The 143,879-nt window shown below is 39.3% G+C and overlaps 10 protein-coding genes and 2 pseudogenes across 13 annotated transcripts in view; 1 reads left to right on the top strand and 11 right to left on the bottom strand.

Annotated features, from left to right (window-relative positions):
* Nucleotides 1-21,438, bottom strand: part of LOC140535664 (adhesion G protein-coupled receptor L1-like) — a 70,924-nt gene extending 49,486 nt beyond the window's left edge. For both annotated transcript variants that reach the window (XM_072657087.1, XM_072657088.1), the window contains exons 1-2: nucleotides 21,232-21,438; nucleotides 1,884-2,032 (exon numbers count right to left, since the gene is read on the bottom strand). In XM_072657087.1, the coding sequence (XP_072513188.1) occupies nucleotides 1,884-1,953 (70 nt within the window). In that variant the 5' untranslated portion in view covers nucleotides 1,954-2,032; nucleotides 21,232-21,438. The remainder of the gene's footprint in view (nucleotides 1-1,883; nucleotides 2,033-21,231) is intronic.
* A 7,145-nt stretch (nucleotides 21,439-28,583) lies between these two features.
* On the bottom strand, nucleotides 28,584-43,107 carry LOC140535671 (NLR family CARD domain-containing protein 3-like). Of its 2 annotated transcripts, none has more exons than XM_072657101.1 (8): nucleotides 43,026-43,107; nucleotides 37,208-37,355; nucleotides 35,461-35,532; nucleotides 33,471-35,226; nucleotides 31,884-32,057; nucleotides 30,613-30,786; nucleotides 30,422-30,468; nucleotides 28,584-30,198 (listed from the first exon to the last, which is right to left on the bottom strand). In XM_072657101.1, exons 2-8 carry the CDS (start codon nucleotides 37,335-37,337, stop codon nucleotides 29,654-29,656), a joined length of 2,898 nt encoding a protein of 965 aa, XP_072513202.1. In that variant the 5' UTR covers nucleotides 37,338-37,355; nucleotides 43,026-43,107; the 3' UTR covers nucleotides 28,584-29,653. The 2 variants fall into 2 exon arrangements, with proteins under 2 accessions (XP_072513202.1, XP_072513203.1); XM_072657102.1 differs by lacking the exon at nucleotides 43,026-43,107 and adding an exon at nucleotides 40,961-42,192.
* A 1,858-nt stretch (nucleotides 43,108-44,965) lies between these two features.
* Nucleotides 44,966-57,731, bottom strand: LOC140535666 (NACHT, LRR and PYD domains-containing protein 12-like). Its single transcript, XM_072657093.1, has 10 exons — nucleotides 57,676-57,731; nucleotides 53,690-54,069; nucleotides 52,363-52,406; nucleotides 50,375-52,244; nucleotides 50,096-50,269; nucleotides 49,241-49,411; nucleotides 48,572-48,745; nucleotides 47,291-47,464; nucleotides 45,641-45,687; nucleotides 44,966-45,519 (listed from the first exon to the last, which is right to left on the bottom strand). The coding sequence occupies exons 2-10, from the start codon at nucleotides 54,058-54,060 to the stop codon at nucleotides 44,975-44,977; spliced, it is 3,570 nt and encodes a 1,189-aa protein (XP_072513194.1). The 5' UTR covers nucleotides 54,061-54,069; nucleotides 57,676-57,731; the 3' UTR covers nucleotides 44,966-44,974.
* Nucleotides 57,732-61,802: 4,071 nt separating this feature from the next.
* LOC140535593 (polymeric immunoglobulin receptor-like) lies at nucleotides 61,803-64,389 on the bottom strand. The gene is made up of 6 exons (XM_072656989.1): nucleotides 64,324-64,389; nucleotides 63,895-64,155; nucleotides 63,455-63,781; nucleotides 62,216-62,296; nucleotides 61,932-62,027; nucleotides 61,803-61,837 (listed from the first exon to the last, which is right to left on the bottom strand). The coding sequence occupies exons 1-6, from the start codon at nucleotides 64,361-64,363 to the stop codon at nucleotides 61,803-61,805; spliced, it is 840 nt and encodes a 279-aa protein (XP_072513090.1). The 5' UTR covers nucleotides 64,364-64,389.
* Nucleotides 64,390-72,324: 7,935 nt separating this feature from the next.
* On the bottom strand, nucleotides 72,325-77,861 carry LOC140535592 (polymeric immunoglobulin receptor-like). The gene is made up of 6 exons (XM_072656988.1): nucleotides 77,825-77,861; nucleotides 77,336-77,626; nucleotides 76,893-77,216; nucleotides 75,178-75,288; nucleotides 72,660-72,706; nucleotides 72,325-72,570 (listed from the first exon to the last, which is right to left on the bottom strand). The coding sequence occupies exons 1-6, from the start codon at nucleotides 77,859-77,861 to the stop codon at nucleotides 72,325-72,327; spliced, it is 1,056 nt and encodes a 351-aa protein (XP_072513089.1).
* Nucleotides 77,862-81,165: 3,304 nt separating this feature from the next.
* Nucleotides 81,166-82,482, bottom strand: LOC140535702 (uncharacterized). The gene is made up of 2 exons (XM_072657154.1): nucleotides 82,304-82,482; nucleotides 81,166-82,130 (listed from the first exon to the last, which is right to left on the bottom strand). Exons 1-2 carry the CDS (start codon nucleotides 82,318-82,320, stop codon nucleotides 81,425-81,427), a joined length of 723 nt encoding a protein of 240 aa, XP_072513255.1. The 5' UTR covers nucleotides 82,321-82,482; the 3' UTR covers nucleotides 81,166-81,424.
* A 4,776-nt stretch (nucleotides 82,483-87,258) lies between these two features.
* On the bottom strand, nucleotides 87,259-90,471 carry LOC140535591 (polymeric immunoglobulin receptor-like; annotated as a pseudogene).
* A 1,420-nt stretch (nucleotides 90,472-91,891) lies between these two features.
* LOC140535590 (polymeric immunoglobulin receptor-like) lies at nucleotides 91,892-100,783 on the bottom strand (annotated as a pseudogene).
* Nucleotides 100,784-103,201: 2,418 nt separating this feature from the next.
* Nucleotides 103,202-108,054, bottom strand: LOC140535707 (uncharacterized). The gene is made up of 7 exons (XM_072657159.1): nucleotides 108,021-108,054; nucleotides 106,637-106,675; nucleotides 106,388-106,473; nucleotides 105,926-106,246; nucleotides 105,285-105,407; nucleotides 104,788-104,828; nucleotides 103,202-104,540 (listed from the first exon to the last, which is right to left on the bottom strand). The coding sequence occupies exons 4-7, from the start codon at nucleotides 106,224-106,226 to the stop codon at nucleotides 104,343-104,345; spliced, it is 663 nt and encodes a 220-aa protein (XP_072513260.1). The 5' UTR covers nucleotides 106,227-106,246; nucleotides 106,388-106,473; nucleotides 106,637-106,675; nucleotides 108,021-108,054; the 3' UTR covers nucleotides 103,202-104,342.
* A 19-nt stretch (nucleotides 108,055-108,073) lies between these two features.
* LOC140535589 (uncharacterized) lies at nucleotides 108,074-112,327 on the bottom strand. Its single transcript, XM_072656987.1, has 9 exons — nucleotides 112,288-112,327; nucleotides 111,835-112,122; nucleotides 111,428-111,748; nucleotides 110,513-110,566; nucleotides 110,278-110,412; nucleotides 109,996-110,103; nucleotides 109,766-109,806; nucleotides 109,161-109,187; nucleotides 108,074-108,669 (listed from the first exon to the last, which is right to left on the bottom strand). Exons 1-9 carry the CDS (start codon nucleotides 112,325-112,327, stop codon nucleotides 108,619-108,621), a joined length of 1,065 nt encoding a protein of 354 aa, XP_072513088.1. The 3' UTR covers nucleotides 108,074-108,618.
* A 690-nt stretch (nucleotides 112,328-113,017) lies between these two features.
* On the bottom strand, nucleotides 113,018-118,677 carry LOC140535693 (polymeric immunoglobulin receptor-like). Of its 2 annotated transcripts, XM_072657136.1 has the most exons (7): nucleotides 118,510-118,677; nucleotides 118,038-118,340; nucleotides 117,627-117,950; nucleotides 115,866-115,925; nucleotides 115,583-115,693; nucleotides 114,411-114,451; nucleotides 113,018-113,830 (listed from the first exon to the last, which is right to left on the bottom strand). In XM_072657136.1, exons 1-7 carry the CDS (start codon nucleotides 118,547-118,549, stop codon nucleotides 113,657-113,659), a joined length of 1,053 nt encoding a protein of 350 aa, XP_072513237.1. In that variant the 5' UTR covers nucleotides 118,550-118,677; the 3' UTR covers nucleotides 113,018-113,656. The 2 variants fall into 2 exon arrangements, with proteins under 2 accessions (XP_072513237.1, XP_072513238.1); XM_072657137.1 differs by lacking the exon at nucleotides 118,038-118,340.
* A 6,286-nt stretch (nucleotides 118,678-124,963) lies between these two features.
* Nucleotides 124,964-138,603, top strand: LOC140535689 (basement membrane-specific heparan sulfate proteoglycan core protein-like). Its single transcript, XM_072657130.1, has 9 exons — nucleotides 124,964-125,033; nucleotides 128,964-129,110; nucleotides 131,184-131,318; nucleotides 132,740-132,918; nucleotides 133,054-133,249; nucleotides 134,600-134,710; nucleotides 134,906-134,974; nucleotides 136,368-136,634; nucleotides 138,234-138,603. The coding sequence occupies exons 1-9, from the start codon at nucleotides 124,985-124,987 to the stop codon at nucleotides 138,236-138,238; spliced, it is 1,158 nt and encodes a 385-aa protein (XP_072513231.1). The 5' UTR covers nucleotides 124,964-124,984; the 3' UTR covers nucleotides 138,239-138,603.
* The last annotated feature ends 5,276 nt before the right edge of the window (nucleotides 138,604-143,879 follow it).

The raw sequence follows: 143,879 nt of genomic DNA, 5'->3' as shown, positions 1-143,879 counted from the left end.
CTGTACCAACTCAGACCCACAGAGAGAGAAAAGCACAAAGCATCCCCTGGGCTAAGGTCCCCTCTTTGACAAAGGCCACAGAGATACACTGCAGGTGTGGACTGGCCCCCAGGCTATGATGAAGTAGAGCCTGACTGCTGAGGAACTGATGAGAACCAGGATTAGAACCGCTTATACTGTCATGATCCCAAATGTTCCCCTTAACATCAGCATAATGTAAGGGGTGGGTATGGGAGGCAGCAAGTGAACGGTCAGTGGTCAAGCATAGGAACCTAGGTCAAAACATCTCCAAAACATCAAGCAGGTCTTGTGGGATGTTCCCAGCAAGGGGGACCTACAAAGTATTGGGTTTTAATGTTATGGCTGATCATGTACATGGAAATATATAATTCTCAAATTGTTGAGTTTGGATGAAGCAATGGATTAACAGAATTTTATCAACCTTTATCAACACCTTAGCAACCATTTTTCATCACTATAGCAACAACTTAGCAATCATTTGGCAACACATTAGAAACCTATGCTACAGCAGCCACCTAGAAAGACTGCAGCAACCACCTCGGCATCATACACTTCAACCAATTTCAGATTCACCGAAGTACAAAAAAACGAAGAATTCCAGGACCAAAACTTCCCATAACTTGTTTCACAAGAATGTTTGGTCCACGCTAGCAGTTGAAAGACTAGTCCTGGTCCAGGCTAGCTAGTTAACATCATAAAGCATGTTCATGATACCACGGCCCAAACTGTGCATGGTCATTTGAATTACGGGCAGCGACTGGTCATGTAAAAATTATGCTACTGTAAAAGTTTGTGTTTTATATTATTGTACAAAATGATGAGATTAGCTTATTACAATATTTTCTAAGACCTTTAAGCAGGGATGAACCGATATTGAATATCTTGGGCCGATATGATAACTGATTATTCGCACATTCATTGTGGCTGATACCGATATTAAAAACCGATAACGTAACCTTTCTTAAATACTACAAAAAAAATAAATAAATTACTTTACATAGCAATTAACATCAGACCTTGCTCAAGCAGTCGAAGGAATCCCTGGTGGTTGTGATGGTTGGTGTGGCGCAACAGATAACACCACTACCTGCCACTGAGCTACCACACCATTTGGGAGACTGGGGTTCGATTCCCGGGCTGGGTGACTATGCTGCGCTACACCAATAAGAGTCCTTGGGCAAGACTCCTAACACTACACTGACCCTCCTCTGTAATACGAGAATCAGCTAAATGCCATAAATGTAAATGTAATGTAAATGGTCCTCGGAGAATAGTTAGTCTTCAAGAGCCATAAACTGCATGATTTTGTCTGTGATGGCTTTAGTTTTCAAACTTTTTAAGCAAATTTTCTGCCACTTTCAAATGCCTGTTTTATAGACACAACGGTTGCTGCTGCTGCTCCTGTTTACTTGCTAATGCTAGCTCCTTCATATTCTTTATATACATCAGTGGAATGAAGAATTCTCAAATGACTGATTAGATTAGATTAGAGGTATTGAAAGCCCTTGCTTCATTTCCCCCTCGCTGTACAGCAATGCTGTTGTGCAAAAGACAAGTTATCGGTTGCAATATCTGACAATAACTGAAATCTATATATTGGCAAATAATATATCGGCCGCAGATATACTGTGCATCACTACTTTTCATTTTCATTTTCCATGACTTTTCAGGTTTTCCAGGACCCGCATGAACCCTGCACCCAGCAATCCTAGTGTAACCACCTAGCTTGATTTACGCTTTAGCTTTCTAACCCACAGGTCATTCATTTAATGTCCAGTCTATAAATCAAACAGCCCTGATTGGTTATTAATGAATCCACTTTATAAACCCATCAGTTTTTCACTCAGTGCTGCAGTACCTACCTTGTTCAGAGGGGGCGATGTTGCTCAGCGAGGCAGCGCACACCCACAGCAACCATACTGACAGGGCCATGGTGACAGGTAAGTAAAGGGCAGGGCCAGGTGGAGTGGGCGGAGTCAGCCACTCAGATTCCCTCTCGGTTCAGGCGAAGCTGAAAGAGAAATACACCAGAGTGTAAGAGTGTGTGTGTGTGTGTAACGTGAGTGTGTGTCACTGTGTGTTTTCAGACGGATTGATGACCCAATTCTGTCTCCCGTCATTACTCTCAGAGACCCCCAGAAGCACACACACACACACACACACACTAACACACACTCTACATAAGGGTGAATCCAGTAGGAGAGCACCCTGACTCCAGGCCGAACCTGCTTCTATAATAATGCTAACTTCTGCTAGCGCCCTGGTGGTAATTTCAATAGTATGTTAGCACAAAGCTAACACTGATGCAAATAAGGCATTTCTAAGCTGTTCTAAATTCAACACACATGGTCTGTATCTAGAGCCTCCAACAACATTAGACTGACATTTAATCTACAAAACTAGTCCCACCTACTGGAAACGATTGGCTGACTGGCTGACCTATAGGGCCTATAGGTTCAGCTCCTGAAGGACTGACCAATGGGAGAACTTGCATGGTCTTATCTGCCCAGATACCACTGAATTTCAGGACCTTGCTGTGGACAACCCAACCCACTGCTGACACAGATGTGCAAATGCACACACAGCTTGTCTAGTCCCTGTAGAGAAGAAGTACTGCCAATAGAATAGGACTCTCTGGAGCAGATCAACATCATGACCCTTTTGGCTCCATGCTGCCTAATAATGCCAGGCGTGGGCTAGAGGGGTATAAAGCCCCCCAGTATTGAGGAGCTGTGGAGCAGTGGAAGAACTGTGTTCTCTGGAATGATGGTGGTGGAGCTCCATCCAGTACTTTTGGGATGATGAAGGTGGGGTGGTGATCATCCTTCCAACATCCTGACCTCACTAACATTCCAGCTGCTGAATGCAATCAAATCCTCACAGCAATGCTGAAGACTAAAATCTAGTAGAAAGTCTTGTTCTCTGGACAGTAGAGACAGTTACTCCAACAGAAGCAGGTTCAGCTCTTTAATAGTTTTAATTTCAGAAGAAACAGTGAATGAGCAGGTGTCCCAATACTTTTGTCCATATAAATATATATATAGAGAGAGTTATTCTCTTGTTGAGAGTCCAAAAGTTCGGCCCGTCAGCACCGTCACGCTATCATACTGGTGTTTATTTACATATATTAGCATATTGGCCACTGAGGTCGTGGGTCATGATCCAGGGCCCATATCAGGAGCTCCGGGACTGGATGAGCTGCGAATGCCGAGTTTTCCTAACATGGGTTTTTATGGTACAAAAAGTCTTCAGGATGAATCTGGAGAAAAATATCTGTCTGCTGAGAAAACTGGCGGGAGACGTTGCTATGGAAACAAAAGAAGATGACCAAAAGCCCACTGAAGGGGTACCTGTTCAACGATAATGAATGTCTACGTTATCGCTGACCCTGTGTTTGTGTTTGCACTGTTCCGCCTGCCGTTCTGACCACAGGGGCAGTGAAGGCGCCCATCCTGCTGAGGTCAGCGCATGGCAACAGTAGCTCTGAGATAACCAATCGGTGGGCGGGGCATGGATATGACAGGCCTTGCCTTCTCTCTGCATCCCACCATCCTCACGCTTTTACTCTCTCGCTCTCTCTCTCTCTCTCTGTGTGTGTGTGTGTCTCTCGCTCAGTTCTACTCATGGCAGGCATGCAGGGCTCGAGGCTTGGAATGCTGTGTGTATGTATGAGTATGTGTGTGTGTGTGTATGTGTGTGTGTGTGTGTGTGTGTGTGTGTGTGTGTGTATGTGTGTGTGTATGTGTGTGTGTGTGTGCATTGAAAAGTGGCTCCAGAAAAAAATGATTTATAAGCATCAGTACATACACACACACACACACACACACACACACACACACACACACACACATATCGATCCGCTGGTGCCCAGGCTCTCGATGCACAGTAACCATAGCAACCCTGCAAAGAGAGCTGCAGCAGCAGTGCATTCAAATGTCTCTCTCTTTCCTCTCTCTCTCTCTCACTCTCTCTCTCTCTCTCTCTCTCTCTCTCTCTCTCTCCTGTTTCTCATTTTCTACATATCTTTTAAATATTCAACCACCCACACACCCACCCACACACACACATATCCATCCACCCCCTCCCCCTCCCCCTCCACACACACACAGCAGTGAAATTCACACAGACTGCACTGTAAAAATATTCAGTTGTCCCGGGAGACAGGAGACCCACCCAGCCCCAGGTTTCCTCTCCCAGTAGAGCAGCAGCTAACAGGGCAGGACCTCTACTGCAGCCCCAGGCTTCAGCTCGGCCTACATCTTCTAAACAAGTCTAAAGAGCTTCTGTAAAACCCTCCACCCTTCCACCACTCTAATCCTCCACCCTTCCACCTCTCTGTCTCTTCATCCCTCCACCCTTCCATCATCCCACCCCTTCACCCCTCCATCACTCCACCCCTTCATCCCTCCACTCCTTCATCCCTCTACCCTTTCACCTCTCTGTCTCTTCATCCCTCCACCCTTCCATCATCCCACCCCTTTATCCCTCCATCACTCCACCCCTCCACCCTTCCACCACTCTAACCCTCCTCCCTTCCATTACTTTAACCCTCTACCCTTCCATCATCCCACCTCTTCATGCCTCCATTACTACACCTTTCTGTCACTCCACTTCTTCGTCCCCCATCCCTCCACCTCTGTCTCTTCATCCCTCCATCCCTCCACCTCTGTCTCTTCATCCCTCCATCCCTCCACCTCTCCATCTCTTCATCACTTCACCCCTTCATTCATCCATGTCCCTCTCCTTTTCAGTGTCCTTCTTTCTGTTCTGCCTCGGTATGAACTCTCTGCATCTGCTACCCCCTACATTTCAATCTCTCCTCCTTTTTCTGCCTGCCTCTCTGTCTGTCTGTCTGCCTGCCTCTCTGCCTGCCTGCCTCTGTGTCTGCCTGCCTCTCTGTCTGTCTATCTGCCTGCCTCTCTGTCTGTCTGCCTGCCTGCCTCTGTCTGCCTGCCTCTCTGTCTGTCTGTCTGCCTCTGTGTCTGTCTGTCTGCCTCTCTGTCTGTCTGCCTGCCTCTCTGTCTGTCTGTCTGCCTGCCTCTCTGTCTGTCTGTCTACCTGCCTCTCTGTCTGCCTCTGTGTCTGTCTGTCTGCCTCTGTGTCTGTCTGTCTGTCTCTGTGTCTGTCTGTCTGCCTCTCTGTCTGTCTGCCTCTGTGTCTGTCTGTCTGTCTCTGCGTCTGTCTGTCTGCCTCTCTGTCTGTCTGCCTGCCTCTCTGTCTGTCTGTCTGCCTCTGTGTCCGCCTCTGTGTCTGTCTGTCGGCCTCTGTGTCTGTCTGTCTGCCTGCCTGCCTCTGCGTCTGTCTGCCTGCCTCTCTGTCTGTCTGTCTGTCTGCCTCTCTGTCTGCCTCTGTGTCTGTCTGTCTGTCTCTGTGTCTGTCTGTCTGCCTCTCTGTCTGTCTGCCTGCCTCTCTGTCTGTCTGTCTGCCTCTGTGTCTGCCTGCCTGGATAAAGAGGCAGGTTTGTAATCAAATGATGGGGGTTGGTTGGTTGATATGGAAATTAGAAACAGGATTATGTCTGATGTTAAACTGAATACATAACCAACACACACACACACACACACACACACACACACACACACACACACACACACACACTTTATTCAAAACAATTCAACAGGTGCATGATTCTCCGTCTCCTCCTCTCCCTTATGACTCCCTCTCACTCTTTCCATTCTCTCTCTCCATCTTTCTACTCTCTGATTCACACACATACACACACACACACACGCACGCACACACACGCACACACACACACACACACACACGCACACACACACACACACACACACTTGAGGGTTCCCTTGTTCCCAAAGGTAAAGAGACACGCAAATAACACCTTCTACTTTAGAACATGCAAACACAAGAGACTACCACACCCTTACACACACACACACACACACAAACACACACACACTCACACAGTGTTGTGTCTATGCCAATAGAATCCAATATATATGGTAATAATATTAATATCCAGTATGAAGCTCTAATAATATTAATATCCAGTATGAAGCTCTAATAACATTAATATCCAGTATGAAGTTCTAATATCATTAATATCCAGTATGAAGTTCTAATAACATGAATATCCAGCATGAAGCTCTAATAACATTAATATCCAGTATGAAGCTCTAATAGCATTAATATCCAGTATGAAGTTCTAATATCATTAATATCCAGTATGAAGTTCTAATAACATGAATATCCAGCATGAAGCTCTAATATCATTAATATCCAGCATGAAGCTCTAATAACATTAATATCCAGTATGAAGTTCTAATATCATTAATATCCAGTATGAAGTTCTAATAACATGAATATCCAGCATGAAGCTCTAATATCATTAATATCCAGCATGAAGCTCTTATAACATTAATATCCAGCATGAAGTTCTAATAACATTAATATCCAGCATGACGCTCTAATAACATTAATATCCAGTATGAAGTTCTAATATCATTAATATCCAGTATGAAGTTCTAATAACATGAATATCCAGCATGAAGCTCTAATATCATTAATATCCAGCATGAAGCTCTAATATCATTAATATCCAGCATGAAGCTCTTATAACATTAATATCCAGCATGAAGTTCTAATAACATTAATATCCAGTATGAAGCTCTTATAACATTAATATCCAGCATGAAGCTCTAATAACATTAATATCCAGTATGAAGCTCTAATAACATTAATATCCAGTATGAAGTTCTAATAACGTTAATATCCAGTATGAAGCTCTAATAACATTAATATCCAGCATGAAGCTCTAATAACATTAATATCCAGTATGAAGCTCTTATAACATTAATATCCAGAATAAAGCTCTAATAACATTAATATCCAGTATGAAGTTCTAATAACATTAATATCCAGAATAAAGTTGTAATAGCATTAATATCCAGTATGAAGCTCTAATAACATTAATATCCAGTATGAAGTTCTAATAACATTAATATCCAGCATGAAGCTCTAATAACATTAATATCCAGAATAAAGCTCTAATAACATTAATATCCGGTATGAAGTTCTAATAACATTAATATCCAGTATGAAGTTCTAATAACATTAATATCCAGTATGAAGCTCTAATAACATTAATATCCGGTATGAAGTTCTAATAGCATTAATATCCAGCATGAAGCTCTAATAACATTAATATCTAGTATGAAGCTCTAATAACATTAATATCCAGTATGAAGCTCTAATAACATTAATATCCAGTATGAAGCTCTAATAACATTAATATCCAGAATAAAGCTCTAATAACATTAATATCCGGTATGAAGTTCTAATAACATTAATATCCAGTATGAAGTTCTAATAACATTAATATCCAGTATGAAGCTCTAATAACATTAATATCCGGTATGAAGTTCTAATAGCATTAATATCCAGCATGAAGCTCTAATAACATTAATATCTAGTATGAAGCTCTAATAACATTAATATCCAGTATGAAGCTCTAATAACATTAATATCCAGTATGAAGCTCTAATAACATTAATATCCAGAATAAAGCTCTAATAACATTAATATCCGGTATGAAGTTCTAATAACATTAATATCCAGTATGAAGTTCTAATAACATTAATATCCAGTATGAAGCTCTAATAACATTAATATCCGGTATGAAGTTCTAATAGCATTAATATCCAGCATGAAGCTCTAATAACATTAATATCCAGTATGAAGCTCTAATAACATTAATATTCAGTATGAAGTTCATTATTATTTATTAATGAATAAATCAATCAATGGCTGTTTTCAGATCCAGCTAACTCAACACAAATACACACCATGATTCGGCCTGAGGGTGCTTGTTTGGTTTGAGTCAGCACACAAACTCTAATAATAAGAGGTTGTTATGCTGGAGATACTTTTCACATACCTCATCTTGATCTTTTTAGCTATTCATTCAAAAAAGACATGGCTCTGTTAAATACAGTACCCCGGAGTTATTTATTGCATCTGTCTGTGTTTTTATTATGACTCATATGAATATCAGAGCCATTTCTGAACTCATTCATGCTGAAATCTAAGCAAGGAAGGCAGTGTCTGAAGGTACTGATCTAGGTCTACCGAAGATGTGAGGAAAACTCTTCAAAGAGTGTTCTCAAAACTGGGCTGCAGGAGCTGTTTGAATACATAGCAAGACTTACGGGATAAGGTCTGCAACCACTAGCCTTCCAGTAAGTAATCTTAAAGATTTTCCTGTACCAGCATACCTTAAATCGATCACCCTAACACTGGTAGCCAAGACACATCTGAAGCTGAATGACTAGTAGACTGGTGCACTTAATTCCTATCATTACAAAGTGCTTTGAGCAGTAAGACCCGTAACAAGTCCACTCTTCTGGCCATAATTGACCCTTTTCAGTTTGCCTGCTGCCCAAACAGATCGACAAAAAGACTACCTTCTCAACTCTCTATCTAGCTTTGACACACCTTGAGGAGAAAGGACACTCATCATATTTTTTAATGAATAAAAGACTCTGCAATGTTTCCAGCACATCCAGACGAATAAACCCCAGAAGATCAGATGTTCACCTCTCAGTCTAGCACCACGAACTCTGAAGACTCTCAAGGTAAGCTCTGGAAGCTCAGGACCAAAACTCTCATGGACCGACTCTACTCTCATGGAACTGATCAGGATGAATCGACTTACAGGGAAGACGTTGGACTGCTTGCTGCAATGTAAGCAATGACCTCTCTCTCTACATGCTGACAGACATGCCTTGCTGCAGGTTATATCAGCAAGCTGGCCATTAAGACAATTACCAGCTTAAAGTTCCTGGGCACTGATATCTTGGAGACCTTCACCTAGCCCACGAATCCTTCTCAAGTAGTGAAGATCAGACTCAAAAAAGCTAGGTCAGGCCTTCCCAACCTTCAAAGGTCCACTCAAGAAAGCCTCCTCACTAGTGGAATCTTGGTCCAGCAGCTCAGCTGCATTGTCTAAATTCAGCCATGTCTCTCCACTGTTGCGTTCTCTCTTCTAGCTGCCGCCCAAGTCACCAGACTCGAACCCCTGACTCTGGACCAGCCAGCCCCTCCATACTTGATGGTGATGGTCAAAACCCGATCTGCACCGAGAGCCTTTCCAGCTTCAAGTACGGCTCGGCTCGACCCGCCATCCTTTAAGATCCACGGAAGACGAGCGTCCAGACTTTTTTCTGTCCTGCACCGAAGTGGTGGAACGAACTTCCCCTGGGTGTCTGAACAGCAGAGTCCAACGCTCGCTGTCCTCAAACCCAGACTGAAGACCCTCCTCTTCTGAGAGGACTTGGACAAACAGTAGAGTGGGCTTATTGACTTGTGTTTAGTAGAGTCTAAACTTAGAGGATCTTTGAATTTTTGGTCTATTCAAACTAGCTGAGGTTTTTCTTGGGTAAATAGCAAATCACTTTTGTAAGTCGCTCTGGAGATCGCTCTCCCTATACATTACATCTTCTGCATCTTGTCTAAAACACCAGAGCCGACCACTGTGTGGATGAGAGGTCCTTCACTAAAAGATGTCTTCTGGACGTTCTGGACCTTACTTATAAGGGAATCATCTTCTTCTAGATGTAGTTAATCAGGTTCTCTGCCCTTCAAGTTGCCCTCGGTGCTAACGTTTATGGTCAAATACACTATATAGTCAAAAGTATTGGGACACCTGTTCATCCTGCTTTTGTTAGCGTAACTGTCTCTACTCGCCAGGGAAGAAGAAGTTCTACTGGATTCTAGAGGAGCATTGCTGTGATTGTTACTTTATTTAGGCAGAAGTAAATGATATCCTCAGTAGGTCATTCCACAATCATCTACAGCTCCATTTATATTTCTGGACACATCATTTAGATCAGATCCACGGAAGACGAGCGTCCAGACTTTTTTCTGTCCTGCACCGAAGTGGTGGAACGAACTTCCCCTGGGTGTCCGAACAGCAGAGTCCAACGCTCGCTGTCCTCAAACCCAGACTGAAGACCCTCCTCTTCTGAGAGTACTCAGGCGAAGAGAAGAGTACTATGGTCTCCATATTGACTTGAGTTTAGTATTGTCTAAGATTAGAGGAGCTTTGAATTTTTAGTCTATTCAAACTAGCTGAGGTTATTCTTGGGTAAATAGCAAAGCACTTTTGTAAGTCACTCTGGATAAGAGCGTCTGCTAAATGCCATAAATGTAAATGTAATGTAATGTAAATTGTCTCAGGCTGCAAAGCCATGCAGAAGGCGGTGAAATCAGCATAGTGCTTTATTAAGTTACGAGTGCCATCAGGAACAAAATGGTACTGGAACATCCTGTCCAGACCCAGCCACCTAAAGAACAGTGTCTAGCCCCAAAGCCTCCCTATTGCTTGTTTTACTTTGCAACCCAATTGCGAAGTCTGCGGTCTGTTGCTAGGCTCAACCGTTCTGCTTCTGGAAATTCAGATGCACTGGATCAGACTGAGACATCCCGATTGTTTCAACTTTTTTCAGTCTAAACAACAATCTGGCAAGACTTTACAAAAGTACAAACAGAAGGGTTGGGAATGAATACGCAAAAGTGTAGTCTGGTGATTAGACATCCTGCAATGCTGAATGCTGATAAGCCAGAGAGGGGTCGCTCCACAGCGCCGTTTGAAAATGAAAGACAACCCTGCAGTAGATATTACCAAAGCAAAAACCAATTTGCAATGCCTGACTTGTCCTCATTACCAAACATGTCAGCCTAGCTATGGAGAAACAGGCCTAATGAGCTGCCAATCCACTGAGTTTCTTGAAAAACAAGAAAATTACCCAATAACATGAGATAGACTGCAAACAAACATCCACTGAGTTTCACAACACTTTGCAAGGAAATACAAATTTGAATGTTTTTTATCTAAGTTTGTTAATGAGGTGCGGTTAGATAGGCACCAGTCTACCACATTTAAAAAGTATAAACACAACAAAAAATTAATGGAATACCGTTATATAACAGTAATATATCATTCAAAAATAAGCAAAACTCGAAGTTTAGGTAAAGGACAAATATCCTAGTGTCTACTATTGCTGTTACTATTTGCTGGTTTCAACTTTTGAAAGTGTAATATAAAAAACAACTGAATTTCCCTCTCTTATAAAAAAGAAACACATTTAAAATCAATATTAGTAAAAAAAAATAAATATAGCATATAGCAGTTTAGCTCTGTCCATTCCCATGAGCGTTTCAGCATGGAGTGCCTATTAAATCAAGCAAATTACAAGGTTGCCAATCAGCACAGAGCTAATTTACATAGGATATATTAGTCTCAAATGTGCAGTTACAAAAACAGCCACTTCTAAGTCATAAGAAAGATTGAAACCTGGTTATTTAGAGATGAATTATGGCTGGAATTGGCATAGAAAACTATGAAACACATAGGATACGGGCCCTTAAAAGAACTGTTGAGGTTTTAAAACTGCAGTGAGCAAGAACACAAACACATGCAAATAAATAAAGCAATAAACAAATAGAGCTAGAGCTTCCAGGCTGCTTGTTCAGGTGTGGTGACCCATGGGCCACAAAAATAACCAAACCACTAAATCAAACCCAGAGGTTTAGCAATAGGGGGTCCACTCTGATCCTGGAGATCGACCTTCCAGCAGACTTTAGTTCCAACTCTAATGGATCCCATTTGATAGTCTGCTTACTGCAATCAGAAGGCCTCGATCAGCTGAATGAGATGTTTTAAATGTCCAATATCGGGTAGGTCCCCCTTGTGCTGCCAAAACAGCTCTCAAGACCTCTGAGGATGCCCTGTGGTATCTGGAACACCAGGACTAGCATTAGCAGCAGATAAGGTCCTGTAAGCACCTTTAGGTCCTGTAAGCTGGGAGATGAGTTGGGACCTCTAAAAGCATCTACAAGCCATGGGTGCCAAAAACCCTGTCACTGGTTCACCGGTTGACCTTCCTTGGGGCACTTTTGGAAGGTACAGGAAGATCCCACAAGACCTGCCTGATGTTTTGGAGATGTTCTGACCCAGACGTCTATCATTTATCATTTACGGGATTTACCCAAGAAAAACTGAAAATTCAAAGATCCTCTAATCTTAGACTCTACTAAACACAAGTCAGTAAGAAGACCACTCTGCTATTCGCCCAAATACTCTCAGAAGAGGAAGGTCTTCAGTCTGGGTTTGAGGACAGCGAGTGTTGGGCTCTGCTGTTCGGACACCCAGGGGAAGTTCGTTCCACCACTTCGGTGCAGGACAGTAAAAAGTCTGGACGCTCGTCTTCCGTGGATCTTAAAGGATGGCAGGTCGAGCCGAGCCGTACTTGAAGCTGGAAGGGCTCTTGGTGCAGATCGGCTTTTGACTGACCGTCGTCATCAAGTACAGAGGGACTGACTGGTCCAGTCTTGGCTTTGTAGGCCAGAGTCAGGGTCTAAATCTGATGACCTGGGCAGCAGCTACAGGAAGCCAGTGAAGAGAGAACACAGCAGAGGAGGAGCTGAACATGACTGAACTTAGAGATGTAGAAGATGACCCGACCCGTGCCGCTGTGTTCTGGATGAGTTGCAGGGGCCTGATGGTGCGCAGAGGGAGACCAGCCAGAAGAGAGCTGCAGTGGTCAAGTCTTGAAGTGACGAGAGACTGAACGAGTACCTGGACGACTCTCTAGAGAGGAAGGAACATCTAGGACCTCTAGAACATCACAGTTTGGTTCTTGTCAAAGTGTCTCAGATTCTTACAGTTGCCTATTTTCCCTGCTTCAACACCTTCATCACCTTCACTGGCCTCAAACATTCATCCCTGCTTTCTTGGAGTTGTACTGGCCCTCATGCAGGCCAGCTGCCAGGTCCACTTTACTGGGAATTCCACTCTGGCTGGTGTTCATACCGAACCCCTTCCTTCCTTAAAGTGCATGTACGAGAGGGGCTTTAGATCTGAGCTGGAGGTGAAACCTCCAGGGCTGTTGACCACTGCAGGGGGGTAATTTCCAAAATCCTTATTCGCTCACACACATTCACACAAACACAGATAGTCAGAGTGTGTGTGTGTGTGTGTGTGTGTGTGGGCATGGGTACGGGAGTAATTGCTATGATTAAACCCCCTGTTGAGTTCACTCCTCTCTTTCCGATTCACGCTCTGTGATACAGACACAAACAAACACACCACAGTCATCAGCGCTGCACACACACACACACACACACACACACACACACACACACATACACACACAAAAGATAAGCTTTGGCCGCTTTCGGTTTTTAATAAAACATAAAAAGCACCAAAAAGATCAGATATCATTTTTGATGCTGGGCTGAAGATTTGATTTTTTTAAATGTTCTAAAAGGTTCTCCAGAGCTCTAATTCTGTTCTCAGATAAGTGAAAGTTCTCCAGTAGAACTGTTTTAACAGTTCAGTAAATGGAAGTGAAAAATCTTGACACTCAAACACATCCAGCAGAACCATAACAGAGTTGGAAAATGGCCCAATTCCAAAACCCCACACTCTTGACTCGTTATATTTACACCCCCCAGAATTTACATTCATTTACATTCACATTCATGACATTTAGCTGACGCTCTTATCCAGAGCGACGTACAAGGTTAGTCGTATTACAGAGGAGGGCCAATGTAGTGTTAGGAGTCTGGTCCAAGGACTCTTATTGGTGTAGTGCTGCAGAGTTACCCAGACCGGGAATCAAACCCCAGTCTCCCACAAGGTGTGGTAGCTTAGTGGCAGGTAGTGGTGTTATCTGGTGCGCCACACCACCAATTTACATAAACCCCGCCCACTAGTTAAAGCTCTAGTCAAACAGCGGCGACTTCAGGAGAAAATGTCCAGTGTTGTTGACACTAGAGAGCGGCTCATCACCTCCAGACTCTCTGCTAGTTATGGGAATATGGGTTGTTATGGAAACCAGGCCTTGTGACCACAACTTGCCAGGGTCTGCAGAAGGGACTTGCACTAGGCTACTTCTGAACCAACCCTAGCTTTTTCCAACCAGGGCTGATTCTGGGCTCGTTTGGGGCAGGGGCTCATTATCGCTGGTTTGCTTTCACACAGAAGAATTTCGTTCGAACCGTGGATCGATTGTGCAACTTCAAACATCACTTTTCTGAAGATTTTTCTGAGGTTCATTGATTTTCCTCATTTTCCTTTCAGACACTTTCTGGAGTGATGGCATTTCACCGTGCAGGAACTCCTGCGAAGAAGGAGCCGTTCACACAGGAGAAGGTTTTTGCCTTGCAGGTGATAAGTCGAAGCAGTCACGTGACATAAATTAACCAATCACACAACTTCACATGTGGGCCAGGTAATGAAGACCTTCCACAAGTGCAGCAGACCAAACCAGAGTCCGCTTAAAGGAAACCCAAGACCACTGATTTCTGGAGGACCTGAGGTCGGTTCTCTGGACCACTCCCAGGCTCCATCCATGGGTAAACCAACCAATCAGAGCTTATTGAGAGCCCACCACTAAAGGAGTGTTCAGTGTGTTTCATTCAGAGGTAAAATAACAGGGTGGTAAATAGGCTTGTTAAACCACATCTAAGCCTTTTCCACCCCAGCCAAGGTACCATACTGAATATTTATACATATTTATATGTATATATTATATATATATATACATCAAACAACACCTTAAATATTCTATACATGCATTCTACAGCACCTTCATAAACTCTTCACGACCCTGTATGTTGCTTGACACCCAGCATAGTCAAGCAGGTCAGGCTGAAACACCAGTTAATCCATCAAACTCCATGAAACCATAAAAATATATGCTATACTGGTCTTTTAAACCAGCCCAGACCATCTAAAACATCTGCTACCAGTACAGGATAGAAGTCTTTTCAGCAGGGATTTCACGGTAGGTCTTAAACTTACGCATTCTACTAAAACATTGACATTGAAATCTACACTTACTGTTAAATACAGTACATCCATCTTCACCACTTTACTGTGTACTATAAAACCCTATGTATTTCTGTTTATATGCCAGCTTCCGTGTGCTGGTTCCCAGTAGACCAGCTTCCAGTATTAACAGAGCCGTAAAACCCTGACAAAACATGTCCTAAGCAGGTTATAGAGGATGTTTTCCCCAGGATGTCCAGCATTTCAACCACATTGACCATCAAGTACGAGCTAAGACCACCAGAAACATCTAAATCCAGCTAAAGATGGTTTTGGCTGGGATTCTTCAGCAACCTTTTGACTGTAGGTCCTAAACATAGGCATTTCACTGTAACAGTGATATTAAACTATATGACAACCATTAAATATTGTGGTACTGAATCTTTGCCAGCTCTATGTATTTCTGTTTATATGCCAGCTAGCTTCTCTGTGATCGTTTCTCAGTGTAGCAGCTCTCTCCACTAAGCAACACAGCAATATAGGACAGTAAAGGGCAGCACATGCTCCCTCAGGGCCAAACAAAACTAGGCCTGCATGATATGGACAAAATACCATATTGTGAACATTCGAGCCATTCTCTGATGTTTGTTCCAGTCTCCGTTCTGGAGACTGTGTTTGATTACTGCAGCTCCAAACTGCTCAATCTTAGTGAAATAGTGGTGGATTCTTACTGATGTATATATCTTTATAGTCTAAAGGCTATAAATAACCCCCCCCCCCTTTTGTCTTTTCTAAGTGGAACAGTCCACTTGCACTGTTATACTATTGCATCATTTAATTAAACCTGCAAGATGGACGGGCTGTGGAGCAACATCTCCCTCAGAACAGAAACAGAGGGGAAGTGTTTGTAAATATTCTGAATCCGTAACTAAACCCAATGGCCTGAGCCACATAACACATCCAAAAGAATCTGGACATCTGCTCTTCCAGTGTTCTTTCTATGAATCCATGGTAATAATAATCAAGGACAACCTATACTCTTCTGGCAAGGTTTTGCTAGATGTTGGAGCACTGTTTTGAGTAGGGCTTGATTGCATTCAGCCCCGCGAGAGCATCACTGGAGTCAGGTACTGATGCTGGATGATTGGTTTGGACAACCCAAAGGTATTGGATGAAGCTTCATCACTCCAGAGACCTGGATAGCCCAATGCTGGTAGGCTCTGTTTATTCAAGTGAGATCTTCATGAGCTCTTCATTAAAACCCCTACAGTATGGTAGACATCCAGCTTGGTTAGACTGTACATAACCATGAAAGCCTACCCTGTACTGGTCCCAACCAGGCTAGTTATGGAAACTATGAAACTATGGGAACATGTCCTATACTGGTCTTCACTGACTGAATGGCCAGCATTACAACCAGTTTAGACCATCTACCAATATATATTGCTGGTAGCGACACCTGCTACCTGCAAAATACTGTCACTCTAGGTTTAAATAAAGGTTAATTTGATTGCATTCAGTCACTAGAGCATCGGTAAGGTCAGGTACTGATAGATGTTGGACGGTAAGTTCTACCGTTTCCCTGCTGTGGGCCTTTATACCCTCAGCATTGGGCACAGTGACCTTATGGTGCAGTTCTATTGGTCAGGGCTTTTCTACGGAGATTAAACAAGCTGGGTTCTCACTGCCGCATTAGGTGACTTGCATAAACCTTATCTAACATATTAAACGAGCCTGATTTTTAAATTTTGTGAGCGTATAAATGCCATCACACATCAAAACAACAACAGGAGCTCTTCAGAGACACCCAAGGGCAGTCAGGATCCTCACAGCACTCAATAAAACATTCAGAGATTTCTTAAAGGGCTCATTTGCATATTGGAGCCCCCTGGGATATCAGGACGGCAAAGACCAAATACCGCTACGACATGTTAACAAGCGATTTATTGAGCAGTTCTGTGTTAAGCTTATACTTCTAGTCTTCTCAGAACCACGAGAACATTGTTTCCTCTTCATTTGTCTTCTAAGTTTACGAATGAAAACCTATCATCTGTCCAACTTTTCAGACTGTGCCTTTAGCACCAATGTTTCCACGTAGAACCAAAAGGACTGGTTCTTTGACTTGACTTGAATTATTTCGAATTCTCAGAACCCAGAACCCCCAAAAACTGCCGGAACCCAATCCTGCATATTTTGAGTAAAAACCACGGTACTCAGTATGGGAGAGTATTTGGATAGCAGTTTTTAAACATTCTATGCTATTGGTGCATTTTCTCGACAGGACAAAATATTGCGATAAATACATAAATATGAATATATAAATAAATAAATAATTAATACATATACATTCTAATTAAATAAATAATAAATACATAACACTCTAACAGTAGAATTCTCAGAACCCAATTCGAATGAAATAGACTGAGACTGTTTATGTTACTTCATCTTTAAGACTGGTTTATGTAAATGAGCTTGGTTTTGATTGGCTGCCCTACATTGTGCCTCATTCAAAAAGCAGTCAGAGCTGAAATACTCCATACAGAGTGAGTGTCAGAGTGAGTGTGTGTAGGCAGTATTAGTGGTATGTACTGTGTGTAAATTTGTGGATATTTGTGATGTCACAATGAAAATCAATCAATTTAAACTGTTTTTTTTTTTAGCTTAGTCTTTTTTCATTATATAATATTATATAATATATAAAAAATAATATAAAGACATAGTGTTTACAAACTATATCAAACTATATTTGAAAATTCCAATTTCAGTGATATGGGTCCTTTAAAGAATTATCTAAATGGCTAAAATGTAGAGCTGGGCGATATGGAAAAATTAGCTATTACGATATTTAAAGACATTTTGTACGATATACGATATTTATCGCAATCTTTTGTCATGTCCAGAAAATGCACCAATAGCGTAGAATGTTTAAAAACTGCTATCCAAATACTCTCCTATACTGAGTACTGTGATTTTTACTCAAAATATGCTTCACTCCATTAAATCAAATAAGACTGATACACTCTCTGTAATGAAACGTACAGATAATCACAATAAACTCATAAAAGCATACCATGTACCATGATAACAAAATGTATCACGATACGATAAAATATTGCCATATTGCCCAGCTCTACTAAATGGTTCTTTACAGTTCCAAAAACGGTTCTTTTCATGTGCTAGTTTCCTAATGCCATATATGCTACAAAAAAATTATGATAAGCTTTGATTTTGTTCTCTAATTAATTCTTCTGCTTCCTCTTATGTTCAACATGTATGATCCCCATTATGGAGAACCTGTTCTCTCAGTTCCTTAAAGAGTCGATATCAGAAAAATATCAGAATAATTTATTTCCCCAATTATCTGAATCAAGAGTCTGCTGTAGCATCCTTAAACCACTCCCCCAGTCCATACCGCCCATTTTTAAAAACGCAGATATGCAAAATCATCTTTTCACACATTTACATTTACATTTACTTATCTCCACCCATACAGCCTACAACCGTTTAGCTCTGCCTTTTCAGACTGACGTTATAAGTTAAAAGAATGAAATATGAAAATATTAATAAAATCAGCTTTCAGTGTTTTTTTATGAAGCACAAAACAGAACAGCCAATCAGACCAGAGCTTATTTACATATCTCAAATATGTACGTCTCGAGAGCCTGGTCACATGAACAGCCTGTTTACTTCTAACGGACAAAAGGGGGGAAAAAAGGGTGGTTCAGAACCTCTACAGCAGCAACTGTGAAGCTCAGACCGATGAGGGTGGGTCATAGTAAAGTCACCAAGCCCAACCATCTGACCTTAGCGCTGGTTGCTCACGCTCGTGGCATTACACTCTAACAGTTGTTTCATTCTAACAAAATGATCAAATCTGCCCAATGTTGTTTAGTTTACTCCAGTCTTGGATAAACTGAGGCATTATTAATATTATGACATGCTGGATCTTTAACTTCTGGTGAAATCCGATGGAATCTGATGGTACTGTCCGATATCATGCAGCCCTAGAAGTTACAGACCCTCCATGTAGAACTGTTGGACTACTCTAAACACCAGCAGTGGTGAAGCTTTAACCCAGCCTCTCTCATCTCATGTTCCCCAGCTTCAGAACCGCTGATGCTAGGACAAAGCAAACTCACCGAACCCACCATCCGACCTTCATTAAAGGAGCTCCCTCAGGGAACGTGTCCAGAGCTCTGGCCGCTCACGCTCAGGCTATCACACTCTAACGAGCTCTCGGCAGCAGGACCTGACCGACTGGGCTGCATCGTGCAGCAAAAAGCTCCACCAGCACTGTGCCCACGCCTACATCCAACCTGACAGACTGAGAGTCAGCGATCAGCCACGATCCACCGCGGCAGCGGCGGGGAAAGCGTGAGGGCGAAGACGCTGATAGGACCGGTCGGACTGTCTGAGCGGAGCTGAGGGGAACGGGGCTCGTCGTAGTTCATCCATCCAGAAGATCAGAGAGTTAATTATCTGCTCATCTGTAACGATTCCTCCTCTCGTTCTCCCTGCTTTCTCTTCCTCGCCCTCCCTCACTCCCTCACTCTCGGTCAACCACACACACACACACATACACTCGCAAATGCACTTCAGTGCTGTGATCTCACTCCTTCCTACTACAACCACTGAGAGAGAGAGAGAGAGAGAGAGCGAGAGAGAGAGAGAGTGAGAGTGAGGGAGAGAGAGAGAGAGAGAGGGAGAGAGAGAGAGAGAGAGAGAGAGAGAGAGAGAGAGAGAGAGAGAGGGCGCCCATTTATAAAACACTCACGCTCTACAGGATTCAGTGCAGGCCTGAGGCTCGATTTCCAATACCAAACACAATTCCCTGTGTGTGCGTATATACATATATATATATACATGTAACATATATATATATATATATATATATATATATATATATATATATATAGTGTGTGTGTGAGTGTGTGTGTGTGTGTGTATATGTACATACGCTTATATTATTTCCATATTTACATACATATGTTTCAACACAGTATATAGTATTACATATATATATATATATATATATATATATATATATATATATATATATAAAACATTATATGTCCAAATATTTGTGGCCACCCCTTCTAACAAATGCCTAGTCCCTGTAGAGAAGAAGAAGTACTGCCAATACAATAGGACTCTCTGGAGCAGATCAACATCATGAACCTATCAGCACCATGCTGCCTAATAATGCCAGGCGTGGGCTAGAGGGGTGGTATAAAGCCCCCCAGCACTGAGGAGCTGTGGAGCAGTGGGAGAAGAGCTATGTTCTCTGGAATGATGGTGGTGGAGCTCCATCCAGTACTTTCAGGATACTGAGTTGGGGATGATGAGGTGGGGTGGTGATCATCATCATCATCCAACATCCTGACCTTTCTAACTTTAGCTCTCGTCACTGAATGCAATCAAATCCTCACAGCTATGCTAGTAGAAAGTCTTTTTTAATACCCTTGATTTCAAAGAAAATTATGAACGAGCAGGTGTCCCAATACTTTTGTCAATATAGTGTATCATTCAGAAGACTAGAGCCAGACAGAGAAGCATTTAAGCATCAAAATGATTGCGGTTCTAGATAAACATGTAAAACAGTTCTATATATCGTATTGAAATGGGTTCTCCAAGAGTTCTAATAAAATCATTTACTGCTGGAAAATGGGTTCTTCGAGGGATCACGTGGGAAAGTACGCTTGGGATGGTTCCTTCTTAATATACAAGGAAATGTCTTGTAGATGTTCTCCATTCGGAACATTCAAAGGGGTTCCACTGTTGTTAGAAATCAAAGAACCCCTTTTCCACTATTATCTAGAACTCTCGTTTTGCTTTAACGTACAGAAGTGATTCTGTGATTCTTTGACTCGTCTGGGTTCTGTACAGAACCTTTACTGAGGAACCCTTGAAGAACCCCTCATATAGACAGACAGACAGATAAGCAGACAGACAGACAGACAGACAGACAGACAGACAGATAAGCAGACAGACAGACAGACAGACAGACAGATAGATAAGCAGACAGACAGACAGACAGACAGACAGACAGATAGATAAGCAGACAGACAGACAGATAGATAAGCAGACAGACAGACAGACAGACAGATAAGCAGACAGACAGACAGATAAGCAGGCAGACAGACAGACAGATAAGCAGACAGACAGACAGATAGATAAGCAGACAGACAGACAGATAAGCAGACAGACAGACAGACAGATAAGCAGACAGACAGATAGACAGACAGATAAGCAGACAGACAGACAGACAGACAGATAAGCAGACAGACAGATAAGCAGACAGACAGATAGACAGACAGATAAGCAGACAGACAGACAGACAGACAGACAGATAAGCAGACAGACAGACAGACAGACAGACCCATTCATATCCAACCTTAATCCACATTAGTGTGTTTTACCTTCTCGTGCTCCTGTATCCTCCCTTCTGGGGCTTCAGTGCCTGTCGTCCATCCTTCCTCTCCTCCTCCTCCTCTTCCTCTCCTCCTCCTCCTCTTCCTCTCCTCCTCCTCCTCTTCCTCTCCTCTCTCCTCTTCTGTTAGTCTCGCCGATGCGTAACAGATTAATTTTTAATAAGCTGCCATCTTCCAGGCAGGAACACACCAAACCAGACCCCAACCAGCCCCGACCCCACCTACACCACTCTGCACCCCCCACCCCCTTCCTCAGCACCACCCTCCCTCCGATCACGGGCAGCGCGGCGTCTCCATCTCCTGCCAGCCGTTCACCTTATCGATCAGTTTGATCAGAGGCTTCCGATCACTTCAATCACGCGCTGGTCGTGTCTCGGAACGGCAGCTGATAATACAGCACTGATTATTATACTAATACTAACAATATTAATGATAATCACATTTCCTTTGATCCGGGCTCGCGCAGGCTTGGAGAAGGGGGAAATCTTGACGTTATTTATATATTTATTTATTTATTTATTTATTTTATTGTTATTTATTTATTTCTTGCACCGCGTCCTTCTGTCCGTGGGGTCAGTGTTGGATTACAAAAAAAATAATAATAATAATAAAAACGACTAATAAACAGTACTGTAAAACGCCAAAGACGGTTATTATTAGCTATTATTATTATTGTTAATAAGGGCTGTGTAGGGGTTATAATGTAGACGCCACGCCACGACAACACCCTGGGAAAAAAAACGGGCCTGCATACAATGGGGAAGGTATAATAATAACAATAATTATTATCATAGAATAAATGATATTAATGCATTACACAGCCTGTATGGTGTGGATGGATATCTGATAATTGACTGTAGTCTAAAAAGAACAGCGTTAATGGCTCAGGTTAATACAGAAATGCTCTATTATACACTATTCCCCATTTAATATTCATAAAAGCTCACATATAGGCTTAGTGCAGCTCAAGATTCCCAAGATTTCCACCTCTCAGAAAGCTCCAAGCCCATCGTGCGTCCTATAATAATAATAATAATAATACTAATAATACTGCTAATAATAATAATGCCTAGAATTGGTATTCCCACGCACGGAGCGCCCAGTCAGTCCCAGTCAGCCTTAACCAGATCGATCTGCAGGTTTTCAGGGTAAAATCTCCATCCCCGGATCAAACCGAGCTCCCCTCACCGTCCAAACGCAAGAAGAGGCTCCAGGTTTTAATAAAACTGCGAGGAAAAAGAAAAACATCAGAAAAACATCAGAAACATCAGATTAGTCCGTGAGGAAGGACGCCTCCCTCAATTCCATCATTGCTGGCGCTGCCGAGGCGTTGGTGTTTCCTAACCCACCCGTTTTGCGGCATTCCCCGCCCTCCGCTGCCCTGATTGGTTAGCAAATGTCCCGCCCCCCGCGCTCCAAACCCATCCCGCAATACGGTTGGCCGACGTGGCCCCGCCCCCTGCGCGGTGATTGACTCAAACGGGAGCGACAAACGTCGTTCTGGGTTTTTTTCCACACCCCATTTCGTCCCGTTGCCACGCCTCTGCTCAATCTGAAGCGCGGCGATTGGCTCCGCGCTCGCTCTGGCTCGCTAGGATTGGCCAGCAGCCAGCGCGCGTGAGGCAGTTCTGCGGACCAACGGCTCTGGCTGATTTGAATTTTCAACGGCTTTCTGAGGGGAGCTCGGTGTACGTTAGCCGTTTTGCTAGCTATCTAAATAAGCACGGAATAGCTTTAATTCCAGCCTTTAAAGTTAAAATATGATATTTTACAGCATATTTTAGACCGATATGTGATGTTAGCACTAAGCGGTTTATTCCGGCTGGTCTGGTGCTGGTTTAACTGGTCAGCCAGTTGGTCAGCCAGCCTGGTTTAACTGGTCAACTACTCAAACATGGTCATACATGGTCATTCAAAACAACGCTGGTTTGGAGCTTGGATTACTGGTTGACCAGTATACCAGCGTCCAAAACTCAGCATAAACTGGTTTTGTTGGAGATCTCCCAGCAACAAATATTTCTGTTGAACAGAAACACTAAATAAAGATAATTTTGGCTTCTATTGTTAAAATATCTGATATTAGACCAATATTTTAGACCAATGCTGATAGAGAGTGTGTTTTTATTTCGATTTCATTCACATTATACATAAATTAAACTATAAAAACTGCTGAATTAGCTTTCAGGAAATACAAACTGGTCTAAACTGGTTTATGCTGGTCTGGCGCTGGTTTAGCTGGTCAGCCAGCATGGTCATAGCAGTATGGTTGACCACCATGCCAGCTGGTTTGCAGACCAGAAAAAGCGTCCAAAACTGGTTTTGTTGAAGATCTCCCAGCAACAAATATTAAACTTAATAAAGATAATTTAGGCCTCTATAGTTAAAATCTCTGATATTAGACCACATTTTAGACCAATGCTAATAGAGAGACTATTTAGATTTCATTCACATTATACACAAATTAAACTATAAAACTTCTGAATTAGCTTTCAGGAAATACAAACTGGTCTAAACTGGTCTAAACTATGCTGGTCTGGTGCTGGTTTAGCTGGTCAGCCAGCATGGTCATACTGGTTGACTAGCACACCAACATTCAAAACACATCATTTGCTGGTTTGGAGCTTGGATTACTGGTTGACCACCATGCCAGCTGGTTTACAGACTAGAAAAACAGCTTCCACTGCTGGTTGACCAGAATTGGTTTTGTTGGAGATCTCCCAACCAGCAAAAAAAAGTTTTTAACCGAAACACCAACCAAAAGATACTTTTGGCCTCTATTGTTAAAATCTCTGATATTTAGACCAATATTTTAGACCAATGCTGATAGACAGTGTGTTTTTATGTAGGTTTCATTCACATTATACATAAATCAAACTATAAAAACTGCTGAATTAGCTTTCAGGAAATACAAACTGGTCTAAACTGGTTTAATCTGGTCTGGTGCTGGTTTAGGGGGTCAACCAGCATGGTCATACTGGTTGACAAGCACACCAATGTTCCAAACATGTCATTCGCTGGTTTGGAGCTCGGATTGCTTGAATGCTGGTTGTGTTGGAGATCAGCAAAACATCTTCCATTGCTGGTTGACCACCATGTTTTTATTTGAGTTTGATGGTTTTGCTGGTCTACAAGCATAAACAGCCTGACCTAGTTAGACAACCAGCATGACCAACAAACACCAAGCTGGTTGACCAGCATGACTAGCACCAACGTTCAAATGTCATTCACTGGTTTGGAGCTTAGATTACTAGCTTCCAATATACGGCGGTGTGTTGTAGATCAACGAAACATCTCCCATTGCTGGTTGACCAGCTAAGCTTCTGCCCAGTATTTTGTTTTTTGAGTTTGTTGGTTTTGCTGGTCTAAATGACATGCAACAACATACCCTTTGCTGGTTAAGAGCTGGTTAACCAGCTAGTTTACTAGTATAGGGTCTGTTTTCAACTGGATGAGCAGTTTTTCAGTGCTGGTTTGGTCATCAATCAGAGAAGTCAGAGAAGCCTACCAACTTCAAAGCACAACAGATGCTGGTTAGTAGATTCAGCTCCCATTGCTTTAAACCCCACCCACCAGCGCTGGAACTGGCTAGTAGCCTTTACCCAGTGTGAGTATGAACTTTTAGGAAACAGTATTTCTGGGAGTGATAGACCATGCTTCCAACATTTACCCTTCAGCTGTTGTTGCTCTGGGTGGCTCTGGAGGACAAAAGCAAATTCCATCGTTAAATATCATTTGCATGGGCTGTGTTCCTATTACAGTACATCTCCATACCCGATTGCCTTTCTCTCTATGGAAATCTGTGCTACTAAGTGGCGCCTGCCTGCTGAGTGGAGCATTTTGCATGTAGAAAAAACATTTACATTAGCTGGTCACTGTAAGAGCAGCACATGACCTTAACCCTAACCCAAAAAACACAAAAATACATAATTCTGTGATGGATGATCAGTGTATTGTTCTAATGCACAGTTTGTTTTGCATTAGAATTAGAATAAACACAAAGCAGTGGTGGGTAGATAAATACAGTGTATCTGTATCTTTATCCAGAGCAGGCATTTTATACAAAGAACATTGGTTATACACAAAATCTTTCCTAAACAACAAAATTATGAAAAATCTAAATATAAACATGAGAATTTTTAAAAATGCAATTCTCCAAAAAATCTTAAAAAGTTTTCAGATGCTCTTTTAAGAAACGTTTTTCTAATTTAGGCTCTTATTTAGGTTGTTTTCATATTTCTTCTTTATACAAATATACTTTATTTCACAGCTTATTATAAATAATGTGAAATATTCCAATATTTAGTGAAACCTATGTGTTGGAGAGCAACAAGGTCGAAAAATAGAATCAAACTTAGTAAACAAGAGCTAGTGAATTTCCCTCATGTAGACACTGGCAACAATCTCAGCGTTTAATCCTGTTAAATTTAACTATTTAAACTGATCATTTTAGAGGCACCTACACTCCAGGACAAGTGTGAGGCCATTGTGAGGTTAAGAAAGTATTTGAGAATATATTTTTTGGAGAATTCCAATAGCTCTTAGAATCTTTCTTAAACGACAAGGATAAGGATAAAGGTAAAGGTGCACGTATTTGTCACTGTACACTGTACAGCGAAATGTGTCCTCCGCATTTAACCCATCTGGTAGTGAACACACACTCACACACACACACGTGTTAGGGGCAGTGAGTACACACACACACACCCAGAGCGGTGGGCAGCCAACTCCAGCGTCCGGGGAGCAGAGAGGGTAAAGGGCCTTGCTCAAGGGCCCAACAGTGGCAGCTTGCCGAGCCCGGGAATCGAACCCACAACCCTGTTATCGATATCCCGGTGCTCTAACCGCTGAGCCCCCACTGCCCCACGTTAAATAAACAATAAGAAAATTCTGAAGAAGATTTTTGAAGAATATCAATTCATCTTTTGTTTTTTCTTAAGCATAATGTCAAGAAAAAAGAAGAACTTTTGCTTTTGTAAATCCAGCCCCAGGTTCATAATATCAAAAACATATTGCTGCTGTCCAGGGAAAACCATGTATCTCCACTTTTGTCCCTTTTTAGTTTTCTCCATGGTTTAAACCCTGTAGCTTCTTCTGTACATTGTGTAAATCATTCTGGATGAATGGACCAATAGAAATGCTCTAAATTACTTTTTCCACTTAAACCATTCAGAGTTGGGACCATTTTTGGAGATACGTGTTTTTCACTGAAAACCTCTTCTCAGCAAGAAGTAGAAAGAGCTAGGGAACCAATGGTGCATAAACCACACAAATCCTGCACTTAACTGAATAACTGCAAATCCACAATACACAGAAATGCTGTAATTGGCATTATGCTGATAAGTTTATGCATCTGCCCCAGAGAGTCCTATTCTATTTGCAGTACTTCTTCTCTACAGGGACTAGATAAGCTGTGTGTGTGCATTTGCACATCTGTGTCAGCAATGGGTGCAACTTAAAGTAGCAGAATGCCTTCATTACAAGGACTGTCCACAAACATTTGTACTCATAGATTATGCAACACTTTCCAGATCTGGACTCTGGACTCTGGACTTCAGAATGGTTCAGTGTTTTCTTCTCATCCAAAGATCAGGATCTTTTTTTTTTCAGGTTCTCCTGCTTGAAGAACCAAGTGACCTGTGACTGAAATACAGTTTTCTGATGCTGTGCCATTCTCTTCAGCTCTAAAACACCTTCATGGTCTTCAGATTTCATTGAGCCTTGTACAGATTCAAGACATTCAGCTCCAGAGGCAGCAAAGCAACCCCAGAACATCAATGAGCCACCTCCAATTGTCAGGGTGGAGATGGTGTTGTTTACTCTGAAACCTTTGCTTTTGTCCTTTTGAACACCCAGCTGGTGAGATTGACCAAAAAGCTGTAATTTAGTTTACTGTGGCTTCTCAACACACATCCCAGTGGGCTATTTTTGCGTTTCTGTCTTAGAACTGAAGCCATTTTAGGTCTTCCACCATGAAGCCCACAAACGGTTGCACCTTGATCACGAAGGTCAGTTTGGACCTGTCCTAAAGTTGTTGGTTCTTTCTCCACCATTCATACAGTCCTTTTCTTCTCAGTTTTGTTTGGGGTAATTTTCCTTTTGTGGCAAAGTCTCGGGATGTTGCCAACAGTCTAATAGTACCTAAATCATTGGCAGTGGTTACAGGAACATCTAGCTCATTGGGGATGCTCTTGAAACCTTGGCGTTGATCAAGTCTGACAATGTCCTTCCCTTCTTGATTTCAAAAGAAACAATGAATGAGCAGGTGTCCCAATACTTTTGTCCATGCACGTATTTTTGCTGAGAGCTGCCATCAGGACTGATTTGTCTTAGTGTAGAAGCATTCATTATGTGACTCATCGATTAAGTACCTGTTTCACCTCACAAGTGATTCACATCTTGGGAAACCAAATTCAGCAAGAGAATGACTCACGACATCTGTTCAGCCCGAGGCCTTTTTTCTAAGGCATCAAAATAAATCCAAATGATTGGAGAACCCAAAAGGAGAACCTGTAACTAAAAAAATCAAGTTTTATAAATGAAGGTGCTACCACTTATTTAGAGAGTTAGGGAAATTTAACTCCCCCTACAGGTGGGGAGTGTAATTTTTTTCTCAGCTGCCACAAATACAAATCGAACTTTGGACAGCTTTAATGGACAGACTGAGCTGTACACGTGCATTTCTGGACAGTGTGAGAGCTGCAGAAGCTTGATCTGAAGGTGGAGCAGCATGTGGACTGAGGCGGTAGAGTAATACTACAGGATTTTACACTAATATGACTCAATGGGTTCTGCAGCGTTACACAGCAGTTCTGGAGAGAGGTTCTCCTCCTGCAGCTCCACCACCAAAGCTCCATAGTGCAGTAGCAGCAGTGCTCCGGCCCGGAGTGGGAATGACGGAGACGCCCTTCTCCCCCTGTTCCAGTCAGTGGAGCTTCAGCATGATCCTGAAGCTGATAGTTTAAGGTTACTTAACCCCACCTAGATGCTACAAACCTAAATATTTATTCTAATTTATAATTTGAATTCAGTAAATAAACGTATAATAAACAGGATGCGACGTATTCACACTTACAGCACCGACTACACATGTCAGCGGCCACACTTTTTACATATCACTGTAGTCTGCAGCTCGGACTGAGTCCAACAGAGGGCGCCATCTTTTCTGATTCCTGTGGTTCACCAAGGTGCTTTTAGACTGTAGTGATTCCAATACAGCAATCAATACAGAAGCACTGGATCACCTCTCAGCTCTCATTCACTGTATTTCATGGAAACCACCATGCCAATTTACCTGAGACTTTTTTAAGACACCTACAATATAAATTAAAAGTCATACTGAAGCCAGAGGTACATGTATTTTTAATGCCACCAGTTAGAAACAATGTTCATACATATTCAACAATGAGAGACCCCATTAAAAAAAAATCTTTCATGGGTAGCTGAGTTTATTCAATTTTAGAGAGGTCATCACCTCCTTAATCCACTGTACAACTGAACAGGGCCTTTAGTTGTTTAATCTTTAGTATTAAGGATGCACCAATACCACTTTTCTTTCTGATCGCAATACCAGATTGAGTACCATTACAGATACCAACTCTGACTTAAATACTGGCTCTAAATCCTAATATTTATACTGTTCCACTTTTAAAAAGTTTAACTTATTTGATCTGATCCAAAATAAAATCGAATAAGCTTGATAGAACAGAATTTATTGGTTGAGGAACGGCACATTATAAAAGTTTCATAGCTGAAAAAATAAAAACTGACACAATGCAGAAATACATAGGGAAGCATAATTAGGCTTAGCTTCACCAAACAGCTTGGTGTTTAACTGGTGTTTACATTCACATTTCAGAGCAGTAAAGTGCAGAAATTTCACAGTCAGGTACTAAATGTCAATGTATTTCCTTTAATCAAGCTGCTAAAACTCAAATTCAGAACCAAAGAAACAGCACATGGAAACAAAAAGTGCTTAAAGTTCATTTAAATTATTTATTCCAGCGTCGACCAGAGGAGCATCGGCTGCCCTTTTCAGTCTTGGTTCCTCACAATGTTTCTTTCTTTCGATCTGAAGGAGTTTTTCCTTGCTACTGTTGCTGAACCCTAGCTTGCTCAAAAGGAACTCGGACCTGGAGCTCTGTTAAGCTGCTTTGTGACAGCATTCGTTGTGAAAAGCGCTAAAAGATTTAATCTGAATTTGAATTCAAGTCAGATATTAAGCGACCTGTGTTGTCCAGAACGTTACACTTCAGACTGGCCCTTTAACTAAGATTATAGCGCAACATTTACTGTGACAAATATGCAATAAAAGGAAAAATTAGCAGCACTGTTCATAGTTGAATAATTCCATATGCGTAATAAATATATATTTATAACAAGTACAGTAAAGATATGCACCTAGGGTTGAAGGTTAGACCACTTTACACAGAGTTACAGTAGAATCGATCACCAAAAAGCCTGTGTAGAGGGGTTCGGTGAAAGTGGCAGTGAAAGTGTAGAGGTGAGTAAGTTTCTGCTTTCGCGTGTTGGATGAGACGTCGTAGAAGGACAGCCTTCCTGCCGCCCAGTCCAGGTAAACTCCGATCTTATAAGAGCAGCGTCCAGCAGCTGAAATAACGGTCTTCACACCATTGTGTCTGGCCGTGTAGTTCATCTTGGTGCAGTCCAGACTCCATGACTGATGATTTTGACCGAGCCAGCACTCTTTACCTGCACCTTTCCTGCAGATTCCTTTGTAGGTCACTCCGATATGAACTCCCATCTCGCTCCACTGCACCTCCCAGTAACAGCGTCCAGACAGGCTTTCTCTGCACAGCACCTGGGACCAGGTATCGAAACGGGCAGGGTGATCTGGACTTGGGGGATTTTCCTTCGACCATTTCACTGTTCTGTCTTCGTCAGACACCGACAGATTTGCGTGAGCAGTGTCTGGGTCCAGTGTGAGTTCACAGGCATCTATACATTGAGGAGGAAAAGACATCAGGCATCACTGTAAGCTTTGTTGGAGCTGCATTAAGGTACAACTGTTTAAAATTAGCAGCTAGTAAAAAAAATAATAACTGAGCTAATAAAGGTTCAATTTCCTCAAAACTGAAGCAAAATAACTCCTGATCTGAGGACAGAGGACAGGTTTAATTCAATATTTTTAACGAGATCAAATTCTTAAAAAAATTCCTACATTTCCCCAGTCCTGGTTTGATCCGCTTCTCTCCTGAATGGTCAAAACTGAAACAAACCAAAACAAACCATTAATGAACCCGACTAAAATGCCCCCACAAATGCAGAATCGTTATGTTTTCCTTACATAATAGGGACATTTTTGAAAAACGGAATAAAGCACCCACATTTGTGCACAAACTCTATACTTACTTCAGGATCTGCAATTTGAAATGTGGTTCTTCCAATCTCTCATAAAGTTCTCTCTTTCCTGATTGTCCTGGGTGATTATAGCTCAGATCCAGCTCTCTCAGGTGGGAGGGGTTTGAGCTCAGAGCTAAAGCCAGGAAAGAACAGCCTTCCTTTGTAACCATACAGCCAGACAGCCTGTAAAAAGAATAAGAGTTAAAATGTATATTCAAATTAATTTAATTATTTGCAACTGTAGCTTCTGTTGCTCGGTTGGAGAGTTTTACAGAACCCTGTAAGTTCTTCTGATAATTTTTTCACAATATCTGTGGGATTACACTACGAGGAAATACTGGGTGTTATTTTTTTGGCATTTAATGATAAAAATTCAGGATGAAAGGTCAGATTGTCAGCCCCTCTGTATTGCGCCCTCCCCCGGGCTTTTGTTGTGTTTCCGTTCTTGTTTCGATTCAATGATTCGGTTCTAGTTCAGTTACGTTCATATGTGTTCGATTCAGGTTCATCATCTTGTTTGCTTAATGTGTTTCACCTGAGGCTGGGGGTACTTAAGGAGCTCGGCTACAGAGCTCCTCGCTGAGAATAGGTGACCCTCTTCCACTTCGCATCTCCAGGTTTGGTCGGCCTAGCCGTTTATGGTTCAGCGGCTGGTTCCCCAGCTCTCTCCCCCAGTTTTGTGTAGTCTCTGCGTAGTTCATGCTTGTCCTTAGTTTCCCCTGTAATCTGGTAGGTTGTTTTGTGTTGTTCCCAGTTCTCCCTCACCAGCTCACCCAGCTCACTCCCCCCCAACAGGTTTACGTTGTTTTACTGTTTAGTCCCTTTACTTGCTGCATTGCTTGCTTTTGTTTACCCTCTGTGTTGCACTCCTTTTCTGTTAGTGAAAGTACTTGCATTGGATCCATCTCTGCGAGTGTTCGTCCCTCGGTGTCTGGCCTAACCAGCCATGACACAGATGTTTTAGGGACTTCCGATATTGCCAACTAGACAAGTTAGCATGGCTGTTAAATTCTCAAAGGAGAATTAACAACCTTTTCTCTGACATAATTCCATTCATCAATAGTAAAACTAAACAGAAAGCTTGTAAGTATACCAACTGCACATCTGCACCATATCACATAGACTAGGCTACAGATCACGAATATGAAAAAGAATATGAAAAGAACTGACGCCACTAACTGGTCATGTTCCTAATCATGTAATTGTATTCATATTATTATGTAATATAAACCAGGCGTGTAGTAAAATGACAATAACTGTATAAATTCCAATCCACATACTTCAGTATCTTCAGTTTACAGTGTGAACTCTTCAGCCCCTCCGAAAGAAGCTCCACTCCTGAATCCTGCAGGTCGTTGTTACTCAGGTCCAGCTTTACGAGGTATGTGGAGTTTGATCTGAGGACTGAAGCCAGTGACCCACAGCTCGCTTCAGTGATATGGCAGCTGTCGAGCCTGTGTAGAAGACGGCACTGTATAACATACTGTACATTTACATTCACAGCATTTAGCAGACGTTCTTCTCCAGAGCGACTGGCAGCGTACTGTATTGTACTGGTATTACAGAGGTGGGCTAAGGTAGTGTTAGGAGTCTTGCCCAAGGGCTCTTATTGGTGTAGCGCAGCACCCAGTCACCCAGACCAGGAATCAAACCCCAGTGGTGTGGTAGCTGACTGGCAGGTAGTGGTGTTATCTGTTTCGCCACACCAATCCACACTGTATGTAAATGTGTAGGATGTGTTTTTCTACAAAGTGAGTGTATGGATTCTCTTCGTTAATTCCACCAAACAAAAATGGCACACCATCGATTTTGTAATATTTAGAAACTACAGAAATCAGACCATTCTCAGCACAGTGTCATTCAAGTCTTCTGAGAAGATTGTTCAAATAACATTACATTTAATTACCTATCATGTAAACCTGGTCCTGGTCCTAATCCAAACCCTAACACTGTTTATTATCAACTGAGATGACTTATGTTGCTCCACTGCTGCGTTCTCTCTTCACTTGCTTCCTGTAGCTGCTGCCCAGGTCTTTAGATTCAGACCCCTGACTCTGGTCAACAAAGCCCAGACTGGACCAGCCAGCCCCTCCGTACTTGATGGCGATGGTCAAAAGCTGAACCTTCCAGCTTCCAGTACGGCTTGGCTCGACCCGCCATCCTTTAAGATCCACGGAAGACGAGCGTCCAGACTTTTTACTGTCCTGCACCGAAGTGGTGGAACGAACTTCCCCTGGGTGTCCGAACAGCAGAGTCCAACGCTCGCTGTCCTCAAACCCAGACTGAAGACCCTCCTCTTCTGAGAGGACTTGGACAAACAGTAGAGTGGGCTTATTGACTTGTGTTTAGTAGAGTCTAAACTTAGAGGATCTTTGAATTTTTGGTCTATTCATAAATAGCAAATCACTTTGCTATTTGGAGATCGCTCTCCCTATACATTACATCTTCTGCATCTTGTCTAAAACATCCACTGTGTGAATGAGAGGTCCTTCACTAAAAGATGTCTTCTGGACGTTCTGGACCTAAGGAAATCATCTTCTTCTAGATGTAGTTAATCAGGTTCTCTGCCCTCCAAGTTATGGTCCTCGGTGCTAACGTTTATGGTCAAATACACTATAGAGTCAAAAGTATTGGGACACCTGTTCATCCTGCTTTTGTTAGTGTAACTGTCTCTACTCTCCAGGGAAGAAGAGGTTCTACTGGATTCTAGAGGAGCATTGCTGTGATTGTTACTTTATTTAGGCAGAAGTAAATGATATCCTCAGTAGGTCATTCCACAATCATCTACAGCTCCATTTATACTTCTGGACACATCTTTACCATTTCTACACTGGTATATTTTAACATCGATGCTTGACTCAACTTACAGTGCATTTTTTGTGTTCCTCACCACTGGTAGCAGTCTCCTCAGGCCATCATCTGACTCCCTGTACTTCTTCAGCTCAAACACCTCCTGCGTCTCATCTGACATCAGCAGCACAAACACCAGAGCTGACCACTGCGTGGACGAGAGATCCTTCATGGACAGATCTCCTGACTTCAGGAAGCTCTGGACCTCACTGATAATGGAATCATCTTCTAGTTCACTCAGACAGTGGAAGAGATTATATGTTCTCTCTGATGATTCAGACAACCTGATTTTGGTCTTGATGTAGTCAATCGTTTTCCCCACACTCTTGCATGCGGTCCATAGTCCAGGGAGTAGTTCCTCCAGGCTACTCTTGTTAGACTCCACTGAAAGTCCCAGAAGGAAGCGGAGGAAGAGGTCCAAGTGTCCGTTCTCACTCTGCAAAGCACTTTGTATGGCAGCTTTGTGAAGTTTATAGCTGGAATGTCTGAACCACCACTTACATTCTGCTTTTAGGTTCTGAATGAACACATTTCTTTTATAACTTCTGTGAATGTACAACACGTGAATGGCGGCGAGGGCTTCCTGAACGCTCAGATGTACAAAGCTGAAGACCATGCGTTCAGAGGACCTCTTTTCCATTTTAAATATCTGAGTGCAAAGTCCAGAGTACACAGACCCTCCGTTGACGTCGATTCCACACACTTCAAGGTCCTCCTTGTAGAATATCAGGTTTCCCTTTTCAAGCTGGCAAAATGCAAGTTCTGCGAGTTTCAGGATGATTTCTTGGGGAGAACCATGGTATTTGTTCTTCATCTGGTTTGCCTGCTGAACTAAGAAGCGTACATACATTCCCGTGAGAGTGGTGGGGGTCTTTGGATTTCGGTCTTGAGATAGCGTCTGAAGGGCTGTGGCTGAGATCCAACAGAAGACCGGTATGTGGCACATGATGTAGAGGCTCCTGGACTTTTTGATGTGCGCGAGAATTGTACTGGCGAGGTCTGTGCCACAGTATCTGCTGATGTATTCTTCCTTTTGCTTGTCATTGAACCCTCGCACTTCTGTCACCTGGTCGATGTGATCTCGGGGGATCAGGTGGGCTGCAGCTGGCCGGGAGGTTATCCAAACCAGAGCATTGGGAAGGAGGTTTCTCTTGATGAGGTTTGTGATAATTAAGCTCACTGATGCTCTCTTGTTTACATCCTTTAGCTTGTGGCTGTCCTTAAAGTTCAAATGAAAGCGGCACTCGTCCAACCCATCAAAAATGAACAGGACCTTACCATCACCCAGTGGAAGAGAGTCAAACTCTGTAGAACCTGGGAGGCACTTCTGGAGCAGTTCCATCAAACTGAGGTTCTCGTCTTTCCTAAGGTTCAATTCACGGAACGGAAGAGGAAAAACGAAGACAATGTCCTTGTTCTCTTTTCCCTCAGCCCAGTCTAGGATGAATTTGTTGACTGAGACAGTTTTGCCCACTCCAGCGATCCCCATGGTCAGCACTTTCCGGTTACGTCTCAGCCCACCAGCTCGGACTTTGAAAATGTCATTGCACCTGACTGGGACGTCCGCCCCTGCGGATCTGCTGGAAAAGGTCTCCATCTGCCTCACCTCGTGCCCCTGAATGACTCCACCTGTTTCATTCTCCACTATGTAGAGCTCTGTGTACACTTCATTCAGGTATCTTCTGTGGCCAGTTAGTGAATTCCCGTCAAGTATGCGCTCATATTCTGCTTTCAGGCTGTCTTTCAGGTTGGTGCTGTCATCGGTATAATCACCTAATCAATAGAAAACAAAATTAAAAATATATGGGCCAATAAATTCGATATACATATAAACATAAACAAATAAAAATTAATTGTTCTTCTGGACCATGACCATTCATTTGAGACTCCAGAATGGGATGGGTAATAATGGGCTACTACTGATAGTGATATTTAATCTACTGTTACTACAAAATCAACAATAACAATAAACACTACATAATAAAAAAGAACAAGTAAGACACATACGTTGTCTTTGTGAGGTACATCTGGCAGAAGTGTGCCGGACTGCAGTGAAAGGAGGACTTCCATTAGGGATTACTGTTTGTATGAAGCAAAACAGAGCACAAAAAATTATTATTATATTAACAAAAACGAAAGAAAACAATGGCAAGCTTTACTTCACTAATCACACCACAGTTAGTTTAGGTTGATGTAGTCTCCTTAGAGTCTGCGCCAAGATCTGAACCAAGGGTCATGTTTTTAGTGTTAGACTGTATCCATTGATCCAGTTAGTTTTGGTTTCATGCTGCAATTCAGCGAGCACACTAAACCTAACCTTTGTTATATATCTATCATCTACACCATCATCTACGTGTGCCGTATCCCTATTTATACTTGACAATGATTGGTTGGTACAAGGGCTGCGTCTCATGTTGGCATATTGTCAGTTCGGCAGGCCAAATGAATGAACAGATTCATTTAGTTTCCCCTAAGCTGCTGATATTACAGAACTACTACCAGCAGCACCAACTTCAAGCTTAGTACTTGAGACTAGTTCTCCAAATGAGCGAGCTAGTCAGTTTTATCATCTTCTATTGTTTAATGGGTGACGATGGGCGCTTAACTTCAGGTAGTCAGCTCAAAACATCCATCCAACGATTCAAATGCAAATTTCAATGACAATTTTCATACTGCAAACAACCCCAATCATGGCTCAGTATTGATCTTGACTGAGACCACCTCAGGTTGGACCAAATTTTAGTCCTTTGGTTCTGACCATGGTTCAAAACTTCTTTCACGTCTGCTTTTTCTCAAAAGTCTGAAGATCTGGACCAAACAAGGGACGTGTGAAAGCACCAATAAGAGTCCCTGGGCAAGACTCCTAACTCTACATGCTCCTACCTGTGTAGTAAAATTCATATGTAAGAGCTCAAGATTACAGCTTCAGAGAAATGAGGGGTGGTCCGAACATACCGAATGCAACTATATAACTATAAATCAGTCAGCCCTATTCACCTGGAACCTAGCAAAGGTCAATTTGGCAAAGTCAAGTCAAGTCAAATTTATTTGTATAGCTTTTTACAACTGTTGTCGTCACAAAGCAGCTTTAAATAATTAGTAATTAGTAAAAGACAGAGACAAAAAAAAGAATAACATAAGAAGATATGAAGGATCAAAGACCCCCAGCCAATGGCGACAGTGGCAAGGAGAACCTCCCTCAGAGCTGGAGGAAAAAACTTGGGAGGAACCAAGACTCACAAGGGGGACCCGACCCATCCTCAGATCCATAGATCAGAACTATTTATAAATTATTGATAAAAGTTACCAAACCATCTATACTGTTAAACTGCTCTGATCATAATCATAATATAATAATCATGGTGGAATTTAACAAGCCTGTCGGAAAGAGCTAACATTAATTATAATAAATAACACTGTGTGCAACCACCACAACTGAGCAGTCATGGACCAAACCAAACATCTCCATTGTGGAGAACAGAGAGCTGTATGATCCTCAGTGTTTAAAGTCAGCAGTGCACTTTTTCTTCACGGATCTGAGGAAACATTCTTCTTAATTAGTTCTTAATTTGTATCTTCTGAAACTCAGAAAAGTAACTATCAAACTGAGATCTGTGGTGTAAACATAATATTACACTTGAGGTTGTACTGATCTACTACTGTATGGCACCTCCTCTTGTGTATTATTGCGTGAATACCAAACAACCTGACTGTAAGCTTGTGCATCATCTGATGGAGCTTCCACATAGGTTACCTCTGTGATTCAAGTCAGATCGGAGGATGACTGGTCCGTGAAACACATTTCCAGAAATCACAGGGGCAAACGCTTGCCCTTCGCCCTGAGCAGTGATGTTGGCCTTCACTGGGCCAGGCAGAGAAGTCATCTTCTCATCAGATTAATACTGGAGGGAAAGAGAGTGAGTACTGTAAAGTGTGTAATCATGACTGCTGTATCCATGTCATCTAAAGCTAGGCAGAGATGATTGTTGATATCCTAAGGGTAGTGTTGGCTCAGTGGTTAGAGGGCTTGGTTATGGATCACATGTTTGTGGGTTCTATACCCATTTCTGCTAAACTTCCCCTATTGGGACTTTGAGCGAAACCCTTGTCATTATGAACACTGGTGTTTCCCAGGAGTGTGACCTGTCCTCTGCTGTTACCGTGATGACCCATGACTGCTGTGCCAGGTACTACACAAACCACATCGTCAAGTCTGCAGATGACACAGACCTCATTGGGCCTCATTAACAACGACAGTGAGTCTACAGAGAGGAAGTGAATCAACCTGTGGTCTGGTGTGACAACAACAACAATCTGTCACTGGTGAACATCACAGAAGACCTGACATTGAGTACACACACACCACCTTCCTTTTCAAGAGGTCACAGCGGCGTCTTCACTTCATCAGATCCTCACTTCTGTCCATTTAAGATCTGTACCAGTCATGCTGCCTCAACAGAGCCCTCAGGATAGTCAGAGACAACGACCCACCCTGCCCATGGACTGGTCAGCTTCCAGTCCTCTGGCAAATGCAATACTGCCAGATTCAACAAGAGCTTCGTCCAACAAGCCATAAGATTACTAAAGACCCACTTACCTAAACACACAACATAATGACCTTTAAGACTGTCCATCAAAAACATACAGAAACAAACAAGTGCTTCTTAGTATGTGCAATATATATATATACAGTGAGTCCAAGAAGTATTTGATCCCTTGCTGATTTTCTTCGTTGGCCCACTAATAAAGACATGATCATTCTATACTTTTAATGGTAGATGTATTCTTACATGGAGAGACAGAATATTAAAAAGAAAATCCAGAAAATAAATCTAAGGAATATATATTAATTGATTTGTATTTCATGGAGTGAAATAAGTATTTGATCCCTTAGTATTCATTAGCAGTTCTGGCTTTTACAGACCAGTTAGACACTCCCAATCAACTTGTTACCTGACCTGAAGCCACCTGTTCTCACTAATCACTTGTGTGAAAAACACCTGTCCACAGAATCAGACAGATCACACAGATTTCAAGTCTCCAACATGGGTAAAACCAAAGAGCTGTCACAGGACCTCAGAGTCAGAATTGTTGACCTTCACAAAGCTGGAATGGGCTACAAAAAGATTAGTAAGGTGTTGGATGTGAAAGTAACAACTATTGGTGCAATTATCAGAAAGTTTAAAGAGTATAACATGACAATCAACAGACCTCGGCCCGGTGCTCCAAAGAAGATTTCGCCTCGTGGGGTGGCAATGATGCTGAGAACAGTCAGAAATCGTCCTGCAACCACTCGGCAGGAGTTAGCAAATGACCTGAAGGCAGCTGGGACCACAGTTTGCAAGGAAACAATTGGCAACACTTTGCGCAACAATGGATTCACATCCTGCAGTGCCCGAAAGGTACCCCTGCTGAAGAGAGCACATGTGGAGGCGCGCCTCAAGTATGCCAATGATCATTTGAAAGATGAACCAAGTTATTGGGAGAAGGTTTTGTGGTCAGACGAGACCAAAATTGAACTTTTTGGCCTCAACTCCACCCGCCATGTGTGGAGGAAGAAAAATGCTGCCTATGACCCCAAGAACACTGTGCCCACCGTCAAGCATGGAGGTGGAAGCATAATGTTTTGGGGGTGTTTCTCTGCCAAGGGTACAGGGCTACTTCACCGCATCACTGGGAAGATGGATGGAGCCATGTACCGCACAATCCTGAGGGACAACCTCCTCCCCTCTGCCAGGGATCTGAAAATGGGCCGTGGTTGGGTCTTCCAACATGATAACGACCCTAAACATACAGCAAAGGCAACAAAGGATTGGCTCAAGAAAAATCACATTAAGGTCATGGAGTGGCCCAGCCAGTCGCCAGACCTCAATCCGATCGAAAATCTATGGAGGGAGCTGAAGGTCAGAGTTGCCAAGCGACAGCCCACCAACCTTCATGATTTAGAGAGGATCTGCAAAGAAGAGTGGGCCAAAATTCCCCCTGGTGTGTGTGCTAAACTTGTGGTTAACTACAACAAACGTCTCACCGCTGTGCTTGCAAACAAAGGCTTTGCCACTAAGTATTGAGTGTGTTTGGCAAGAGGGATCAAATACTTATTTTCCTCATTGAAATACAAATTAATTAAAATATATTCTTTAAAATTATATTCTGGATTTTTGTCTTGATATTCTGTCTCTCCATGTTAGAATATATCTACCATTAAAAGTGCAGAAGGATAGTGTCTTTATTAGTGGGCAAACAAAGAAAATCAGCAAGGGATCAAATACTTCTTGGACTCACTGTATATATATATATATATATATATATATATATATATATATATATATATATATATATATGTCTGAGCATGTTCTACTAAAACTAAGTAAGTAACTACCTAAGTTGATAGAGATATGGGAATAATCCTATATCACAATATTTAAAGACATTGCTCTGTTGTATTCTGGGGCTGCTTTGCTGTATCTGGCACAGGGTATCTTGAATCTGTGCAGGGTACAATAAAATGAGAGAAATGTGCTGCCCAGTGTCAGAAAGCTTGGTCTCAGTCGCAGGTCATGGGTTCTGCAACAGGATTCTTCAGGAATACACAATACTTTTCATAATACATGTAGCAGCAGATTCTTAAAAAATACTATTCTGTTTCTCTCCCAGACTGAACATGGTGATTTATACTCCATATGTTTAGAAAAGCATATTGTGTATCATGATTTATCAAGATACGATAAAATATCAACACACTGCACAGCTCTATTAGTACGTATATCTACCAAAGACTCATTTTTCTCACTCTCAAGTTCTAATCTGTAACAAAAAAGTCTAAACTGTGGAAGTGGAATTCTTCTACATGTAATTTACATCACCTGAATATCAGTTAGGCTTGGGTCCATAACTGATTTTACTGAATATCAGAATTCTTAAAATCTATACCTAGTTCAAAACTGTATGTAATGTAACACCTAAACCGTGAACACCCCTTGGAATGATTAATACAGATGTTTTCCATGCTGGGAAACTCAGAAGAATAAGAAAAGCCAACACCTTTTAAACTTGCAAAACCACTGGGTGTAAATGGTGTATGGCACAGATATGTTAGAAACCAGTCCGGTTGGTTATTATAACGTAATTATGTCACCATCAGAGAGTATGTGGGCCAATGGGTAGGGCTCTGTAACGGTCACATGTGGAACTAGTTTACAGTTTATCAGACTTTGGACAGGCTGATATGGTGATATATATATATATATATATATATATATATATATATATATATATATATATATATATATATATATATATATAAGAATTCTGACACATAAATACACCAGAACACTCTACACTACACTACAATACACTATATGTCCAAATATTTGTGGACACCCATTCTAACAAATGCATTTAGCTACTTAAAGTTGCACCCATTACAGATGTGCAAATGCACACACACAGCTTGTCTAGTCTCTGCAGAAAAGTATTGGAATGATGGTGGTGGAGCTCCATTAAATACTTTTGGGATGAGTTGGGGAGTTGGGGATAATGAGGTGGAGTGGTGATCATTATCCAAAATCCTGACCTCAATAACAATCAAATTTTCACAGCAATGCAGCTTCCAAAGCTAGTAGAAAGTCTTCTTCCCTGGACAGTAGAGACAGTTACTCCAACAGAAGCAGGATCAACTCTTTTAATACCCTTGAAACAATGAATGAACAGGTGTCCCAATACTTTTGTCCACAATGTCTATGCCTTTTAGGTTCTTTACAAAATAAGTTTAAAAGTTAATGTAATTTCAAGGTTCTTTACAAGAAAGATTTTTCTATGGCTTCGCTTAGGCCTTGGACAGGACATATTTTGCTCTTTAAATATAGAATATATCAACTAGAGCTGGGCAATATGGCAATATTTTATTGTATTGTAACAATTTTTGTTATTGTGATACACAATATGCTTTTTCTAGCATATGGAGAAAATCATCAGTGCTTAATAAACACTGATCAGCAGCAGGTTTCATCACTAACAGTGTAATTAGACTGAAGGGTTCATTAGATAAAGAGCAGCAGATGTTGAATATAAATCGCTGTATTCAGTACAGGAGAGGATCTGAACTGTAGATTATAAGAATCTGATACTGATATTTTTAGTCTGTGATTACAATTACGATGTGTCATGATCTCCCAGCCCTAATATCAACAACACGATAAAATATTGTCATATTGCCAACCTCTAGTCTAAATTTACATTATCGTTCATCTTCATACTGATAACTTCTTAAAATGTCTGTATTATATAACACAAACAGTTTCCTCTATGAAAGTACCAGAGCAGCATTTTCAGTTCTGGTGAAATCTGAGGAAATTCCTGTATTTCTTAACATCACAATATACAGCAAAACAACCAAATACTGCAATGCTGGTTCTTTCCAGTCTCACACAGTGCTACTGCATCAACGTTTTTACATATACGGTAGCATATCTATCTATCTATCTATATATATATATATATATATATATACAGAGTATATATATAACTGCTGCCACCAAAACCCATACAGAAATCTGATATACTGATATACGTATATATTATATTATACAGAACGTATATTCAGCCATTTATCAACCTACACTGTCAAAAGCATTAAGTGTTAAAAGTTTGGTTTTTTAGAGGTTCTTCTACTTGAAACCGTGGAGGAACCTCTTAGGAATCTTCAGGGAATCTTTTCTTGAAGGTTCTTCAAAGCACCTCTAAAGGTTCCTCTACAGTTTCAATGTGAAGAAGCTCAAGGAAGCTATACCTTAACAGTGTAAACAGTGCACAGATGTGTGTGACAATATCAATAACAATAATATATATATATATATATATATATATATATCACTATTACATATATGGACTCTACCTGGGAATTACTTAGAAACACATACAGTGTATGTCCACTAACTGGCCACTTTATTAGAAACCCCTACCTTGTGCTTCTACTAACTGGTCGCTTTATTAGAAACCGCTACCTTGTGCTTCTACTAACTGGCCACTTTATTAGAAACACCTACATTGTATGCTATAAGTATACTTATACAGTTTATATATGGTTAATGCATAGGTAAATACATATATGGATACACATATATGTATGTATATACATAATAGAATACATACATTAAATGCAACATGTATATGTGTAAAGTAAATGATTCTAACATATGTGTATACTAATATATATATATATATATATATATATATATATATATATATATATATATATATATACATTTTGAAGTATATACCAAATCCTTTATGATAAATGTGCATATATGATCATATATCTGATTTTTGTATGGGAACTAACTAATGTCACGTGTCTCATGTCTAAACAGTTTATTTAAGTTATTTCAAGAGAAACTGCAGAAAAATGCCCAACCCTGCAGTGAGACACAGTTCAGGTCAGGGAGATATGCCCTCTGACCAGCAGACAGGCTATGATCTGCAGGCACTCCATGGAAAAGCCTCTGGCGCAAAGGATCAAGTCAGGAGCCTCTGAATGCATTTCAGCTGGTAACAAAGTGGGTGAGAAGTTTTACCTTCAGCCTCAGAAAGTCCGTGTCCTGCTGCTCGCCTCACAAACACCACACACTTCTGTCCCCCAGAACACCAACCGAACCAGCTGAACGTGGGTCAGAGGCGGGGAAGGAGGAAGCTGACCACTTCCTATTCCTCGCAGTACAGAACACAAACATCACTGTTGAACACTAGGGGGCGCCAGAGAGCCATTCCGCAATGAATGGTGTTACACTTGAATGAAAAGTGTCTGTTCTGCTCGGATCTGCTGACAGGCTGACATTCCTCCAACTGAGAGACAGTGTGCTAAGCGGCCACAAGGTGGCAGCACTGACCCATAGATTGCTCATGCATTTCACCCACAGGCCACTTCAACAGAATACTCAACCTGGTGCTTCCACTTTATTAGAAACACCTGCACTGTATGTCCACTAACTGGCCACTTTATTAGAAACACCTACACTGTATGTCCACTAACTGGCCACTTTATTAGAAACCCCTACCTTGTGCTTCCACTAACTGGCCACTTTATTAGAAACCCCTACCTTGTGCTTCCACTAACTGGCCACTTTATTAGAAACACCTGCATTGTATGTCCACTAACTGGCCACTTTATTAGAAACACCTACACTGTATGTCCACTAACTGGCCACTTTATTAGAAACCCCTACCTTGTGCTTCCACTAACTGGCCACTTTATTAGAAACCCCTACCTTCTGTTTCCACTCACTGGCCACTTTATCAGAAACCCCTACCTTGTGCTTCCACTCACTGGCCACTTTATTAGAAACACCCAACAGCTGAGCCACTTTATCAGAAACCCCTACTTGTGCTTCCACTCACTGGCCACTTTATTAGAAACCCCTACCCTGTGCTTCCACTCACTTGGCCACTTTATTAGAAACCCCTACCTTGTGCTTCCACTCACTGGCCACTTTATTAGAAACCCCTACCTTGTGCTTCCACTCACTTGGCCACTTTATTAGAAACCCCTACCTTGTGCTTCCACTCACTGGCCACTTTATTAGAAACCCCTACTTTGTGCTTTCACTAACTGGCCACTTTATTAGAAACCCCTGCCTTGTGCTTCCATTAACTGGCCACTTTTTTAGAAACCCCTACTTTGTGCTTCTACTAACTGGCCACTTTATTAGAAACCCCTGCATTGTGAGGAAAAAAAAGTTAGAAAACCCTGATGCTGTTTACCCTCTGTTAGACGTTTCTATAGTCTTCAGTCGTACCCTGATTGATTGATTATTTGACGGTAAGGGTTGTTTGCTTGCTCACATCCCATTAAGATCAAACTGGCTTGCTAGGACGGCCTGATCAGGTCATGTTGGTCAGCTGTTCCACTGTCCACTACATCATTTACAAGGAAGGAGGAACAGCTGATCAACATGTTCAGAGCAAGTGTCATGTCCTAGCAAGTTCAGCCCAACAGAACAGAACCTCAAGATGATTTAAGGACTGTTGGAGGCTTCTTTACTCAAAGTGTCTGATCTCTAATTGTTCTGAGATCTGTTTAAATCCCTTCCATCTACAGACTCCTCTGAATCTCCACCCTTCTTTCTGAAGGCCTCAGAGAGCTCTCTGGATCTGGCCATGATGGTGATCTTCTTCACCCCTCACTTCAACAACCATCAATCAAGATCAGACCAGACTAAACATCTGAGGTTTAAATCAGACACTAAGACTCCTCCAGAATAATCCTCTCCAACCATTATCTGATCATCTGCAGCCGATCTTCTGCATATCTGAAGGAGGAATAAATGAAGTATGTGTTGAAATTTGACCTATTAATTCAGTTAGATAGTTAGATCAATCCTCAATCCCCCAGTATTGATCACATGAAGATCAGCTCTCCAGATGTTCCAATATTTTATGGGATCTCCTAACTTTGTCCAAGTACATGTAGACCACTTGTAGAAGCAAAGCTTTTACACATTTTAGAAATTAGAGGCATGGTCACCTCTTACAATCTACAGAGAGACATTCTGGTTGCAGAACTGAGATGAAACCCTGCGTAGATGAGTCCTCTGAACCTGGATTTGAAGGTATGCAAGTGTCTCAGCGAGTGAGTGCCAGCCTCCACACTGTAGAAAGACAGAATTCCAGCTTGCCAGTCTAGAAACACTCCAAGTCTTTTGGAGGATGAGGAATGAAACACGTCTGTTCTCTTTTTACAGTGTCTAGCTGTGCAAGAGCCGCGACCGTACTGCAGGCTCCACGACTTGTCATTGAACCCAAACCAGTAATCATCACTGTTCCCCTGCCTGATCATGTCCTTGTATGCAGCTCCCACCACAGCTACATGGCTCCAATCCATGATCCATTCAGACTCCCAATAACAACGTCCAGAAAGACCCTCTCTGCATAGCACAGACGTAAAGGACAGGAACCTCTCTGGGTTTTCGGGGTATGGAAGTGGCTCTTTCACCACTGTGACCTCCCTGTTATCCTCAGATAGAGCGAGTTTTGGGTGCACAGTGTTTGGGTCCAGTGTAAGCTCACATGCATCTGCAGTAGGAAGGGCAAGTTCAGCTATGGTTCTAGGTTCAATGCATGGGCATTGACATTGATTATGATATTGATCAATATGCTGGTAAATAAAAAAAAAGAAAATGGGAAGGAGGCTTACATTTGTGCAGACCAGGCTTCATCCTTGATGCTCCAATATTGTCGACACTATCAAAACAAAACAAATAAAAAAACAGAACCTTGAGAAACCGACCATGTTCTTAACCAGGGATACCTAAATCCAAACATTCAAAAAAAAGCCTACCAACTAACTATCAACCTAAAAAATACATTGAGTTAATATGCTCAAGGGCCCAACAGTGGCAGCTTGCCGAGCCCGGGAATCGAACCCACAACCCTGTAATCAATATCCCGGAGCTCTGACCGCTGAGAACGTATGATACTGCATTGTACTTATTAGGTTCTTTAAGGATCCTTTCTTGTATATGATAAATGTTTAATCAGGCAAGGCCATTTATGCAATCAGAGAGTTATTTGATGTGCCTGTCAGGTCTGTGTCGCCGCGCCCACCCCAGGGCCGGTCCCGAGCCGCAACTCCGAGCAGGCTCTCCTGAGGACTTTTGTTTTGATGTTTGCATTCATGTCTAGATTCACGGACTCAGTTCAAAGTGTTTTACGTCAAGTGTGTTCGGTTCAGTGTCATGATTCTTGTTCTTGTTCAGTGTTTGGTTCATGTTTTGTTAATACGTTTCACCGGAGGCTGGGCTATTTAAGGAGCTAGCGCATCTACCCAAGTGCGTTGGAGTTCGCGTTCACGTTCCAAGAAACCTCAAGGTCATCAGAGAGGCTTCCTCTCTCTTCAGGATCACGTTAGTATTACCGTTCATGGGCGAGTCTCGTTACCAGGTCTGTTCTACGTTTGCCATTTGGGTTCTGCAGCTGATCTCTTAGCCCTCGTTTCCGCGTCTCTTAGTTCCCCTAGCGCCTGACAGAGTGCAGCCTTAGTTTCCCCATATTTCCCCAGGCACTGCTTGTTGGTTTTAGTTATTGTTCCTCATCCCGTTCATTCCCTCAACACTAGCCTAGCTCCCGGTGTCCCACCAGCCTCAGGTGTGTGTTTTGCTTTGTTCCTTTGGGTTTTGGGTTTTTCCTTTGGCCCTGTACTTGCTGCTTATTCTTCTGTTTACCCTCCTTTGTTTTGGTTAATAAATTCTCTTGCATCGAACCATCCCTGTGAGTGTTCACCCCCTCCTTGCCAGACCTAGCCAGTCATAACAGCGCCATGGATCTTCATAGAGCCATTAAACTATTAAACCAAGACGGCGCCCCCCTTTTTATTTATTATAATAATTTCCTTTAGGTTTATCTAATCTGAGATTATCTGATCTAATCTAATCCCAATAGCAGCAGCAATGCCAGAAGTGTAGTTGTGTTTATACATGGTAAATTGTGGCTGGGTCAAGTTGTTTAGACTGCAGTATAATATGTATTTGTATTGTATTTGTCAATATGTATTTGTTAACCTGGGTTTCGCTTTTTAATATGATAATAAATCATAATGTATAAATAAATTAATAAATAATAAATAATTTTAAAATGCTTTTAATATGAATGCATGTTTTAGTCTTTTTGGGTGGGCCATTGACAATAGTGTGTGGGCTTGGGCTCCCAGGCCCAATCGTAGCACCACTACTTTACACTTGTGAGTTTTGTGAGGGATCTGGACCACACAAAAAGCTGACAACACACAGTTGCACTAGAAGCTACAACTAATGCTTCTGAGATCTGCACCAATTGATTTTTTACCTACTTGAGTATTTGTAGTTTGTAACATGGATCTTGCAGTTTGCCTTTGAGGAGCTTCTCTCCTGATTCTCCTGGGTGGTTGTAGCTCATATCCAGCTCCCTCAGGTGGGAGGGGTTTGAACTCAGAGCTGAAGCCAGAGAAGAACAACCCTGTTCTGTGATGAGGCAGCCCGACAACCTTTACCAAGACAAACCGAAAGTGAAAACATCACTTTGATCTCACCAGTGAAAATAAAATGTCAATAAGCCTGAAGAGAATCATAGATTTGTGTCCAATGTAATCAAATTAATTAAATTAATTAATCTAAATCAAATTTTTCTCTATATAAATATATTATAATACATTATTATATTATTATATAGAAAAAAAATATATATGGGGTCTTACAGGTCCAAATTACCAGCTATATATATATATATATATATATATATATATATATATATATATATATATATATATATAAACTATATATATATATATATAGTTAGTTATAATATAGTAAAGTTATAATATAAAGTTAGACTACTCAATGTCAGTTATAGATCATTATATATAGATATGTAATTTTTCTTACATTAATGATTGTTATCCGCTTTTCCCATTACCAAGTCCAAAGATCCCATATATATAAATATATTATAATATATTATAGTATTATTATATAGTAAAATATATATGGGGTCGTACAGGTCAAAAGTACCAGCTAGATTTCTTAAAAAAACAATAATAATATATTATATAATATATTTATATATATATTATATTCAATGTCAGTTATAGATCATTATATATAGATATATAATTTTAACATTTACATTACATAAAATGTAATAAAACTAATGAATAAATAAAATAAAAGGAGAAAAGGCCCATCTCTGTTAGTAGACTGTTTAATGTTAGTAATAGATTTTATGTTATCTATATAGGTCAGAATTGGTTAAGAACAGTTAAGAATTTGTTCCTGGATCCCCTATGTGAATACTTTATTTTTTCCAACTGTATAAATTGCATCAGATCACTAAGTCACACAGATGCTTTTTGATCCGTGGTTTTGATTTCCAATGTAATAAAAGCTCCTGCAAGTTAGAAGGGTGAACTCCATGTATATTAAAGAATTTTCAAAAGTCTCTATGGACCAGTTTAGAGCTCATGATTTAGTAAATCCATCTGCTGTTTTCATAAGTCATCAGTTTAACCTTGAAGGTTTAACATCAGTTTGATTTGGCTCTTTGGCAGCTGGATAAAACTCCTTCTACGGTTCGATAAGCACAGTGAGTTAATTACCTCAGTATCTCCAGTCTGCAGTGTTCGTTCATTATTCCAGCAGAGAGCAGCTCCACTCCTGAATCCAGCAGATCATTGTTACTCAGGTCCAGCTCCTTCAGCACTGAGGAACCAGAGCTGAGAACTGATGCTAAAGTTTCACAGCTGCCTTCAGAGAGATTACACTGGTTTAGCCTGTATAAAATAATAAAATCAGATTTAACACCACATTTATCAGTTTAGAGCGCTGTCTGCTTGCAAAGACTACATGACATCTCGTAGTTAGATTGGAGTTCTAGTTAGGCCAATGTTTTACATACTTGGACACGGCCTATTTGACCAATTAACAAACAGTACATAGCAGGAAATTGACAAAAAAAGAGTTTAGGCCTTTTAAATTGGTGACTGTGTATTCTATTGACTTTCACAAGCTGGATTTCTTGTATTGATGTTACGAAACATACTTGCCATAATTTAATTTAATTTTTTATTTTAATTAATGATCTTAGATAATTGCAGAAAAAAAAATTGCAGATTGCATCACTAAATGTCAAATTGCCAGAAGAAGAAATTCTCTGAACAACCAACCTGAGAATTTCATCAATACACTGAAAATACAGTAAGAAAAAAAAAGTCCTATGGCTGATATATTTGTTAAATCTAAGGATGAATGTACTTAATGACGCTTACCTCATTATCATCAATTTACTATTTGCACTTTTCAGTCCAGCAGAAAGCCGCTTCACTCCTGTGTCCTGCAGGTCATTGTTACTCAGGTCTAGCTCTCTCAGGTGTGGCGAGATCGAAAGTGCAGAGGTCAACATTTCACAGCTCTCCTTGGTGAAGTGGCATCTTACCAACCTAAAGCATGATAAAAATAGTTTCATCAGTATCACATCATAGACATAATTAGGAAGATACAATAACACTGAAAACCCGAAGAAACTCAAACTTGCCTACTGTTTCACTGGAATCAATTGATCATGTCTGTTGATCAAGTTTTTAATGTTAAAATAATAACCATAATAATAATAATAATGAATAATAATACATTGTATAATAACAGGTTATATATTGATTCTAATGAGATGTGCTATATTTATATTTACAGAGGTGTGTGACTTTCTTTAGCTTTCTTTAATTAGTGCTTTTCTTTTGCTTAGCTTTACTTTAGTATATTATGATTAAGATTATGTTGGTAAATTATTATGTTGGTAAAATAAGGATTCTGCTGTGCATTTGATAATAAACTCTTAAATCTCAATTGCAAAAAAAAACCTTATTAAATAAATGTTATATAAAGTGAGGGTTCTGCACACTTGCTTCTATTATAAACATGGTTCTGCATAGAACCCAAAGAGGTTCTTCTATGACATCCCTTATATTTTAAAAGTGTTAGTTTGAGCTAGGTCAGGATCCTATATGAACGGGTATGACACAATGGGAATACCAGTGCAGTTCAGCCCAAAGCTGAGACGCTCAGCTTTTATGAGATAAGACAGTAAAATTCATTGTTGATTAGAAATTGACGGTACATCCACACACCTCAATACCTCCAGTTTACAGTGTGCACTGCTCAGCCCATCTGAAATCAGCTTTACCCCCTCCTCAATCTCATAATTATCACTCAAATCCAGTTCTCTCAGAGGGGAGTTTTCTACCTGGAGAGCTGAGGCAACAAATTCACAACACATTTTCTTCAGCTCACATCCAGCAAGCCTACAAAGAAGAAAGAGTCAGGGAATTTCTTTCAAATGTTGTGAAATTTGAATAGACAAGTTTCATGTTGGTGATGTGGAAACTATCGTTTAAAGTCAAACCTACTTCGCTCTTCTGCAGTTTCTGACAGCAGGCATCAGTCGTCTTAGGCCCTCATTTGTAGTGTTATAGGCTTGCAGATCCAACTCATCCACAATGTTCTCGGATATCTGAAGCATATATGCTATTGCTGAGCAATGTGCAGGAGAGAGCTCTTTCTCTGACCGTCTCTCAGACTTGAGGTACTCTTGAATTTCCCTGTAGAGAGAATGATCGTCCATCTCCAGCAAGCAGAGGAAAAGGTTGATGGACCGATCAGGAGAAGGGTACTCATTGTCGAACTCAATCTCGTCCTTTGGCATCCTGTCTCTGTCTATCTCCGGGCTTATGTTTTCTCTAATATACTGTATTGTTTTCTCAATGCTGTCTGAGCTGCTCTCGGTGTTGTTCAGGAGGCCTTGTAGGAGCTTCTGGTTGGAATCCAATGAGATACCCAAAAGAAAACGAAGGAACAGGTCAAGATGTCCATTTTTGCTCTTCAGGGCTTCATCTACTGCTTTCTTCAACAGCGTATGCAAGGGCGCATCTTTAGGTAGGTTGTCAACTGGAGCTTCAAGGACGTGTAGAGTTTTGCTCACAAAGCAGTGAAACACATAGAGAGCTGCCAAAAACTCCTGAACACTGAGGTGGACGAAGCAGAAGACCTTGGTTTTATAAAGGACTGATTCCTCCTTGAAAATCTCAGTGCACATCCCGGAGTAAACAGAGGTACTGTCCATGTTGATTCCACAGTCACTCATGTCTTCTTCGTAGAACATGATGTTTCCCCTCATCAGCTGTCTGAAAGCCAGTTCAGCCAGTTTCAGAATCACTTCCCGGTTGGACTCCAGAAGTCTCTTGGAGTCGGTTTCTTCTCGACCATCGTACTTCTCATTTTTCATGTTTGTCTGAATGAGCAGAAAGTTTAGGTACATTTCCGTCAGAGTCTTGGGAATGTCTCGGCCTTGGCTCTGAGCAAGGATTTCTTTAAGGACAGTGGCAGAAATCCAACAGAAGACTGGGATGTGGCACATGATGTGCAAGCTCCTTGTTGTCTTTATGTGGGAGATAATTCTGCTGACTGCGGACTCATCTGTTATTTTCTTTCTGAAGTACTCTTCCTTCTGCTGGTCGTTGAACCCTTGAACTTCTGTTAAACGGTCAACGTATTTCGAAGGAATCTGATTTACCGCAGCCGGACGAGAAGTTATCCAAACAAGAGCTGAAGAAAGAAGCTCTCCTTTGATGAGGCTCGCCATGATCACATCCACTGTGGATTTCATGCTTACAGTGTAAACTCTCTGACTGGAGAAGCAATTCATTTGAAGCCTGCTCTCATCAAGGCCATCGAATATGAACATAACATTGCACATATCATACACCTCTGCGCCTAGTCCAGCAAGTTCAGGATTGAGATCAACCAAAAGTTCTTGAAGACTACACTGAACATTCATGATCAAATTCAGTTCTCTTAGCGGAAGCACAAACACAAAGTCCACATGCTGATTGGCTTTGCCCTCAGCCCAGTCCAAGATGAACTTCTGCACAGAGACTGTTTTGCCGATGCCAGCTATGCCCTTTGTCAGTACGGTCCGGATTTCTTCTTCTTCGTCTTCGTCGTCCTCAGTGATCCAGGTTTGCAGAGGCCTGAAGATGTCGTTGCAGTTGATTAGGGTAAAATGGGAGTTTTGGGAGCACTGCTGTGCTTTTTCAATCTGCCAGACTTCATGCTCCTTATTCACTCCTTTGTTCTCTCCTTCTGAGATCTGGACTTTGGTGTATATTCGGTTTAAGAGAATTTTGTTTTCCCGTACGTTGATGCCCTCGAATATGAATTTAAACTTCTTCTTGAGCCGCAGTTTGTGTTTCGTCAGTGCAGTCTGCAGGAGATCTTCCCCTGTTTAGTTTTTTTTTTTTTTTGGAATAAAGCATGTTGCAGTTATTTGTTGAAAAGCTAATGCATTGTATTAAAAAAATCTGTTTAAATGCAAAGTGATGACCTAATGCATCCTGACCTGATCCCTTGGTATTCTTAATCGTTGATGTTTTCAAGCTCCTCCTGTAACAAAAATATGGGAATTATACATATGAACTTTTATAAACTTTATGAAGTCCAAATAGCTTAAAGGTCAACTGTAATGGGGCACAGTTTACTAGCCCTCCTCTACCACATCATTGGTCAGTTTCTCAGCATAAGATTGTTGTTGTTCAGATATTGTTGGGTGGGTGGTCTATTCTGAGCACACTGATGACAACAACATAATCTCAAATATGTAAGCATATAGGTTTATTGTTTTAATCCAAAAATATCACCTAATTGGTCATTTATTTGCCCGTTCAGTGGTAGCACTGCTGAGCACTGCTGAGATTATGTTGAGGAAAATTGAGGAAATTACTGGACCAAAATTACTGGACAGTAAGGATTCATCATTTGAGTGTGGATAAGATTAGAATAAGGGTTAAGATTAGGTTTAGGTGTAGATTAGGGTGTAGGTTAAGATTAGGTTTAGGTTAAAGGTAAAGGTGCATATATTTGTCACTGTACAGTGAAATGTGTCCTCCGCATTTAACCCATCTGTGGTAGTGAACACACACACACTCTAGTGAACTAGGGGCAGTGAGTACACACACACCCAGAGCGGTGGGCAGCCAACTTCAGCGCCCGGGGAGCAGAGAGGGTAAAGGGCCTTGCTCAGGTGTAGATTAAGGTGTAGATTACGTTGTAGGTTAAGGTTAGGTTATGGTTAGTTTAAGTTATAGATTAAGGTGTGGGTTAAGGTTAGATTATGGTTAGGTTAAGGTGTACATCAAGGTTAGATTAAGGTGTAGGTGAAGGTTGGGTTCAGATTACGTTTAGATGTAGATTAAGGTGTAGGTTAAGGTTAGTTTAAGGTATAGATTAAGGTGTGGGTTAAGGTTAGATTATGGTTAGGTTAAGGTGTACATCAAGGTTAGGTTAAGGTGTAGATTAGGTATAGGTTAAGGTTGGGTTCTGATTACGTTTAGGTGTAGATTAAGGTGTAGGTTAAGGTTCGGTTATGGTTAGGTTAAGGTGTACATCAAGGTTAGATTAAGGAGTAGATTAAGGTGTAGGTTAAGGTGTAGGTTAGGGCGTTGGTTAAGGTTTTGCAGTTTAAATTTTAGCACAGTAACGTTGGATTTGAACTTCAGTCAGGAGTGCCTTGTAGTCTTTTCTTCTTCGCTAGAAGTTTCTTTCTAGGCTGAGAGAACGTCCACCACCCAAACTGTGCAAATCCATTTCTGGATCTAAAATGTGGAGGTTGTCAATAAAGTGGACAGTAAGTAGATCTTACAAAAAAGTTATAATTGATCATAACTCACAGGTTCTTGAGCTTTGGTTGGTCTCCTGTTTTGTTTGGACATGTGGTTCCCCCAGGGTTCTCTGAAGCTTGATCATGTAGATCTTGCTCTGCCTTTCTGTCTCTCTGAACCTGATTTGTAAGTCTCTCTGCAAGCTCATTTTGATTAATTTTCCTCAAAATACACAAAGTAATCTTCACCGACTCTTCTGTGCCATAAAAGTCTATTAGTTTACTCGCAATATCTGTTGGATCGTTGCTTTCCAGGTGTGCTTTTGGAATGGGCTTGAAGCCATCCAGCTTTCCTTGGGTGAGATACAGCCTGAATCTTTTCAGGTTCTTTTCTTCCAAGTCGTCCAGAGTATCCAGAAGAATGGACAGTGAATCCACCATGCTGATGAGCTGAAATTCAAAATTACACATTGTCACTGAAACGTCATATCCTGTCAAGAACCTAGATCCTCAAGCTGTTTCAAACAATCAGGATGTGAACTTTAGATAAATAAACATTTCTCAAACTTGGACAAATTAATTGAATATATAACATAAAATATGTGTATGTATTCATTAATGTTATGGATGTTATACTGTATTAGCAAGTTTGAGAATTATGTGTAATTTTGTTGTTGCCACTTGAATTTAATATTTTGTAGTTTGCTATGTTATGCTACGTAGCTCTACGTGTCGCTGAGGTCTAAACCTCGTAATAGGGACCCATAATAGGGAAATGTATTATGTAATGTGTTCATTGTAATGTATTATGAATATTTTATGTATTATAAATGCAGTTAGACAACCACAGATATAGTTTTGCAATTGTGATCCTTATTTGCACTATTTTGCAATGTTTCCATTAGTAGAATTTTAGGAAGTGAAAATGTCTTTCTTTCTCTCTCTTCTCAACAATAGCTTGTCCATAGTGGTCCAGCTTTTAGCCTCTCTATACATTAATCCTTTCAATTTTCAGCTTACTACTTCAAATGTCATGCAAAGTATTCGAGTGATGTTTTGCCATGGTTTACCTGTTCCATTAAAAATGGGTCAGTGGAACCTAAATTAATAGATAAACCAAACAAAACCATATTATTTTAAATTCTTTCATTTCACATTGGAAATGTACTCTTTCAAATGTACAGTCATAACAATAATGTTTTTTGGTTTTTCAAAAAATGATTTTTTAAATGATTAATTAAATCATTAATGAATTCATATTTGGTTTATTGTGTATTGTTGTCATTAGTAAAACTTTCAGTGTTAACTGGTGGTTCAATAAACCACCTTTAACTATCTGACTCTGATTAAAGCTAATTTTTATCAGAATGGCTAAAGCAATCAAGAGAATGTTTTTATTTATAGCACACATAAACACTTAATTGAACTAGTTCTTATGTTTGATGATGTTCTACCATCTGTAACCTGAAACTGTTCAACATGACTAAGCTGTGGCCCATAAAACAACCAACCTCCTGTTGTTCATCATGTGCTTATGAGCCCATTAGTCCTGAATGCACTCCAAATGTTCAATGCACTTCTTTGTCCAAGGTTTTATTTTTAAGAGAGCACTTTATTTTATAAACACAAATAAATGATTAATTAAGGTATTTTTGTTTAATAAAAAAAGTTAGTACATTACTTTGTCTGTTGTGTAAAAATAATTGCATTATTATTATTTGAAATAATACAGAATAAACAATGTTACCACACTATTATTTATGTTATTTAGTGCTCTTTAGTCTGTAATTAGTGATGAGAAAAATATACAGCACCTGAACTGTCCATTGCCCAGTATGCAGCTGGACGGAGATAGTTTAGCCCTTTAAGCAACAAACACTGAAAAACTAACCGAATGGACACTCACTTTGGAATATGTATTAGTATTAATTACACTCTTATGATATCAATAAACTCACATAAAGCAATAAAGATGCCACTATCTAGAACCCACATATATCAGATGTAAATGTAATCATTTGCATAACAGGGTGGTAACAACATGTATGTATTACTGCCATTTAGATTTTCACATTTTCAAAGAAATGTAATTATGTACTGACGAAGGTCACAGTGAGTGGTCTCAGTTGACCTGTCTTGTGAATTACACAGTACTTTAAGTTGAAGTACATTAATGAAACTGCCATATTTGGTCATCCTTATATTCAGCATGTTTCCTGTTTCCTACACTTGAAACGTCTGCTAAGTTAAGATAACACATTGGCCTCTAGGAGGTTCTCCTTTTCAGACAAGGTCACTGAGAGGTTCCCTGCAAGTCAACAAGTGGGTTAAAACACAGAATAAAATAAATAACAGCAGTCTTCCCGAGCCATGTCTTATCATGGCAAGATGATAATTCAGAAGGACACTTGACTCGAGAAATGTCTGATTCAGGCTTTACTGAACAAAACAAAAAAACCTTTATAATAAATGTCAGTTCCATTATCCATATCAGTAAACATTAAAAGAAATCAGAATCAGTGGTAAGCAGGTTTGCATAATGTGGGAAACAAAATATGTGTATTTATTCATTTATGCTACGGATGTTAAATTGTATTAGCAATTTTAAGAATTATGTGTAATTTTGTTGTTGCCTCTTGAATTTAATATTTCAGACAGTTTGTGATACGCTATTAAAAGCGTCACAATTACAGTCTACCAACACTTTGTGCCAGTGGGATGGCCAATTTAATGGTTACCTATTATGAACTTCCATGCAAATGAACAAAGGCCCAACTTTGCAATGAATGCATAATTAGTTCTGTAAGAATTTAAAGAAATGTTCAACTTCGGTAAAACGTTTTCACTCAAATTATGAAAAATAGAATAAGACAATGCTCAGTTTTTTAAGCTAAGCTAATATACATGAAGTGAGTGGCTATTTGCGATAGGCTAAAAATGCCAACTGAACTTTTATAATAAATTTCAGTTCCATTAACCATTTCAGTAAACATTGCAAGAAATCAGAATCAGTGGTAAGCAGGTTTGCATAATGTGGGAAACATGTAGTGTGCTGTGGCTTTTGGTTTTAAAATGTGTGATGGCCATTCCGGTTTGTTCCCATGAGATTATCTAAGATCATAAGCAACTACAGAGGTACAAGGTCCTGTTCCCTACCATGTAAATACTTTGATATAACTGTGAACTTAACAACTTAGGTCAAGGATATGTTTTTCATATAACCCAAAAACTTTCAAATATCTCCCAAATGTGAACTTTACAGGGAAGAAAAAAAATATTTATCATTCAATGTAAATCCATGTAATTTAACTGTATTTTTTTATATATTATGTTTTATATTTCTATATTTAATATTTTAAGTCATTTTGTAGCATTATTATTGGTCTAAAATAAAAATAACTGCCAGATTCACATCCTGCCAAAAAAGTAAAACAAGAAAACCAAAGGTTTCTGCATGACAATGACAAATCATCTCACTAATGATCTTTTCTCTTTCCTGTTTCTTTCCTGTTCTGAGATCTAAAACTGTGCATTTCCTGTTTCAGTATTAAAAGTTGTGGTTTAACTGTTCTTGTAAGCCTCTAAAACCCAGTACTTTCTCAGGCCTATATCCTCATGTAACACTATGAACACAGATAATAACATACTTACTAATTTACTGATTTCACATTAAAATTTCTTGTACAACTTCATACTGTAATGTTTCTTACAACTCTTAGTCAAAGACCTACTGTAAAAGTATGACTACTAAAGTAGTTTTGCAATATTATAAACACATTGTTCTGATTATAGGTTTTCAAAGTATTGATAAATCATCATTTTAACCAAATTAAAAACCATGTAAACCATGATTACTATTCAGTGTCTATGTGTAAGCTTGGTGTTTGATCTCCTAACTATTAACTAACTCAGCTATAGTCTTAGTTTAAACCAAGTTACCAATTTACAGTAAAATCAATGAGTAAATGTGTTCCAAGAGTTACTGTTAATCCACAGAAATACTAATCCACAATATTTCAAATTATTTTTAAATGTAAAACATTACTTATTGTTTACCTTGTAGAATATCTTGGCCTCTTCTGAGAGCCCCGGTAGTTCAGGATTTCCCTTTAGTCTTGTCTGCAGTGCACAGTGCAGTGTGCAGCCAGTTGAGTCTATCTTCTTATCTCATATCTGAAACTGCATGCCAAACTCCTCCTCCCAGAAGAACCTCCCCCTGAACTGAACCTGAACTGACCTGAAACATCAACAAAATGTCTGTAAAGCATGGTAAACATGACTGAATTACTAAATACAAACAAGAATAGTGTTTTAAAGTATTTAAGCGTGCATTATTTTATTGAAAATAAGAACTTTTGAACAGTTTTGGGTCTTCAGCTGCTTAGTGTAATGGAGTGAAGGAAGTAGGGTCATTTCTTTAAAACACAAAGTGAACTCATTCATTCAAAACAGAGTTATGGCTTTCTTTCCTACTCAACAGCTTTAAGGGAGAATGTGTGGTGGAGAATGGCCAAGGTTATGTGATTTACTTCAGTGAATTAACATACTACTACTACTACTACTACTAATAATAATAATAATAATAATAATAAAACAGACACCCGGGTCATAGTGGTAGTGTATTAGGCTGCTGAGCCACTTTAAAATATACAATTTGTATTTCAGAAAAAAATGGACATATTGCACATCTGTGATTTAAAATATGTTAAGTACTGGTTATTAATTAGGTCATAAACACCTTAAACACCTTACTTATGGTAGTCATATTTGTCTCTCCATGATTTTAATCCTGCAGTAATGCTGACAGTAGGCTTCAGTTCCATATGTAATAGCATGTGGTAAAACCAAAACAAATGAAATGAAAATTATCTACACATACAGTATTAAAATTCTCCCATACAACTCATTAATAATTAACTCTAAAACATAAATAAGAAAGGCCAACAGTGAGCAGCAGCTTTCCAAACAGTTCCCCCATTCCTCCATTCTGTTCAAACTCAGGTTCCTGATCTTACTGTGGGTTCTCCATCAGTCAGTGTTCAAGCTGTCAGCTTCAGCAGCGATCTATTAATAACAGGAGCTTTAATTACTCACTAATGATCATCTGATCAGCTTTATTAACATATGAAGAGAGTACTCTCACAGTCTGAGCTTTCAGAGATACTGCTGAGCTTCACATTTTCAGCAGTGCTGATCTTCAAGTTTGGAGCTCATTAACTGATGCTAATGAGTTTCACACTTTACAGTAAGAGCCTTTCTGCTGCCAATTAGTATTAATAACTCATTAATAAATGGACATAGAGCCTCTGCGATGAAGAAGTATCAAACTAAACATTTGTGAAATTTGTAGATAAAAATGCTGATCCTGATTTGGGTTCAATAGTGGAACCCTATAGAGAACTATCTGCTGAAGCTAAGAGGTTTAACACTGACTGATAGAGAAGATAAAAGAAGAACAGGAAGCAGAAACATCTGAGTTTTAACAGGAACGGAATTAATCAGGTGTGGTTTCTCATTTTAACAATCAACAGTCAACATATTCTTGTGGGACATGTGGGTGAAACGTGGGCTAGGTGGGTTCCAGGTAACATGAACTGAGTGGGCTTGTACATATGTTGTTACTGGGACCCGGTTGGGCTTCCCAGATTGGCACCATTGTTACAGCCAACACTAATCTCACATGGGTTCCATCTAGGCCACATGTGCGATGTACAGCCCAGATTGGGCCCATGTTCAACCCCCCCTGTTCTCATCACTGACCCCGGTCTACATCCTTATGTGGGGTCAACATGGAACCAATGACCAAATGTTTCTGGTTCCCAGTTGGACCACCCATATAGGCCCTATCCATGGGCATGCAATCTGGCAACATAGAACTCTGTTTCCATCTAGTGGACATACAGTGCACTGCATGCCTAGGAGTCTGTCTTAAGCTTGTGTTTAAGATTGGCAGGTTTTCACCGATTAGACTGCTGTGATACCTGGATTAGAAGAACAACAGTCAGGAACATCTGTAGATCTTCCGAAACACAAGATACATGAATCTGAACGTCAGTGATTAATTTCTTATAACATATGCCTACAATCTGATTTAGTGAGCTGTAAATTAAAGTTACTATGTCTTTACAATATTGGCTAGAAATCACCCATGTTGAAGATAAGGACCAAGCAAGGGCTTGTCAGACAAGGTCAGTGTTCTCTGAAATGAGATTTGCCACAGGCTCATTTTTATGGATCTGATTTGCTTAAACCCAAAAGAAAGTGTGATTATGTGAATAAAGAATTTGTGAGAAAATGACAATAAAAGTGAGTTTTAGAATTTTATTAAAAATAGTAAATAGTAAACTAAAGTCAATAGCTCTTTGTAGCTTCAGCAAGTTTAAATGCTAACTATACAGGTTAGAATACAGCAGATTATAAGAAAGTTATTTAAATTAGTAATAAATAAAATATGTTTTTGTAGTTTATCATACATTTCTTCCTGTCAGAATGTGTAAATAATTAACATCAGAAGGTGTGTGTACAATTATCAAATAATATCTACACACTGCTAGTTTTTAATATCCACAAAATCAGGTCTTTTTAAAAATTAATATGTGGTCAAATTTTACAGTTTGGTTCTAGTGACTGAAGTCTAACACTGAGTCTGTTTTTTTTATTTTTATTATTATTATTATCATGTTGCCATTTGGTCCCAGGTAAACCAAATGTTATTGGAAAGAGCTGTCTTTTAAATGGTGGTAAAATCAATCAAATTCTCTGCTTTTGGGGTCCAGGCACTGAGGCTCCTGGTGGTCTTGTTAATCAGTTAATCAGCTATGAATCTAGTGTTTAAGCCAAGTGTGGCTTTTTATTTTGACAACTTTGAACTCCATCTGGTGGATTCACAGTGTACTACATGCCCAGGCCAGTTTTCTCAAGCTTGTTTTGGCATTGTGTCAAGTTTCTGCACAGTGAACTCCCTGCGTAGAGCTGGATTAGAGGAACAATACCTGGCAGGAGGGTCTCAAGACCTCAAGAAAGATGCTGGAGTTTAGACTCCGCTGGACTGAATCTGATTGGTTCAGATTTGGGGGTTATGCTCTGGTAGACTGAATCAGATTGGTTGGTGGTTGGGGCTCAGATTTGTGTTGACTAAATTTGATTTGGAGTTTAGGCTCTAATTGACTGAATCTGATTGTCTGGTCATGGAGTTTAGGCTCTAATAGACTTAATCTGAATGGTTGGTATTGGGGTTTAGGCTCTAATAGACTTAATCTGATTGGTTGGTCTTGGAGTTTAGCTCTAATAAACTAAATCTGATTGGTGTTAGGGTTTAAACTGTGGTGATCTGAAGCTGATTGGTTGGTTGTTGGGGCTCAGATTTTTGTTGACTAAACTTGAACTGAATTTGGTGTTGGGGTTAAACTCGAATAAAGCCAGTCTGATTGGTTGGTCTTGGGGTTTAGGCCACTGGTAGACTAAATCTAATTAGTGTTGGGGTTCAGACTCTAAAAACTAAATCTGATTGGGTGGATATGGATTTAGGTTCTAGACTGGGGGTTTTCTGGCGTTAATCTGAAGACTGTGGTAGACTGAATCTGGTTCTCTGCTTCTGAGATCTAAACTCTGGTAGACGGATTCTGATTGGTTAGAGTTGGGTTCCAGATTCTGGTAGACTGGTGCCATCATGGTGTTGTTCTGGGTTCCAGGTAGATCATTTTCATAATCAACTTCAACCTGAAATTGAATGAAAATTTTTTGAATGAAAAACATTTGTATGAGATTTGAACATGTCATGTCTATAGATTATTTCCTAGAAGCTCCAAACACCAGCTGATGTTAATCTAGGGTCTAAATTAAACAAAATTTAATTGTCATACATATTTAGCACAAATATCTACACTATGAAGATTAATACTTGTTGTATGAATTCTGCAAAAGACAGTTATACCCATTTCTCACCAATATATTAGATACCCAATAACCTAACCCAGTTCTTAGTACTCCCTGTGTCACATATAATGTAAACCCAGGATTTGAGCCAGTGATCCTGAGTTCATAGTGTTATTAGTTATTAACCTTATTCACTTACTGTGTTGTGTGTTTCTGGTGGTCTGCTTAGGAAAGCAGAGCCTGTAGAAAGAGAGGAAAGTTATACCAAGTTCCAGTTTCTCTCCACTAGAGGGAGTATGTGGCATCAGTCAGGCCTGAAGAACTGTAAAGCGACCTCTACTTTCTAATATGTAGGAAAATTCTCAGATATAAAGAAGCTCACTATCACAGTGAAGAATCTGATGAACATGATGAAAGTTTAAATAGTGCTTTCTTACCTCTCAGTCTGTAGAAGATCAATGTTACTCCTCCGATTAGCAGCAGAACCACAGAAGCGCCCACAGTGACGATGATGACGACAGGGGAAACTGACACTGAGAAACAGAAATAACAGACTATGACCAACCTTATCACACACATGACCACCTCCTCAATCCAACCAGGAACCTCCACCTCCACATCTGTTCCAGTTACTGGTGTAGAGCCAAAAGCTCTGAAGTTCTGCCTGAACACATTCAACATGAATACAGAATGAAATAGTTCTGAGTAGTAGAGATCTTACCAGAAAGTCCTTCATCAGAGATGAATGGTGTTGTGTTTGGACTTGGTGCTGGTTGGTTTGGAGTAGTTGGTGTTTCTTTTGCTTTTCAAAACACAATAAAAAAAACATTATAGGCTAACTTTCTGATTCAGGTTTCAGGATATAAGACAGCGAAAATACAACAATCAGCCATGACATTAAAACCACTGCCAGCTATACAGAAGAACATATTAGGCAGCAAGTGAACAGTCAGTTCTTGAAGGTGATTGAGGTGTTAAAGCAGGGAAAACCTGGCAAGAACCAAACTGTGAAGTTCTAGATGACTGGGTCAGAACATCTCCAAAACGTTAGGTAGGTGTTGAATTTTGTTCTAGCAGTGGTTTCACTCTGTTCTAGCAGTTCTAGCATTGGTTCCACTCTGCAAACCGAGCAGTTTATATACAATTGTGATACCTGAACTTTGGGTGTTGTAAGCCTAGCTCTCAGCTTAACGAGGATCTCACACCTCTAGACAGTCAGTTAAAGAAGATGTCAGCCCTCAGCAGAAATAGTCTAGTGTGTTTAGATACGCTAAAGTTGCCTAGTGTCTGATCAAAACACTGCAGTGTCCAGTATCTGTATATTATGTAGCTAAAAAGCTAACTAGTTAATTTTGACTATGTGACCTTCCATGTTTTGCACATATCCCTCATTCCAGTTGCTGTAGCCTTTCAGTAAAACTGGGAATCCTGCTATTTTTATCTGCCCAAGCCTCATTCTGGTTTTCAACAGGTGAATAGGGTGTTGATAACAAATGCTGCACTTTCAGGAAAAAAAGAAAAAAAGAAAATACAGTCGATCACAGTTAACAGCTCCCTCACTACAGTCATTAATTTGCCAGAATAAAGAAGAAAACCGGACTAGTCTTCCTTCTACACAACAAAGAGTCACCTAGGGTTTGAATAGAAGAAGCCGATGTGTTGTGGGGTGTTCCTGGTACGCAGTGGTCAGTGCCTACCAAGAGTCCTCCAGGAAAGGACAACCCATAAACAAGTGACAGGGTCTTGGGCATCCAAGGCACAGTGATGCTCATGGAGGTACCATCTCACAACTTACAGGACTTAACTTAAAGGATCTGCTGCTAACGTTAGTCTTGGTGCCAGATACCACAGCAGGACCCCTTCAGTGGCACAAAGGGGACCTATTCAATATTAGGCAGATGGTTTTTGTATAATGGCTGAGTGTTGTAAATATCTAAGGTTTAAGATTTAAGATGCTTACGTGCGATCTGTAGATGAATCTTTAAAAAGAGGGAGTAATAACTGACTGGCTTCCCTTCATTCCACACTCCACAGGTATACACTCCTCCATCATCTTCTGCCATGTCACTGATGTTCACATTGATAACTTTAGACCTTCTGTCATCGAAGATGGAGAACCTGTCAATCTGAGTATCCGTGGTTTGGATGACATCAATAAAATCTCCATTTTCATCCAGTTTGAAGAAAACCTTGTAGTTTGTCTCAAACTCCTTTGGATAGGAACATCTGATGGTGACAGGTTCTCCCAAATAACTAGTTACAGTCTTTGACCCCAAACAACATGGATCTGTCAATCAAACACAGTAAATAAACGTACCAGTCAAGAACTCCAAGGCACCTCTAAACAGTCAGAAATTGATTAATCCAGGGACAAAACAAATTTAGGACAGTGGTTCTCACCTGTTGTCATTGTCAGATTGACAGTGTGACTCCACTCTCCAGTCTCTCCACACTGATATGATCCAGCATCCTCTAAACTCAGTTCTCTGAAGGTCACTGCGAGAACTCCATCAGAGGTAAGAAGAGAAACTCTGTCTTGAAAACACTTATTGGGGGATTTTTTACAAAAGTATTTATCTGATTGTCCATACAGTTGATGGGCACAGTAGATTATGACACTGCCTCCTGGGTAACCAATCACTTCAAAGCAGACCCCTGGACCTGCCAATCAAATTACTTATTGTCATTCATCGCTCTGGTATCATTAACTTGTCCAAATTCTCTCAGTAGTAGATCACAAATAAGGGAATCTTCATAAGCAATTATATAACAGAAATGTATAGAAATGTATACAAGCTCTGTGTTTGTTTATGAAGAAGAATATCTGACCTGATCTCAGAAAGAGGATGAAGATGAGGAAGATTTCCATCCTCCACTCAACATTAGCCTCGTTGATGTCTTGTATCTCCACAGTTTTGTACGCGCCTTGCTATTTTCTGTCTTCTCTCTGGTTCAGTTAGTTCCTCTTTTTCTGGTAAAAGCCAGACTTGCTCAACCTCACAGCTCCACCCATCATCTCCAATGATGTCATACCAAATTTACTACACACTATAATAGCCAGCACTGTAAAAAAGAAAAAGAATCAGGCTAAATTAAGTGTTTTTTGTTTGTTTATTTTTAGATCACAATTATGCAACCCATTTATTAGTACTCTCCCCCAGTCACATGTAATTATACCCAACATCTGGGATGGTGAGGACATACACATGCACAACCAGCCACCGCCTCTTTTCAAACTGCCACCAGGCAACCAATTCATTTGGAGGAAAAGTGCCAGGTACATCGGCTAGCAGATGCTCATGCCGGCAAGCATCACACTGAAGTGATGTGGGGGGAAAACAAGCCATCTACCCTCCTGGAGAAAGCAAGGCCAATTGTGCTCACTTAACCTCTGGCTTTTGCTGATGGCTGGCAGCATGACCCAGAATTCGAACCAGCAATCCTTGGGTCATGGTGGCAGCATCTTAGTCTACTAGACCATTCAGAGCACTAAGAAAGGCTAAATTAAAATGATAAAAACAATAACACTCAATCAACAAAGGATAATGAGAGATAACTCTATAATGTCCCCATGCTACAAAATCTGATTACAGGGTGTTTAAGTGTTTAAGTTAACTCAACTTAGTTCAGTCTGAAGTTCTTCTAACTCCTATTTCTTACTTCAGCATCCCAGTTTGGTCAACAGTACATACTGAGCTGAGTCTCAAAAGCATTAGTAAATGAGTTGCAGCTCAAACTGGTTAAATACTGTATTTAGTCGGTGGCCCCTCCCCTTCAATTTATATTTAACTGAATCTGTATTAAATGCAAATGAACTCTAAGATGAATGTAAATGGCTGTTTATTGAATGTAACACCCTAATTTTAACCTTACCCCTAATCCTAACCTTAACCATAACCTTAATCCTAACCTTACCTCTATCATTAACCCTCTTCAAACACCTAACCCTAAACTTAACCCTAACTCTAACTTTAACCATAACCATAACACTAACCTTAACCTGAACCCTAACCTTAACCTCAACCCTGACCTTTACCCTATCCTTAACCCTAACCAAACACCTAACCCTAAACTTAACACCTAACCCTAACCTTAACCATAACCATAACTCTAACCTTAACCCTAATTCTAACCTTAATCTTGACCTTAATCTTAACCTTAACCTTATCCCTAATCTTACCATTGAATTAACCCTAAACCCTAATCCTAACACTAATCTTAACCTAAACCTTAGAACTAAGCCTAAAGATTAAAAGGTTAAGGGTAAGGTCAGGGTTAGGAGTAGGGTTAAATCCAATAGAAAGTCTTTTACATTGCATTTAATACAGATTCAGCTGGATGTCAGGTAAGCATCTACAAGGCATCTATAATGGACAATCCAATGAAAGTGACACAAAAAAATTACTTTGTGTGGTAAAAGCCGGTGTTTTTCGACTGAAATAAATCAAAATATTTATTTTAGTTGAATAAACCCAGTTCCACTGCTTTTTACTAAATCAATATTTATTTTAGGTTGCTATTTATTTTAGGGGCAAACCACTTTTTGACAATGTGAGTTAGAACGTCCCCTAAAATTAAGTAAAGCTTGATACCCAATTCTCCTAAGCTGCCACTGTTGGGTCCTTAAACAAGGCAATTAACTCTAAATGCTCCAGGTGTGATGTAGTAGGACTTACCCTGGCTTTATAAGCTTGGATATGTGGAGAAAAAACAATGTTGTACTGTATGAGTCGATTATTGCAAACACAAATTAAAGGATTATAATTTTTAAAAATACTTTATTTGGATATTTCAGTGCAGACTGTCAGCTGTTCACATTATTAACAGAATAAACGACATGAAACAAATATATGTATTAGAAATAGACAGTTGCATTTTATGTTTCCACATACATTTCTGATCTTGCATTATTATTTGGATGCACTGCATAACTATCTGAATGAAACAAAGTAAAATGACATGAAAATGACAATTTTGCAACATAATTAGAACTCCAAGCAGACAAAAAAAACCCACTTAAACTACAATTAAAGTTTTTTATTTTTAATACTGTTTTTAAGATTGTACTTCTAATACTTCAATTCTGATTTAAGAATAAACAAGGATTACATTGAGCCAAGTCTCAAAAAAAGTCAAAAAAAAAAAAAAAAGTATAATAGCAACTTTAAAAAGTATTCGGTTGCTATGGGTTAACAACATTCTTTGTGGGCCATTTCTCAAGTTTGACTTGTCAAATTCTGCTGCTGAAACTGAATCTTATACTTGGACTTTGGGACTTGGCAACAGCTCCACCTATGGGCCAACAATCAAATCAACAAACATACATGATGCGTCAACATAGAAAAATATCTGAGCTTGCATTAATATCACACTTAAACACAATATGACAATCAATTACAATTAAAGTGCCTTTTTAATAATGACTTCCTATTCTACTTTCAGAATAATCAAGGAGTATCTTATTCTCATATTTAAAAAGGGAAATGCAATTAATGTTTATTTCCACTCAATCCAATGTCCCTCCATAATAAATAAAATACATATACTTAATCTGAACTAGTCCTAAAATAGTTTCAGAGATTTCCTTGAGTGGAAATGGCAAGGTCAAGTCAATGAGGGAATAATAAAACCAACACTGAATTAACCTGAATTGAAATGGATGGCCTACTTTGGCTTAGGCCATAACAGTTTAAATCTACAAACATATGTTTAAACAAAAAAAACCCACAATAGTCACAGAAAGAACCTGAATCTGACAAAAGTAATAACAAATAAAAATGCTATGAGAATTAACCAATGAAAGTCAGACATTGCTTTTCAACCATGCTTCAACCGAATTATTATAAAAAATAAACTCATGAAATAGGCCTGTACAGAAATGATGGTCCCCTTAACTTAATATTTTGTTGCACAACCTTTTGAGGCAATAACTGCAATCAAATGATTCCTGTAACTGTCAATGAGACTTCTGCACCTCTCAGCAGGTATTTCGGCCCACTCCTCATGAGCAAACTGCTCCAGTTGTCTCAGATTTGAAGGGTGCCTTTTCCAGACACCACTTCAGAATAGTCCAATGTTTTCCTCTTAGCCATTCTTGGGTGTTTTTAGCTGTGTTTTGGGTCTTTCCCTGTTGCAAGACCCATGACCTGTGACTGAGAATAAGCTTTCTGACACTAGGCAGCACATTTCTCTCTAGAATCTCTTGATGGTCTTGAGATTTCATTGTACCCTGCAAAGATTCAAGACACCATGTGCCAGATGCAGCAAAGCAACCCAGAACATAACAGAGCCTCCTCCATGTTTCACAGTAAGGACAGTGTTCTTTTCTTGATATGCTTCATTTTTCCATCTGTGAACATAGAGCTGATGTACCTTGGCAAAAAGTTCCATTTTTGTCTCATTTGTCCATAGGAAAAGGTCAATTTTCAATAATAACTCTATTACTTCTACTCTACTTTCAGAATAATCAAGATTTGAAAATACAGTTTTGATTTTTTTTAAGTTTAAAAAGGCTTTATGATTTACAAAATGGTTTATGCACAATGAAATATATAATAAAATGTAGTTTTAAAAAAGAAAATGCAACACTGAACTACTAAAGTAAAAAAAAGGATGCAGTTTGAGGATTCCTTTAAGTGTAAAAGACAAGGGCAAGTTAACGAGGGAATAATAAAACCAAAACATTGAAATAACCTGGATTAAAATGGATGACTAATATCCAAATGGTGGATAAATGGTGAGAACTTTAATATCTCCTGAAGCTGACAGACATATGATCTCTAACCATCAAGTTCTAACTGTATAGATGAATGTGGAATCACTAGGCCGCAGACAGACCGGCTAAACCGACCGTCTGCGAGCTGCTTTGAGGCGTCACCCAGGTTTCACCGTATTGAGACTGTGTCTGTGCCCCGAATTAAAGCCAAACAGAGAACATCTAGATCAGCTCGTTTTAATAATTTAATCAGTGTTAAAATCTCTCATTTCAACGATAACAGCAGCACCTCAGACCTAAAGCTCGGTCTACTTAACATTAGAACACTATCCTCAAAAGCAGTGATCGTGAATGAAATTATATGTGATCAGAAACTAGATGTTTTCTGCCTCACCGAAACCTGGATTAGACCTGATCAACATATAGCTCTAAATGAAGCCACCCCCGCAGGCTATAAATATGTACATAGCCCTAGATTATCAGGCAGTGGAGTATGCATAATCTACCAGAAAACACTAGAGATTATTCAAAAACACTGTAACACCTTCACTTCTTTTGAGCTTATCTACATTAATATATCAAATCCGGCCACAAATAAATATGTTTTCTCACTGATTAATATTTATAGGCCTCCAGGGCCCTACTCTGAATTTTTAAAAGAATTCAGTAATTTTTCTGCAGACTTGGCAGTGTGCAGTGACAAAGTTATAATAGTAGGAGACTTTAATATTCACTTCAAAAAAGCAGACGATCCATTAACAAAGGCGTATGTATCAATTTTAGATTCGGTCGGCATCATACAAAACGTAACTGGACCCACACATTACTGTAATCATACCCTAGATTTAGTCCTGACCCTGGGTGTTAGCATTGATCAGCTAAATATTCTACCTCAAAGCTCAGTAATATCAGATCATTATCTAATCTCCTTTGAGCTACATCTTAGGCAAAATGTAAATTCTTCTCCCCAACACTGCCTAAAGCGCACAATAACACCAATGACAGCTGTACAGTTTACTAAACATCTCCCACCCCTATCGACCTTAGCTTACACTCCGTCAGACCAAACGGAGCTAGTTAAATTAACAAACGATCTAGAGAATACCCTTCGATCAACCTTAGACAAAGTAGCACCGTTCAAAAATAAAATTATGAGGCAAAAAAGGCTTGCACCGTGGTACAGTGATCAAACTCGTACCTTAAAACAAACAGTGTGGAAACTAGAGCGTAAATGGCGGACGACCAAACTAGAGGTGTTCCACTCTGCGTGGAAGGACGGCCTTAGTCAATATAGAAAGACACTCATTAAAGCTCGCTCAGTGTATCTGGCCTCGCTGATCGAGAAAAACAAAAACAATCCCAGAGTTCTTTTTAATGAGATCTCTAAACTTACTAAAAGCCAGGCAGATACTCAACCCCAGATCCCAACATCTTTAACTAGTCATGTTTTTATGGACTATTTTAATAATAAAATAGAAAATATTAGACAACAAATCCAACCCTGCTTATTAAATCAAACATGGCCGTCACCTGATGTAGTTGCTTTAAAACAAAACTTAGTTGTAGAACAAAGGCTGGAAGCCTTCTACCCACTTCCACAGCCTGAACTAGAAAAAATTATATCCTCAGCTAATTGTACAACATGTACACTCGACCCGATTCCCTCTAAATTGCTAAAAGAAATTCTCCCAATTATAATTGGACCTCTTTTAACAATTGTAAATTCATCCCTTAGCCTTGGGCATGTACCCCAAACCCTTAAAATAGCAGTTATAAAACCTTTAATCAAAAAACCAAATCTTGATCCTAGCGTATTATCTAATTATAGACCCATCTCAAACTTAACATTCGTATCTAAGATATTAGAAAAAGCCGTGGCCCAACAACTCTGCTTATACCTGAGTAAAAATTACATGTATGAAAAATTCCAGTCTGGATTTAGACTCAATCACAGCACAGAGACAGCCCTAGTGAAGATTACGAATGATCTCCTTCTTGCCTCTGATCAAGGCTACATATCTTTATTAGTCCTACTAGACCTTAGTGCAGCCTTTGATACAATAGATCATTCTATATTACTAGAAAGATTAGAGAACATGGTTGGAATCACAGGGACAGCCCTATCATGGTTCCAATCATATCTAACGGGACGCTTCCAATTTGTAAAGATAAATGATTTATCCTCAAACTACGCAGAAGTAAGATATGGAGTTCCGCAAGGCTCAATTTTAGGACCACTATTATTTATACTATACATGTTACCACTGGGCTCAGTTATAAGCAGACATGGCATTAATTTCCATTTCTATGCAGATGACACACAGCTCTATATATCAGCCAAACCTGACGATAAATTTAGACTACAGAAAATGGAGGACTGTGTAAAGGATATAAAACTCTGGATGTCACATAACTTCCTTCTCCTCAACAGTGACAAAACCGAAGTTCTCCTTTTAGGTCCAAAAGACTCTAGAAATAAACTATCAGACTTAATGTTAGACTTGGCTGATTCTTCTATCATTCCTGGTTTAGCAGCTAAAAATCTTGGCGTCACATTCGACTCAGATTTATCATTTGACATATAGCTAATATTAGTAGAACAGCCTTTATGCAGCTTAGGAACATCTCCAAACTAAGAAACTCCTTATCACTACAAGACACAGAAAAGCTAGTACATGCTTTTATTACCTCAAGGCTAGATTACTGTAATGCACTACTGTCAGGTTGTTCCAGCAGGAACCTCAATAAACTTCAGCTGGTGCAAAATGCTGCAGCCAGGGTCCTTACTAAAACTAGAAAATTCGACCATATCAGTCCAGTTCTATCAGCACTTCATTGGCTCCCAGTTAAATTCCGTATTGAATACAAAATTCTTTTATTAACATATAAGGCCCTACATGGCCTCGCTCCTGAGTACCTGCAGGATCTTATAGTATATTACGAACCATCAAGACTACTTAGATCTCAGGGTGCTGGCCTCTTACGCGTTCCCAAAATTCAGAAAAGCTCAGCAGGGGGAAGAGCCTTTTCTTATAAAGCCCCCCAGCTCTGGAATAACCTTCCAGATAATGTTCGGGACTCAGACACAGTCTTAATCTTTAAATCTAAGCTGAAAACGTATATGTTTAGTTTAGCTTTTGGTAATTAATGTTTCTTAGATAAGGGCTGCAGGTCCAGGGGTTCGCGGACCCAGGGAATTGTAGTACACTGAGATGCTGGAGCTGTCGTCTCGCTGCTTACATGCGATCACTCAGGTTTGTTGACGGTGGAGCAGATAGATGCTGGTGTTCTCAGGGTACGCCCGTGTCCGTGTTACCTTCTGGCTCTCTCCTTTTAATTATGCTGTGATAATCAGACCTGCTGGAGTCGTCAGACATACCCAGATGCTGATTCTCAACGTTCTCTGCACTCCATAAAATTCCTCTTAGAACTAACTTCTCTCTCTTTACCTTCCCCGAGTAAATGGCCACCCAGCCCGATCTGCAGGAAGATTGCCCACTGAGGTCCCCTCTACCTGCATCTAACCAGCTGCCACCTACCAGTCCGGCCAGCGGGTCCCCCCCCAACCCGCCACCACCCATGGCTCACCCGCCAGCTGCTGCTGCCTGTTTGGTGGCCGTGCTGAAACCTAGATGGACTCGTGCCTGTCTGACACTATTAATATCACCACTATTAACTTTCTGTTGTATCTGCTTTGGTAATTTTTATCATTAATGTTTAAAACAGTCTGGCCAGAGGAGGATGGGTCCCCCTTGTGAGCCTTGGTTCCTCCCAAGGTTTCTTCCTCCAGCTCTGAGGGAGTTTTTCCTTGCCACTGTCGCCGTTGGCTTGCTCACGGGGGTCTTTGACGCTTCATGTTATTCCTTCTTTCTTCTCTGTCTCTGTTCTTTATTAAGTACTAATTATGTAAAGCTGCTTTGTGACGACAACAGTTGTAAAAAGCGCTATACAAATAAATTTGACTTGACTTGACTATTTGGCAAGGACTACTGGTCACTGCTTCCCTTTCATATTAATATGTTCAAAGTCCTTATTAATGATAAACTGAGTTACTAAAATGCCTATACCAATCAAATAATCAACACAGACGTTTTCAGAATTGGTAATAGATTATTTTACTGGACATTGACAGTGGCATACTCAGTATCAGGTTCCTCCTTACTGATGTTGACTCTGGCATTAGTGGAAGAACCTGGGTTTTCCTGGAAGCTCACAGTAGCGTACACAAGGCCTTCCGGGGTGAGGGTAGGTAACTGTTGCACACTGCACCTATTCTGGACAGGAGGGTCAGTGGATGAGTTGGAAGTTGCTCTGGGGTCTGAATTTAATGTGGTGTCTCTAATCTTCTCAGAGTGAGAAACCTGAGGACAGAAACAAACTGTTAGAAGAAAAGAACATCTTTGCAGCTTCGCATACCTACGTACTTTCAGATACAGACACAGATACTCACTTCATTTACATTTCCCATGGTTGTCATATTTGGTGGGGAGGTGGAGCCTGCAGACCACAAAGATTTAGAATAAAATTAAGAATTAGGAAGTTAAATGAAACAGGGTGCTAATGGAAGAGTCTACAACAGATCACTAATTCTACATTTACTTTTACATTTACATTTACGGCATTTAGCAGACGCTCTTATCCAGAGCGACTTACAAAGTGCTTTGCTATTTACCCAAGAAAAGCCTTAGCTAGTTAGAATAGACTAATAGTTCAAAAGATACCTCTAAGCTTAGACATTACTAAACACAATACAATAAGGCGACCATAGTACTCTAATTGTCCAAGTACTCTGTGAAGAGGTGGGTCTTCAGTCTGCGTTTGAAGACAGCGAGTGATTCGGCCGTTCGGACACCCAGGGGAAGCTTGTTCCACCACTTTGGTGCCAGGACAGAAAAAATCATGGACGCTTGTCTTCCACGGGTTTTGAGGGATGGCGGGTCGAGCCGAGCAGTATTTGAAGCTCGAAGGGCTCTTGGTGCGGATCGGCTTTTGACCATTGCCATCAAGTACGGAGGGGCTGGTCCGTTCTTGGCTTTGTAGGCCAGCGTCAGGGTTTTGAATCTGATGCGGGCAGCTACAGGAAGCTACAGCAAGTGTAGCTACAGCTACAGGATTCTATACATTCTACACTCTTAAACATTAACCCCTTAAACAGCCTATCGTTCGCAGGCAGGCCGAGTCCCTGTAGTTACTGAGGAATACACCTTATAAGCCTTTAGGTAATAAGCCTTTTTACGTTAGAGGGGTTAAGATGCCATGACGGGTTATTTGAGTGATACCATAAAAGAACCACTATTGATTTCATTAAGAACCGTGTTTAAAGAGCCTTCTTTACCAGGTTCTTTACAAATGTAACAATTTTTCACTTTCAATCATTTCTATTACAAGCATGCTTCTTTATGAAACCAAAAGTGGTTCCTCTGTGGTACCTTTACTGTGCACCTGTTCACAAATTGAGACATGAAATATGGCATTTCACAGAAACATCACCCCTGAAACTCCACCTTCTTAGGTTAAAGCCAAACTCAAAGAGGTGAGATGGTTGAAGCTGAAGAAGAACTTGTGGTTTATCGTAAACCTCTTTGATGAAGAAGTGTGATCAGGAGGAGCTGTAGACCAATGAAGATGCTTTGGGCAACACACATTTATGGTGCAAGCCTGGGACTTTAATCAGACATTGGGGGGGTGTTAATCAGACATTGGAACAGCCATATTCTCAATTAAAGGTGCTACAGAACTTTCTTTGAGCAATGCCACAGTAGCACCATTTGGGGTTCCATCCAGAACAATTTGTATAAAATAAATGTGAGTGTGAAGAACATTTAAATGTTACATGCTTGACTATAATTTTCTTTCTAATCTCCTGAGACAACTCTTTCTTTGCTTCCTCTGGTCCATGTTGAGTGTGGTACACACCATATCACCAAACAGCACAGTGACTACCTGTAGCCCTATATATAGGCCCACTGACTGATTTCAAGATTGTAGACACTTATGATGCTAATTAGTGGACACACCTTGATTACTTTTATTTTTTTAAATCTGTTGAAGCACGGTTCAAAATCAATTTTAATCAATTAATTTTCATAGATTTTTTTATTTATTATTACTTTTGTCAGATTCAAGTTATTTTTGTGACCATTGTGGGTTTTTTCTTTCATTAACTGAGGGGTACCAACAATTTTGTCCACATGTGTATCTGGTCTTGCATTAATATCAAAGTGGTTCTTCTATATAAAGAACCTTTTGCATCTTCATTTGAAGGCTAATGCTGGTTTACATTGTCTCACAGTGATAGTAGCATATGCACCACTAGTAAGGTATGTGTCGAGATGCCAGATATATAAAAAACTGGAAAAAAACTGGTCTTTTATGTCATGAGAACACAATAAATGTGGAAGTCTCCATTCTGGAGGCTCAGTATGAATCTATTGCCCCAACAATAGATTCAGAAAGCTTCCTTCCTCCCGTCCTTTAAATGAGTGTTATGCAAAATAAGATTTCTCAGAACGTCTCTTCCTCATTTATACATGATAAGGACAAAGTATTGGGACACATGTTCATTGACTGTTTCTTCTAAAATGAAGGATATTAAAAAGAGCTGATTTTACTGTCGGAGTAACTGTCTCTCCAAGACTTTCTACTCGACTTTGGAGGAGCATTGCTGTGAGGATTTATTATTGGATGATTAGCACCCCACCTCATCCCAAAACTACTGGATGGAGCTCCATCTATCATTTCAGAGAACACAGTTCTTCCACTGCTCCACAGCTCAATGCTGGGGGGCTTTATACCACTCTAGCACTCTTGCATTCCTCTTATTTTAATCAGCCTGAAGGTATGGTCCTCACTTTTAGATTACTGGAAGATTCTTAGGCTGGAAGACTACGAATCCTATACAAATTTAAAAACGTACACATGCTCAGTCAGTTGTTGATGTTGAAATTGATGTGAAGTGTAAGCAGTACCTTGTGTCTTGGTGCATCTCAGTCTGTAGAAGATCAGTGTTAATCCTCCAATCAGCAGCACCAGAACCACACAGACACCCACAGTGATGCCGACGACGGAGGAACCTGGAGCTGAGAGACCAAGAACAGAACCATGACCAATTTTATCACACACACAAACACACATGACCACCAACACCTCCACAATCTAACCAGGTTTCTGGTGTGGAGCTCTGAAGCTCCGCCTGAACATGAGTACAGAATGAAAGAGGTTCTGAACCATGAATAAACCTTCTTCCTGGAAGGTTCTTTACCAGATGTAGATAGTGTTGGTGCTGCTGGTGTGCTCCTGTGGGTCACTGGTGCTGATACAATAATCAGTAAACATGTATATCCAAACCAACAGGAGCTGCCACAAGTTTGGGTCTTTGGTGTTTTCTGAAATCAACACAGGCATCCACCCAAAATATCCAAGTGTTGCTGAAAGCAAAGACCTCCTAACTTTCTGTTAGTGATCAGGATGGAGTACAGCAACCTACAGAAACCTAAAGCCTACTGGCTTAATGAGTCCCCTGTAGCCTTAAGCTTAAGTCTTAGCTGAGTCCCTCCAAGTCCCTCACCTCTCAAGTCAAGTCAAGTCAAGTCAAGTGGGTTTTATTGTCATTTTAACTACAGACAGAGTACACAGTGATACGAAACAACGTTCCTCCAGGACCATGGTGCAACGTAGACACAGTGCATAAAGAACACAAGTGCAGACAGACAACACAACACAGTACAGACAGAGAGTAATAAATAATTAGAGGGTAGTGTGCAAATTATGCAGTGTGCAATAAATAGTCCAGTGAGGTAGTAACGTTATTTGTGCAAACTGCTTCCCCTACTACCCCTATTGGGGTAAATGGTTGGTGAATGAGAGAGAGAGAGAGAGAGAGAGAGAGAGAAAAGTCTATTGCAGAGTCTGGTCCAGCCCTCTGTCAGAGCTTTCCAGGCTTTGTCTTCATATGTGTGTGAGCTGGGGCATTTAAAAGGGTTGGTAGTCTTTCTTAATCCCCTTAATTCCCCATGTGATGGGGAAACTGGGGCTCAACCCCAGGTTCCCACCACTATGGTCAGGAGTGACCCAAGAACCACCATGACACAGATCTGCCATGGACTCATAGCTGCTGGAATACCAGTGTCACTGTCCGCAGTCAAGAGAGTTGTACATTAGCCTGGACTGAAAAAAGTAGCTGCCTTCCAAAGTTCTGGAAACTCATAAACTTAACTGAACTTCAGCAATTCTGCCAAGAACTGTAGTCAAATACAGCATCCACCCAATGATTCAATTCTGACTGCAACTGTACTGACCACTTGCCTCAACTCCCTTCGTGTAACATGATGAAATATTCACTCTCATTTATTTTCAGGAACAGATTTATTTACATTTACGGCATTTAGCTGACGCTCTTATCCAGAGCAACTTATATTACAGTTGGGCCAATGTAGTGTTAGGAATCTTGCCCATGGACTCTTATTGGTGTAGTACAGCATAGTCACGCAGACCAGGAATCAAAGCATGGTGTAGTCTCCAACATGGTGTAGTATCTCACTGGCAGGTAGTGGTGTTATATGTTGCACCACATTAACCACATAACACAGAAACTTTGTGAATCAGCTCAGAATCTGCCATCAGTAAACTGTGAGCCTGATCAGACCCATAATCCTCAACACTGAGAAGAGTTAATGTATCTCACCTTTAACCTGTAGCTGAATCTCAGTGAATACAGTGTTGTAACTCACTGACTCTCTTCCAACACCCACTCCACAGAAATAAACTCCTCCATCATCTTCACTCACATCACGGATCCTCACACTGAGAGTTTTAGATATTTTATCATCAGAGATGGAGAATCTGTCTTTTGGAGACTCTTTGGTATTGGCCACTGCAGTGAAAGATTGACCATTCAGTTTTTCTAAAAACTTGGTGTTTCCCTTAAACTCCTCTGGATAGGAAATGCTGATGGTGACGTTCTCTCCCAGATAACCAGTCACAGTCTTTGACCCTGAACAGCATGGATCTGTCAATCAAACACAGTGATGTAGGTCAAGAACTTCACAAAATATCTTCTCATCTATAAAGGTGTGATGTTACTGATAATCTTATGAAATATGATTTCTAATATTGAATGTTTCTGACCTCTTTTAACACTTAGCTTCACAGTGTGACTCCACACTCCAGTCTCTCCACACTGATATGATCCGGTATCTGCTGAGCTCAGCTGTTTGTAGATCACTGTAAGAGCATCAGGATAGTCCAGTAGAGAAACTCTGTCTTTATGAACCCAGAATTTCTTTATTTTTACATAGAAACACTGCTTTGGTGTCTCTTTACAAAAGTAGTTTTCAGATTGTCCATACTGTTGATGTTCACAGAAGATTGTGACACTGCCTCCTGGGTAACCAATCACATCAAAACAGCCTACTGGACCTGCCAATCAGAGAGAAGATTCTCAATAATCTCTCAATAAATGTCACTACATTCTCTCACTTCTACAGTTCAGCATCAGAACAAGATCACAAGAACGTCCTCCATCATCAGTACTAATCTTATGGAGCTCATGCTGCTGTGTGAAATAACCTGTAAGTACTGTAGATAAGCTCTTCAAACTTCAGTAGAAAAACTGACCTGAGATCAGGTAGAAGGTGAAGATAAGGAGGATCATCATCTGAACTGAGGAAGCTTAACTGATCTTCACTGAACTCCACTGAAAGCTTTGCTGTTTCTGGTATCAGAGTGTGTTGTCCTCTATGTGTGAGAATCTGCATCCTCCCTTCTATCTAGTTTGGTTGGTTCCTCTTTCTCTGGAAGGGTCAGCATTTCTCAACATCACCAGCTCCTCCCATCAGCATCACTGACCGACATATGCTGGTGAAGGTCAAAATGTAACCCACTGTTTAATCACCTGGTCCTTCTCACGTTCATAAAAAACTTCTAGTAGTAAGTTAACAGTAGAAGAGTTCATGTCTAAAGATCTGTTACCATAGTATTCGAAGTTCAGTTTACTCAAAAGAAAATGATAAAATTATAGAAAAAAAAAAAAAATTGATTCATGAATTGAGACACTTCTTTTATACAGTGTGGAAGTTCATTCCCACCAAGAGGTTCAAAGTTTGACCAAAAAAAATCAGTTTATTATTCTTTGAAAATGAAGAAATATTTTAATATAATGCCTTAATATAATGATTATGCTGACAAATATGTGATTTTCTAAAAATCACATATTTTTCGGCATAATATGGCAACATATATAAAATAAGAATATCTTTACTATCTATTTAGAAAGGTGATGATCTTCACCTGGTGGTTCCGAGCGGATCTTGAGGTCTATGCTGTGTGTGCTGAGTGTATCTGGGCAGTGTGTGAGTGTGTAAAGCCTGTTTAATTTCACTGAGAGCTTCTTGCCGGATTGGGAACTGAATGGTGTTGAACTGGTAGTGAGTGTCTTACAGCAGAGCCTCAAAACAGGACTGTGAAATTTCTAATACAGAAGAAGTCACTCAGTACACAGAGTGCAAAAGCACACAGAAAGAACAACACTGTCAACACCTCCATCATGTTTGTGATCATTAAAACATTTTAATATTTTAATAAATAATAAAATTCTCAGATTGTAGCAGATAAAAACAGGGAGAACATGAACACAGTGAAAGAACTGATGATCTGATCACTGCATTCAAATAAAAAAAGAAATCATGGATAATATTTTACTGTAGAAGATCATTAATGAGCTTTTCGTAAACCTACATAATCAGTTATAAAGGCTTATTATGTTTTATGGCAGCTGGAGCTTGTAGTGAACTTTAATTAATGTGGCTGTAGGTTTATGCTAGTTGTCATGAAAAGCTTGTACAAATGTTAGATAGATATAGGTCATGATCCTTTACAGTAAAGTTTACAGAAATGTTTCATTATTTAAATGATCACATTGACATTTGCATAAAATTACAAATCATCAATATTAACATGCAGTTACTCTTTATATATTTACATTTAATTATTTGGCAGCGTGACCTAAACAAAATAGACCAACTGTTTATGATTTAAAGACAAGAACTTCTGGAAAATGCATCTGGAGTTCAGTTTGTAGATTGAATCTGATTGGTTGGTGTTGGGTTTTAGACAATCCTGATGACTTAATCTGATTGGTTGAAGTTTGGGTTTAGACTCTGGTTGACTGAATTGATTGGTTGAGGTTGGGGTTTAGGCTCAGATTAATCTGATTGGTTGGTGTTGTGGTTAAGACTCTGGTAGACTGAATCTAATTGGTTGGTGTTGAGCTTTAGACATTCATAGACTGAACCTGATTCATTGGTGTTGGGTTTAAATTCTGGTAGACTGAATATTGATTGGTTGGAAGAGGGGTTTAGGCTCGAGTAAATGGAATCTACTGGTGTTGGGATTTATTGGTAAGGTTTAGATTCTCACAGACTAAATCTTATTGGTTACTTTTGAGGTTTTTAGACTTTGGTAAACAGAATTTGGTTCTTGACTTCTGGGATCAAGACTCTGATAGACTGAATCTGAGTTGATGGTGTTGGCTCCCAGGTTGGACCCATTCTGGGGGTGTTCTGGTTTCCAGGTAGATTGTTTTCATAATCAACCTGAAATCAGAATCAAACAGTTGTAAAAAAATACTAGACCATGAAGACCAGCATTTCTGTAATCTACATAACTGCCTGCAGTAAGCAGCTAGAATATAAACTCATTGTGATTCAGATTTGAACATGTCTGATCTGCTCTGTAAATCAGAACCTCAGGTAATCAGATAATGTCAGAGTGGGGATTACACAGTTCTGATAAATATTCTGTAAGTGTAATGAATGTATTTAGTGCACACAGTGTAATCTGAAGTATCCGCTCTGTTAAAGGTGCTGAATCTGGGACTGTGTGTTTACAGTTAGATAAAACTGGTCATTTGTGTAAATCTTCTTCTATAATTACAGTCAGTAAAAATATTGATGTTTTTAGTTCGACAGTTTCCTTCACTTACTGGATTATTGGTTGCTGATGATCTGCTGATAGAGGTGGAGTCTGTAGAAAGAGAGAAAACATCAATTATAGCAATGTTCTGTTAATTTATTCTCCACTAGAGGGAGGGTTTGGCATCAACCAGATGTGGCAACTTCTAGAGGACTTCTTAGGTTTCCTACAGAGCAGGAAGATCAGATACAGAGGTTCCCTTTATCAGACAGTGGGCTTCAGGCGTTCTAGTGTAAAATAGAAGACACTAAAACTCCAGAGCTAATTCTCAGATTTCTCTCCTTTCACACTTCTCTTATTTCAGTCATGATCTGAAGGCATGAACTGCAGCTTCTAAATGATATCAGAACTGAACTAACAGCAAAGGTCCAACCTACAACATTTCCTTTTTATGATCTTAGAGAAGATGCAGATTCACAGAGAAGCACTGTTGTTTCCTGATATCAGTGCAACTGACCAATTTAATTATAAATTAATTATATGTATGCATCATTTTATCCATCCACCCTTTCACTCATCCATCAGTGGTAAACTGTAATGAAGTACACACAGGTTTAAAGGCCCAATTTGTTATTTTCTATCTACTGCTAGGTGTAGTTTTGATGAGCAAATTTAAATAGAGTTTTTCTAAAATATCTATAAGAATAAGATGCATTTCTAAATAAAGAAAAACCAGAGTAATCATGATGCAACTGTCACTAAACTGTAAACACTAAACTCTGAATCTAAAATTAAGTAATTAAATTATTTATTAAATTCTGCAGACATTGTTTTTTACTTTAACTCCAGTAGAAATTTAGAGGACTTACAGAGAGGACTTACAAAAAAGGTATTTCTACTTTCAGTCAAGAACAGGCATTGTGTACTTTGTCATTCAGTGGTAATTACAGTACTTCAAGTCAAGTCAAGTAGGTTTTATTGTCATTTCAACTACATACAGAGTACACAGTGAAACGAAACAACGTTCCTCCAGGACCATGTTGCAACATAGACAGTGCATACAAGACACAAGTGCAACACAAACAAACAAGTGCAGACAGACAACACAACACGGTACAGACAGAGAATAATAAATAATTGACGGTAGTGTGCAAATTGTGCAATGTGCAATAAATAGAGTCCAGTGAGGTAGTAAAGTTATTAGTGCAAATGCTTGTGCAAAAAATGCTTCCCATGTTATCTGGGGTAAATGGTTGGAAAGAGAAAGAGAGAGGGAGAGTGTACATGTACCAGAAAGATATCAGTTCAGAGTTGAGTTGTGTTGAGGAGTCTGATGGCTTGGGGGAAGAAGCTGTTGCAGAGTCTGGTCGTGTTGGACCGGATGCTGCGGTACCTTCTTCCTGATGGCAGGAGGGAGAACAGTCTGTGTGAAGGGTGGGTGGAGTCATCCACAATGCTGGTTGCTTTGCGGATGCAGCGGGTGGTGTAAATGTCCATGACGGAGGGGAGAGAGACTCCGATGATCCTCTCAGCTGTCCTCACAATGCGTTGGAGGGTCTTACGGTCAGAGGCTGTGCAGGTCCCAAACCAGGCAGTGATGCAGCTGCTCAGGATGCTCTCTATGGTTCCCCTATAGAAGAGGGTGAGGATGGGTGGAGGGAGACGGGCCTTTCTCAGCTTCCGGAGGAAGTAGAGACGCTGTTGGGCTTTCTTGGCTGTAGAGCTGGTGTTCAGGGACCAGGTGAGGTTCTCCGCTAGGTGGACACCAAGGAACTTGGTGCTCTTAACGATCTCCACAGAGGAGCCGTTGATGCTGAGCGGAGAGTGGTCGTGTCTTGTTTTCCTGAAGTCAACAACCATTTCCTTGGTCTTCTCTACATTCCAGTGAAGGTTGTTGACTGTACACCAGTCTGTCAGCTGCTGCACCTCCTCTCTGTATGCTGACTCATCGCCTTTACTGATGAGACCCAGCACAGTTGTATCATCGGCGAACTTTATGATGCTGTTAGAACTGTGTTTCGCAACACAGTCATGAGTCAGCAGGGTGAACAACAGAGGACTCAGTACACTGCCCTTAACAGTAACTTATAATCAATTACCAATTACTTAACAAACTTAATTAGGCAGAAATCTCCCAAGTAATTTACATTACCATGATTGGTGCTGTGTGTGTGTGTGTAGTACCTTGTGTCTTGGTGCATCTCAGCTTGTAGAAGATCAGTATTAATCCTCCAATCAGCAGCAGAACCACACAGGCAGTCAGAATGATGATGGTGACAGAGGAACCTGGAGCTGAGAAACAGAAGGAATGGACCAACACCTTAACTGCTCAAAGTGAGTGAAATAATGAAAAAGGAGCACTGTATCCTCGAACCATCAGCTAGACAGTTTAGTCCTGGTCACTGGTGGCTGTTCCAACAGGACATTGGACCTTTTTCATGAACTGTTCTTCAGAAGGAAAGTCTATTTAAAACCCACTTCTGCAGTTTTTCACAAATATTCTGGAATTCTCCAGTGTTTTCTAAGGTGGGATTTGATCAGTCTAGGAGGACAGAGGGATCATCATTATAGGATCAGAGCTGAGAATAATTCTGCTCCTTAAAACACATCATGAATCTGTCCTCGAATTTCTGTTAGGACTTTTCTCAAGGACTCATTTAAGACAATTCTTAGGAAGATATTGGTGAATGAGACCCAATGACCCCAAACACACAGCAGAGGTGGATTAGAAAGGGTAAAGCAGGCTAAGAAAGTTCTGGAAACTCGTAAACTTCACCAATTCTGCCGTAGTCAAATACTGCATCCAGCCAATGATCCAATTCTGACTGCAACTGTACTGACCGCTTGCCTCGACTCCCTTTGTGTAACATGGTGAAATTTTGGTGAGCCTGATCAGACCCATAATCCTCAATTACCTGAACACTGAGAAGAGTTCATGTTTCTCACCTTTAACCTGTAGCTGAATCTCAGTGAAGAAAGTGTTGTAACTCACTGACTCTCTTCCAACACCCACTCCACCATCGTCTTCTCTCACATCACGGATCCTCACACTGAGAGTTTTAGATATTTCATCATTAGAGATGGAGAATCTGTCTTCTGGAGACTCTCTGGTATTTGCCACTGCAGTGAAAGATTGACCATTCAGTTTTTCTAAAAACTTGGTGTTTCCCTTAAACTCATCTGGATAGAAAATGCTTATGGTGACGTTCTCTCCCAGATAACCAGTCACAGTCTTTGACCCTGAACAGCATGGATCTGTCAATCAAACAAAGTGATGTAGGTCAAGAACTCCACAGAATATCTTCTCATTTATAAAGGTGTGATGTTGCTGATAATCTTATGAAATATGATTTCTAATATTGAATGTTTCTGAACTGTTTTAACACTCAGGTTCACAGTGTGACTCCACACTCCAGTCTCTCCACACTGATATGATCCGGTATCTGCTGAGCTCAGCTGTTTGTAGATCACTGTAAGAGCATCAGGATAGTCCAGTAGAGAAACTCTGTCTTCATGAACCCAGATTTTCTCTTTTTTTCCATAGAAACACTGCTTTGGTGTCTCTTTACAAAAGTAGTTTTCAGATCGTCCATACTGTTGATGTTCACAGAAGATTGTGAATCTGCCTCCTGGGTAGCCAATCACATCAAAACAGCCTACTGGACCTGCCAATCAGAGTAAAGATTCTCAGTAATCTCTCAATAAATTTCACAAAATTCTCTCACTTCTACAGTTCAGCATCACAACAAGATCACAAGAACGTCCTCCATCATCAGTACTAATCGTATGGAGCTCATGCTGCTGTGTGAAATAACCTGTAAGAACTGTAGATAAGATCGTCAAACTTCAGTAGAAAAACTGACCTGAGATCAGGTAGAAGGTGAAGATGAGGAGGATCATCATCTGAACTGAGGAAGCTTCACTGATCTTCACTGAAACTCCACTTAAATCTTTGCTGTTTCTGGTATCGGAGTGTGTTCTTTGTCTTCCCTTTTGTCTAGTTTGGTTGGTTCCTCTTTCTCTGGAAGGGTCAGCATTTCTCAACATCACCAGCTCCTCCCATCAGCATCACTGACCGACATATACTGGTGAAGGTGATGGTCAAAAGATGCAGGTTTCTCAATGTAACCCACTGTTTAAATCACAGTCTTTCTCATGATCATAAAAATGGAGTCTTAACTTCTAGTAGTAAGTTAACAGAAGAAGAGTCCATGTCTTAAAATATGTTACCATAGTATTAGAAGTTCAGTTTAATAAAAAAAGATACATAAATTATAAATTTATGAAGGCTGTAATCCTTTACTGCAATGTTTACAGAAATGTTTAATTATTTCAATTATCAAATTAACATTTGTATAAATTTACATATATTAATTTTTACATGCAGTTACTCTTTATATATTTACATTTAATTATTTGGCAGCGTGATCTAAAAAAAAGTTTGATCTAAAAAAAAGGTTGTGTGTCGGATCTGCTAGACTGGATCTGATTGGTTGTTGTTGGGGGTTAGGCTTCTTTAAACTGAATTTTGTAAACTGAGTTTTGTTATTGGTGAGGTTAATTTTGTGGTTAAGACTCTGGTAGACTCATCCTAATTGGTTGCTGGTGGGGTTTAGGCTCAGATGAATCTGACTGGTTGGTGTTGGGGTTTAGACTCTGGTAGACTAACTCTTTATATATTTACATTTAATTATTTGGCAGCATGATCTAAAAAAAAGTAATATCTGATTGGTTGGTGTTAGGGTGTCTGATCTGCTATACTGGATCTGATTGGTTAGTTTTAGAGTTTAGGCTCAAATGAATCTGATTGGTTGATGTTGTGGTTTAGACTCTGGTAGACTGGACCTGATTGGTTGGTGTTGGGGTTTAGACTCTGATAGACTGAACCTGATTCATTGGTGTTAGGATTTAAACTCTGGTAGACTGAATTTTAATTGGTTGGTAGATGGGTTTAGGCTCTAGCAAATTGAGTCGGATCGGTTGGTGTTGAGGTTTAGAGTCTGGTAGACTGATTGGTTGGAGTGTGTTGGAATTTATTGGTAAGGTTCAGATTTTCACAGACTAAATTTTAATCGATGGTGTTGGCTCCCAGGTTCTGGTAGATTGGACACAATCAATCTGAAATCAAAATCAAACAGTAGTAAAAATTCCAGACTATGAAGACCAGCATTTCTGTAACCTACATAACCGCCTGCAGTAAACAGCTAGAATATAAACTCATTGTGATTCAGATTTGAACATGTCTGATCTGCTCTCTAAATCAGAACCTCAGGTATTCAGATAATGTCAGAATGGGGATTACACAGTTCTGATAAATATTCTGTAAGTGTAATGAATGTATTTAGTGCACACAGTGTAATCTGAGGTATCTGCTCTGTTAAAAGTGCTAAATCTGGGACTGTTTGTTTACAGTTAGATAAAACTGGTAATTTGTGTAAATCGTCTTCTATAAGATAAGATAAGATCATTTTTCATTAGTCCCACAGTGGGGAAATTCTCAAATTATAATATAATATAATTACAGTCAGTAATTAATGTTTTTAAGTCGGCAGTTTCCTTCACTTACTGGATCATTGGTTGCTGATGATCTGCTGATAGAGGTGGAGTCTGTAGAAAGAAAGAAAACATATTATAGCAATGTTCTGTTCCTTTATTCTCCACTAGAGTGAGGTTTGGCATCAACCAGGTGTGGGAACTACAGAACTTCATATGTTTACTACAGAGCAGGATGTTTAGATACAGTGGGCTTCAGGCCTTCTAGTGTCATTTTTTACACTCTGGCTCAGATGACTTTTTAAAAGGTGCCAAATCAATCTTTCACCATAGTCTAATAGTTCACATATTTAACATGAACATAATTGGTGTTGTGTGTGTTTATAAAGTACCTTCTTGTCTTGGTGCATCTCAGTTTTTAGAGGATCTGTGTTAGTCCTTCAAACAGCAGCAGAACCACACATATACTCACAGTGATAATGATGACAGAGAACCTTGGATAGATCCTGAGACAGAAAGAACAGACCATCACCAACTTTTTCAGACACCGTCACCCACTTAGATGATTGATTCAGGGCTGCTGAAAGTTCCAAAATATCTTTTAACTTGCCAAGATCAAGACCTTGTAACGTCCTGTTAGTGATCATGATGGACTACATCTATTAGCTCATAACAACTTTAATAGACATAAACAGGAATTTGGTGCAACAGTTTACATTTTCCAGGACTTTGCAGGACCAGGAGCTTTTAATTCCCTGTTAGTGATCATGATGGACTACAGGTTAAAAAACACGTTTAATTGACATCTTTCATTGGTTTGACCAACACACAGTCCAAGGAGTTCAGTGCAGATCTGAGAAGGATGATTATAGATAGTCAAGAATGTCTCTTTTCATTTTCAGTTTTTACTATTTCTACATCTGTTTCCATTTCTACAACTGATCCATCCTAAATGAAAGGAGGTGCAGTAGAGAGTGGGAGGGTAGGGATGAATCTCAGCTTATTGAACCAACAATTAGAAACGACTGTCTAACGGCAGGTTATCAAAACCATCTCTTGATACATTAAGAATCTTTACTTTCCTTCAGAGTGATCATCATTATTTTATTTAATTAGTTTTGTTGATTATGATTGTGTATTTACATATGTTTTCTCAATCATCTCAATATATTACAGAACTTTATTAGGCTCATAAATAAAGATTTTTCATTCACTGGAGTCTGAGATAAAACTGTCAGTTTATTAAGACAAAATAAAGCCCTGGAACAATGATTTAATATGATTCAGATATAAGAAAATAAGATAAAATTTAACAAACAAATTTAAGTAAATTGAAGAAAAATATAAAATGATTTCATCACTGCAACATGTTATTATTTAAATAAGCATAAAAATTCAATTAACACATTAATAGCTTTGTTGCCATTTAAATTTCACATTTAATCATTATCTCTAATAAAATGTGCAAGTTTCTAAAGAAAAGCAGTGTATGAGCTTCATCATGTGCAGAACGAATCTGGTCCTTAGGTTCCAAACTCTGTTAGTTGTGGTTAACATTCTCACAGATCAAATCTGATTGGTTGGTGTTGGGGTTTAGTTGCTAATAGGTGCTAATAAAGTAGTTGGTGTTTTGGTGTTTGATGAATTTAGGTTCTCACAGACTGAATCTGATTGGTCTTGGGCTGTAGTCTGTCGTAAATTGAATCTGGCTCTATGCTTTTGGGATCCAGGCTCTGATATAGTGAATCCGTTTGGCTGGAGTTAGGTTGCAGGTTCTGGTTGATTAGACCTATCCCAATGTTGTTCTGGTAAACTGGTAGGTCATTTTCACACAACTGAAATTAGAGAAACACACAAAGTATAATTAAAAGAGTATAATGTCATGGTCTATAAATAATAGAACTACCAACAAAAAACATTGCCATCATCTTTCTGCGGCTTTGTTCAATTCAGCATTGTGGTGGCAATAGCATGTTCTAGCATGTTCTACCAGCTTCTGCTTGGGGATCCCTTAGAGCCCCCAAGGCCTGCTGGAAGACATCATACCTTTCTCTGGGCATGATCCCAGTCGGTCATGCCAGATAACATTTGGGGAAGGCTTACCCTCTACCACCTATAAAAGTAGACAACATCACCTGCAAACAGCAGAGACACCATCAACTGGCCTCCATGCCAGAAGCCCTGCTGCCGCCAGCTGTGCCTTGCTATCCTGTCCATGAATACCACAAACAGGAGTGGAGACAAGGCACAGCCCTGATGGGTGTACAAGGACCTCACACCTCACATTAGCAACGCTGATGCCACATACTCCCGGAACATCTCCCACAGGATGTATTAGCAAAACAAAATACAGGTAGACTGAAGTGGCAAATGTTTATGCCCTCTCAACTATCAGAGAGAGGGTAAAGAGCTAGTACATGGTTCCACAATCAGAACAGAAACTACATCATTTGGTTTCAGAGCACATTCTGCATGTAAAGGTGAGCTCAACTATCCCTTGTTGGTATCTCTCAACACCAGCTCAGGATCCTTACCCCCCAAAGAGGTTACATTCCAAGTACCAGGAGCCAATTTCTTAACACCAAGTGTCCTTGCACCACCTTCCTAATCAGAACCTTGTGGATGGTTCATGGTTGTCCCACAGTACTTGTCCAGGCTAAGCCCACCTGTATTATGTGGGCTGCCCAGCCACCAGGTGCTCGCCTGCTGACATGACCCAAAATCCTGGCTTCAGGGGTATGTCCCAGCAACTCTTTTCCAGGCAGGGTGCTCCATTACTATACTCAGCTTTGTTGGGTTGCTTTTTTTGGGTTGTGTTTGTTAGGATCTTCTGTTCATCTCCTGTTTGGGAGACCCAGCCAGGAACACCTAGCCCTTCTCTCAAGCCCTTTCGCCACAACAAGACCTCCAACTAGGAAGGACTACAACAAACATATTCAGTGTAAGACCATAAAAAAATGACAAACCTTTTTACTCACTGTGTCATTTGTTCCTGATTGTGGAATGGTGATGGGAGAGTCTGCAACAAAAAAGGAACAATCAGTTATATATTTATATGTGTTATTTTCATTTACTTTCCACTAGAGGGCCACCAGAACATCAGATGCTCTCAGAGATATAATAAGTTCAAGAACAACAGTACCTTGTGTTTTGGTGCATCTGAGTTTGTAGAAGATCAGTATTAATCCTCCAATCAGCAGCACCAGAACCACACAGACACTCACTGTGATGATGATGACAAAGGAACTTGGAGCTAAGAGACAGAAAGAACAGACAATCACCCCAAACATCTCCTCAATTTAACCAGGAACCCCCTAGCTCCACATCTGTTTAAGTTCCTGGTGTGGAGCCTAAAGCTCTGACGTTCTGCCTGAACATATTTAATATGAATATAGAATGAAAGAGGGAGTTCTGAGTAATGACTGAGATCGTACTGGAAGGTTCCTCATCAGATGGTCACTGTTGGTTTTGTTGATGTGGTCCTGTATATTACTGTTATTAAATTTATAGAAAAAAATACAGTTTATACATCTCTATCTTTTTAGAGCAACTTAAAAAAGTGCTTCACTGTTTACTGAAGAATAACCTCAGCTAGTTTAAATAGACTAAAATTGATCCCTCTAATCTTAGACTCTACTGAACACAAGTCAATATGGAGACCATAGTACTCTACTGTTCACCCAAGTACTCTCAGAAGAGGATGGTCTTCAGTCTGAGTTTAAAGACAGCGAGCGACACCAAGGGGAAGTTCATTCTACCATTTCGATGCCAGAACAGTTGGTCACTTAACAACAACGAATGACATTTTCTCCAATGGTGACGTCAGGTGGAATTATTTACAATAACTACAATTATTCCATTACTGCTCAAATAAATACATACATACAGATCTAGTAAATAATACTGTTTGCCACAGCACTAATTATCAACTACCTGAACACTGAGAAGAGTAGTTCATGTATCTCACCTTTAACCTGTAGCTGAATCTCTGAGAAGAAAGCATCATAACTAACTGACTTCTGTCCCATCCCCACTCCACAGAAATAAACTCCTTCATCCTCTTCTTTCAAATCAGTGATTCTCACACTGAACACTTTAGAGCTTCTGTCATCAGAGATGGAGAACCTGTCTTTCTGAGACTCTGTGGTAAATATGTATAATATTGACCGTCCATTTTTTCAAAGGACTTGGTGTTTGTTTTAAACTCCTCTGAATAGGAACAGTTGATGGTGATGGTCTCTCCCAGAAACGCAGTCACAGTCTTTGGCCCCAAATCACATGGATCTGTCAATCAAACACAGTAATGTACATAGTATTTCATGTTTTTGTTAAAAATGTGTGACATCATTTTATGAAATATGATTTCTAATATTTACTACTAATAGTTTCTGACCTGTTTTCACTTCCAGGTTCACAGTGTGATTCCACACTCCAGTCTGTCCACACTGATATGATCCGGTATCTTCTGAGCTCAGCTGTCTGTAGATCACTGAAAGAACTCCAGCTGAGTTGAGCAGAGAAACTCTGTCTTCATGAACCCAGAATTTCTTTATTTGTATGTAGAAACACTGCTTTGGTGTCTCTTTACAAAAGTATTTTTCAGATTGTCCCATACTGTTGATGTTCACAGTAGATCATGACACTACCTCCTGAATAACCAATCACATCAAAGCAGCTCACTTGACCTGCCAATCAGATTCAAATTCCAACCAATTCTCCATTCACTTCTACAATCCATTATCAGAAGGTTAATAAACTTTTATTAAACTGAACAAGATAAACTGACCTGAGATCAGGTAGATGGTGAAGACTAGGAGGATCATCATCCTGAATTCAACGTCAGCTTCAATGATGTTCATCCAGAGTCTACACAGTTCAGTCATTTGCTTGATTAAGTTTATATATGAATGTGCATGTCTCTTTATGTCGGGTGTGGATGGTTCCTGTTTCTCTGGTAAGACTCAGAGTGGCTAAATGCCTCCTACCGGCATCACTGACAGCATGACTGCTCAATTACTCTATGAGATCATTTCTGTGATGTGATATTCATTCATAGGACTTTTGCTGCAGGATGATCACTGTCATAGCAACATAGTAGAAGCAAGAATAATTAACATAATCATCATCATAATACTCAGTAATTGTTAGGAAGGTCTGCAGTTTGCTGATCTCCATCCTCCAGTTTCAGCTGTCGTCTTCAGCCTGGCTTAATTTAGATCTCATGACTCAGACAGAGCGGAAGTCAGCATGGACGATGTCACTGATGGTATTTTTACACATGTTGAAAGATCACAAAATGTTTAAATAAATACTCAAACAATTTAGCGTAGTTTGCTTGCTGCACCGTTACCTTAAGCCTTGGGTAGACTACACAACTTTTAAAGTAATAACAGATTATTAAAATACTGGAAATCTCACACCTTTTTTTTTTAAAGTTTTCTAAAGTTGCCTCATGTCACCTAGGAGACTCAGATTAAACATGGACATGTTTGCGGGGACAGAAGGGGCTTTTGGTGAGGTCATGGGTGGGAAGATAGCGTGGTCTGTACAGTCGTCAGCATGGAGGGAGTTGCAGGTAAGTAGCCCACCACACATTGGCTTCTTAAATAAATTTCCATTCCACCTTAAATGGTGCTACAGAATTGGACATGTACTAGAGCCAGCATGTATCTGCTTCATCGTTTAAATGTGAAATGTAAAATTAAAAGAAGAAACCCAAGCCTAGAAACTGCACTTTTCTTGCTCAGTGGTGGGGTCCTTTCAGATTGAGTCGCTGACCACTATACATTATTAGATTATTTTTGGGTTGAAAAATATCAAACATGTTTGATATACTCTGACACAATCAGAAGGCCAAAATTTGTCTGTGCCCCTCACACACTACTTGATTACTGATTTTATTATTATTATTTTTTAAACTACCCAACGACCCAGTTGACAGGGTACAAATGACAGGGTCAGGAGCAATCCAGAAGATCCTCACCCACAACTGAGAAGGTTGCCCTCACCTAATTTTTAGTATGGGGTACCAGCTACCCTGCTTTCATGGGATGGGGATCTAGGAGACGTCTCATCGGTAGAGGACTTGATTCAACAAAGTCTGCAAATGCGGGACGAGACCCATGTTTGATCAGTGTGGTGGATGAAGTTTCAAGCAGACTGTCAGAGATGGCAGAACCTCTTATTACAGAGTGGCTCTATGTAAGATTAAAAGATGTGCTCTGAACCTTTTGCCCTGCACTGATCTTGTCTTTTCCACTCTGATATGTACAGGCAGGTCTAGTACCCTGCAGGAACAGGACAGGACAGAACTCTGCACAGCACATCAGAGTTTCAGTGAAGTCCATTCCACAAGTGCTGGTTCTTACCTTGACATGCAATAATTTGGTCTAAAAATCGATCGAAGAGTTTGTTTGTTCATTTCTTTGTAAAGATTATTGACATTTTCTCAGTTCCTAGCATGCTATGAACTCTAGCACTCCTTTACTGCTGCTTTCCCTCATTTGCATTTTCCAGTAGAGATAAACCACACCATCACATAAAAAAGTTTCACATGTATGAATGCAATTGCCAATGTCACGGTTAGAAATGAAAATGCCTTTACTCATCTTAGTTTTATGAAGCATTGAAGCTAAATTATACATACAGAGAAAAAATATCCATATACCCACTTCATTCCAGTACAATTATCTATATACACACATGGACAAAATTGTTGGTACCCCTCGGTTAATGAAACAAAAACCCACAATGGTCACATAAATGACTTGAATCTGACAAAATAATAATAATTAAAAATGCTGTGAAAATTTTTAAAAGTTTTAATAACTATTTAAAAAATAATCTCATGAAACAGGCATGGACAGAAATCATGGTACACATAACTTAATATTTTGTTGCACAACCTTTTGAGTGAATCACTGCAGTCAAATGATTCCTGTAACTGTCAATGAGACTTCTGCACCTCTCAGCAGGTATTTTGGCCCAATCCTCCTGAGCAAACTGCTCCAGTTGTCTCAGGTGTGAAGGGTGCCTTTTCCAGATGGCATGTTTCAGCTCCTTCCAAAGATGCTCAATAGGATTTAGGTCAGGGCTCATAGAAGGCCACTTCAGAATAGTCCATTGTTTTCCTTCTAGTCATTTTGGGTGTTTTTAGCTGTGTGTTTTGGGTCATTATCCTGTTGCAAGACCCATGACTTGTGACTGAGACCAGGCTTTCTGACACTGGGCAGCACATTTCTCTCTAGAATAGTCTTGAGATTTCATTGTACCCTGCACAGATTCAAGACACCCTGTGCCAGATGCAGCAAAGCAGCCCCAGAACATAACAGAGCCTCCTCCATGTTTCACAGTAGGGACAGTGTTCTTTTCATTATATGCTTCATTTTTCTGTCTGTGAACATAGAGCTGATGTGCCTTGGTAAAAAGTTAAATTTTTGTCTCATCTGTCCATAGGACATTGTGCCAGAAGCTTTGAGGCTTGTCGACGTGTAGTTTGGCAAATTCCAGTCTGGTTTTTTTAGGATTTGTTTTCAACAATGGTGTCCTCCTTGGTCGTCTCCCATGAAGTCCACTTTTGTCTCAAACAACGACGGATGGTGTGATCTGTCACCAATCTCTTTAGAAGTTTTTCTGGGCTCTTTTGTTACCATTCATATTATCAATCTCTTTGATTTGTCATCAATTTTCTTCCTGTGGCCATGTCCAGGGAGGTTGGCTACAGTGCCATGGATCTTATATTTCTGAATAATATGTGCAGCTGTAGTCACAGGAACATCAAGCTGCTTGGCGATGGTCTTATAACCTTTACCTTTAACATGCTTGTCTATAATTTTCTTTCTAATCTCCTGTGACAACTCTTTCCTTTGCTTCCTGTAGTCCATGTTGAGTGTGGTACACACCATGTCACCAAACAGTACAGTGACCACCTGTAGCCCTATATATAGACCCACTGACTGATTACAACCTGTGATGCTAATTAGTGGACACACCTTGATTTAACATGTCCATTTGGTCACATTATTTACAGGGGTACCATCATTTCTGTCCAGGCCTGTTTAATGAGTTTGTTTTTTTTAATAATTCTGTTGAATCATGGTTCAAAATCAATGTCAGATTTTCATTTGTTCATTTTCATTGAATTTGTATTTATTATTGCTTTTGTCAGATTCAAGTTATTTCTGTGACCATTGTGTGTTTTTCTTTCATTAACTGAGGGGTACCAACACTTTTGCCCACATGTGTAGTATCTTTTAACTTACCAGGGCCAATACATCCTAACTTTCTGTTAATGATCATGATGACTCATGGCTATAGCTGGTAGTTTCTCTGTGCCACATACATGCACTGGCTTGACTGGGTTTGACTGATCTGGGTTTTAACACACAGTACAATGGAAAAAGGTCCCAAGAGATCAGTGAATATCTGAGAAGGATAATCCTAGTTAGGAATGTTTCAAAATGGCTTTGAAACAACAAACAGTTGCTTATAAGTTCAAGCTATCGGGAGGTATAGCCACTTTCCCAAGCTGTGGAAAAAAGCCCAAACTCTCAATCTAACCAAAGAGGAACTTGATTTGGACAGTCAAGAACAACCCAAGAACCATGAAGACACAGACTCCCACAGATTCTGATTGCTTGTTGTTAGGGTTCATGATCTAATAGACTCAATATTATTGGTTGTTATTAGGGTTAATGCTGCAACACAATAGCTCATTGGTGGTGTTGGGGGTAAGGCTCTCACACTGAATCTGATTGGTTGATTTTGGGTTTTAGTCTATAAATATGATTTGATATTGAGGTTTTGGATCTCACAGACTGAATCTGATTGGTTGGTGTTGGGGTTCAGGCTCCAGTAGACCATATCTGTTTCGGTTGGTTTTAAGATTTTTCAGACATAATTTGATTGAGGTTAGGTTTCAGGCTGTAATAAACCGAATTTGGATGTCTGTCCAGACTTCCGTCCTGGAATTAGAGAATTAGAGAATCACAAAAAATAAAATAATAAAATAAAAATATTACAAAAACAAAACATTCAATGATCTACCTTCAATAATCAGTTAGAACATAAACAAATTCTCTGTCAGACCCCTGAAGCTTTGCTGTTCATGATCAGATAACATTAGTGTGGGAATTCTACAGTAAACTGCGATACATACAGTAATCTGTTGTTATAATGAATCTGCACCAAACATGCTGTAATCTGAAGCATCTACTCTATAAATAAATTGACAGTATTTTTTTATTGTTTACTTACTGTGTCATTTTTTCCTGAAACAAAAACCCACAATGGTCACATAAATGACTTGAATCTGACAAAATAATAATAATTAAAAATGCTGTGAAAATTTTTAAAAGTTTTAATAACTATTTAAAAAATAATCTCATGAAACAGGCATGGACAGAAATCATGGTACACATAACTTAATATTTTGTTGCACAACCTTTTGAGTGAATCACTGCAGTCAAATGATTCCTGTAACTGTCAATGAGACTTCTGCACCTCTCAGCAGGTATTTTGGCCCAATCCTCCTGAGCAAACTGCTCCAGTTGTCTCAGGTGTGAAGGGTGCCTTTTCCAGATGGCATGTTTCAGCTCCTTCCAAAGATGCTCAATAGGATTTAGGTCAGGGCTCATAGAAGGCCACTTCAGAATAGTCCATTGTTTTCCTTCTAGTCATTTTGGGTGTTTTTAGCTGTGTGTTTTGGGTCATTATCCTGTTGCAAGACCCATGACTTGTGACTGAGACCAGGCTTTCTGACACTGGGCAGCACATTTCTCTCTAGAATAGTCTTGAGATTTCATTGTACCCTGCACAGATTCAAGACACCCTGTGCCAGATGCAGCAAAGCAGCCCCAGAACATAACAGAGCCTCCTCCATGTTTCACAGTAGGGACAGTGTTCTTTTCATTATATGCTTCATTTTTCTGTCTGTGAACATAGAGCTGATGTGCCTTGGTAAAAAGTTAAATTTTTGTCTCATCTGTCCATAGGACATTGTGCCAGAAGCTTTGAGGCTTGTCGACGTGTAGTTTGGCAAATTCCAGTCTGGTTTTTTTAGGATTTGTTTTCAACAATGGTGTCCTCCTTGGTCGTCTCCCATGAAGTCCACTTTTGTCTCAAACAACGACGGATGGTGTGATCTGTCACCAATCTCTTTAGAAGTTTTTCTGGGCTCTTTTGTTACCATTCATATTATCAATCTCTTTGATTTGTCATCAATTTTCTTCCTGTGGCCATGTCCAGGGAGGTTGGCTACAGTGCCATGGATCTTATATTTCTGAATAATATGTGCAGCTGTAGTCACAGGAACATCAAGCTGCTTGGCGATGGTCTTATAACCTTTACCTTTAACATGCTTGTCTATAATTTTCTTTCTAATCTCCTGTGACAACTCTTTCCTTTGCTTCCTGTAGTCCATGTTGAGTGTGGTACACACCATGTCACCAAACAGTACAGTGACCACCTGTAGCCCTATATATAGACCCACTGACTGATTACAACCTGTGATGCTAATTAGTGGACACACCTTGATTTAACATGTCCATTTGGTCACATTATTTACAGGGGTACCATCATTTCTGTCCAGGCCTGTTTAATGAGTTTGTTTTTTTAAATAATTCTGTTGAATCATGGTTCAAAATCAATGTCAGATTTTCATTTGTTCATTTTCATTGAATTTGTATTTATTATTGCTTTTGTCAGATTCAAGTTATTTCTGTGACCATTGTGTGTTTTTCTTTCATTAACTGAGGGGTACCAACACTTTTGCCCACATGTGTAGTATCTTTTAACTTACCAGGGCCAATACATCCTAACTTTCTGTTAATGATCATGATGACTCATGGCTATAGCTGGTAGTTTCTCTGTGCCACATACATGCACTGGCTTGACTGGGTTTGACTGATCTGGGTTTTAACACACAGTACAATGGAAAAAGGTCCCAAGAGATCAGTGAATATCTGAGAAGGATAATCCTAGTTAGGAATGTTTCAAAATGGCTTTGAAACAACAAACAGTTGCTTATAAGTTCAAGCTATCGGGAGGTATAGCCACTTTCCCAAGCTGTGGAAAAAAGCCCAAACTCTCAATCTAACCAAAGAGGAACTTGATTTGGACAGTCAAGAACAACCCAAGAACCATGAAGACACAGACTCCCACAGATTCTGATTGCTTGTTGTTAGGGTTCATGATCTAATAGACTCAATATTATTGGTTGTTATTAGGGTTAATGCTGCAACACAATAGCTCATTGGTGGTGTTGGGGGTAAGGCTCTCACACTGAATCTGATTGGTTGATTTTGGGTTTTAGTCTATAAATATGATTTGATATTGAGGTTTTGGATCTCACAGACTGAATCTGATTGGTTGGTGTTGGGGTTCAGGCTCCAGTAGACCATATCTGTTTCGGTTGGTTTTAAGATTTTTCAGACATAATTTGATTGAGGTTAGGTTTCAGGCTGTAATAAACCGAATTTGGATGTCTGTCCAGACTTCCGTCCTGGAATTAGAGAATTAGAGAATCACAAAAAATAAAATAATAAAATAAAAATATTACAAAAACAAAACATTCAATGATCTACCTTCAATAATCAGTTAGAACATAAACAAATTCTCTGTCAGACCCCTGAAGCTTTGCTGTTCATGATCAGATAACATTAGTGTGGGAATTCTACAGTAAACTGCGATACATACAGTAATCTGTTGTTATAATGAATCTGCACCAAACATGCTGTAATCTGAAGCATCTACTCTATAAATAAATTGACAGTATTTTTTTATTGTTTACTTACTGTGTCATTTTTTCCTGATCGTATACTGCCAAGGGAAGAGTCTGCAAAGTGAGAGAAAACATTAATATACATATTTCTTGTTAATAAATTCATGGAGTCTATGGCATCATCCAGGTATGAGGAACTGTTACAGAACTGAACAGAACTGTTAAAGAGAGGCACTGCCACATCCTGATGACCACATCAGTGGTGGACAGTAATGAATTACATCCTAGGACTCCCTGTCAAACAAAGACTGTCCAGAAAAGGTTGCCTTTGCCCAGCTAAAATCCCACCTGAACAAGAATTTCAGACCAGTGACTGAATTCCTAGACTGAAATTGGGCTATGCCTTCGTTTACTTGTTGGTTATGTTAGTGTGTGTGTGCGATACCTTCTCTTTTGGTGCATTTCAACTTGTAGAAGATCAGTGTTAATCCTCCAATCAGTAGAAGAACCACACAGACACTCACACTGACTGTGATGACCATGATAATGACAAGGATGCCAGAGGAACCTGGAGCTTAGGGATAGATAGAAAAGACCATGACCATCTTCATCTCAAACACACACTCGACCGCAAACACCCCCTCAATCTAACCAGGAACCTCCAGCTGAAGCTCTGAAGTACTATCTTTTTCATTCACAATTTTTGTTTGGTTTAATGATAATTGTTAAACCTAACGTGAACAAAACATCTTGGTACCCCTTGGTTAATGAAAGAAATCCCCACAATGGTCACAGAAATAACTTGAATCTGACAAAAGTAATAATAAATAAAAATCCGACATTGATTTTGAACCATGCTTCAACAGAATTGTTAAAAAAATAAACTAATTAAACAGGCCTGGACAGAAATGATGGTACCCCTGAAAATAATGTGACCAAAGGGACATGTTAAATCAAGGTGTGTTCACTAATTAGCATAACAGGTGTCTACAATCTTGTAATCAGTCAGTGGGCCTATATATAGGGCTACAGGTAGTCACCAGAGGAAGCGAGGGAAAGAGTTGTCTCAGGAGATTAGAAAGAAAATTATAGACAAGCATGTTAAAGGTAAAGGTTATAAGACCATCTCCAAGCAGCTTGATGTTCCTGTGACTACAGTTGCACATATTGTTCCGACTGTAGCCAACCTCCCTAGACATGGACGCAGTAGGAACATTGATGACAAATCAAAGAGGACAAGGAGGACACCATTGTTTAAAACAAATCATAAAAAAGCCAGACTGGAATTTGCCAAACTACATGTTAACAAGCCCCAAAGCTTCTGGGAGAATATCCTATGGACAGATGAGACAAAAATGTTACTTTTTTGCCAAGGCACATCAGCTCTATGTTCACAATTGGAAAAATGAAGCATATCAAGAAAACAACACTGTCCCTACTGTGAAACATGGAGGAGGCTCTGTTATGTTCTGGGGCTGCTTTGCTGCATCTGGCACAGGGTGTCTTGAATCTATGCAGGGTACAATTAAATCTCAAGACTAACAAGGGATTCTAGAGAGAAATGTGCTGCCCAGTGTCAGAAAGCTTGGTCTCAGTCGCAGGTCATGGGTCTTGCAACAGGATAATGACCAAAATGAATCGTTTGATTGCAGTAATTGCCTTGTGCAACAAAATATTTGGTGGTGCAACAAAATATTACGTTAAGGGAACCATCATTTTTGTCCAGGCCTGTTTCATAAGTTTATATTTTTGAATAATTCTGTTGAAGCATAGTTGAAAAGCAATGTCTGACGTTCATTGGTTAATTTTCATAACATTTTTATTTATTATTACTTTTGTCAGATTCAAGTTATTTCTGTAACCATTTCTGTGACCATTTCTGTGACAATTTTGTCCATGTGTGTAAGAGTTTGATCCCACTGTAATCAAGTCAAGTCAAATTTATTTGTATAGCTTTTTACAACTGTTGTCATCACAAAGCATCTTTACATAATTAGTAATTAGTAAGAGACAGAAAAAAGATATAAAATAAGAAGCCATGAAGGATGCAAGACCACCAGTGAGCAGCCAACGGCGACAGTGGCAAGGAGAACCTCCCTCAGAGCTGGATGAAGAAACCTTGGGAGGAACCAAAACTCACAAGGGGAACCCATCTTCCTATTTATAAATTATTGATTAAAAAAGTTACCAAACCATCTATACTGTTGAACTGTTCTGATGATAATTATTATATAATAATCATGGTAATATAGGTAATATATACTAATGATATTATATAATAATCACTTAATATTGTCATGGCAGTGATGGCCAGAGTGATAATAGTTAATAGTGCTAATATTAATAGTGGCCATTTGTTTTTTTAATAGTCCATTTAGGTTTTAACATGGTCACCAATCATCCTTTTTATGTGGCCATTTTTTAATACCATAAAATGCTTCTTTCAACAAGTGCTTCTAGACTCTGCTATCAGAAAATAAACACTAATAATTAAACCAGTTAACCAATAAACATCATGAACACCAATATATATCTCACCAATAATCTGTAGATGAATGTCTGTGAATATGATGTCGTAACTGACTGGTTTCTTTCCATTCCACACTCCACAGGAATAAACTCCTCCATCCTCTTATCTCACATCACTCATTCTCACAGTAACAACTTAAGAGCCTCTCTAATCAGAGATGGAGAACCTGCCTATCTGTGATGCTGATGTACTAATTATTTCAGTCCAATTTTGGCCATTTAGCTTGTAGAGGTGTTTGTAGTTTGTCTCAAAACCCGCTGGATAGAAACAGCTGATGGTGACTGTATGTCCCAGATAACCAGTCACAGTCTTTGACCCCAAACAACATGGATCTGTCAATCAAACACACATCACAGATCATTTCTTGTCAATTATAGAAATAACATTTTCATCATTTTATACATATTTTTCCCCACGATATTATAGTGTCTGATTTCTGACCTGTTTTTACTGTCAGGTCCACAGTGTGAGTCCACACTCCAGGCTCTACACACTGATAAGATCCAGCATCCTCTAAACTCAGGTTTCTGTAGATCACTGTAAGAACTCCCACAGAGTCGAATAGAGAAACTCTGTCCTTATGAACCCATATTTTCTGTGTTTGTATGTGGAAACACTTCTTTGGTGTCTCCTGACAGAAATATTTATCAGATAGTCCATACTGTTGATGTTCACAGTAGATCATGCCTCCTAGATAACCAATCACATCCAAGCAGCCCACTGGACCTGCCAATCAAAGAAAAATTCTCTCTAATAATTAAAGTCCACATTCTCTCACTTCTATCAGTTCAGGATCAGAACGCCTGCAGTACATAATCTACTTCATCAGTAATGTGAATCTTCAAACTTCAAACTGAAGTGGAATATCTGACCTGAGATCAGGTAAAGGGGGAAGACAAGGAGGATCTTCATCCTGAATTCAACGCCAGCCTCAATGATGTTCATCCAGAGTCTGCTCCACTGTCTTCACAGTTTAGCCTGTTTCTTCGTACAGTTTGTTGTTTAAGTGGCTTTGTCTTCTCTACCGTCTGGTTTGGATGGTTCTTCTTTCTTAGGAAGAGTCAAAGTTGCTACATTTTCAGCTTCTTCATTCAGCATCACCAGCCACATCCTAAATTACACGCACAGGATATTGTGAAATGATTTCTGTGATGTAATTTTCATACATCAAAGCTACATTTGAGGAGCAAAAATTATTTATGTAATCATAATATTCAGTAATTATTAGAAAAGTCTTAGGACATAAAAAATCATTTAGAGCACATGGTACATGAGTTACTTTTTATTTTACTCATATTTTCTTGATCGTTAGATTACAGATATTTATTTTCCATCACCAGTAGATGATCAGAAACACATGGAATAGAAACTAAACAGGATTGATGAAGTTCCATCCAAACATCAAGATAATTATTAAAGCGAATATTAAAATGGTATGTATTTGAAATGACCAATAATATATTATTCATACATTTTTCAAAACCGGTGTTTATTTAGTAGATATTCAGGGGCTTGTAGATATTATATTTATATATTATTCATTATTCATATATCATTAAAGCTAAAAAAAACAATTAATATGATTTTAAATATTTTAACAAAATACTATTATATCTCATATTTTAAATACAAATAAAAATAAAGTAATTAAGGAAATTCATTAAGAAATTATAAACCACTCAATAATGCATTATGATCTGAATTAGCAAATTAATATTCAGATTATATTGCAGGCATTAATATTACTTCTGTCCTTTAAATTCCACATTTAATAATGTGACAGATTCCCTCATCCTTACCTTAAATCAAGCTTGCAGGTGATCATAATCTAAACACAAGCAGAATTTAGTTCTTCGGTTCCAGACTCTGTTAGTCAGGCATTGTGTTTCAGACTCTCTTAAACTGAATCTAATTGGTTGGTATTGGGGTTAAGGCTCTCACAGACTGAATCTGATTGGATAATATGGGCTACAGGCCTTCTCATACTGAATCTGATTGGTTGTTGGCGTTTTGGCTCTAATAGACCCGAATCTGATTGTTTGTTGTTGGTGTTTCGGCTTTAATAGATCGAATCTGATTGGTTGATGTTGGCCTTTTTGGCTCTAATAGACCAAATCTGATTAGTTGGAGTTGGGTTTCTTGTTCTGATGTTGTTCTGATTCCTTGAAGATAATTTTCATTAACCTAAAATTAGACAAATCACACAAAGTAAAAATAGCAGATTATAAAGACAAATAATTTCATATTCTACCAAGTATAGAACCACCTACAATAAACATAAATATATTCTGTGTAAGAATCCAGAAGGTCTGCTGATCTGAAAGGAATTATCTGTATGTTTATATATAACTCCATATAGACAAACAGAATCTATGTCATCAGTACTGTGAATATTTTATTGTGGCATAATGTACATACTGAATCTACAAGATCTTTAAAGTAGAAAACAGAATAACTGACCTGAGATCAGGTGAATGTGAAGATGGGCAGGATCTTCATCCTGGACTGAACATCAGTTTCAATTATGTTTATGCAGCTTCCACTATCTTCAAGTTTTGCTTGATAGTGTGTATATATGTGTGTGTGTGTCTTCTCTCTGTTTTGTTTGCTTCCTGTTTCTCTAGAAGAGCTGAAGTTGCTAAAGTTACAGCTCCTCCCAACAGCAACACTGATCTCATACCAAATGAAACACACAGGATATTATGAGACCATTTTTATGATGTGACATTTATACATAAGTTGCTATCTGCAGGATCTCTGTCATATCTACATCTGAAGAGCAATACTTATTGATATTATCACCATAATGTTCAGTAATTATTAGAAAAGTCAGTTTCTGTGGTCATCTTCAGCAGGTCTTTTTGTAGACCTACCTGATGACTCAAACTTAAAGGAAATCAGCGTATACAATGTCGTTGATGGTATTTTTACTGAATCAGCTGCACTGTATGAAGGTAGAAAAGGTCATTTACCAATGACAGATCTGGTACCATGAAGGAACATGATATGACAGAACTCATCACACAGTTTTAGTGATGGTAGATTCCAGGGTGGTAGATTACACAAAAAACATATTAACAGCTCTTCCTCAGGACCCTTCATATGTCAGTGCAGACCACTGTGGTGTGTTCGTGCAGTAAAGTTTCTAGAAGGTTCAGAATTTATAGACGATAATTCCAGTCCTAGTAGTTTTAACCTTTTGGTTCAATAAATTTGTTCTTCTTGAGATGTTCTATGGCTCCAGTTGGCCAAAACGCTATGAGACAGATTGTTAAAATGTTACTACCAAAACATTTTTCTATCCTAAATGAGAAATATTGATGTATTTATAAGTTTGCTGTTAAAAAACTAATTTTATTAAATTTCGAAACAAAATTTACATACATATACAGTGCATACACCCACTTGCTGAAAGTTCCCTACCTGTCTTTAAACCTCTTTTCTTCTAACATGATTACTATAATCCTGACTATAGCTGATAATAATTTCTAAACAACTTCAGATTCCAAAATAATCAGTTCAAGCAACTATACATAATAACTAAAAGTTTTAGGGATGGGCCGAATGATGGAAGAAGACCCTCAGCTGAGAGGAAAATGCTTCAGAAAGTTATAAACAACCCAAGAACCACCAAGACACAGGTCTGTCATTAACTGGAAATTGCTTGAATACCAGTGTTACTGTATACATTTACATTTACATTTATGCATTTAGCAGACGCTTTTATCCAGAGGGACTTAAAAAAAGAGCTTCACTGTTTACTCAAGAAGAACCTCAGCTAGTTTAAATAGACTAAAATTCAAAGATCCTCTAATCTTAGAGTCTACTAAACACAAATGTGGAGACCATAATACTCTTCTCTTCGCCTGAGTACTTTCAGAAAAGGAGGGTCTTAAGTCTGGGTTTGAAGACAGTGAGCGACTCTGCCGTTTGGACACACATGGAAACTTCATTCCATCATTTTGGTGCAGGACAAAAAAAAAAGTCTGGACGCTTGTTTTCCATGGACCTTAAGGGATGGCAGGATGACCTCAAGCCAAGCTGTGCTTAAATCTGGAAGGGCTCTTGGTGCAGATCTACAGTTATACAAGTTATAGATCAACATGAACTGAGAGACTGCCATCCAAGAAAGAAGCTCCTGCTCTAACATCAACACCTTCAGCTTCAGCTGAACCACATGCGCAATGAAAAAGCCTCCCAAAGCCTTCCCTTGCCTGCATTATTACTGCAGCTGCCCTTTACATTACACTTATTCATATGGCATATGCCCTCATCTAGGGTGACCGAAAACAACGCTAGGGGAAAACTCAACTAAAGAAAAGCACTCATTATTAAAAGACTAAATCTGATTGGCTGGAGTTGGGTTAAGGCTGTTACAGACTGAATCTGATTGGTGGGTGATGGGGTTTAGGCTGTTACAGACTGAATCTGATTGGCTGGAGTTGAATTTTAGACCCCAGTAGAATAAATCTGATAGGGGTTTAAGGTCTTCCAGACATAATTGGATTGGTGTTGGGTTTTAGACTGTGATAAACTGAATCTGGCTCTTTGCTTCTAAGGTCTAGACTTTGATACACTGAATCTGATTGGTTGGTGTCAGATTTCAGGTTATGGTAGATTTGTCCCATCCTGATGATGTTCTGGTTTCCTGGTAGATCATTCTCATATTCATGTTCATTCTGAAATTAGAGAATCACACAAGGTAAAATAGTGTCAGGCCCCAGAAGCTCTGCTTATCATGATCAGGTAATATAAAAGTAAGAATTATATAGTAAATTGTGTTATACACATTATTGCAGTGAATCTGTGCACTACAGATTCTGTAATCTAAGCACTATCTAAATGTCATTTGTCTATAAATAAGACAATTGTTCTCTTATAATTATCTGAATCTTCTATTTAAATAAATACAATGAATAAACATACTGTGTCATTTTTTCCTGATCCTCTACTGGTGATGGAACAGTCTGCAAAAAGAGAAAAAAAAATAGTAAAGTTCTGTTAATTTATTTACATTTACATTCATGGCATTTAGCAGATGCTCTTCTCCAGAGCAACTTACAAAAGTGCTTCACTGTTTACTGAAGAATAACCTCAGCTAGTTTAAATAGACAAAGAATTTAAAGCTCCTCTAATCTTAGACTCTACTAAACACAAGTTGACATAGAGACCATAGTACTCTTCTCTTTGCCTGAGTACTCTCAGAAGAGGAGAGTCTTCAGTTTGGGTTTGAAGACAGCGAACGTTGGACTCTGCTGTTCAGACAGCCAGGGGAAGCTCGTTCCACCGCTTCGGTGCAGGACAGAAAAAAGTCTGGACGCTCGTCTTCCGTGGATCTTAAAGGATGGGGGGTCGAGCCAAGCCATACTTGAAGCTCGAAGGGCTTTAGATGCTCTCAGAGATTTAATGAGACTCATCAGTACCTTGTGTCTTGGTGCATCTCCGCTTGTAGAAGATCAGTGTTAATCCTCCAATCAGCAGCAGAACCGCACAGACGCTCACAGCAATAATGATGATGATGTTGATGATGACAGAGGAACCTGGAGCTGAGAGACAGAAACAACAGACCATTACCAACTTTATCACACAGTCACACAAATGATCACCAATACCTCTTCAATCTAATCACAAACCCACCAGCTCCACATCTGTTCCAGCTCCTGCTGTGGAGCCTAAGGCTCTGAAGTTCTGCCTGAACATATTTAACATGAGTATAGAATGAAAGAGGGAGTTCTGAGCCATGACTGAGATCTAGATGGTCACAGTTGGTGCTGCTGACGTTCTCCTGTAGGTCAATGCTACTACATCTCAATGTTTCCTTTGAATCTTTAGATAAACATTGAAATAGAGCTTGACCCCACTGACTTAAATAAAGTCAGTAAATATAGCTCTTCTATATGAACAGACTGACTTAATATAGTTGACCAAAATCTTAGGTCTTCAGTACTTCAGTACCTCAGATCTGTTTGGTTTATTGATAGTTGTGATCAGTCGTCAATTTTCAGAAATATGAAAACAATGAATATGGGTAATATAACATTAAGAACAATATAATGGATCTTACCAGGGATTAGTTGCATCCGTGTGAAGAGGGTGTAAAAACCAACTGATTTCTCCCGAATTCCTACTGCACAGAAATACACTCCTCCATCATCTCCTCTTACATCACTGATTCTCACACTGACCACTTTAGACCTTCTGTCATCAGAAATGGAGAACCTGCCCTTCTTAGTACTATTGGTGTTGATCAGTATAAAAAAATACTGGCCATCCAGTCTATAGAAGTACTTGTGGTTTGTCTCAAACTCTGCTGGATAGGAACAGTTGATGGTAACGGTCTTTCCCAGATAACCAGTCACAGTCATTGGTCCCAAACAGCATGGATCTGTCAACCAAATAATACAAATTACCTTATGTGTATGACCTATGTATGCCAAATGACCAGACATCCAAAGCATATTGATAAAATGCATGATGTTACACATTATTTCATTAAAATGTAACTTCTGGTATTTAATGATTTGACCTGTTTTCACTGTCAGGTCCACAGTGTAATTCCACACTCCAGTCTCTCCACACTGATAAGATCCAGCATCCTCTAAACTCAGGTTTCTGTAGATCGATGTAAAGTGTCCAGAGTCAAGTAGAGAAACTCTGTCTTTATGAACCCATGAATTCTGAGTTTCTGCATGGATACACTTCTTTGGAGTCATCTTACAAAAATATTTATCAGACAGTCCATATTGTTGATGTTTACATAAGATAATGACACTACCTCCTGGGAAGCCAATCACATGAAAGCAGCCCACTGGACCTGTCGATCAGAGAGAAGATTCTCAATAAGCTCTAATCCAAGTCCAAATTCAAATTATCTCACTTCTACAGTTCACCATACAGAAAAATGGAAACTAAGTCCCTGCTGCCAAACACCAGCATGTGGCAACCATCACAAACAGCATTCATGCCAACCCGGTTCTGCAGTCTCCAATTGATACCCATACCCCTACCAATGAATTATTCCTGTCTCCTTAACCCATAACACTACTAATGAATTGGCCCTGTCACCCCATCCCCATTACACTACCAGCGAACCAGCCATGTCTCCCCATCCAATATCCCTACCAGCGAACCAGCCCTGTCTCCCCATGTGATACCCCTACGAGTGAATCAGTCTTCTAACCTCCTTCCAATAAACCAGACCTGTCTCCTGATCTCCATACCCTACCGCTGAACCAGCCCTGTCTCCTGATCTCAATACCCTACCGCTGAACCATCCCTGTCTCCCCATGCATTACCCCTACCAGTGAACCAGCCCTGTCTCCCCATCCAATACCCCTACCAATGAACCAGCCCTGTCTCCTGATCTCCATACCCTACCGCTGAACCAGCCCTGTCTCCTGATCTCAATACCCTACCGCTGAACCATCCCTGTCTCCCCATGCATTACCCCTACCAGTGAACCAGCCCTGTCTCCCCATCCAATACCCCTACCAATTAACCATCCCTGTCTCCTGATCTCCATACCCTACCAATGAACCAGCCCTGTCTCCTGATCTCCATACCCTACCAATGAACCAGCCCTGTCTCCTGATCTCCATACCCTACCGCTGAACCAGCCCTGTCTCCTGATCTCAATACCCTACCGCTGAACCATCCCTGTCTCCCCATGCATTACCCCTACCAGTGAACCAGCCCTGTCTCCCCATCCAATACCCCTACCAATGAACCAGCCCTGTCTCCTGATCTCCATACCCTACCGCTGAACCAGCCCTGTCTCCCCATGCATTGATGGTTCAATCAATACCCTACCGCTGAACCAGCCCTGTCTCCCCATACAATACCCCTACCAGTGAACCAGCCCTGTCTCCCCATACAATACCCCTACCAGTGAACCAGCCCTGTCTCCCCATCCAATACCCCTACCAGTGAACCATCCTTGTCTCCAACTGTGTTGAATGACATGTTAGGACAATGTCCTGTCCAAACGTTTTACTGTTAAAATTGCATTAAAAATGTCAAAGATGGCTCTTAACACTCCCTCTCCCCCTCCACTATACTCCAATCTACTTCATCAATACTGTAAAACTGAATGTTTTACTATGGTGTTATTTACATACTGAATCTACAAGATCTTCAAAGTAGAAAACAGAATAACTGACCTGAGATCAGGTGAAATGTGAAGATGAGGAGGATCTTCATCCTGGTTTGAACATCAGCTTTATCTTCTAAGTTTTGCTTGATAGTGTATATATGTGTGTGTGTGTGTGTGTGTGTGTGTGTGTGTGTGTGTGTGTGTGTCTTCTCTCTGTTTTGGTTGCTTCCTGTTTCTCGAGAGGAGCTAAAGTTGCTAAAGTTACAGCTCCTCCCAACAGCAACACTGATCTCATACCAAATGAAACACACAGGATATTATAAGACCATTTTTGTGATGTCACATTCATACACAGGTTGCTATCTGCAGGATCACTGTCATATCTACATTTGAGGATCAATACTTATTGATATTATCACCATAATGATCAGTAATTATTTGAAAAGTCTGCTGTTTGCTGATCTCCGCCCTCCAGTTTCAGCTGTCGTCTTTAGCTAGTCCTATATATGGATATTGTCTTTATATAGATATACCGGATAACTCAGACTTAACGGAAGTCAGTGTGGACGATGTCGTTGATGGTACTTTTACACATATTAAAAGAGTCTCTGGTTAAATAAATACTCACATTCGAAGACGTGCCTCTTGTTACACTATTTTAGAATTCATGGAACTAGGTTGATAAGAGGCGTGGCAGATGGCAGGGATGGCATGGCCTTCACAGAGACAAAAATGACAAAAATGTTGTCTTGAAAAATGATCTGAATCGCACATTAATATTCAGGTTATATTGCAAGCATTAATATTACAGCTGTCCTTTAAATTTCACATTTAATCATGTGACAGATTCCCTCATCCTGACCTAAAATAAAGCTTGCAGGTGATCATAATCTAAACACAAGCAGTTCATGAGCTTCATCATGTACACAATGAATATGGTTCTTGGCTTCAGTTCTAGACTCTGTTAGTCTGGAGCTGGTTGGTCGGTGTTCACTTTTAATAGACTAAATCTTATTGATGTTGGAGTTTAGGCTCTGACAGACTGAATCTGATTGGTGTTGAAATTTAGACTGTGGTAAATTGAATCTGGTGCTCTGGTACTGGGATCCAGGCTCTGATAAACTGAATCTGATTGGCTGGAGTTTGGTTCCAGATTCTGGTAGTCTGGACCCATCCTGATGTTCTGGTTTTGTGGTGGATCATTAACTTGTCCATATTCTTCTTGATCTTCATGCTGAAATTAGAGAATAACACAAGGAAATAAAAAGTATTAAATGTATGAAGACCAAACATTTCATGTCAGCAGATCTATAAATGATGGAACATTAACATCTTCTATGTCAGACTCCAGAAGCTCAGCTGAATATGACCAGATAACATTAGTGTGGGAATTAAAGTGTAAACTGTGATACATACAAGTATTCTATTTTTGTAATTAGATATATACATGATACTCTTTAACTTTCTTTACTTGGTGTTTTTCTTTTACTTAGCTTATATATATATATATATATATATATATATATATATATATATATATATATATATATATATATATATTGTACTATTTAGTTTCTCTCTTTTTATATTGATATTTATAAAATTATGTCTGTAAATGGAGGAACTGCAAAGTAAGGATTTCAGTAAACCGTGTAACTGTTTGTTTCTGCTGTGCACATGCAATCTTGAATAAATATTGAATGGTATATTTGGAGGCATCCCCTCTAAAAACACTGGATTTGAAAACAAACAAATGTAATTTTATAATTATCTTGATATTTTTATGTAACTTAATGAATCCTGTTTACTCGCCATTGTATTTGTTCCTGGTCGTCTACTGGTGATGGGAGATTCTGCAAAAAGAGAGAAAACATCAGTCATAGAAATCTTCTGTTCATGTACTGTCCACTTGGGGGAGACTGTTTTCTCAACCACAAATTAATCTGTGTTACACTTTCCCTGCTCTTATTTCAAACGTAGACTGAAGGCGTGGTCTGCATTGGCTAAATAGTAACTGGTCCCACTATCTGGAAAACCGGTACCTTGTGTCTTGGTGCATCTCAATCTGTAGAAGATCAGTGCTAATCCTCCAATCAGGAGCACCAGAACCACACAGACAGTCACAATGATGATGAAGGAGGAACCTGGAGCTGAGAGACAACACCAACCTTATTACACACACAGGACTACAAACACCTCCTCATTCTTACCAGGAACCTCCACCTCCACACCTATTCCAGCTCCTGCTGTGGAGCCTAAAGCTCTGAATTTCTGCCTGAACACATTTACCACATTTACGTTCTGAGTCATGACTGAGATCTTACTGGAAGGTTCTTTAGAGGTGGTCATGGGCATTGGTGATGTTGACATTCTCCTTTTGGTCACTGCTCTCGATTGGATAGTTGGTTGGACAGTGATTGGTCTTGCTGTTGGCATGACTGGTGCTTTTTCTTTTAACCCTTTAATATATACAGTAAAATCAATACAATAGTCTAAAGAGATCTTACTCAAATGTTCTTCTTTAGAATTAGTCACTGGTGACGCTGCTGATGTGCTCACCTGTCGTTGGTTTTATAGCTGTGCTTAACCTGAGTGTTTCTGTTGCTTCTTTAACTAAAGAGTGAAGAAGTGAATATAAATGTGTGAGATAAAGTTCAAAGGTTGAAGGTTAGGGTTAGGATTAGGATTAGGATTAGGATTAGGAATAGGATCAGGGTTAGGGTTAGGCTTATGATCAGGGTTAGGGTTAGGGTGTGGTTTGAGGTTAGGATTAGGATCAGGATCAGGGTTAGGGTTAGGGTTAGGTTGTGGTTTGAGGTTAGGATTAGGATCGGGGTTAGGGTTAATTTGTGAGTTAGGCTGGGTTAGGTTGTGGGTTGAGGTTAGGATTAGGATCAGAGTTAGGGTTAGGGTTAGGTTGTGGGTTAAGGTTAGGATTAGGATCAGGGTTAGCATTAGGTTGTGGGTTGAGATTAAGGTTAGGATTAGGGTTAGGATCAGGTTGTGTGTTAAGGTTAGGATTAGGATCAGGGTTAGGATTAGGTTGTGGGTTAAGATTAAGATTAGGATTAGGGTTAGGGTTAGGTTGTGGGTTGAGGTTAAGATTAGGATTAGGATCAGGATCAGGATCAGGGTTAGGGTCAAGTTGTAGGTAAGGCTGGGTTAGGTTGTGGGTTAAGGTTAGGACTAGAATCAGGGTTAGGGTTAGGTTGTGGGTTGAGGTTAAGGTTGGGATTAGGATCAGGGTTAGAGTTAGGTTGTGGGTTAGAGTGGGTGAGGATACTTGATGTATCAGATGAACAGTAAATCTACTGAATGTTAGTAAAGCATCAACAGATCATCCTCAGGATATTTGCACTGATCTGCTGTTAAAGTGTTACTGATACTCTGTTAAGAGTTTATTCATCTTCAAACAACCACTTCAAAGAAAGTGTTACCCAGAAAACAAATTGTTTACACTGACAAATAATTTACCAGGGATTAGTTGAATCTGTGTGAAGAGGGTGTAGTAACTGAATAATTTCCCTCCGATCCCAATTCCACAGAAATACACTCCTCCATCATCTCCTTCTACATCGCTGATTCCCACCCTGACCACTTTAGACCTTCTGTCATCAGAGATGGAGAACCTGCCTCTCAGAGTCTGTAAGGTGCTGATCACTGCAGGAAAATATGGACTTCTCTGTTTGTAGAAGTACTTGATGTCTGCCTCAAACTCATCTGGATAGTAACAGTGGATGATGACGGTCTTTCCCAGATAACCTATCACAGTCTTTGATCCCAAACAGCATGGATCTGTCAATCAAACACAACAAATGATGCTGCAACAATAAATAAACCTCACAAATTAAAAATTATATTATTATTTAAATGTTTCTGACCTGTTTTCACTGACAGGTCCACAGTGTAATTCCACACTCCAGTCTCTCCACACTGATAAGATCCAGCATCCTCTAAACTCAGGTTTCTGTAGATCACTGTAAGGTATCCAGAGTCGAATAGAGAAACTCTGTCTTTATGAACCCATATTTTCTGTGTTTGTACATGGAAACACTCCTTTGGTGTCTCCTGACAGAAATATTTATCAGATAGTCCATACTGTTGGTGTTCACAGTAGATCATGACAATGCCTCCTAGATAACCAATCACATCCAAACAGCCCACTGGACCTGCCAATCAGATTAAGATTCGCATGAATAATTAAATTCCCATTATATTCTCACTTCTACAGTTCAGAACTAATCTATGTTATTAATAATGTGAAATTGAACCCTTTATTGTGGTGTAATTTTATGCTGTATCAAAAGTCCTCAAACAGAAGGAGAATAACTGACCTGAGATCTGGTAGAGGGTGAAGATGAGGAGGATCATCATCCTGAATTCAATGTCAGCCAGTTCAGTCGGTTTCTTCGTAAAGAAGTGTGTATTCAGGTGTGTGTGTGTGTGTGTATTTTCTCTTCTGTCTGGTTTGTGAGTTTCCTGTTTTTCACAGAGAGTGGCAAAACTAACAGCTCCTCCCACCAGCATTACTGAGCACATACACAATTGCACAAAGGTCATTATGAGTTTTCTTTTATGTTTTGGGAAGAACTCTTCATTTGTTGTCTTTTTATCAACATTTAGTTTCATTTTCTCTTCATCTGAGAATCAATAATTATTCATATCATAATATTCAATATTAATCAGACAAGTCTGCAGTTTGCTGATCTCCATCCTCCAGTTTCAGCTGTGGTCTTCAGCGGGTCTTTTTATAGATATAGACGACTCAGAGAGAACGGAAGTCAGTGTGGACGAGGTCATTGATGGTGTTAAAAGAGTCTCTAACTGAACTCTGGATGGTACATCAGAGTTTTATGATTTTATGATGATCAATAAGCATTGCTAAAGATATATAAGTATATGTGTATATCAATCTCAAGTGTCTATAACATGAAAAGATTCAGTACTGCTGTTACTCTCCAGTTCATGCCTTGCTAAGATCACTCTAAGAAAAATGTGAAAAAGAGCTCAAGAAAGACATTGGAAAAAAATGTTTATTTGTTCTGTATTAGAATAAAACACTGAACAAAAAAAGTGATCATGGATGGAAACCATAGAGCAGCTTTTGACTTGAAGCTGAAGAGAAGTTGGAAGATGCTACATTATAATAACCAAAGCAGATAAGAAAATCAACTACAGGATGGTTGAAAAGAGAGGTTTAGGCTCTGTCGTACTGAATCTGATTATTGGTGTTTGGGTTTAGACTCTGGTAGAATTTGATTGGTTGTTGGGGTTTAAGGTCTAGTAGACTGAATCTGGTAGCCTGAATCTGATTGGTTGGCACTGTAGTTTAGCCTATGATAGTCTGATTCTGATTGGTTTGAGTTGGAGTTTAGATTCTAGTAGAAGGAATCTGATTGATTGGTATTAGACTTTAGACTCTGGTAGACCAAATCTGATTGGTTGAGGTTGGGGTTTAGGCTCTGTCGTATTGAATCTCATTATTGGTGTTTGGGTTTAGTCTCTGATAGACTGATTTTGACTGGTTGTTGGGTTTTAAGGTCTAGTAGACTGAATCTGAATCTTCTGAAACTGAATCTTATTAGTTGGTATTAAAATGTAGACTCTGGTAGCCTGATTCAGATTGGTCTTGATGTTTAGGCTCTGGAAGCCTGAATGTTATTGGTTCTTTTTGGAATTTATACTCTGGTAGACTAAATCTCATTAGACAGTGTTGGAGGTCAGGTCAAGGTAAACTGAATCTGCTTCTCTTGTTCTGGGATCTATCTTCAGATATTGGGTGGTGCTGGGTTTCATGTTCTGGTAGACTGGCGGTCTTCTCATGTTGTTCCCGTCTCCAGGTGGACCATTTTCAACATCATCATAAACAACATCAGCCTAAAATCAGGGAGATATCATGTCATTTGACCTTGATGAGCCACCAAAACACTTGTTTTTGTATATTTTGTATAAAACCATTGTAACATGTAAGCTGAGAAGCTGCAGAGCCTTGTTTACTAGAACTCAGCTTCATGTGAATGGACGGAAGTGGTGTGAAAGTAAGCAGAAATGTGGTAAGTCGCCTGTTGACCACGATAGGCTAAAGGTTAACCCCATGAAAATGTAAAGTGCTGTCCCTCAGTTGTCTCCCACTTTATAGTCTTTTGTAGTCTAAAGTGTAGTCTGAAGGTTTAAAGTGTGTATTTAACTGTGTGGTAACATGCTATTGGGTGCCTAAATTACCCTTTGGGATCGATGGGATTAAAAAGTATCTATCTATCTAGACTTGACACACCTCTCAATAAAATAATGATAATTCTAAACACCAGAAAATATCCATGTGGGGATTCTACAAGTTATTCCAGTCATTTAATGCCTATTATTTATCAGTCCTGATTCTCTGTAACACACATATAAGGGTTCATTTTTGATTATGTTATGAATCTTCAGGTGTTTTGTATCAGCTCCAGTTACTTACGGAGTCATTTGTTCCTGATTTCTTGCTAATACTTGCAGAGCCTGTAGAAAGAGAGTGGAAACCAGTCTTTCAAATATTCTGTTCATGTACTGTCCACTAGAGGGTGCTAGAGGCTTTGACCTGAAGTGAAAAGCTTCTACAGGGTTTACAATGCTCTACTTTCTGCTTACAGAAACAGTCTCCAAGGCTGCGTCCAGAAACTTTTGCTACTCCGAGGAAAAGAGAAGCCGTAATTGAGGAAATGGGACAGCTGATCCCTTTTAGATAGGATGTCGACTACTGATGAACTCAGCCAATCACAACGCTCGCTTTCAGCACACCCCTATTACTGCCCAGCCAATCATAGAGCTATCATAGAGCAGCACATATACGACTATTCTGTTCATTTAACCTGCACTTTGCAGAGATACAGTGAACAGTACAACTTGTAGCTCCATTAATAAAGTTTTACTGAATAGACAGTACATTTACATTACATTTAAGGCTTTTACCTCAGCTAGTTTGAATAGGCTAAAAATTCTAAGATACCTCTAATCCTAGACTCTACTAAACACAAGTCAATATGGAGACCATAGTACTCTTCTCTTCGCCTGAGTACTCTCAGAAGAGGAGGGTCTTCAGTCTGGGTTTGAGGACAGCGAGTGTTGGACTCTGCTGTTCAGACACCCAGGGGAAGTTCGTTCCACCACTTCAGTGCAGGACAGAAAAAAGAAGAGAAGAGTATTACGGTCTCCATATTGACTTGTGTTTAGTAGAGTCTAAACTTAGAGGTATCTTTGAATTTTTAGCCTATTCAAACTAGCTGAGGTTATTCTTGGGTAAATAGCAAAGCACAAGTTGCTCTGGATAAGAGCGTCTGCTAAATGCTAAATTTGAGGGAAATCAGTTGGAAGGAGGATCATAGGAACTGTTTTAGGGCGAAATCTTTATCTAAAAGACAAACACTGATCTGTAGAAGAGGCTGTGTTAGAAGAGTTTTTTGCATTGAGGACTAAATTCAAGGCCAGCTTTAGGCAGGATTCTTAAACCCACAAACCTTTTTAAAATAAATATTTCTATCTTGAGGACAGTAAAAGTGTATTCATCCTGGGTTCTTCTAAACACTTCCCACGCTACAAATGCAATGACATTTACAATCATTTTCTATACATCTATGTGCCCTTGTGTGGTACCTTGTGTCTTGGTGCATCTCAGTCTGTAGAAGATCAGTGTCAATCCCCCAATCAGCAGCACCAGAACCACACAGACACCCACAGTGATGCCGACAACAGAGGAACCTGCGGCTGAGAGACCAAGAACAGAACATCACTAATAAAAACCTCCTCAATCTTACCACAAACCTCCAGCTCCACATCTGTTCCAGGTCCTGGTGTAGAGCCTAAAGCTCTGAAGCTTCACCTGAACATATTTAACATAAGTATAGAGTGAAAGAGGGAGTCCTGAACCATGACTCACTGGAATGTTCAGAGCTTGGTGTTGGTTCTGCTGATGTGCTCTGATAGATTGTCCTGAAATCTGAAAAAAAATGTAACAGCCACACCTATTAAGTACTGCCAATAGAATAGGACTCTCTGGGGCAGATAAACAGCATGACCCTATGGGCACAATGCTGCCTAATAATGCCAGGCATGGGCTAGAGGGGTATAAAGCCCCTCAGCATTGAGGACCTGTGGAGCAGTGGAAGAACTGTGTTCTCTGGAATGATTGATGGTGGTGCTCCATCCAGTACTCTTGGGATGAGTTGGGGAGTTGGGGATGAGGTGGGGTGGTGGTCATCATCATCCAACATCCTGACCTCACTTATGCTCTTGTTGCTGAATGCAAATTCTCAAATCCTCAAAGCAATGTTCCAAAATTGTATAGAAAGACTTTCCTGGACAGTACAGAGAAAGTTACTCCAACAAAAGCAGGATAAACCTTTTAATATCATTGATTTAGAAAGAAACAGTAAATGCCCAGGTGTCCCAATACTTTTGTCCAAATAGCGTATCCTGTATATTCTCTGTGTTTAGGTCTAAGTTAACAGACCCTGTAATCTAGAACAACCTTAAAATGTGTGCAAACACTGGAAGCTAACTGCTATAAAGTACCTGGAGATATTATAACCTTGGAATATCTTGAAATAACTACTACTGTTTTAACACAATAAAACAAAACAATTTAGTGAATGAGTGTAAAAAGCCAGATATTGCCCGAATAAGAGAGTCTTCAGACCCCAGCTGAAGGAATTGAGAGTTTAGGCGGAAGTGTGTGCCACCACTAAGGGGCAAAAGCTCTAAAAAAGAAAGTGACAAATCGTCTTGTGGTGAGGCTAAAATATTAAGGAAGGATCTAAAAATGCTGAAATAAGCATCTGCTGGTTCATTTTTTTGTGAAGTATGGACAAAAGTATTGGGACACCTGATCATTTAGTGTTTTTTTCTGAAATCTAGGCTGTTGGAAAGGTTTCATCCTGCTGTAGCTGTCTCCACTGTCCAGGAAAGGCTTTTATATTCTGAAGGATGACCACCACCCCACCTCACCCCGAACTATCCCCATCTTAACCCAAAAGTGCTGGATCGAGCTCCACCACCATCAATTCCAGAGAACACAGTTCTTCCACTTCTCCACAGCTTAATGCTGGGGGGCTTTATACCCATCTGCTCCAGAGAGTCCTAGATAGACATTTGTTTCAGCAATAAGTGTAGCTTAAAATAGATTAATGCATTCATTAGGAGGGGTGTCCACAAACATCAGGACATATAGTGTATATGTTGATATTATTACAATGGTAGTTCTAAGCTGTTTCTCCACATGTTTCTAGATGTTGCCTGACAAGACAATGTAGTTCCAATTGCTCCCATAGTTTTACATATATTTTTACATATATACATATTACATATATATTATATTCTTATCCTCTAGTATTAATAATGGTGATGGATTATCTACAGCAGGGCTGCTCAATCCTGATCCTGGAGATCTACCACCCTGAAGAGTTCAGATCCAACACAGCGGACTCTAATGTTCAGTTGCTACTAAAGGCCTTCATTATCCGGATCAGGTGTGTTCGATTCAGGGTGGAGCTAAACTCTGCAGGATGGTGGATCTCCAGGACCAGGACTGAACAGCCCTGATCTACATACATTAAGTCTGTCTAAACAAAACGTCCATCATGCATTAAAACATAGTGTTCTCAACTGTTCCAAAAAGTGGGACAAACTCAATGTATCTCACCTGTAACCTGTAGCTGAATCTTCTGGAAGAAGGTGTAATAGCTGATTCCATTCACTCCAATCCACACTCCACAGGAATAAACACCTCCATCCTCTTCTCTCACATCACTGATTTTAACACTGACAGTATTATACCTTCTGTCTTCAGAGATGGAGAACCTGCCTTTCTGAGAATCTGAAGAACTGACCTCGATAGTAATGGATGGATCACCCAGTTTGAAGAAGTGCTTCATGTTTTTTTGAAACCCAGCCGGATAGGAACAGCTGATGGAGATGGTCTCTCCCAGATAACCAGTCACAGTTTTTGGATTATTACAACATTGATCTGTTGACCAGACACAATAAATTAACTTCTCTAATAAGGTCTATTGAACCCTTTTTCAGAAGATACTGATTATCAAAGGCTTTTCACCTGTGTTCACTTTCAGGTTCAAATCATGGTTCCACACAGTAGACATGCCACACTGGTATGATCCAGCATCTTGTAAACTCAGTTCTCTGAAGATCACTGTAAGAACTCCAGAGGTGTCAAACAGAGAGAATCTGTCTTTTTGAACCCAAGTGGAACCCTTTATAAACACACACTCCTTGCGGGTCTCTGGACTATGGATTTCCTTACAAAAATACCTATCTTGGTCTCCATACTGTTGCTGATTGCAGTAGATAATGACGCCGCCACCTGAGTATCCAATCACATCCAAGCAGCCCACTTGCCCTGCCAAAGAAATTGAAGGTTCTAACTCGTCGGATTGATCTGGCCTAGCATTCTGGTTCCACAGAACTCTTCCATGCAGCCCAAAAGCCGCTGTTTCAACACTGTTGCGAAACAGCTAAACTAATTAATAAGATTTAATTAAGTAGTATTAGGTAGAGTGACTGCTGACCTGAGATCAGGTAGAAGGTGAAGCTGAAAAGGATCTTCATCCTGAACTTCAGCCTCGGTGATGTTCCAAAACTCAGAACTCCAGTACGCTTCGGAAAAAGAGGTTCTTGAAAATGAATAAATTAAGCCTGCTTTAGTTCTCTGTCTGTGTGTGTGTCTCCGTCTGAACATCTGTCTGGGTCGACGGGTTCCTCTTTAGGAGAATCAGGGTTGCTCAACATCACGACTTCTCGCACCAACTCCCCACCAATCAAGCACAGATCACATACACGGCCAGAACATACAGAACAAGTGTGACCAGAACAGTATCCAACACCAATCATACAGTCTTCTTACACCGTCACTTTCACTCAGCAGATAAAGTAGCCCAAATCCTAACCTTCAGATGAAACGTTTAAACTCCTAAACTGACGTTCATGCGCAAAAGAACATGACCCGGTCGTCCCAAAGGGGGGCAGTCAAGAGTAACAGCCACTTCCTTAAGCATCCTTGCCAGCAAGGCTTGATGGCTTGACATCTTAGAGGCTTGTTGCTCTTCCTCACTTAGGCATCTCATATCCATCAAAGATGCAGACCCACCTCTTCCGAGAATACTTGGACGATTAGAGTACTATGGTCACCTTATTGTCTTGTGTTTAGTAATGTCTAAGCTTAGAGGTATCCTTTGAATTATTGGTCTATTCTAACTAGCTAAAGTTTTTCTTGGGTAAATAGCAAAGCACTTTGTAAGTTGCTCTGGATAAGAGTGTCTGCTAAATGTCGTAAATGTAAATGTAAGATGCTAATCAGTGCTTTTCTCAGTATTTGAGTTGGTTTGTGTATAAATTGGAAATGTGTGAGTTTGATTGCTGTGGAAAGGCTTAGATGCGGCTTTACGAGCCTGTTTACCACCCTGTTATTTGAACTCAGAATGAAGCAAACACTGATTCTTTCTTTTTTATCGTAGCTTCAGTGCTGCTGTCATTAGCGGGTTTACATCACCCTGATGGTTCACAGGTGCCACACAACCTAGCCTTGCCTAGCTTAGGACTGTATCAGGAACACTGTAATCATTCTCTTACTGGACAGTGTTGCTCTTATAATTTTCTGCAAATCTTTAGGCCCCCCAGTCAAATTACACACAGTGTTGATGTTCTCATTGTATATTAGCAAACATAAATATTAAATAGGACAATTTATAGTATTAATATTTATAAAATACATATTATTTATTTATTTAACGAAATAAGTAATGTGCTGGAATTAGACAAGATTTATTTTGTTAAATTCGGTAAATAACGTTGTTGTGGATTAGAATGTGCAGGAGCGTGTCTTTGTAGAAGATGTGACTGATGGAAATGTTTAGACCTGCCATTTACATGTGTTTTGTATCTGAATATTACCTGGATCTAATACTGACCAATTTCTGTTTACATGAGATCCAATTTTACTTTTCTGCATAAGCAATCACTCCAACACATTTATCATTTCTCATGATTTCAGTTTCTCATCAAAACTGTTCTGCTGAGAGACGCCAAGATCCACAGTAATTATTAGTCGTATTTTTACTAGTTTTCAACCGACATTTTCCCGTTTGCCTTATGGAATCCGATCACAGAAAATGCATTTAATTTATGCCTGCATTAAATGTGGACGAGATCGGTCTTTAACCACCTCTGAATGTGGTTTGAGGGATCCTGTCGTAATCTGATCGCAGTGCGTCCTGGGGGATGAAGGGAAGCCTAAGTGTGATCCAATCACCAAAAATGCATGCAAATGTAAACAAGCTCTTAGAAGATCAACAATATGTAATGTAATCAAGGGTGACTAAATTTAGAGAAGAGAACTGAAGAACTTAGAGAGAGAGAGAGACTGAAAATTAAAAAGAATCTTGTTTTTTTATTTTTAATTTTCTTGTTAAAAAATCTTTCTTTTTTACAGGCTTTCACTCTTTCTCATCCTGTTTTCTCTTCCTCCTTTGTCCTATTTGTGACTTTCTCTTTCTGTACTCACCTCCCACCTCCTTTTCTGCCTTCTTTTTCTTTTCCGCTTTACTAACTAATTCATTCTAGCACCAATTAAATGATTAATCATTATTTTTAATTAATTAAAAAGATGTGTTTAAACGTGTACCGTTCCTTTCTCACTTCTGTATCCTTTAACACAGGAGTGCACAACTCAAGCCCTGGAGGGCCAGTCTCCAGCAAAGAACCATCAAAATGTCCAAAGAACCAACAGATTACCCAAAGAACCATTATATTACCCAAATAACCAATCGGATTGCCCAAAGAACCATCATATTACCCAAATAACCATCAGATTACCCAAAGAACCATTAGATTACCCAAATAACCAATCGGATTGCCCAAAGAACCATCAGATTACCCAAAGAACCACCAGATTACCCAAAGAACCAATTAGATTGCTCAAAGCACCATCAGATTACCCAAAGAACCATCAGATTACCCAAATAATCATCAGATTACCCAAAGAACCATCGGATTACCCAAAGAACCATCGGTGTGTTCCAGTAGGGCAACTACCAAACTTTGCTGAAGACTTTCCACAAGTGTTTATAATACAACTATCTTTCTGCAATCGTTGGGTAATCTGATGGTTCATTGGACAATGCCATAGATGGTTCACTTTTGCATCCATAAAGAATTAAGTATTTAAATCAAAAGAAGGTTCTTAATTCTTTCAAAGGTTCTTCACATATCTAGCACCTTTATTGGTAAGTCAATGTTTAAAGGTTTCTCTCAGGCCAAATAAAACCTGAATGTTTGACTGGGATCATGTCATACATGGTTAAGCAGTCAAACACCCACCATCAACCGGTCATATGGTGTAGAACTCCACCATCTCTGTGACAGACTAGGGTTCAATTCTCTGACTGGGCCACCAAAATTCACCCCTCACTCCTCACTCTACACTCTCCTACCTGTGTAACATGATTCACATGTAAGATCTCTGGATAAGAGCATCAGCTAAATGCCATAAATGTGAATTACCATATGCTGATACCCATGTGACATTGTGACCTTTCATGTTCTCTGTGGTTTTGAACTTCCTTATTCTTTAAAATAAATCTAACCACAGGACCACAACATCTAACCATGTCCTCAATTCTGTGTATGAACAGTACAAACACACATGGAAGGACTTTTTGTCCATCCTGAAGTAAAGAAGGTTAAATGAGGGGGGGAGGGGGGCACTTGGTGTAACTCTGACTGCTTTCTATGTGGTAGACTAGGGTTTGATTGCCAGGCTGGGCAAGCTCACCACTCTACACCAGTAAGAGACCTTGGGCAAGATTCACGTACAAGAGCTCTGGATAAGAGCGTCAGCTACATGTGGATAATGTGAATCAACCACACCATGACTGCCATGTGTCCTTTCCTGTTCTCTGCGGTTTTGAACCGTGGCTATTAAACCGTCCTTGTTCTGCCAACTAAATCTGACCACAGGACCCAACCATGTTTTCCAAACTAACTGTCCAAACACAGGCACAATGTTTAGCCAAGGAATCTGCTGTCCTCCTGAAGTGATGGTTGTTAAGCTAGGGAGTAAGTGGTTAGTTAGCATAATGGGTAACACCACTGATTTCCTTATGGCAGACCAGGGTTTTATTCACTGGCAGGGCAAGTCCTAGCATGGTAGAAAGGCAACAAAGACAAGGTAAGCAGCAGACATGAGCTTTTATTTCAAAATAAATTAATAAAAAACACCAGTTCTTATCATTTCCTTTCTTACTTTCCAGCTTGAGTCCTTTGTAACCCTCATCTTTTCAATTAGCTTGTTTTCACACTGCAGTTATCAACATGCACTTAATATTGAAATGTTCTTTGTTGGTCACGAATTTGGTGGGGACATAACCCCATATCCACCCTCACATACATACATTCTTGATAAACGTCTACCCATTAGGTTGAACAGCAATGGCATGTATCACAATCATAACAATACATGTAATGTGTGTGGGATGTAATATTCACTTATTTATGATAGATTGGTTCGAATCAGTTTGCATGGAACCACGGTGGGAGGGTGTTGCAACAGGAAGTGTGTTCAGCTCCAAGGACCAGGGGCTGTAGGTACAATCCAAGCCTAGTATTTGGCTAAAGGTGTGTACATTCCTAAATAAGGGTTATTTTTTTATTTTAATATATTTTCTAAAAAACAGTTTTCACTTTGTAATTATTGGCAGTTGTAGATGTATGTAGATGTTTGAGGCAAAAATGAACTCTGTCTATTGCAGAATAAGTCTGTAATGTAATGTAAAATGTGGAGAAGGGGTGTGCAGACTTTCCCTTTTGACTGTATAGTTGGAAAACTGTCCCAATTTCTTTGCATAATATGGCTATTGTATTTGAGAGGCTAGCTTTAGCATTGAGCTTTAAATTTTATTTACTTTTTTTTTATTTACTTAACCATTACTTGTTCAACATCGGTACAATTTCAGACTTGTGTATCTTTAACTTTAACTTTACACACAAAACAGTGCCATCTAGTGGGTACCATGAGCTCCAACTTGCAGCTTCTCATATGCTATTCGAGCTATTGGAATTACAGACTCAGATGAATTGATAAACCCAACTGGAGGAAAACCAATCATAGTTGGATTTTCTTGTGCTTGAGTTTGGCTGTGAATGTCAGGTTTTCACATATATATATATATATATATATATATATATATATATATATATATATATATTAGATATAAATATTATATACAATTAATATAAATGTATATAATATTAAATTCAATTAATAAAAGAATAACATTTTAAATCCTTATAATTTCTTCCTATTTCCTCCCCTAAATGAGAGACAGGCATTAATACATAAATATAATGATAAAACTTTAGTCTGAGAGTTTAGTCCATGATTAAAACTGTAACACAAAAAGATATAGTTCACATATTTAAAGACATATTCATATTCATTCATAGACATAAACAAAAAGCCAGAGAGAAACAGCCTTCCTCTATGACCATACAACCTGATAATCTGCAGACAAACAAGGTAAACAAATAAAATATATACAAACCTCAATACACACAGACATCATGAACACCCCAACTCATGCCAATCAAAAGTGCTGGATGGAGCTCCACCACCACCATTCCGAAGAACACAATTCTTCTTCCACTGCTCCACAGCTCCTCAATGCTGGGGGGCTTCTTTATACCCCTCTACTAGCCCACGCCTGGCATTATTAGGCAGCATGGAGCCAATAGGGTTATGATGTTTACTATCTGCTCCAGAGAGTCCTATTCTATTGCCAGTACTTCTTCTCTACAGTGCATTTAGAAGGGGTGTCCATAAACATTTGGACATGCAATATACGTCAATTTGCTTATTGTTCTGCCTATTTTCTTAGTAAAAAAGCTCAAACCTTTAGTATGCAAGTATGTAAGTGAAAATCCCTCAAACAACAATGGAAAGTCTCTTGGCTGCTCCAAAAAAATGATTTCACAAGGGTTACTAAGTAGTGACCATGCAGGGAGTCCAAATATTGTCCAAATATTGCAGAAGTGTTTCATCTGGAACTTTTTACGATTCTTGGAGATCGTTTTTTTCCCATCATTTAAGCATCTATTTATGTTTATATTGCAAAAACTATGCATTATGATTCATAATGAACAGTAGACATACTGTTTATCTCCCTCTCTTTCTCAGAGAGCGAGCGAGCGAGAAAGAGAGGGAGATAAACAGTAAGTCTACTATTCATTATTCTTAGTATGATCTTGAATTCCCTTCAATTATCCAACCACACAACCTGAGCACAGGCACGTACTCACCCACCCACCCACTGCCCTCCACCCCATCCCCCACCCGTTCCCAGACCACAGACTGTTCCTGTGTTTGTGGATGGTGAAAGTGTGTGTTGATTAAACATGAAATCAGATTAGGCTCAAACCGCTGCCGGACGCTTCAGAGCAGATCACAGGACTCATCATCAGGCTCTCATTAAAACACATTACAGTAAATCTGAGGCAAACCATGTCCTGAAACCAACACACACACAAACACACACACACACAAACACACACACACACACTAAAAAAGGGCTGCTCTGAATGTCCATATTAGATAAAATACACAACTAAAAACTTTTAATATAAAGTCTTAATGATGACAAATTAGTTGAGCTGCTGCTGCTGCTACTGATGATGATGATGGAGTTGAACACATCCTCCTGGAGAACCAACAAGATCTCACTACTTTCTTCAGTACAAATATATATATATATATATATATATATATATATATATATATATATATATATATATATATATATATATGATTTCTTCTATTTTGAGATTTTACATATTTCAAAATGATGCTGGAGTAATGTGTGTGTGTGTGTGTGTGTGTGTGTGTGTGTGTGTACAGGGGGTGGGAGTGTGATGAAATGTTGAAGGGAGGGGGCTGAGGGTGAAAAGAGTGATACATTGACAGAAAGACAGAGAGAGGGAATCAGTCTTTTCATCATGGATTTCATCAGAGCTGCAGTGATTCTGTCCAGTCTTTTGCTCACAGGTAAAATAAACTCCACTCATTTTATAATAAACACATCATTTTTACTCATTCTAATCTGAGAATGTTGATTTCATATTGTTTTGAATACATTTCTGTTAGATTAAACTGGTAATTATGCTTCGGTAATCTTTACAGAAGTGTTTAAGTGAATATTTGAGCATGATTGTTTAGAAAATAAGCAAAAATTAAAGAAATTAAATGTATTTCTTGTTTGTTTTATGTATAAGATGAAAATATGTTTGATTAATCATAAATCTATTGTAAAATATAAAAATCTTTGGTGTGAAGAATGGTCTACCATGAACAGTCTGTAGTTAGAACTCAAACCCAAGGCTACAATGTAGCACTTTTTAATGTGAGTGAATGTGTTGGAAGTTTGGATAGAGCAAAGATTGGGACCATCTGCTGAGCAATTGCCATAAAAAAACTAAAAAATTAAAATAAATATATATTAATACATAAATAAATAACATATAAAAGCCACATTTTAGCTCTAACTTTATAAGTATGGCTGGGGCTGAAATGTGGGCTGTAGATCTGGTTTCAGAACAGAGGTGAATGAGATGTTTGAGTATGAAGAACATTTTTAATGTTTAGAGAAACACATAAACATTTTCCACCAATTGTATGCCCAAGCAAAGAACAGTTAAGGGTCTCCACAGAAAGAAATCCATCTGTTATCCCAGGGGTAAACCAAGGGTGCAAGGTCCCCCCCACCACCACAGTTTCAACATTGTGGCAAAAGATAATGTTCTGTATTGTTTAAAGTTTAGAGTCTTTTTTGTTTGTTTTTAAAATAAAGCATGGTTTTATTTTATTTATATAAACTCTGACAGCTGAAGACCTCACATTTCTTAAGATACCTTGGGAAGAACATTTAAGCTCCTAAATGAAGTAACAGCTTGGAATGAAGTGGGCTGAACGTGATCCAGGTCCATGATGGATCTCCTCCAGCTTCTGCTTGGGTGTGATTGTTCAGACTGTGAAAAGAGCTGAAACACAAATGACATGAAATCCAGACGTTCAGTTTTATCAAATGTAAAAACAGTAAGCTAAACTCATTTGTGTTTGGTCACTGTTACGTAGACTAGCTTTGCAAACCCATCAAGAGTCTGAAACAGTCAAAAACCTGAAAAACAGTAATATGTGACTGAATGTTTGCTGACTGAACTCTGTGTTTAACACAGAAGGCACTGACCTCTGTTCAAGACCAGAATTAGGCCGTCTGGTTCACCTGGTTCATCTGAAAGCAGTCAAATACCAAGTGTGTGGTCTCCATTTTTAACCATTCACTCTTAAAAGTAGAGGTTTGGTTTCTTGACTGAAATATATGGCTCCTAGAAAGAAAAACCCTTTACCACATGTGGGCGTTCTTTACACTGTGAAATGGGTCTTAACACTCACCCCTCATTTACAGACAATAGCCCATACTTATCAGGCTTTTCAGAGTAAGAATGCTAATCTGGTTTCAGTTCATGTCTTTTGCACAACTGTAAATTCAGTTAGATGGCCAATGAGCACTGATTCTAGATCAATATTTGTACCCTGAGATGCTTGAATGTTCTGCATAACTAAATTGTTTTATTACATCATAAAGTTAATTACGTAATTATGTAATTATGTAATTACATGTGTCATTTATGTAAAATGACACAAACTATTTTGCTGCACAAAAAAACAGGTATCTCCATTTTTTTGTGTTTCAGTGTTCTTTACATTATATCCAAATTTCATAATGAATGGGCCAATAGAAATGCTCCAAAAATTCAATATTTTATTCTATTGAAAGTTCATAAGGTTTTTTCCTTCTCCTGTAAAATTGAGATTTTTTTGTATTATTAAGTTACAAGACTACAAAACTCAATAAAAAGTTATTTTGGGAAGCAAAACTGGTGCTCCAAAGAACCCCATTGACCTTTATTTTTACAAAATGTTCTATAGTACAGCAAATAGTTATTTCACCTATAGACGAGACAATATTATTTTGGTGCTCTATAAAGTATATAAAGAGTCATTTATAAAAGACATCATCCATCACATGAATGAATCATGCAAGTACTCCAACATATATTTCTATTTACTAAAGAATATTTACTAAAAACTCTTTTTTTAAGGATGTCCTTTGACTTTGTTTGAGTCTATTCACGAAATATGAAAAGGCAGATAGGGTCTCTGTTAGCAGTGCTAGAAGGAGGTCTGCTATAGTTTAAAATGATAAACAGGGTGCATCTGTAAGCACTACAGTGAGGAATGAGCTAACTGTACGTCTTGTGTAATCACCTCAACATGTCAGATTGCCTTTAGGGCATTTAATCATCACTGTATTCGCTTCAGCTCTAGTGCAGCAGCACTCAAATGAAAACCTGCTGAACACTGCTGTGTCTGCAGGTATTTACTCCGAACCTGATTTCACTAATGACTTTTCCTCCGCAATGAGGAAGGGAACGTAATTAGTGAAATCTGGAGTTGTGGTGGGAGAGTAAGGCCTGAGGCTCTTCTTTATTCTCTGTGAAGTCAGTGGGGGATCCATGTCCCAGTGCTTTTCATCTAACACACCTGTTTCAGCTCACAGAGGCCTTCATAATTAACTGATGATATACGGCACAGTGAAACCTGAGAAATATCTATAAACAGTCCAGTATTATATATATATATATATATATATATATATATATATATAACTTATTACAAAGATACCAGAGATAAAACACTTGGCAACGGCAGCACTAACCTTTAGTCCTTTTAGTGGACTGTCTTTATTTGTAAAGGAGACATAACAAAAACCTCCACATTATGTAATTGTTCTATAAACAACCCTTAAATTGGTATACAACATTCATTAAACCTTTTTTTTAAGTGGTTCTTCAACGACCAACTCAAAAATAGCCAGCGTATTTTCTTACTTGTGAAGACTGTACATTTTAGAAGTTGGAATAGAGCAAATTTGTTGAGTGAAGGTTTTGGGGGGGGGCGACTGTGATAAAGTAATAAATACTTTATTACATTATAATAACTGTAATAAAGTACTTTTCATTATAGAGTTCTTTTAACAAGGAATTATCCAACAGGTCTTTAGAACCTTACAGTCATTGTTTTGCTAGAAGTTTGCTAAATCTTGGTACAGTATTTTTTTTTCTATAAAGATATAAGATATGTGAGTGTGAAGAACATTTTCAAGTTTAAAGAACCCCAATTATATGCAAAGGTTGTATAAGGGACCTTGTCTATGGTTCTATGAAGTCTTTAGGTGAACCCAAAAGTGGTTCTTTTATGACATTCTTAGAAAACCATTTGCACATCCTTTTGAAAGGTGTTGAAAGTTAGAATGAAGCAAAGATAAAGATCATCTGGAGATGTCCTGAGGACTGATTGGAGAATTAGTGCAATAAAGAACTTTTTAGTGGGGTGTTCTGTAAAAACATTATCAAACCGGTTGAAAGGAACCACATTTTGCTCTATCTGCACTGAACATTAGTTTAAAGCAAAAAATGTAGGCCTTCTAGGTGGCCCTGAGGAACGGCTTCAGAGCCAGATTTTAAAAAAAGTGAGTAGGTGAAGAACCTTTTAACATTTAAACATTTGAAAAACCTCTTAATTTAAAAGTACAAATTAAAGATTTCCCCTCTGACTGTATGTCTAAGCCAAGAGTTTATTTTTTTCAAACATCTGTGGATCCAGAGGTGAACCCAGGATGTGATGTTTATTCCCAAACAGAACTCTCAACCCAATTCCTAACTCTTTGCAGTTTCCTCTAGAATTATTTCTCAATCACAGCTCTTAGAAACAAGCAGGGGAATTGTGTAATTATTCTGTGGACACAAGAAACATTCTTTTCATATATGCAAGAAATTGATTAGATAAAAATCTCTTTACAAACCTGACAATAATCATATTAGACGGGTTCTTGTGTTTTGTGTTTGTGTGTTTCAGCATTGGCCCAGAAACCAGTGCTGTCCATTGAACCTCGCAGTGCAGCCATTAATCAAGATGATTCGGTCAGTTTTCGGTGCCGTGTGGTCAGTGGGTCCCAGCCAGTCCAGCTGGAGTGGAAAAGGATCAACAACCAGCCACTAGGAGGTGGGTTCGAAAACACTGCAACAAAATATTTTGCTTGGCCCTGAAATCAGGAGGTTGCTGGTTTGATCCCCAGTGATGCCACAGTTATGTTGCACAACTGGCTTTGCTCTGACTAGGTTGGTTGGAATTTGGTGGAGTCTTATAGGACTAAGTAACTATAGTTAATGGGTTAGTGGAAACTAAATTAGAGAGAAAACTGGGAAAATATGTATATCCAATACCTTGAATCATATGGGTCAGTTTCCTGGACAGGGTTGACTCCTGGTCCTGGACTACATTTTCTTTTCTATAGAGAATCTCTATTCAGAACTAGGCCTGATCTAGCAAATTAGCCCTACGTGTCAATATGTGGGTCCACACTTCAGATCCCACTCTCAAAACATAGTAATAGTTCAGTAGTAGTTAGTGGATGTTTTTTAGTTATTGAATTAGTTATGTAGAAATGCAATTGTCAATAACTGCATTTTATTTGTGGAGATATCATCTGTTGCAGTATGTAAACAAGAAATGCTTTAAACCTCTTAATTTAAAAGTACAAATTAAAGATTTCCCCTTAGACTGTACGTCTAAGCCAAGATTTTTTTTTCTTTGTAAAAAACATCAGTGGACCCAGAGGTGAAGCCAGGATAGTAGTGTTTTTTCCCAAACAGAACTCTTAACCCAATTCCCAACTCTTTGCAGTTTCCTCTAGAATTATTTGTCAATCACAGCTCTTAGAAACAAACCCTGGTGAACTGAAATGGAATGCTGGTCCTGGACTACATTTTCTTTTCAGTAGAGAATCTCTATTCAGAGTTTCAATCTCTATTCCTAAGTGTCAATATGTGGGTCCACACTTCAGATCCCACTCTCAAAACATAGTAATAGTTTAGTAGTAGTTAGTGGATGGTTTTTAGTTATTGTATTATTTATGTAGAAATGTAATTGTCAATAACTGCCTTTCATTTGTGGAGATATTATCTGTTGCAGTATGTAAACAAGAAACAATACTAGCCCCTGAGGAACTCCTGCACTGCACATTTGACTTTCCTGAATGTACACCACCTAGTTCAGTTCTTGTTGGTTGATAATGAGCTGATGAGTGGTATCAGGTGTGTTAAATGCTTTAGTGTGTACTGCAGGGGGTCTTAGATTCAGAATCACTCACATGTGCAATTGTAACCACACTGAACGCTGCACCTAGGTCTCAACACATGAAAACAGCTTGAATGTAGGTGATATCTAATGTTCATCCTTGTGAGATTGCTGTAAGAATTTTATAAAATTATTCAAACAATTTTCATTTTATCCCAATTTTAAGTCCTCTTAAAATACATAACATCAAACATTAATTTAATTAACTAAATATTAAGACATATTTGATATCACAAATATTTTTGTTTTAGTTGCTAAGAAGACATTTTTGCAGAATGTTTGCAAGTGTACGAAGCTGTATTTTAATGAAGAAAGTAAAGAAATAAGAACTTAACAAAATGGTGTTTTAAATTAATTTTACTGTTTTAATGATAGTAATTCATGCTAGAATACTTAGCTTACAGGAAGAAATCCAAACTCAAGTATACAAATTTTAATATGTGGTAGTTAAATATTGTAATGTAGTCAACAGATTGTTATTGTACTGTTATTGTTACAATATAATACTGTTGCTTCTGATTTTAAGAACTATTTTATAACAAAAGTTCTAGAAATGTCATGGATCTCCTCAAAAAATGTTTATATTAAGTTTATACAGCAGTAAATGAAAGAGCCTTGCTATTCTGATCTGGATAAACCAATAACTCTACTTTTCAATGTCTGAAAATATGTTTTTTTCTTATAAATTTGGACAAAAAATGACTGAATTCTACAGAAACAACAGTAGAAAATCCAAAGTGTTGTGAACAAGAGTGTGATATGTAAGTGTTAGATATCTATTTAATTTAAAGTTTTTAATCACATCAATTTTAGTAGGGTTAGAATGAGTTACCTTGGTTAACTAGTTTAATTATCTGATGTAAGTTTATTTTATTAACTGGTTTGACAGGAATATTCTGCTGTAGGTTTTATTTACCGGTATGACTTTGTACTCTTTAGATAACGTTAAGGTTGGTCCTGATGGTTCAGTCCTGACGATTGCTCTCGCCCGCCAAAGCAACCAGGGGCAGTACCGCTGCATAGCAACCAATGCACAGGGCAAAACAACCATCACTGCAGTGCTGACTGTTAAACGTGAGTCCAGTGTATGTGTGTCCATGTCTGTGTATGTGTGTTTATCATCATGCATGAGTAGAAATGACTTCACTGATGATGTACACTATTGGCAATAGTAATGGAATCAAGAATAAAGTATAGAATAATAAAATAATAAATTACAGTTTTAAATTTAAGGATAGGTAGTTGTTGGATATATAATATTGTATTATGTATTAGCTAAAAAAATAATATTTAGAATATTTGATAACTATTATTAATGACTGCATATTGAATAATTCAATATAATTCATAAATTACTGAGTAAATGATTTGTCATTGAATTAAAACCATTTATTAATGCATATCATCACTGTTACACAAAACCTTGTATCTCCATTTTTCTGTTTTTCACTTTTTTTACATAATGTGACTTCATATTTTTACATTAACAGTGAAATGATAGGTGTTTGCTGATTAATTTGATCATTAGTGCCAAATCCACTAATCTTTTCCAGCTTTTCCATCCAATCAACTGATTTACAGAAGGCTCCTAAGCTGAGGTGTTTTTGTTAGATCGAGTAAAACAATAGACAGCTAGGAACCTGTGTATTCGGTAATGATGACCTTACTGTTTATTAAGGTCTGTGATTAGAACATCTGGCCAATAGTCCTGTAAAGTCACCACCTCTAACACTGACTGTATATCATTACTGTATGTGCATGTTGTCAGCGGTATGGAGAAGATAAAAACCTTAACTTTCAGTGGAAGTCAATGGGCAAGATTTTATTCCAGGTAATTTTGGAGCATATCTATTGGTCCATTCATTATAAATTCTGATACAGTGGAAAGAACAACAGGTTCACATTATGGAGAAAAGTGAAAAACAACAAAAATAGAGACACAAATAGAGAGATGTCTAATCATACAGAATGTGTATGTGTCTAATTATACAGATAATACAGAATGTGTATGTGTCTAATCATACAGAATGTATATATGTCTGATCATACAGTATGTGTATATGTCTGATCATACAGAATGTGTATATGTCTAATCATACAGAATGTGTATATGTCTAATCATACAGAATGTGTATGCATCTGATCATAGAGAATGTGTATATGTCTAATCATACAGAATGTGTATGCATCTGATCATAGAGAATGTGTATATGTCTAATCATACAGAATGTGTATGCATCTGATCATAGAGAATGTGTATATGTCTAATCATACAGAATGTGTATGCATCTGATCATAGAGAATGTGTATGTGTCTAATCATACAGTTTGTGTATATGTCTAATCATACAGAATGTCTATATGTCTAATCATACAGAATGTATATATGTCTGATCATACAGTATGTGTATATGTCTGATCATACAGAATGTGTGTATGTCTGATCATACAGTATGAATACATGTCTGTGTGTATTTATGTGTGTGTACTTGTCAGAGGCTCCAAAAGTGCGGGTGACGCCTTCTGGACCTGTTACAGTGAGAGTAGGTGGAGCTCTAAGTCTGGAATGCCATGTCTCTGGTAAGCCACGCCCCTCAATCACCTGGCTAAAACAGGTAGCAGGACATGAGACTGTCTTGGCCTACACAACAACGGATGCCAAGGTGGCGCTACAGGTATACAGACATGACATATAATTACATTATATTCACATTATAGAGGAAAGTTTAAAGTGGAGTTTTTTTGTATGAGATGGTGATATATTATTCAAATGTATTATTATTATTTATTACTATTATAATTCTCTATAGGTAATAGTCACGACTGCTGAGGATGCTGGGACGTTCGTGTGCCGTGCTCAGAACAAGGAGGGGTCAACTGAAGAGAAGGTGGAACTAAGGATGGCGGGAGGAGCCTCAGTTGCCATGGAGCCCAAAGCATCAGTCTCTCAGACAGACTTGACGGCTGTGGAGGGTCAGGCAGTGACCATGCACTGCCAAGCGACCGGTAACACAAACCTCACCGTGCTGAAGACATTCACTCTGTTCCCCTGTCCACTTTATCAGAAACCCCAGCCTCCCACTTAGAGACTGTAATCTGCAACTACTAGATCAAGTATTTAGTATTCAGGTATTCAGATATTCAGATATTCAGATATTCAGATTTTTTTATATTTATATTTAGTATTCAGTTTTCTATATACACACATTAAATTTTAAGAATTCAGTACTCAGTATTCAGGTATTCAGGTATTCAGTATTTAGTTTTCTATATACACATATTCAGTTTTCAGTATTCAGGCATTCAGTATTCAGGTATTCAGTATTCAGTTTTCAGTATTCAGGTATTTAGTATTCAGGTATTCAGGTATTCCGTATTCAGATATTCAGGTATTCAGGTATTCAGTATTCAGGTATTCAGGTATTCAGTTTTCAGTATTCAGATATTCAGGTATTCAGTATTCAGATATTCAGGTATTCAGTGTTCAGTGTTCAGGTATTCAGTGTTCAGGTATTCAGTGTTCAGGTATTCAGGTATTCAGGTATTCAGGTGTTCAGTATTCGGGTATTCAGTATTCAGGTATTCAGGTATTCAGTATTTAGGTATTCAGTATATAGTTCTCAGTGTTCAGGTATTCAGGTATTCAGTATTCAGTATTCAGATATTCAGGTATTCAGTATTCAGTTTTCAGTTTTCAGATATTCAGGTATTCAGTATTCAGATATTCAGGTATTCAGTATTCAGCTATTCAGGTATTCAGGTGTTCAGATGTTCAGGTATTCAGTATTTGGGTATTCAGTATTTGGGTATTCAGTATATAGTTCTCAGTGTTCAGGTATTCAGGTATTCAGTATTCAGTATTCAGTATTCATGTATTCAGTATTCAGTATTCAGGTATTTAGGTATTTAGTGTTCAGGTATTCAGGTACTCAGTGTTCAGATATTCAGATATTCAGTATTCAGGTATTCAGTTTTCAGTTTTCAGTATTCAGTATTCAGATATTCAGTATTCAGGTATTCAGTATTCAGGTATTCAGATATTCAGGTATTTAGTATTCAGGTATTCAGGTATTCAGTGTTCAGATATTCAGTATTCAGGTATTCAGTATTCAGGTATTCAGTATTTAGGTATTCAGTATATAGTTTTCAGTATTCAGGTATTCAGTATTCAGTATTCAGATATTCAGGTATTCATATCCATGCGGTCCGCACTGTCCACACCATCCATATGGTCCACACTGTCCACTCTGTCCACACTGTCCATGTGGTCCACTCTGTCCACACTGTTGATGAGTTAAATCAGTGTAATTCAGATTATTCTGCTCAGTTTGATAAATTTGTTGTCTGAATGTTCAGGTCACCCCACTCCTGAAATTAGCTGGTCGAAGCTGCGCGCTCCACTGCCATGGCAACACAAGGTGGCAGGGGGAACACTAACCCTCACCAACGTGGGACGTCAAGACTCAGGTACAACTGTGTGTCTCTGTGTGTGTGTGTGTCTGTGTGTGTGTGTGTGTGTGTCTGGGTGTGTGTTAGGTCATATTAGGATTTTTTTATAGTTTTATTATTACCACATTTCATTGTCTTTGTGTGAGTCTCCCTCTATGTGTCTCAATCTCTCTCTCTCTCTCTCTCTCTCTCTCTCTCTCTCTCTCTGTCTAGGACAGTACATCTGCAATGCTACCAATGCTGTCGGCTACAGTGAAGCTTACGTGCAGCTGGAGGTGGACAGTAAGTGAGAGACATGTATAAAACACACATGGATTGTATAGCCGGAAAGCTGATTCCTAATAATAATAATAATATTAATAATAATAATAATAATAATAACTGAAGAACCGTTAGATTATAGAGACTGAACTGAATTAAAGAGAATAACCTAAATCAAAAAGACCAATCTGAATTGGGGAGACTAAAACGAATTATACAGTACTGATTTAAAAAGACTGAACTGGATTAAAAGGACCAATCTGAATTATAGAGACAGAACTGAATCAAAAAGACTGAACTAAATTAAATGAACTGAACTGAATTATAAAGACTGAACTGAATTAAAAGGACCAATCTGAATTATAGAGACAGAACTGAATCAAAAAGACTGAACTGAATTAAATGAACTGAACTGAATTCTAAAAGACTTAACTGAATCAAAAAGACAGAATTAAAAAGACTAATCAGAATTAAAAAATCTTAACTGAATTGAGGAGACTGAACTGAATTAGAAGAACTGAACTGAATTAAACAAACTGAACTGAATCAAAAAGACTGAACTGAATTAAAAAAGAACTGAACTGAACTAAAGAGACTGAACTGAATTAAAAGGACTGAACTGAATTAAATGAACTGAACTGAATTATAAAGACTGAACTGAATCAAAAAGACTGAATTAAAAAAAAATCTGAATTCAAAAATCTAAATCTGAACTGAGAACACTGAAACTGATTATTGAGACTGAACTGAATTATAAAGACTAACCTGAATTAAAGAGACTGAACTGAATTAAAAAGACTGAACTAAAGTAAAGAGACTGAACTGAATTGAGGAGACTGAAATTGGTTATTAAAACTGAACTGAATTAAAGACACTAATACGAATTCAAAAATCTAAATCTGAATTGAGGAGACTGAAATGGATTATTGAGACTGAACTGAATTAGAAGAACTGAATTGAATTAAAGAACTAACCTGAATCAAAGGGACCAATCTGAATAAAAGAGACTGAACTGAATCACATCACCTGTACCCTGCTCTGTACGGTTCAGTCTGGGTTATCAGGTCGGCTGGGTTATCTCAGCCAGCTCTGCACTTTCTGCTGGACTTTGGATTTATTGACCACAGGGGAAGTGTGGGTAAACGCCTCACTGTGAGCTCAAAGGCAGGGTGGCTAAAGTTCAACCCATGATAGAAACCATGTAAACAGTATTTCTGATCCAGGGCATTGGGGATATTCAGCTACAGAGGACGGACTAATCCATCATTTAAAGAGCACCACACGGGTGGAGCCTGATGTTTTGAAGATGTTCTGACCCAATCAGCTCGTTTAGAAGCCTTTGTTTAGCTGAAGTGGGTGTGTCTTATTAGAGCTCATATTTATTTATTCATCTTGTCTTGGTTCTGTTCTCCAGCTCCTCCCTACGCCACCTCAGTCCCAGACCAGGTCGTTGCCCGTCGGGGTGACACTTTGCGCCTACAGTGCATTGCCCACGGCTCTCATCCAATCACCTTCCGCTGGTCCCGTGTGGGCGGGGCCGCGCTCTCCTCAGGAGCCAAGACGACCAAGGACGGCAAGCTGACTATAACCCAGCTGAAAGTGTCCGACAGCGGAAACTACAAATGTGTGGCCACCAACCATGTGGGCTCCGGCGAGACCTTCGCCACAATCACTGTGAGAGGTGAGCTGCATGTTTGGAACCACTTCAATCATATTTACACACAGTGTGGAGTATAAGTATTGGGACACCTGCCCACCCCAGCCCACCCAAACCAAGAATATTAAAAAGAATTGATCCTGCTTTTGTTGGAGTAACTGTCTCTACTGTCCAGAGAAGAAGACTTTCTACTAGATTTTGGAGGAGCATTGCTGTGAGGATTAGATTGCACTTAACAACAAGAGCATTAGTGGGTGTTTAGGACTTCCCAACTCAACCCAAAAGTGTTAGAGAGAGAACACAGTTCCTCCACTGCTCCACAGCTCCTCAATGCTGGGGGGCTTTATACCCCTCTAGCCCACGCCTGGCATTATTAGGCAGCATGGAGCCAATAGGGTCATGATGTTGATCTGCTCCAGAGAGTCCTATTCTATTGGCAGTACTTTTCTACAGGGACTTTAAGCTTTGAAGCATCAAACCATTTTGGCTTCACATGTGCTACAGCTTCAAAGGCCTTGTTCTGCTAATCCCTAGGGTGCAATCCCAAGGGTTTAAAGTAGCTGAATGCATTCATTAGAAGGGGTGTCCACAAACATTTGGACATGTAGTGTAAGGCTTGTACAATTTTATAAAAAGGTTTTCAAACCATATTATCTGTAATCTAATGTTGATATAAAGAGCTTTACTATGCTGGAATTATTCATTTACGATGCGTAAAATGTATTAGCATAAAAAACCTTTTTTAGAGCGACATTATAGATGCTCTGATTTTCCCAGCCCTTTTGGAACCATCTTCACAATCTACAGAACCGTACAGTAGATGGCAGTGTTGAGCTTTTCCATTGTGTTGTGCCAGACATTAAAGAAAGCTAAGCAATTAAGAATTAGCAGTGCTAATTATAGAGATGCTAATAATGCTAATCATTTCATGCTAAAACTCCATAAAGCTTTTACATGTACTGAACAACACTGAACAATTTTACAGCTGATAGGTCCACTATATGTCCAAATGTTTGTGGACACCCCTTTTAATGAATGCACTCTGCTACTGTAAGCTTCACCCATTGCTGCCACAGATCTGCAAGTGCCCACGGCTTGTATAGTCCATGTAGAGAAGTACTGCCAATAGAATAGGACTCTCTGGAGCAGATCAACATCATGCCCCTATTGGCTCCATGCTGCCTAATAATGCCAGGCGTGGACTGAGGGTGTTATAAAGCCCCCCAGCATTGAGGAGCTGTGGAGCAGTGGAGGAACTGTGTTCTCTGGAATGATGGTGGTGGAGCTCCATCCAGTACTTTTGAGATCAGTTGGGGAGTTGGGAATGAGGTTGTGTGTGTGTGTGTGGGGGGGTGATCATCTAACCTCCTGACCTCACACACAAATGCAATCAAACCCTCACAGCAATGCTCCTTCAAGCCTTCTTCTCTGGACAGTAGATACATTAGACAGTTATCCCAACAAAAGCAGGATCAACTCTTTTTAATACACTTGATTTCAGAAGAAACAATGAACGCATGAGCAGGTGTCCCAATACTTTTGTCGATATTGTGTGTTTAAGTAACATCTCAAATGGAAACGTAATCTCTCTCTCTCTCTTTCTCTCTCTCTCTCTCCCCAAAGCATAATGACTCAGCCCTGATTCACCTCCTAAGGTAGACAACATGTAAGGACCAGATGTCTCCCCTGTACACCACACGCCGAATCCCCCTGACATCATCCCTCGATCTTATCTACGGGAATGCCTTACCAGCATTTATAGTTGAAAGCATAAACCAAGCCTCATTTCTTGTATCCAAACTAACATAGCTAACCTTCACCAGAAGCCAAAACAGGAAGACCATCATCTCTGATCTCTTCGCTCTGTTTGTTTCTGACCTGAGTTACTGTTGAACTTCTTAAACAGCCCGAGTGGCAGAACCTTCCAGCACTTCCTTGCCTTACGCTCTGCTTTCGTGTTCAATAAACACCTAATAAATTTCGTATACACCTACTTACCAGCCTCCAGTGTTTACCTTTCAGCATGGGTCTTTCTCAGAGAAAACTCGCTCGTTTGTCGTCATTCAGAGTCTAGACGACTTGTTCATGTGTTCACTTCTTGTTTCAGACATAGAACATAAAGTTAACATAAACCTCGGCCTACACACCGAAGGGTTCTTTGGAAGGATGCCATAGAAGAACCAATTTGGAGTTCTTCTCTGCCCTCAGTAGAGTTTTGAAGAGTTGTCTGAACCTGACAGAATGGATGGATTTGGAGTCATGTAGGGGTTCTCAAAGCCCACCTACCACTTTTCTCCTAACTTTATTCTTTCAGGTTCACTGATTTCTCAATACTTCTTCATAATTAAATGGTTCAGATGTGAGCAAAAGTTAATCACCTCTCAAAAAAAATGGAATCAGGCGCCGGTCGCCGTGACTACAACACAGATATACTCCATATTTAATTTCCTATCTAAACCCAGCAGTGAAACTCATGTGTCTTCTCAGTTTTGATGTTGGTAAAATAGTGGAGAATCCTAATAAAATTAAAATAAATAAATAAATAAATAAAAATTGTGTATTTAAGTAACATCTCAAATGAAAATGTAATATATATATATATATATGTATATATATATATATATATATATATATATATATATATATATATATATATTACATTTTCATTTGAGATGTTACTTAAATAAATAAATAAATATTGTGTATTTAAGTAACATCTCAAATGAAAATGTAATATATATATATATATATATATATGTATATATATATATATATATATATATATATATATATATATTACATTTTCATTTGAGATGTTACTTAAATAAATAAATAAATATTGTGTATTTAAGTAACATCTCAAATGAAAATGTAATATATATATATATATTACATTTTCATTTGAGATGTTACTTAAATACACAATTTTTATTTATTTATTTATTTATTTATTTATTTATTTTAATTTTATTAGGATTCTCCACTATTTTACCAACATCAAAACTGAGAAGACACATGAGTTTCACTGCTGGGTTTAGATAGGAAATGAAATATGGAGTATATCTGTGTTGTAGTCACGGCGACCGGCACCTGATTCCATTCACCACCACTGTAAAGAAATCAGAGTGGCTAAGTTTCCCCCATTCTGAATCTCTAACCCTGAATTGTGAGGATATTTTTAAGACAATTAATAGAAATTCCATTAAAACAGTGATTAACATTCATACATATTGGAACAGCCAATGTTGACGTGTTGGCAATTATTATTGGTGTTATTGAGGAAACCACCAGTAGTGATTACAAAGAACAGGCTTTATTTAGTTTTTTGGGTGATGGTGGGTGTCCGTTTCAGCAGTTTCAGCCCAGCATTGATAGCAAAACATCCCAACTAGGGGCAGTAGTGGTTAAATTGCAGACCCCACAACCTTCTGGTCTTTTTTCAGCTTTTATCAGGCTTAGGTTGGGTTCAGAATCAAAATGAGGCTGTGGACCTCTGAAGCCCTGAGGACAGGTTTGAGAACCACTCAAACAACCTCAAAGCTATTTTTTTTGTGTTGAAAATGGGAGTGGAGAACGTTTTTGGAGTATAAAGAACCTTCAAATGATGTAAAGGTTCTACATCCGAGCCAAGAACCTTGCAGGAAAGCAAAAGTGTTTGATTGTCTTCACAACCAGTTTTGGATGAATCAGCGCTTTATGCTGTAACGTTGATGGAGCTCAGAAATCGTCTTGGATTAAAACGGCTGATTTATGAACTCTGTTGCATTCCAGTTTGCTACCAGATGGTGGTGACGTGGTCTCCAAACTGGATCTCAAATAAACTCCCACGGCTTCGTTCTGCACAGTTAGTTTAAGTGGAGAGATTTTATTACTGTACGTCTAATAAAAATAGCTTCTGTCCAAGGTGATGCCTTACTGTGACTCATCTTCATCCTCATAAACACTTTATAAGGTCTTCAGTTCGGGTGAGTTTGAGAGCTGGGAGCTTCTTCTCTGCTTTTAATGCTGAATTATATCTGTTCCAGTCCACAGCTCTGTGGTTTTGTGAGTGTTACACAAGCCAAGACCAGGTTCCAGAATGATCTGATATTGCTCGAGACAAATAGGTTGAAAGCACACGCCCTGAAGGCTTTATCGATAAACTGCCATAAAAAAAACCTGAAGCTGTGCAGAAGCTCTTCACTGAATGTAAAATTCAATAGCAATGCATTTTCCCTCCATTTGGGGAGCCGTTCTCTTGAAAGCTCTCAGAATGATTCAAAACCTCAAAAGCTCTTAGGGTCTAATGGATGTTTAGACCACAAAAATTTACTTTTTATTTATTTATTTATTTTTTTTTAGATTTTTTTGAATCTAAAAACCATGTTTAGTTTATTATAGTTGACCAGTAAGCCAAAGACAACAGCTTGCTTGAGGAATTAGTCTTGTAGGAATTGCTCGAAAAATAAAATTTTCTATTATATATATATAATATATTATATATTATATATATAACAAGCACTACCAGACAATATCACCGCGATTATTACAGCTACAACATTATGCAAAAGTTTTGGCACCCTTGTTCAAATGACACATTCTATTGAATCCTCCAGCAAACTTTATTTTTCATTTATTTACTAAATTTATGTTTTGTATTTTTTTTTTCAATAGTTTGTGGACACCCCTCTACTTTATTTTTGAAGGGTTAGGAGAAACCCATTGTAAATGACTCCAAACCTTCATGTCGACCCTGACCTTTATCAGGGCCAAGGGGTTGATAAGGGCTTGAATTGAAGGAGGTCTGGGACAATCCTTCACCCATTTATTGTTTGATAGGAATCGTCTTGTCCCACAGTAAGTCTCTATAATCCACGGCAGTCATCTCAGATTGGCTCCAATGGTTCTCCAAGCTGAATGAAAAGGGGTCAGGACACTGTAAAATCTTACACAGGGTCAGGGCTTGGGAACTTCCTCCAAAGTTCAGTGTCATGCACTGTTTTGTGGAAGGAATCTGCTCAGAAGGGTTTCCCCTAAGGCAAAGCCATCAACATTCGTCTTCATTGAGGACAGAATGAAAGTCCTTTCAGTTTTTTTTCCATTGGGTCAGATAAAAAGTGTCGTCCCAGTTGGACTTTAAGCTTGAGATGCTAAAGACGTCTGTAAGTGTGTAAGCTTGATTGAAGTGGAAAATCAAGATGGGGCAAAAAAAAAAAAAAAAAAAAACAATGTCTAAATGCCAATGTCAGATTGAACTCTGTCTCTTTATCTTCTCCGAGTAAATGATCGCCCACTCATCCAGCCCGACCTGTTAGAAGACTGACCGCTGGGGGGGACCTCTACCTGCATCAGACCAGCTACCACCTACCAGTCAGGCCACCAGGCTCCTCCACCACCCATGCCGGACCAGCTGCACACCCTCCTACCACTGCTACCTGCCTAATTACCATGTTTAAACCTACATGGACTCTTAACTATCTGCCACTATTAATATCACCACTATTACCCATCATTCCTCTCATTACTCTGAGCATCCCTGCCATGACTATATTAAGTTATACTACACCAGGATTATTATATGATGAATATGAATATGTTGCACACCAGAGCAGTTCAACAGTTCACATGGTTTGGTGACTTTTATCAATAATTTATAAATAGTTCTGATCAGAGGAGGACGGGTCGGGTCTCCCTTGTGAGTCTTGGTTCCTCCCAAGGTTTCTTCCTCCAGCTCTGAGGGAGTTTCTCCTTACCACTGTGGTCTTTGGCTGCTCACTGGGGTCTTAGATTTTCATGTCCTTTTATGTTGTTGATTCCCATCTTTTATTAATTACTGATTATATAAAGCTGCTTAGGGACAACAACAGTTGTAAAAATCTATACAGATAAATTTGATTTGATAAATGGGCAGAACACAGCATGAACCGTCAAGTCTTCTCTGCGGAGTTTCTTTGGTGCTTAGAAAAGAGACGTTTCTGATGCTGTTTTGACTCCTGGATGTTTAATGATCAGGTGGTAATCATAGAGCAGATACTTTCGGTTTTTTAAAGGAAGCCTTTAAAGCCACTATAAATGCTCACTATAAACACTTACGACCTGAAAGATTGCGTAATACAGCATGTCAAGCTTTTCCCATTTTCTAAAAGCAATAATCCACTCAAGGACATAGTTTAGTGCACCCTTCAATTCGGTGTTGTAGGACAACAGTGTGGTTTAAAAAAGGTTTCTTGAATATTGTCCCAGTTTTTGCGCCATCATTGAAACTGTCCAATGAGCTGTAATTGATTCAATGACACAAACAAACCTTTGCTTTTTTCTCCATAGTTTATGGTTGTCATGAATTTGGAGCTTGGAGGCGGAGGCAGATGTTAATGCAGGTTTGTTATATGTCAAATAAACTACAAAGCAAAACTGGAACCACAGGAAATGCAAACTGAAAAATAAAACTAGCAAAATAAACAAACAGGAAACAAACAAACCAGACAGAGAATAAAAAGGCCAAGGAAATGAACCATGACCTGCCATGAGCACATGAACATGTAAAAGACCATCCCCGGAAACACTGCAACAAAAGGACTGCTCATACATAGACTAACAAGGAACACCTGAGACTAACAAGAGGGTGGGGCTACAAAGGAGGCACAGGTGGGAACACTCACTAGGGGCGGAGACCAGAAACAAACATAAACAGAGCCATGTGCTGATGTGCAAATGGCAGAGCGATACCAGGAAGGGAAAAGCCAAGAGCAAGACAAAGACACCTGTACAGTAGGCTAGTCTGACCATATGCCAGCCAGCCACCTAGCCAGTACAGTACTGTCGCAAAGGCTAAGAGTGCTTGAACTATTGACACCATTTAAACTTGCCATGCTCAGTTTGTTCCACTGCGGTTATCTTGGTATCTTGCAGATGATTAGAGATAACATGACCTCTGTAATCCAATATATCTCAAAAAGATGAGAAGATTTGACTTGAAAATAAATAATAAAATAAAGAGGTTTGGTCACACTAGTGTCAACCCCTGCATTCGGACCTGCCTACATTGTGTTTTTACTTCATTTTAGATATTTTTTACATTTTTAATAATATTTTATAATATTATTGAGAATTTTGTAAGCGTTTAATAAAAAAAATACTGTTTTAATTTAATTGTTTAAATTGTAATAGTTTTAGTCTTTACTCTTTTTACTCTTTTTTAAATAAGCTAAATAAGTTATATTGATTATAAATAAGTTATGAATAAGTTAATAATAAATAAGTTAATATTAATTTAATCTGTAGTAATTCTGA

This window comes from Salminus brasiliensis, chromosome 15 (genome assembly GCF_030463535.1).
Source record: "Salminus brasiliensis chromosome 15, fSalBra1.hap2, whole genome shotgun sequence".
Lineage (NCBI taxonomy): Eukaryota > Metazoa > Chordata > Actinopteri > Characiformes > Bryconidae > Salminus > Salminus brasiliensis.
This window is presented reverse-complemented; position numbering and strand designations above follow the sequence as displayed.

Coding starts and splice junctions, on each gene's coding strand:
- LOC140535707 (XM_072657159.1), bottom strand. CDS start 106,226: ATGACTGTGACTGGTTATCTGGGAAAGACCGTTACCATCAACTGTTCC. Junction 104,829..105,284: donor GAGATGCACCAAGACACAAG/GTACTGATGAGT, acceptor CTCTTTTTGCAG/ACTGTTCCATCACCAGTAGA. Junction 104,541..104,787: donor GATCAGGAAAAAATGACACA/GTATGTTTATTC, acceptor CTCTAATTTCAG/AATGAACATGAATATGAGAA.
- LOC140535666 (XM_072657093.1), bottom strand. CDS start 54,060: ATGGTGGATTCACTGTCCATTCTTCTGGATACTCTGGACGACTTGGAA. Junction 48,746..49,240: donor AGTAAATTGATGATAATGAG/GTAAGCGTCATT, acceptor TATTTTATACAG/GCTAAACCAGTGTAATCTCT. Junction 45,520..45,640: donor GAAGCCTGGTCTGCACAAAT/GTAAGCCTCCTT, acceptor TTCCTACTGCAG/ATGCATGTGAGCTTACACTG.
- LOC140535592 (XM_072656988.1), bottom strand. CDS start 77,861: ATGATCCTCCTTATCTTCACCTTCTACCTGATCTCAG. Junction 77,217..77,335: donor GAAGCTAAGTGTTAAAAGAG/GTCAGAAACATT, acceptor TTTGATTGACAG/ATCCATGCTGTTCAGGGTCA. Junction 72,707..75,177: donor GAGATGCACCAAGACACAAG/GTACTGCTTACA, acceptor TGTGGTCTGCAG/GCTCCACCTCCCCACCAAAT.
- LOC140535589 (XM_072656987.1), bottom strand. CDS start 112,327: ATGATGATCCTCCTCATCTTCACCCTCTACCAGATCTCAG. Junction 109,807..109,995: donor GAGATGCACCAAGACACAAG/GTACCGGTTTTC, acceptor CTCTTTTTGCAG/AATCTCCCATCACCAGTAGA. Junction 108,670..109,160: donor ATCAAGAAGAATATGGACAA/GTTAATGATCCA, acceptor GTCTCTGTGAAG/GCCATGCCATCCCTGCCATC.
- LOC140535693 (XM_072657136.1), bottom strand. CDS start 118,549: ATGAAGATCCTTTTCAGCTTCACCTTCTACCTGATCTCAG. Junction 115,694..115,865: donor ACCAAGCTCTGAACATTCCA/GTGAGTCATGGT, acceptor TTGGTCTCTCAG/CCGCAGGTTCCTCTGTTGTC. Junction 113,831..114,410: donor AATCAGGAACAAATGACTCC/GTAAGTAACTGG, acceptor CCCTGATTTTAG/GCTGATGTTGTTTATGATGA.
- LOC140535671 (XM_072657101.1), bottom strand. CDS start 37,337: ATGACTTCTCTGCCTGGCCCAGTGAAGGCCAACATCACTGCTCAGGGC. Junction 35,533..37,207: donor ATCTGACTTGAATCACAGAG/GTAACCTATGTG, acceptor TCATACAAACAG/TAATCCCTAATGGAAGTCCT. Junction 32,058..33,470: donor AGGAACACAAAAAATGCACT/GTAAGTTGAGTC, acceptor TCTTCTACACAG/GCTCGACAGCTGCCATATCA.
- LOC140535689 (XM_072657130.1), top strand. CDS start 124,985: ATGGATTTCATCAGAGCTGCAGTGATTCTGTCCAGTCTTTTGCTCACA. Junction 132,919..133,053: donor ATGCCAAGGTGGCGCTACAG/GTATACAGACAT, acceptor AATTCTCTATAG/GTAATAGTCACGACTGCTGA. Junction 134,975..136,367: donor CGTGCAGCTGGAGGTGGACA/GTAAGTGAGAGA, acceptor TCTGTTCTCCAG/CTCCTCCCTACGCCACCTCA.
- LOC140535593 (XM_072656989.1), bottom strand. CDS start 64,363: ATGGAAATCTTCCTCATCTTCATCCTCTTTCTGAGATCAG. Junction 62,028..62,215: donor CTCTGATGAAGGACTTTCTG/GTAAGATCTCTA, acceptor TCTGTTTCTCAG/TGTCAGTTTCCCCTGTCGTC. Junction 61,838..61,931: donor GATCTTCTACAGACTGAGAG/GTAAGAAAGCAC, acceptor CCTACATATTAG/AAAGTAGAGGTCGCTTTACA.